Below are 121,896 nucleotides of genomic sequence, written 5' to 3'. Positions count from 1 at the left end.
CTCCCGTTCTCTCTCTTGTCAGATCCATTAATGATAATTTCTAAAATGACTAAATTGACTTTGATTTGTGAAAAGACAATAATAGTCTTGGACTTTGACAAATAAATGATAAACCACTATTTATGTACGCTCTCTGTAGTCGTAATCTCTCCACTCTAAAAATAAATAAATCCTAATATTTGTCCAAAGCAGTGGTCTTTTTTTTCTTTTTTTTTTTTCAGCTTATCAAATGATTTATTTATTTTTTCATTCAATTTAATCAATTCCTAGCACCATCCATTGCAAATTGGTGTGGACATTCTTAGAAAATATAGAGCATTAGATTGGTTGATTATGTATGGGTAGGGTGAAATTTACAGAGAAATCTCTCGTATTATATATGTATAAAACTATAGTATAACTGTATATATAACACTATGGTGTGAGTGTGTGTGTTCATGAAAGACCCACACACACACATATATGTAATTTATAGTAGTAACACAAAAGCATTTCATGCGGGATACACCATTCATGCGAGTATTGGATCATATTAATTATTTGTTGGCATCCCCCACTTTATATTAATTATATGTTTCAAAGGAAAAATAGTAATATTAACTACAACTTTGAATTGTATCATGTGTCTTGTGTCAAAGTATTAGCTTTTCTGATGAAAATCAAGTGATAAAATGGTTTCCTTTAGAAGAAGGTTGTGTTTCGAAATTGGGATACCATGTTTGTAAAACTGCAGCAACATTAGAGTAAGGTACTGTATTTTTAGCTTTTCCATTAGATGTAAATGTAGCTTTCAAAATGTTTTTATTTTCTACATTCTACCTAACTTTTGTTAATTACTCAATCTTGGACTTGTTTTAAAGGCTTCTTTAAATTAGATTAAGTACAGATCTAGCATTTGTCATAATTTGAACAAAATTGCTTCTTAAACTCAAATCCACATTTGAGTATAGATATAGTATTTTTCATAATTAATTTGAGCAAAATAGCTCCGTAAACTCTACAGTTAAGGCTTCTCTGATGTCACCTGTGATGACCAAGTCTTATTTTTATTTTCTTCCTCTTTTATTTTATTTTTTTTATTGCATTTTGTTTTGTTATGGGGCCTAGGTTGACTAATAGGTAAGATATGTGTGGATAGGAATGTGTGTGATATGTATATGTGTGTTTGTATAGAGAGAGAAAGTGGAATAAAAGTCCAAAAATCCTCTCACTCTCCTACTTCACCGACACACTTTCTTCTCTCTCCCATTCTTTTATTTTTCATTTTACTTCAACCATTTCTCCATCATTTGAGATTTTGAGCTTGCATAGAAGGAAAATTGACGGGGACTACGAGAGGAACAAAACCCCTCAATCAATTTTGGATTTGGAGCACATTTTTCTTTTGGAGTAGCTAGGGTTTGCTCCAAGCTTGAGATAGGGGTGTATTGTGCTTATAACCTAGGAGTTCTTGGAATTTTATGACCATTGTGTGAGTTATGCATACACTTGTGTGTGTGGGTTTAATTAGAGAGCTTATACAATGATTTAATTGCATGTCCATAATGTTTTATTGAGTTTTTATATCAATTTTCATGTGTAATATGTTATTTGTTCCATTGTTGATATTATGGATGTTAATTAAAGTCCTAAATTTTAATGTGTACAATTTCTTGTAATTAAAGTGTCTTATATGTTGTGTTTATTCATGGAATTATCATGTATTTGTTATTTTGTGAAGGTTAATTTTAAAGATGTATATATTAATGATGATGTTAAACTTTTACACACTTAAAATTTGATATAATGATAACATGAATTTAAATGACTTTAAAATACCCAATTTATTGACATTGCATCAAGAGTATGCCATTATAGTGATTTGGACCATATGACATGGATTGCGTGATTAGTATAATTTATGCGCGCATGTAAAGTGCAATTTGGGCATATCATGGAATATGGATTATTTTATGGACTTGTTTGTTAATTTCGGGAGATACTCGGGGGTTGTTACTTTGAGATGCGAGGGCTCGGTGCTCACGGGTGAAACATGAGTTTCCCCACTTCACATTGGCCAATCGATTAGTTTCCGGCGGACTAGTAATCCGAAAACGACTATTTTTATTTAGGCGCATAGCATGGCTATGCAACCGGGAGTGTGGGTGTGTTCCGAGTTATCCCGTTAATTGATTTTAACTTTTATTTTCAAGTTGGCATTTATGTGTTATTGCAACTTGTGAATTTATATACATTACACATTATTACTTATGTTTGTTTTGATGAAAGAATTAATATTATTTATGCTAGACTAGGATGATCCTATCTAGGTTTCCCTTGAGACTAGACGTTACGGAGCATGTTCCTTATATTGTATGACCATGCAATGTTTGTAGAATTTTGAGAAACCTAATTTATATTCATGAGGCATTCCTACGGAGCAATTCGTTGCTCATCCCGTTGATTCTTATATTTTTCAGAAAAAGGCATTGCCCAAGAGGAGGTTCCTCATTCCTAGCTTGATTGGGATCTTGACAACATTTTTGAGCTACTTGTGATAATTGTGACATCCATTGTATAGCTTACTTTTGGACTTGTATTTTGACACATGGTGTATTTTGGATATTATATTTGATGACATATTTGTAATATTCTTTTGGAAGAGGGAAATGACGTAGGAACTCACCCATCTATCTTTTGGAGTTCTTATGGAATTTCCTCTCTTATCTTTACTTATGTAATCCCTTAATATTATTTCTCACCTTATGGATTGTAATGAGGCCATGGTGGCCATGACTTATATAGTGGGATTGAACAATTATTGTTTAAATTTGTGTACATGTGAGTTCATTTGGATAGTCTAATATAAATGATTAATTAATCATGTTATTATTTATTTTATGAAACTATTATTATTATTATTATTATTATTATTATTATTATTTATTTGGTGGATGACACCGGTTTTCTCCAATTAATTATTTATTTATTCAAGTGAATATAATTATTTATTTATTTATTTAATTATCTATTTTTTTTTTTTTTTTCCTTCGCAACCCGAGTCGTGGAATTCAAGGCGTGACATCACCAAATCATTTTTTGTTTTTTTTTCCTTTTCTCCTTATAAATTATATAATTACAAATGTTCTTATCTATGTTTAAACAAATCACAGATCTTGTTCCTATATCCTATTAGGAAAAAGAAATACGAGGCATCAAATTTTGGATTATGCAGAAAAGAAAGATGCAATGCAGTGATGTTTCTAAAGAATTGTCAAAGTTGGGTGACTGCTGACAAATTGTTCAGTGAACCGGAAAATGACTCTATTTCTTAGTCACACTAGTATCAACAAAATTTTCAATGTAAAGCCAAAACTAATCGACCATATCCTCAAATTTTCTGACTGGAAGTAGGTATCTTATTGAGAGCAGTGCATATGTGTGTGTGTGTGTGTATATATATGAACATTTACATTGAAAATTGTTCAGTGATCCGGAAAATGACTCTATTTCTTAGTCACACTAGTCTCAACAAAATTTTCAATGTAAAGCCAAAACTAATCGGCCATATCCTCAAATTTTCTGACTGGAAATAAGTATTTTATTGAGAGCAGTGCATGTGTGTGTGTGTGTATATATATATAAACATTTAGCAGCCAGGGTAATGATATTTAGACCTATTTCTCATGGCGGCGAGTTGTGTAAACCTAAAAGTTATCATCCTGCCATGCATAAACTGAAGTATGAGTTCATCCAGAAACATCGAAGAACAAAAACTCATATGCCAGACAAATAGGCCAAAGAATCATTTTTATAGCCATCATCATTAGTCAAATATACTCTGGGTCCACCCTCTTGATATACAACTATTAGGACCCACTATGAGACACTTAATTTCTTTAACAGATAGCATAAGATCAAATAAGCAAATACAGACTACATAAGCGCCAATTATTTGAGCACGGAGTAGATTAATCTGAACATCAACTCTACCATTTTATTTTATTTTATTTTATTTTATTTTTATTTTTGGCATTACTGCTATATGTCAATTTCAAAATATTTATATAGGGGAAAAATTTATCCAGATAGAATTTTAAATAGAAATAAAGTACTAACCAAGCTCTAACAAGAATCTTTCTTATCCATGTTGCCTAACAAGATTGCAGTAACTGAAAATAGCAAAGATTGATGAGGGACCAAAATCTTGAATCTGAAAACAGATCATTTTTTACAAATTTTACTGACAATGCTGTAAATCTTTTCATGTTTAATGTCTACCAACACGATTTAGTTGTGTACCCAAACTTATCAAAGTTGAACCACCTCGTTTGGACACAAAATATAACCATGATTCATCGAACCCAGCAAATAATTAAATACTATAATTGCAGACATTCCCACAACGAGTGAGAGAGGAGAGTGTGTAGAGTCCACCACTCCACACCTCTCTATTTCTTAGTTCGTGTCGCATTTTCGTGACATGTCATCAAAATGAGAACTTACTTTCTTGAAGTTGAAAGATGAACCCACCATTTCATGGTGTCTACAAGCTATATTGCCTTAAGCATCACTCCTATAAAAAAGATGGTCTCTCCTTAGTGCCCCCAACTAAACAATCACTGGATCAGAGTGCAAGGGCATGTGTTGCCACCTATTGGCCCTTGTATAACAACACGTGTTTGTGTCTCTGCCAATAATTATAATAGCATGTTACTTTATCAAAACTAGAATGGACAATGTATTTCAATTGATACAAGTCAACGCTCACAACCATTCAGAAAACGGTTTTATTCAAATTGGCACTCCACATACAAATTGACAGTGTTAGCCTTCAAGCTTCTTGTATATCATATACTAGTCAAGACATCCCCATATTCATCAAAAAAAAAAAAAAAAAAAAAAAAAAAAAAGGGTACAAATCACCTCTTGTGTGCATTGAAATGGATTGCTTTTGCTGATCTTTTAACTTTTTGAATCATCAATGAACGAACACTGACCTGCATCACAGATGATCAACCATTAGAATGGCTGTAGTGATACATAACACACATCAAATAAAGCTTAAAGAGTAGTAGTAGTAGTTAATGATATGAATGAAATTTCACTAAAAAGAAATGGGCATTATTGCCATTTCAACAGAGAAATTAAAAAATAAAAAAGTATGAGGCCTTTGGCTCCCATCTTCAACACAGTTGCCTGATGCCAATATTTAATAGACTTCACACCACAGCCTGCATCAGTGAACAAATCCAATTCCAACTTCTTCCTCTGCTTCTCTTTATAGTCTTTTGGCCATTGCTCATCATTAAATTCATGGGAATCCAATATCCCATGGTTCCGTTTCTGGTCATCACGGTGATGCTCACCGTCAGCCAGCTCTCCAGTTGCCGCCACATCCACAGAATTACAAATGAAGGAACAGAGCAGAGAGTTAAAAACGAGATCAATTCCCGGTTTTCATGGCGTTTCTCAGCGCCAGCTCCCAAGGGAGCCAGAAATTATGAGACCAATCCAGTGTATGGAGTGTCATACCGGTCGGTTCCAGATGGACCAAACCCACTTCACAATTAAGTACTTTCTTCGAGATTATGAGCTGTTTTAGTTATACAGAATTTTGCAGTTTGTAGTGTTTAAACTTTGTAATTTTTCTTTTCTCTGTGTATTTGTTGATCAAATATGTATGATAATTGATAAATACAGTTGAAATAAATTGTCAGATTGTAGTTACTTAAAACTCATTTGTTTACTTGATTGAATAATAAGAGTATACTTGATTGAATGATAAGAGTATAGTATATGATATACAAATATTTAGATACAAGGACGTTTAGTCATCTATATTGCCGGAATTTTTTCTTTCCGGCAGCACATCACACGATCCAGACAATCCGGTGCTTAAAGAGCCAAATTTCGTACTAGCTTGAATAAGTTATTTTCAAAAAAATAAAAATAAATAATTATGGGCAACAAAGAGTTTGACAAAAGGTCAGAACTGGTGAAAAGTGGGAAGGCAGGTCGTGTCTAAAAAACAATGGATTAACGTACGACTGACGGCCAATTAAATTGGATCAGCCACCGACTAAACGTATGAAAACGTTAGAGCAACTGTAGTGGACCAAAAGAAGTCAAATATTCCAAGTACATAATAGCCAACTCTTGTCTTTTATATTGTAGAGCCTAGCACTCGTACGTTATTTTATCTGCCAGCATAAATGGAGGGGAGGGGTCACACGCTGTATTTGGGAGGATTCTAAGATGTAACTTCATGAAAAAACGACAAAGAAAATGTGAGAAGCTAGACTTGTGTTCAAGCAAGCAATCCACATTTATAGAATTTGTTTTGTGGTTTCAGTACAGTAAAATGAAAGATTTATGTTGAAGTCAATCAGTTAGTTTGACATGTGAGACAAACACGTGCAGACAGATCAGCATGATCACTACATGGGTCCAAAGCTAAGAATTTTCCTAATCCTAATACTGGATTTAACACACTGATTCTACGGCCTATGTGAGAGTGTATGACACAAACAAGAGAGAGATCATTATTTTAAACGCTTTTCTCTATCATTCTTTAGTAGAATGAAATTGATTACAACGTTTGAATCATCTAAGCCATGTTGCTTTCACACAAGATCTCGCACAATATAGCTGGTCCCTACATGGCAACACCAAATATATGCACGCCATTGACTTAAGCAGCCAAACAAGAAAAACAGACTTTGATCCCAAAGCACACGTTTATACTTGCAAGTATACATCTTGCAGGTTATTTTTAGATATACAAGTACATCAATGAACATTGACACAACCAAAAAACAGCTTTCCGTACACATTTTCACCCGCTATTCAAGGAGATGCAACATGAATAAGCATCTATATTTGACATGTACTAAAGAGATGAACATGTAAATATAATGTAGCTGAAAAAAAGATAAACTTGGATACAAATTTATATGGATATATTTAAATAAATAAAATTGGATGAAAATATATGTTAGTTAACTCAAATTCTAAATGGCTTACCTGCCCACTTGTCCATTATATGCAGACCAACACCAGAGCAAGAATGCCTTTCTCGGGATCTCCTACAATCAATACAAGCAAAATGTAAGATATTTTTTTATCTGTTTGTATATGCCTTAGCTTAAAGGAACAGGATAACATACCACGACTGTGAGGGAACCTTGCTACATTATCTCAGTGCCCACTGGATCTACAGAAAAATGAATGGAAAGCATTTTTTCGGTGATCTGCTGGAATTTAGATACCCACATCTGTTTTTTACCAAATCCAAAGATAATTCAGACTCTAATCATCATCTCTTCACCATATATAAAGTTATAACAAGTAGCGTTGGGATTGAAAGAAAGTTCAAGTCCGAAGAGAGCAAAATTTTCAATGATTGCAGATTAGGTCTTCTGAATTATTTTCTAAACTATATAAGCTTGTCAAATATTGCTAGTTTAATTAAAATTTCTAGTATTGTGTCAGTTTTGAGTAGGATTCAAACACATGTGAAGCCAACGATTTAAAACTTTCACAAGAACCAGTATTAACCATGAGTCCTGAGAACAGATTTGAAGATCTGAATGAATTTAGAGTTTATTTCAACTTAAGAAGTACATTTGAACATCAATAACCATTTCCAACATGACAAAAAACAAAAATTTCTGCACTACATCGACATACTTGTAAAGGGACTCAAGTGGACAAATAGGAGAGTATACCCTCATAAGCCAGCCAAAAGCAACTTAGCATTCATACCAAAAGTCAACAAGAAAGATTACTAATTCTGAAAACATGCTAATTTAACATATCGGGCTCCTCACATCTTTGTATTCTGAACTGTTCATGAATATTTCAAAGGCCTCAACTGCAGAATATATAACAAACAATTAGCGTACAAATTGCTCATTGAAAAAGTATTCAACAAAAGGAATATGCCAAACAGTAGGGTATTAAAGATAGCAAAAGAGAAGTTACATGACCGAAACCGTATTACGACTCCATATGTATATTCCGTGTTGCTAAGATTGAAATTTAAACCTGAAAATAGCACAGAATAACAAAAACAAAAATGAGCGACAATGACAAATATTAAAAGGGCAGAACTACTTTATCATCAGTAAAAGACACAAAAAAATTATTTTATTTTTTTTCACAAGTAAGATTTCATTAAAGGCGAGTGCACCCAAAAGAATACACAAGACGCCAAAGGCGACTACTATAGTTTTAAGATATCCACAAAATCCCCAAAGATTTACAATTGCACCCATTTATCCAAAAAAATAAAGAATACAATATATTGTATTTGAGAGGCCAAACAGGTGTCTCCTCACCCTCGAAGCAACATAAGTGCTTCAGTGAAACAAAATACATTAACTGCAACCTGTTATGCTTCACCTTGCCTTTAATTAGCACGTGAAGGACCAACAAACAGCATAGCAATTCATGATTTAATGAAAAAATATTATTCATTTTAAAAACACCTTTAGTAGCTTGGACAATCAAGGAAGGAAAATCCATCATCAGCTTTGTCAGGGATGCCAGTGCATCTTCAGCAGGTGCGCCCAATGCACTCTCAACAAATGCAATAAGAAGAATGCATTCCACACCATAGTTGAATTCCTGGTACCAAAAGTAATACGACTTCCTTCAGAAGTTGGTCAAAGAACCAGTGACCAGATTGCAGAAACAGGAAACAGAATTGGAAGGGAAAAACAACAGTGAATTAGATCCAAGCAAGTTAAAGAATGAAGACATTAATTCCAATAATCAATAACAATATCATTTACTTCATCTATGAAAAAATAGATCCCCTATCAAGAGAATTGAACAGGTTATTTTGACTGTTGTTTCCAACCTCTCCTTTCCGAAATATAGGAAGAATATCGTCTTCTACTTCAGATTCGTAATCCACATAAATTAGCCCCTGTAAATTCATAGCTAATGTAAGTCCGAGAAATTGCAGAAATATGAAGTTATTAATAGTAGGTTTTGTCAGCAGGAATTTGGAAGGAAATGAAAATTACAAGGAACAAAGTGTTGGTGTTTACATGTCAGGGCATACATGGCAGTAAGGCATTACATGATCCCTGAGAACTCCCAAGTAGAAAGGGTTCTCATAGAATTTTGCAAGGTCTTCCTTTCTCTGGAAACGCATGTAGACAGCATGGGTATAATTTTCAGTATTACGACCAGAGATACGTCCTACACGAATAAAATTAAACATACATTACTGACCTTTCGAATTACTACACAATTCCTAAATGGGTTTGTGCATATAAACTGAAGTACTAGTGCACATTTGATAACTGTAAAACCACATACTGTACTCAAGTGTTCGCATTAGAAATTAAGAGAATTTAACAGTGAAACCAAATGTATTACAAATTCTACAATCTCAAAATAAAGAAACATATCTCTATTTGTTTTGGACCTGATACAGGTCACATTATAGATAAGCCAAGAGGAGAGGTAGACAGGCATAAATGATTACCAACAAATTAAAACATAGGATGTTAAAAGGAGGTTGCCTGCAAGAAAAATGATAGTGTAGAATAACGGGGCTGGCATATGTTCTAAAGAATTCATTTCTGCCACTTGGCATTGCAATAACCATCAATGCCAAAAAATAGTTACTCAAAAGTTCAAGTTTCATGTAATGCTAGCTGTGTACAATGTGTAAAAATTTATTGTTCGAAAGAAAAAACTCACCTAATGATATTGCAACAATGCCACCCATTTGATATTGGGATGTATAAAGATAATCCAGCATATCCTTCTCTTCCTCATCGGATAAATCTTCCCTTGCTTTAAGCAGACATATGTGTTCCACAACTTTTCTGTGAGAAAATAACCCACCTATCACCATATTGTAGCCTAAAACCTCATACTTGTAAAAGATGAAAAATTTTCAACGGCCCCGGAAAGCTAACTCAATCAAAAACTTCATCTATGTAACAATGACAATTCAAGATAAGGACAAAGCCAGTCAACAGATCTAACCGACTATATTAGATCATAATTCTTAAATTGAGGATACAAGTTTGAGCATGAGACAGCCACTTTGTGCAAAATTATGCCAAATATTAGGTCTGTTTTGATCTTCCCCTCCCAATACTCATGTAGGCAGGACTTTTGACTAAAAATTAAAATTAAAGGGGTGGTGCAACTATAAGAAATGTGGATTGGCCCATAAGTCAATTTTGAGTTATCTACTAATTGAAGACATTAGACCATGACAGTTAACAGATTCTTTCTCGATGCTCCACGAAATTATAACTCTTTGCTCAATCTTAATTACCTTGTATAAGAGAATGAGTTACATTTGTGTTTCTTATAAGAAATTCTTGGTCACAGAACAAATTTAATACTTCCATTCCTGTTTTTATCACTACAAAATAAGTTCATGCATATAAACATAGAACTCTTCAAACTACAAAAATCGTAACTATTTTCTTCCATATTGTTCTAATTCTAGGACCACAATTCCAATTATTCACCAAACCTGATACCCTTTTCTGAAGTCAGTTTCTTGCACATGAACCCCAACCAGTTGTTGTGAACTTTAGCTATGGTATATTCCGGGCAAAATGGGCAAACGTGGCGTCACCTAAGGAAATGATTCTCTCTATCTGGTAAATATATTGTTGGGAATGCATAAATATCAAATAATCATGTATGATTTTATATGAAATATAACAGCTAGAAAAGAACCTTTTCCTCTCCATACCAATGCTTGAGTTTGGCCCCTCAGAAACTGAAAATTTTGCACCTTGATTCTTCATATTCCGTAAACTCGTGTTTGAAACTCCATTCAATTGGAAAACTGGTATATGGAATCAATATAAATAATTATGAACCAAATGTAATTTGAAAATGCATATTAGCACAAGAATAATTTTCTGAGAAATGCTTACTGCAGTTATCTGAGGATTTTTTTTTTCTTTCTTTAAAGCAAGTAAAAGTGGAATTGGCAACAGTTATTGGTTTTTCATAGAACTATAAAATAGAAAACAATTTAGCAACTTATTTGGTTCACAGTTTTCTGAAAACCGTTTTTTGAAACCTGAGTTAAAGAAGGCATGAAGTTTGGGAACTGTCTTAAGTTCTCTGAAATTGTTTTAGTTTTTTGACTCCCTGAAAATTGTTATCAGAGAATTAAACCAAACAGGCCTGAAATTTACCACCATAATTCTGTTTCTCCAATTCTGAGGCAAATAGTCCAGAATACATACAATGGCAAAGCCCCTTGTTCAGCACATCATTCAACTTCAACCCTGATTATCCCATTGAAACCACGTTCAGGATTAACTACAAACGTGAAAGCAGTAAACTACCACGGAATGCGGGGAAAAAATTGTAAAAGGGAGGAAACAAAATCATGAATTTCATATAATTCCGATTCTGGGGAGAAAAATAAAATAAAATAAAATAAAATAAAAATAAGTTGTCCCAAACAGCCAAAAATAGTGGTAACAGACTCAGTTGATTGAAGATTTTTATTTCCTCGAGTTCTAAAGAAATAAGAATATGGAAAGATTCTAATTTCCTTCCATTTGATGTAGTTTCTCAACAAACAAACAAACGAAGAATATTAGAAATTGAACTTACCATTGAAGGGTTTTCTCGCAGAAGCTGGGGTTCCTGAAGCAGGGTTCCTGCGGAATCTGTGGATCGGATAAATGGTAGACAAACCCCAGGCATGCGTTTGAATGAACATTTTGTTTGTAAATATTCTGAATTGAACTCTCTTCCGATATAGTGTGACGTTCGTTATATATATATATATGTACATACATATATATATATATATGCACAGAGACCTTATATATACATGGACAGTAGATTTGGGAATCGGGGAGAGCGGATGTTGTGGTAAAGATCTTCCAGCGCAAACGGGTGGTGCAGGAAAAAGATCATTTTAAAAAAGAGGGTTTATGTTGGCGCCTAATTATGGGCATTAATTTACTTAATTACCCTTTCAGCTTCATTGTTAATGAAGCAAAATTTGGGAAGACAATTTACTTTCAAGATGTGTAATTCTTGAGTTTGATTCTCTCCTTCTCACAGATTTTGTCTTGTTGGACACTATTATTATTACATATGAAATACTGATTGAAAGTCCTTGTTGGACTTTATTTAACTATATTTGACTTTTTCATTTGTATAGGCCCAACAAAGAGGAACCAAACAATCAGGTTTCCTTACAAGAGGCAGAGATTATAGTCATGCTCAAGCCAAACACCGCCTTAGCTTAAGATTGTGACATTCAAGCATCCTAAGTCCCACTATTAAAATACTATAATACAACATTACTATAGAATTATTTGTAGCAATTGAAAGCATTCACTTATCACCTATACAACACCTTATTATAGAAATTGTGGACATTGTCGAAAGAGCCCTTCTTTGTTGTTATAGAATAGATAATACAAGTATATCATAGGTTGAATGGTGAAAATTCGTAGCAAGCTAACTCCTGCAAGGTAAAGAGAGCATGGCTCGTCTGGAGCACCGGTCTGCCTGTAACTAGAGCAAATACTATCAACCTTCAACCGGATTGAACCAAAGCATAATGTGTCCCATAATCTCTTGATCCACCATCAAGAACCAGGAACATTAAGGTTCTGGAAGAGCTCCGGAAGGTGGGCATTGGTTAACTTGGTCCTCTTGCTGATTTCTTTGTTCTTCTTCTTGGGCTTGGGCTTAGAGGCAATGCCGTCAACCTGAGCCATGGCCCTTCTCTTTGCAGTGTTTGTGGCAGGCTTCATCCCATTCTTTTGGAGATCCTTCTCAATGTCAATCATATCTCGTGCCAATTCAATTCCCCGGAAGAGCTGTTTGAGGTCATCATCAACCTTGATGGGCACTCGGGGATCATTTGGGTAGGCTACGTCCTCCTGTGAATCAAAGTTCGACAGCAGCCAGATTTGACCAGCTGCTTTCAAAGCCTGGAAGACATACATTAACACAAATGTTATCCCTACCTGAATACTCTTGCCTGCAACCACAGATGTGGTGTCTGACCTATAGGCAGTGACTACATGCTTTTATTATATGTATATATGAATGAAAAAAATATAATATTCACTCTTGTTTTTATTGAAATAAAATACAATTGTATCAAGCATCAATAAAGCATATAAATACAACATAAAAAGGGAGAACAATAATTCTACATCATCATTATAGTAACAAAAGTTAGACAGCATGAAAGCAAATGTGCTAGCCTTAGCCAGTGCTAAAACAAGAAAATTAAAACCATATTGAATTGAATTTACCTGCAAGTCCTCCATGACAGTTGGGTAAGCATCCTTGAGATCAATGATAGCAATACCCTCTGGAAATTTCCGTATTAAGATAAGAAGTTGATTCTTTTCCTTCAGATCATGCTTGGACTATAACAAATAAAAAGCCAAGTAACCATCCTACAAGAAAAAGATTAGGAGAAGAAAAACAAAAAAGTCTTCCTAGCAAACAATGGAGGCAAAAATACTAGAAGTCTTCCTGTCTAAGAGGATTCATTGGTGCATAGATTAGATCATTTACCTTGTAAGAGAAGCGCTTCCCATCATATTTCACTTTTGGGTTATTCCTCAAACTGTCAAACACAGCCTTGTTGGCATTTGTATCAACGTAACATGCTTCATTTATTTGCTCTGGTGTGAAGGCTTGCCTTGTCTGCAGCCAGAGAAATAAATTAATCAGGAGATGTTTAATCCCGCACAGCAGGTTTTAGAGTACATCAGCAAAAGTTGGATTCACCACTTATAAGAAAATATACCAACCGATGGCAGTGAAAGTGGCCAAGATTTACAAGCATGAGGTCTAGGCACTCAAATGACAACAATGATATATTTGTATTCAATGAAACAATCTAAGAAGCAAAAAAACAAAAAAAAAAGGAAGAAAAAAAAAAGTGCAGTTTCTGCAGGATGTATCAAGTCTCGGAGATTTTGACAACTCTTACCATTACAAAGTATCAAATTTGGTACTGTGATTCAGTCAAACATAGTATGGCATTATTCCAAAGGCAGCAACTTCAAAGTGAAACAATAATTTCTAAACTATAATTAAATCTGAATTTGTCAGAAAGATCAGACTTTGTCTTCAATTAGGAACTCCAAGCGAAATAAGCAACCAGATTTGAGAAATTAATTAGCCATCACCCATATATTATATATAGAACATTTTCTATCACAGAAAGACAACTGAGCAACACAAATTGCAATCTACAAATTGATGATAGAAATTTAAAAAGCACAGCCAACGATAAGTAAAAACCAATATTTCAAGCTACGAGAGAGGCAATTTTCATTAGACCATATAGACTAATAAATCCATCTTACCAATGTATATGGTGTACAAAAATACCATGTATCTTTACTCTCATCTATCCTACCTAGTCAAGCTCCCATATATTTTTTCCAGTGTGTTTGGTTTATAAACAATGACAATTCATTTCAAGTCACAATATATGATGACATTTCAAAGGTCACACAGTCACACATACTCTAATAGGTAAAGGCAATACATAATGATCATCAAATATCAATGGTCATACAAGAAATGATAATTAAATTAATACCTCGAAAAGCAAGCCTATAACACGTTTGATCTGAGCTCCCACCGGGGCTTTTCGTATGCTGTTAATGTGTTGAAGTCTCTCTGTGTCATTTGAGAATTTGATTGGAGGGGAAGGGGATTTTGCAATGGTCGAATGCCTTTCGGGTGTGGCCTTTCGATTTGCTACTGCCGCCCTAGAAGGCCCTGCTTTGGCTGCAATGCTGGTTAGGGTTGATTGGCATTTCTCTTGCTGCTTCTTGAATCTGTTTAAACTATCTTGCAGTGAAGCCATCTGAACAAAAGAGAGATTACTCAATTTCCCAAAATTGAAAAATTGCCGTGCATACTAATTTATATCTATAATTAAAACAATGTATATATGGTTTTTCTGGGGATTCCAATTCTCCAATCGAACTTCGTTATTTTTAGGAATTTTTCAAAAATAAAAATTAAATATGCGACGAAAATATAACCTAAATCATCACAACTTCAAGCCTTTCTTGCAATCAAACTTAAATCGATCACAGACAACTCGAAAACCAACATAAATATGATTGCTGACATTAAGAATATATATACACGTATGTGTTTATGATAGAAACTTCAATTACATGTCAGGAAGAATAATGGAGTAGATCAACTTTGATTTGGTTTGCGAGGGTTTCGAGTCCCTGTGTTCTTCCATTCTCTCTCCGAATAGAGATTACTATTATATGATATAAAACGGGTCAATTGCACAAACTCTCTAGATTTTCACCTATTTATAGAAATTGCCCTCTTATTTGTAAGAAACAACAGTATGGGAGTCCCAATGCGGTAGTATTAAAATAAATAAAAAATTAATATAAAACGGGTCAATTGCACAAACTCTCTAGATTTTCACCTATTTATAGAAATTGCCCTCTTATTTGTAAGAAACAACAGTATGGGAGTCCCAATGCGGTAGTATTAAAATAAATAAAAAATTAATTTTTTATTTTAGTTCTAATAAAATGAAGAAAAAAAAATAAAATAAAATTATTATTGACAATTAGCACCATGTAACAATGATAGATATTACTTTTGAGAGGAAAAGTTGCACCATCTATTCCTAATTAAGAGAGTACTTGTTAAATTTTAATCTATCTATCTATTAAAATCGTAAAAAAATAATAATAATAATTAAATAATTTTTTTAACTTGACAAACAAGAGACAGGAATACAATAATTAAGATGAAAATTATCAAAACAGTTCTGATCAAGAAAATAAGCCGAATGTTGTCTCAAACATTGCTAATACAAACAGAGGAAAGACTAAGCATTGCCATTTTGGAATCAGACAATGAAGTGCAGCTCTGACATCCCGGATGGCAATTATTAGAGTGTTTCAATTTTGTCATAGTATTTGGTTCAATGTTGAGAAACTTTCAATTGAGATGGAGCTATATATAGAAAGATTTTTATTCGAGATTCATTTATGAAAGAGCACACAAACACGAATCTCGTGCCAAGATAGAGATTGTTGGGTTATGTGGTTCGAATTAAGTGTGTACATAGTGTTATAGTGAAGTTGGACTTTTACAAGTTTTGTTGGAATCTGTTAGTAATGAGTTAGAACGGTGATTTCGTGGTGAATTTTTGTTTAGCAAGGAATTGAGTATGAAGACTTTATAAATAGAGATGGGTTGTGAGAGGTAGAGAGGGGAGAAATATGTAAGGAGTTAGTGTTGTGAGAAGAGGAGAGCCGAGTGTAAAGATGTAAACTCAAGAGTGAGAGTCAGTGGGGTTTTGACATTCTCAAGAGTGATAAGTGAGAGTCAGTGGGATTTTGACATTGGATTAAATATTTTCTTCTTTAATTCGTTATAGTGGAAGAATCTCATTTGATGAATGTAGCCCTGTGACTAAAAGAATCTTGTAAAATATTGTATCATGTGTGGATATTTTTTCGTTCAGAAATTTAACTCTAAATAAGAGTTGACTTTTACGGTTAGTAGAAGGAGGTTCATATCCGTAACAATAATAACATCATATAGTAATTTTTAAACCAAACATTAGAAATATTCTCAGACAAAGTCCACGAAACTGCTTTGCTAAAGCAAATAGCTCTCCTGCTTCAACCCATATACCAATATCTAAAACACAGCACCACCACCTCCTCTGTTACATTCCTTTTTCTTTTCTTTTTAAGTAAAATGTATTAAAAAAGCGTTCAAAAGGAGAACGCGTCCCAATCTATACAAAGACAAAACGGAACTTATGAACTCAAAGAGCCCATGAAGTCAACAATATCCTCGAGAGAAGAGTAATCTCTCCCCCGACCCTAACAAAAAAGAGTACAATTAATAGAAAATTTCTGCACTCCAATGGAGGACTCCTTCCCATCAAAAGATCTTCTATTCCACTCTTTCTAAAGGCTCCACCAAATGCAAAAAGGGGTCACCCTCCAGAAAACTCTCGCCTGAGCCCCCACCCATTGGCCCCTCCAAATATCCAACAAATCCTGAAAGGTCCGAGGCACGACCCAATGAATACCAAACAAGCCAAAAATGAGACTCCAACAGTCATGAGCCACAGGACAATGCAACAAAAGATGATCCACTAACTCCCCATTAATCTTGCAAAGACAACATTGATTAACAATGATATGCCTTCGCTTCCTCAAGTTGTCCAAAGTCAAAATCTTACTCCAAGCTATAGTCCACACAAAAAAGGCCACCCTAAGAGGCGCCTTAGACAACCACACCGTCTTCCATGGGAAGGTGGTACCATGAAAACTAGAGAGGCACACAAAAAAGGACCGGACCTAGAACACCCCCTTAGAAGAAGGCACCCAAATCAAGGAATCTGCACCTGTACCCTCCACCTCCTGTCTGTACATGAGAGCCAAAAACCAAATGACATCATCCAACTCCCAATCCTGAAAAGCTCACCGGAAACGCACATCCCAAGACAACCTTCCGCTATCAAGGCGATAGCAGTCAGCAACCATAGCATGTTTGTCAACAGTAATCCTGAAAAGCCTGGGAAACAAAAGGGCCAATGGCCTATCCATCGATATAACAATTTAATTGAAGACTTAAGAAAAAAGATGATGGCTGGAGAGTAATCTGAGTAGTAGCATCAACTAACAATGGAAGCATTCCACAGCTCCCCATTAAAAACAACGAAATGGTTAATAGCTTTTCATAAATACCAACAACAAAAAAAGCTAAAAGAGATGTCATAATTAAGCTAATTTGACGAAAAAGAGGCAATTTTTTTTTTTTATTTCCCTAACAGATTAAGAGGATGAGAATTCAAATACGGATACACCCATTCAGGAAGTTAAGCGCTTTATCGATTAGGCCACTAGCTAGGTTTATTTTTTATTTTTTTGTTAAAAAAAATAATGGCAGCAAATTAAAGATGGCCTTTACTTCTACATGGGTTAAAAGATGTTGAAACATCTCAGGCTTTAAAAGCCTTGTTCAGATTATCAATTATATCTGCCACTGTGTGCGCTTCACAATATGATAATTAAACATAGTCATCCTATAGCCATGGACGGAGCCAAGATTTCAAGTGAGGGGGTGGGGGGATACTGCCAAATAATAATAATAATATATAATATAACAATTATAAAATTCAAAAGACAAAGAAAAAGAAAATTATTCAAATATACACGTTAAAAAGAAGAATTTTAAGAATAAAAGTAGAAAAAGAAAAATGAAAGAAAAATTTTAAGAGTAAAAGGAAAAAGTTAAAAAGGTTTCAATTGAGGAAGGAAATTTTGACTTTTTTTATAAAGAAAATTTAAGAAATCTGAAGAGTAAAAGAGAAAATAAATAAAAAATAAAGAGATAATTTTAAGAATCACAAAAGGAGGGCACTGTATATATTTTTTCATATATATAGAAAAAATTTAAAAAATTACTATATATATTATAGAGTGCGGGCCAACTCAAGAGAGGCACGTGCCCCCCTAGGCCTTCATCGACTCCATCTCTGCCTATGCATGGCTAGAGCCTAATGGTACCTTAGATTAACACTACTAATTGACTTATTCTTAAGCTGCTAAGGACTAGTTTGGTGTGGTGCAATAAATTGGAATGGAATGAGAATGTAATGAAATGGTCATTTCTTTTGTTTGAAGGTGAAATGATTTTGATAGAATGATCATTCTCCAAGAATAGTGGGTAATGATGATTCCAACTTTAAAATTGGCACTAAATACAATAATGGAAAAAACGGAAAAACTGTTCTATTCCACTTTCTTTTATTCCATTCTACCGCACCAAACTAGCCCTAAGAGTAACGATGCCATGAACATGAAATTTATTCAACTAAATTTTGGTGACAGGTAAATACGATTCAAGTCTAAAACAATTAATTACCAAGAAAAAATTAATAATTATATCCAATGTATACTTTGTGTGAATAAAATTCATGTTTTTCAATGATTATGTAAATTCTTAAATATATGAGACCAAAATATATATATATATATCTTAAATATATAAATTTATCTAAAGAAATCTTTCAGATAATAGTTTTTATTAAAATAGATGGCAAAAATGTCCAATATTTTTTTTAGTGTAATAATGTTTTTTTAATAAAATTTTGGCTGTTCTCATAAAACTAAAAATAGAAATTTTTTTAAAAAAAAACTATGCTTGATTCAGTTTTCTGAAAATTTAGTTATAAAAAGATTATTTTCAGATAACTGTTTTTTATTATTCTCTGCAAACTGTTTTATGTTCTCTAAATTCTTGAAACTATTTTCAGAGTTACAAATCAAACAAGTCCAAAGTATTGAAAGATGCTATCAGCCTTCCACGTTGAGAAACAACCATTTATGTTACCAGTTGTGATGTTTTCAATTTTTGCCATTTTCCAATTTCTGGAATTTTCCGTTGATGCAAGAGTATTTTCGTCCTTTTACGTTTCGCGTACCGGACACCAGGTGGTGTGCCGGGTATGTCGGATGGTTAGTTGAGGCATTCCATTGAGTCTAAGACTCTTGGGAACGCAAGATTGATCATTTTCGCATTTTTTATCGTTTTTCGGGCCGGACGGTCCCGTGTGGAACCCATTACCGATATTGTCGCGTACGAGTATTTTGGTTGGGTCCATTTACATCGTAATTATTTTTATTTATTATGTTTTAAGTGACTTCATGTTAAATGTGTATTCATAGATGCATGTGGTGTAAAATTGGGACAAAAGAAAAAAGGAAAAGAAAAGAAAATGGGTGGGAACCACCACTAAACCACTTAAGGCCAAGAGACCATATTGGTCTCTCATTTCTTCCTCTCTCTCCCGCTGGTCTTTCTTTCCTTCTCTCAAGCTTGCTTTTTCTTTTTCTTTTTTAATTAAAACTTTGAAGTTAGATCCCATCTTCAATACTTGGAATTTTTTAGGACCGTTTATGTCAAAACGAAGAGTACGACGAGCTCTACGCGTAAGTACCAACAATTTCAGATTTGGTGCTCCCTTTGAATTTCGAAATTCTTGACCCATTTCAAGGGTTTTGCTCAATTTTGAGGTAGGGGTTTCTAATCCATAGAACTTCTTGTTCTTTTGTGAATTTTCCTCTCAATTTGTTGATTTGCATGTTGATTTTGTTAATATTCTTCCAAAATGAATAATGTGTTGTAAATGAAGTATGTGACCATGTGCTTAATTGATAATACTTGCAATTGCTTACTTGTATGTGATAAATTCCAGTTATCTATGTTTACTATGCTAGACTAGGATCGAATGTAAAGATGTAGTAATTTCTTTAGAAGTTCTTGTATAGCATATTGTAAAGTTTCAATTTTGAACATGTTGTAGAATAGAGAATCTCAAGGCATATAGCATTCATGCATAGCATTGGGAAGAAAATGGGAACAAGTGTTTTGAAAAGAAAAGGGGAATTTTTGGGATGAAGTTTTTGTTGAAATGTTTTTATGAAAAATCCGGTCGCCGCAGAGTCACCAAAGGGCCGGAAGGTTAATGTAACCTAGAGAAAATTAGGGAGATTGCTCTAGCGTGGTTGAGCTATCTGGGCCCTATAATGAAGTTGGTACCAATGGTCAGGGACAATAGCCAATCCTTCTCTCGGCGCTGAGGGGGTACCAAAGGGGGTTACATTAACGGTTTGAAAAGTGATGGATTTAAATGACGAAAATGGGGAGCGATATCAACATGCATTGCACTTCATTGCACTATAGTGTCTATGTTGAAACTGGATATCATGTTTTATTTCCCAACATACTATGATCCCTATCTCTATTGCTCCTTTCTTTGTATAGATTCACGGGGACACAAGATGTGTGTCTTAGGCACCACCTACTTAGCAAATTGCTCACCCCCTTATACTTAACATTTTTCAGGAAATGGCAAGGGGTTAGCGGATGACAATCCACCGCAAGCTTAAGAGTTGCTAAAAGACCATTTCGTTACTTTTGGTATAGGCCATTCTTTTGTAAAAGCTCCATTTAGTGAAATGTATTCTAAGCTAGCCGTCTTAGCCTCAAAAATTTGCTATGCACCTTGATTTCATAATTTTTGTAAACCAAGTCACTTGCAAAGACTATGTATAAATTCCATGTAATTGAATTGAATGATGTTGTAAATGGATCAAGGGTTGGTATTTTGTCCATGATTAGAGTATGATGCATTTTCTGAATGTTTAAAGCAAGTTTAGATCATTTTAAAGTTCCCATTCAAGTTCCTCCATAACTCCACAAGTACAGTCTCATAGAAGCAGGTTCCAGGCTCGGCAGAGCCATTTCGGTCGACCGAAATGGCACTTTGGTCGACCGATTCTTCTTTACACTCTCGGGATCTCCTATTTCAGTCGACTGAAATAGGGTTCGGTCGACCGAACCATCTTTGTACTCTCAGGATCTCTATTTTCGGTCGATCGAAGTGGGGTTTCGGACGACCAGTTCTAGAAGGCTTGCTTCGGCCGACCGAAGCTCCACTTCGGTCGACCGAAATGCACATGTTTGGTACACTTTGCTCCTTCCTCTTTGGTTATCTACTCTCGACTCTTGGGGATTTGTTTTGATCCCTTATGAAAACTTAATGATGACCCAAAAGGTGACGCTTGACGTTAGAAATGATGAGTTTGACCTAGGTGACCTTGGGTTCGAGTCAGGACCTGGCTAACGGTTCGAGCCTTCGGGTTTGGGTTATTACAGAATTGGTATCAGAACTTTAGGTTCGAATACCTTTCGGACTACAGGTAGTGGCTTACCTAGAAGGGGTAGAGAGTTGACTTGCATCGTTTATGTGCCTGTGTGTTAAAGTGCTTAACTGTTTAAGAAATATGCTTACTTGTTACCTGTTTAAATGTTTATTGTTTTGAAAGGCATGCCTGTTTGCTAAGTGCATATGTGTTTAAATTGTGATACATGTAAATAAAGTGTTTATGTTAATTGCAAACATGCTATATATGATGGGGCGGAAAGTATGAGATATACGACGGTGGCGAGAAGTAGGCACAGTCAGTGCAATTTTCTTTTATGATACTGTGACAAGTAATGAGCATGGTATTGTAGTTTCATTCATTTTGTAAACGTGCATATCTATATTTTTATGTGTTTATGCGGTCAAGCATGGGATGGTTGTGTGGGTTGTGACCTGAGTTGGTGAGGAGCTCGGTTGCTTCAGGATGGTTGGGTTTCAGTTTTTATCGAACGGATGGCTTGGTCTTTTAGCTCATGGATTGAGTTATTTGGCGTGTAGCTATTTTCGTCCTCTTGTTATATTTTGTTCGGTACTTAGAGCACGACTTCGAACGGGTTGCATTTCAAGGCATCGTAACTGGGTTGTGTGAGAGTATCATGCTTTGGTGTGTGGGTTCTGGTGACCGTGGAGGTCAAGTATGCGAGTGAGGGTTTTAGTATAACCATAGAAGGTTAGTGTTAGTGACTTGAGTCACGATTTGGTGCGGAGGTTCTTAACGAACCGAACGTGGTAGGTGTGATAGAGATTACTTAAGTCACAAATATAGTCTGCGAGTGGTAGATATGAATCCTTTGGTACAGTCTAGGATGCATGTTGGTTCGGGCTGTCGTAGAGAATGGTTTATTGTGGGGTGATCCTCGTATTGGAGAACTACAGGAGTGTGCTATGGGTAATTGACTCTCGGTGAGTCGATTGCATGGCTCAGTCGATGAGCGGAGTTCTGGGTTGGTACGGCTGTCTAGAGAGTCTCGAGGTGGTGTATAGTGGTTAATTTTAGTTGTGCATAGCAGAATTACACTATAAGGCAGGTAGTATGGGGTCATTGGAGAGCTTGGTTGTTCTTAGATGAAGTGATAACTGGTGAGTATGGTGTTATCAAATGAATTATGTTTTAGAATTTGAAAGCTGTAGATTCGGATTGTATTTCAATTGTGTTTGATGTATCAGGAAATAGTACTCAGTGTTTGAGGATCCAGAAGGGTAGATTGATAACAAGTATGAGTGGAACGAGGTTGATCTTGTAGGCTTAGTTGGTAAGCCATTTGATTTTGTCGGGGTCAATAGTGTTCTAAGGAACAGTGATGAAGGGAGGTAGTGATGTTGAACTTAGAGTATGAGGTTTTTTCATTTAGGCACGCAAATCGCCTTAGAAGGAGTGGACTGAGTTGTTGGTTAAGCGTTAATGATTGATGGTATCATTGATGGTATTGAGGTGATAGTCGGGTGTTGAGTATTCTGGATTTTATGCTCATTTTTGTTTTGAGGATTTATCGGTACTGAGGTTCTTTTCTAATAGTATGCAGTGATCATTATGGGGAGTATCGAGAATAATGCTTATTCTTTTGTTACGCAAATCTTGTCTTAAGGATATTTAAGGAAAAATCCTTTAGTAGTGGCTTGATGGTCCGGTGGGATGATAGGATAGAACTGTGGTTGGAATGAGTGGCAGTAAAAGTGTTATGGTGTTGTAGTGTGATGCTTAGTGCTGATGAGCAGAGTTGTTTAAGGTATGATCCAAATGCGGTTTAGAAATTACGAGTTATTTGTTGTGTGTTATCAGGTAGGTGATGAATTGTGCGCCAGTTGAGGCGATTGTGGACGGTGGGGTCGTTAGAGTCAGTGAGGATGACGTTGCCAGATAGGCACCCTTTTCTTTTGACAAGTCAGTGGGATTATTGCGACTGAGGTCACGGGTCTTGCACACACAGTGATTGAGGCATTGTCGACTTTAAAGAGTAAAGGTGAAATAGGTGATCAGGTGTCATTGTATTTAATAGGGTTTCTCATTGGGAGATTATCTGGTAAGATGGAACGCGATGTTCAACGTATAATGATGGTTCCTAGTGTTAGTATGTTAAGGGCGTTGGTACTTTTATCTAAATAGTTTTGGTTAGCATAGTGTTGCGGAGAGGTGTGTGCGAGGTTTTTATGTTGATTGTGTAGAACGGTCCGGTAGTGGCGAGGTTGCCTAGATTTGTGTTCGTAGTTCTGTATGTGTTACCAGTTGGTTCTCTTCCAGGTTCATAGGAAGTTCATTTCATCTCAGGTGAGATTGGATGTCCATGGTCGGACGACTGGTGAGTAGCGTGTGACAGGTTGTCAGGTGCATTTAAGCGCGAGTCGTCAGTCTCTTGTGAGAGCGGGGTTTGTTAACCTTTCCGTTTGTTTTAGTCCTTACAAGAACGTCTTTTGTTGTGAGTCTTGTTTTCCATTTTGGAATCATGCACGTCTGTGGGTGGACAGGTTTAGGAGTGGTTTGTTATGCTGTTGGGGTTCATCGATAGAGTTTCTGGTTGATTGGGTCGACTCACTCCTACGGGGGGAGGTGGAGTCTTTAGTTTTTGTAGTACTTGTTCCGAGAATGGCTCTGATTGGTGGAATGCCAGGCACGGGTTGCCGAATAGGAAATTGTGTTTCTGATGTTTAGTACTAGCGATGATGGCTAGGGAATGTGTTGTGAATCGCAGTTTGTGAATAACTAGGTGATGTAATGTGAGTTGTTAATCCGGATGCTTTTTATTGATATCTGAATTGAGTAGTGTCTTGAGGACAAGTGTTGGTATCGTTTGAGTGCTAAGTAGCTAGGGAGGGAATATGTGATTTTAATTAGGTATAATAGGAGTGATTGACTTTAGTTTTGAGGTTTCAGACATGAGATAGTCGTATTGTGTATTTTGAAGAAACAAGAATCGAGTCGAATGATGTTATGATGTTGATTACCGGCTGTAGGTATTATAAGGTGACTGAAAAGCTTTTAGGCTGATTGATGATTGTGGTATTGGCGCTGTGTTGCCTTAGCTTATCGTAATTGAGATACAATTAGAGTTTTTAGGGCTGGAATATGACTGTATGGTTGTTGAGGTTGTGTAGAGCGATGAATTGATTAGAGAATGGATCTCATGGTTACTTTGAGAACTGTGTGGAATTGTGTTTGAGGTTTTGACCTGGGGACAGGAACGACATCTGTGTTGAGATCGGATCGATGATGAGAATGGCCTAGCCAACCATTTCTCCTGAATCAATCCCTCTTCAGCACAATGTCGGGTCAAAGGTCAGTGATTGTTTCAAGTAGTCACAAATAGAGAGAGTATGGTATTGGGTGTTGTGTCAGTGTGCTGGTGTGGATTCAGGAAGTTGTCTCGGGTGATGAGGTGTGTTAGGTGAGACCAAGTGTCCAATCCGCTTGATTATTAAAAACCTTATTTTAAGGATTGAGTCCTGGGCACAGGGTAGTACGCTTTATTGGTTTGGTGACTCATGATTGTATAATTGTTGGGAGATTCATCATTTAGTTATCTTGAGGTTAACCAGTATAATAATTATCGATTAGTGTGGTTGGTGGTCATTGTATGATTTTGTGAGAGTATAGCCGTATGTTGGATGACGAGTATTGGTTGAACAGAGATATGTAGATGGAGTTTGAGTCTGATTGTGTGATGGATGAGGTTCCTCATTTGGGGTCTAGATTGCCCCTTAGAAGGATGAGTTGTGATAGGATGTTGTCATGATCAGGGGTCTTGTGACCATTCTTTTCCGAGCCCCAAAGTATTATATAGTGTTGTAGAGGAGACCAGTGTTGGTCTTAAGTCGAGTATGGAATTCAGTGAGTTTTGTGTATGATGTTGTGAGTGATGAGTTCCCTCATACATTGGTGATCATTGGATTTTCTGACGACGGTGTGTGATTGCCTGTTGGCGCTGGTGTCAAAGGCCGTATGGTTGTTGAATTCTTAGTCTCGGGATTTTGTAAGGTGTTCTCGGAAAGAGTGTGGCTGTGGGCCTCCTTCTTTTAAGGAGGGTAGATTTCGAGAACGAAATCTCTTTAAGGATGGTAGATTGTGATATTTTCAATTTTCGCCATTTTTCAATTTCTGAAATTTTTCGTTGATGCAAAGGTATTTTCGTTCTTTTACGTTTCACGTACCGGACACCGGGTGGTGTGCAGGGCATGTCGGATGGTTGGTTGGGGCATTCCATTGAGTCCAAGACTCTTGGGAATGCAGGGTTGATCATTTTCGCATTTTTTACCGTTTTTCGGGCCGGACGGTCCCGCGTGGGACCTGTTATCGATATTGTCACGTACGGGTATTTTGATTGGGTCTATTTACATCGTAATTATTTTTATTTATTATGTTTTAAGTGACTTCATGTTAAATGTGCATTCATAGATGCATGTGGTGTAAAATTGGAACAAAAGAAAAGAAAATGGGTGGGACCCACCACTAAACCACTTAAGGCCAAGAGACCATATTGGTCTCTCATTTCTTCCTCTCTCTCCCGCTGGTCTTTCTTTCCTTCTCTCAAGCTTGCTTTTTCTTTTTCTTTTTCTTTTTCAATTAAAACATTGAAGTTAGATCCCATCTTCAATACTCGGAATTTTTTAGGGCCATTTGTGGCAAAACGGATAGTACGACGAGCTCTACGCGTAAGTACCAACAATTTCAGATTTGATGCTCCCTTTGAATTTCGAAATTCTTGACCCATTTCAAGGGTTTTGCTCAATTTTGAGGTAGGGGTTTCTAATCCATAGAACTTCTTGTTCTTTTGTGAGTTTTCCTCTCAATTTGTTGATTTGCATGTTGATTTTGTTAATATTCTTCCAAGATGAATAATGTGTTGTAAATGAAGTATGTGACCATGTGCTTAATTGATAATACTTGCAATTGCTTACTTGTATGTGATAAATTCCAGTTGTCTATGCTTACTATGCTAGACTAGGATCGAATGTAAAGATGTGGTAATTTCTTTAGAAGTTCTTGTATAGCATATTGTAAAGTTTCAATTTTGAACATGTTGTAGAATAGAGAATCTCATGGCATGTAGCATTCATACATAGCATTGGGAAGAAAATGGGAACAAGTGTTTTGAAAAGAAAAGGGGAATTTTTGGGATAAAGTTTTTATTGAAATGTTTTTATGAAAAACATGGTCGCCGCGGAGTCACCAAAGGGCCGGAAGGTTAATGTAACCTAGAGAGAATTAGGGAGATTGCCCTAGCGTGGTTGAGCTATCTGGGCCCCATAATGAAGCTGCGGAGGTACCAACGGTCAGGGATAGTAGCCAATCCTTCTCTCGGTGCTGAGGGAGTACCAAAGGGGGTTACATTAACGGTTTGAAAAGTGATGGATTTGAATGACGAAAATGGGGAGCGATATCGACATGCATTGCACTTCATTGCTCCATAGTGTCTATGTTGAAACTGGATATCATGTTTTATTTCCCGACATACTATGATCCCTGTCCCTATTGCTCCTTTCTTTGTATGGATTCACGGGGACACAAGAGGTGTGTCTTAGGCACCACCTACTGAGCAAATTGATCACCTCCTTATAGTTAACATTTTTCAGGAAATGGCAAGGGGTTGGTGGATGACAATCCACCGCAAACTTAAGAGTTGCTAGAAGACCATTTCGTTACTTTTGGTATAAGCCATTATTTTAAAAGCTCCATTTTGTGAAATGTATTCTAAGCTAGCCGTCTTGGCCTTGAAAATTTGCTATGCACCTTGATTTCATAATTTTTGTAAATTAAGTCACTTGCAAATACTATGTATAAATTCCATGTAATTGAATTGAATGATGTTGTAAATGGATCAAAGGTTGGTATTTTGTCCATGATTAGAGTATGATGCATTTTTTGAATGTTTAAAGCAAGTTTAGATCATTTTAAAGTTCTCATTCAAGTTCCTCCATAACTCCACAGTGCAGTTTCATAGAAGCAGGTTCTAGGCTCGGCAGAGCCATTTCAGTCGACCGAAATGGCACTTCGGTTGACCGATTCTTCTTCACACTCTCGGGATCTCCTATTTTGGTCGACCAAAATAGGGTTCGGTCGACCGAACCATCTTTGTACTCTCAGGATTTCTCTTTTCGGTCTACCGAAATGGGGTTTTGGACGACCGGTTCTGGAAGGCTTGCTTCAGCCGACCGAAGCTCCACTTCGGTCGACCGAAGTGCACCTGTTTGGTCCACTTTGCTCTTTCCTCTTTGGTTATCTACTCTCGACTGTTGGGAATTTGTTTTGAGCCCTTATGAGAACTTAATGATGACCCAAAAAGTGACGTTTGACGTTAGAAATGATGAGTTTGACCTAGGTGACCTCGGGTTCGAGTCAGGACCCGGCTAACGGTTCGGGCCTCCGAGTTCGAGTCGTTACACCAGTACTAAATTTAAAAAGTAAAAGCACTTTAAAGTTAAAATGTAAAATAACCACTCTTAAACAAAATAAAAGGGTAAATTGCACTCACCCTCTCGGATTTGAGTTAAAGATAAATAACTACAATTTAAGCACTTTGTTAATAATGACATCCCTTAAGTTTGATAAATTGTACAATGATACTTCAAATCAAGGTAAAAGTATCTCATTACTCTTTAACTTGTGAACTGACTTATTTAAATTATGAATTTACTATTTCCACATTCAGAGTATTTTAATTCAGTCCATTGAAATGTTTCTGAATAAGTTACATCCCACAATTTACACTATATCAAATTAATTACAAATTATAGACTGTCAACAAAAAGCATCATGTTCGCAAAATGAACATGTGATATATATTTTTATTGATATAGTATTATTAAATATTAACTTTTATCAACCTCTTATTAGAAATAAAAAATTTGATATTGAGAAGTGATGGAAAATATAATAACATTGTCATTTTGGCACAACTTTCAACCCACATATGTTTAATAGCAAAAATTAAATCTTTAACGAAACCAAGAACCATATAAAAAAAATAAGGCAATTAATATTTTCATGAATAGGTAGTAATACTTGTAGCAGTATATAATATATATTAATTATGATAGTATTATAAGTTTGTTTTAAAGTTTAGGTGTATGAATTTCTTGCCAAAAAAAAAAAAAAAAACCCTATCTATCTACAATCATGTGGTCCAAAGTCTTTAGTTATTACCTTTGAAAAAGAAAAAAAAATAGTTATTATTCAATTATTATGGGTAATTTAGGACTATTTATTGATAAATAAAGATCACATAATTTTGAAGAATCAAAAGAGTGTGGATATAGTTTCTCCCTAAAGTCAGTGATCATAATTGTCAAAATAAAGTTGCATGTGAAGGTTAATTTTGCTCATTAAAATGTTTTGAAAAAGTTAAAATAGTAAATTTATAATTTAAATAAGTCGATTAATAAGTTAAATGATAATAAGGTAGTATTTTTACCTTGATTTGGGGTGATATTATTCAATTTACCAAATTAAGAGTGTTATTTTTCAAAAAGTACTTAAGTTGTAACTATCTGTCTTTAATCCAAACTTTTGATTTGGAGTGTCATTGTTCAATTTATCAAATTGGGAGTGTCATTGTCCAAAAAGTAAGGCTGCAACTTGGGCGGGTTGGACACTTAACTCGGGCTTAGCCCAACGTATAAATCTTTAACCCAAGCCCAGCCCAAGCCCAGGTATAATTTCGCCTAGTGAGCCCAAGCCCAGCCCATACTTAATTTTTAAAACACAGGCTAAACTCGGGTTCTTTATTCGGGTTTTCTTAGGCTTTTAAATCAGACTCTCAATTTTATTAATGCTTGGAATTGGAGTAGTTGCATAAGGTTCAAAGTTACAATACATTACAAAACAAACCGAGTTCTCTCTTATCTTATATACTCACCATCAAAACAAAACTAACAAAAACAATTTCTTTAGCCCTTCTATATGGTGGTAAAGATATCTTTTTGATATTGAATTTTCTGATACTGTTAATGACATAAAAAATAAAAATAAAAACAGATGTGAAGAATGTGAAGATAGTATCGCAAATTAAATTAAATTAAAAACTTTAAAAAATATATGAAAAAAAGTTGGTGATACATAGTCACAACATTCACTAAAGATGTTAATGGTAAAGATATCTGATTGATGTTCCGGTTCTTTCAGCGGGTTGAACGGGGTTTAGCATTTCGGGCGGGTTCGGGTTGGGCTTCGGGCTTCATAACATATCTACCTGAGCCTAGCCCGAATTAAATTCGGGCTCAATAAATTCAACCTAGGCCCAGCCCATAACAAAAAATCATTGTCCAAGCCCATAAAAATGCGGGCTGGGCTCGGGTAAATTCGGGTTAGGCCCGCCCGAATTACAGCCCTATCAAAAAGTACCTAACTTATAGCTAATGGTCTTTAATTCAAATTTAATGGGTGTGAGTGTAATTTATCCAAAATAAAAAAATAATACTTCATACAAGAATTGAAGGAATCAAAATTATTCCCCAGTACACTTTTTCGTAGTATCACTGTATCACGCAACGCAACTCCACATTATAAATTTTAAAATTTATTTTATCATAATTACGAAATATTAATATTTAGTAGAATTTTATTTTAGAATTGTAAAATGATGTATTTCGATTGGCGTGATGTGGCGTATTCCTATAGAAATTCCGACCGCGCATGGGAACCGGAGTCCCCGAAGAGAGTAGCACCGTAGCAGAGACAATTTCTCTCTCTCTCGAACTTTCATTTTAAATGTTAGCATCCGACACGTTGCTGGTATATATTCATATCAACACGATACTTTTCGCAACACGTGTTATCGAACTGCCCTCCTCTTCCTTCTTGTTATAGTCCCCGGCACTATTTTAACAATACCTCCTACTCTCAGCGCGAGAAAAAAGCTTCGCTAGTATCTAGAGAGAGAATATTGCATGTATAGAGAGAAAGAGAGAGTTGATCATCGGAGAAAGAAGTCCTTCACCGGCAATCAGTAATCGGAATCGCAAGGTACCGGCGTAATGGTGGCTGAAAGTTCGCCGGGACGGCTTCCCGCCGGCTGGACGCTGCAAGTCCATATCAAGAATGGTCGCAGAGTTACGGTAATCGAACTTTATTTAGCTCATTTTCGCTCATATTTCTTGAATGTTAGGGATTTTGTTTCAGTTGAGAGTCTTGATTTTGAAATATTGTAAAGATCCCTTATCGAATATACATATATAGTGAGGATTGGTACTAGTGCATCGATATATACAAGATTGAAAGTGATTTCTGTAACTGGCCGTTAAGTAATCGAGGTTTTTGATCAGAGACTGGTGGTTCTCATTACTTGATTTGTTGAAGTGATTCTCTGTTGGTGTGGATGACTCTGCTTTTCTTGTTTTAGTAGTATAATACTAGCTGCGTGTTCAGGAAATTGTATATGCAAATTAGGAATGCATACGTATACACATTGTATATGGACATATTACATGTATGGCTTTTTGAGGGAAGGTAAGTTGTGTATCAGTCAACGCAATGTGCTTATAGAAGAATCGAGTTAATGCAATGATGATTTTGGAGAGTTTGTGTCCAGATTTTTTAAATTAACGTCAATGCTATGATATGCCCTGATTGTTGTTCACTTCCATCGCAACTAGTAAAATATTGGTCTTCTTATGGAGAATTTTGGTGATTCAGTAAAAGAAAGGGAGGTTCCATCTTTATGGGTTAGAAAATTTTTCTAATTTTTGGGGAGATTATGCCTCTATGATGGTTAAGTACAACATTGTGGCTACAATAACTTATATTTATTCAATCATGGTGACTGCATTATGCAATTGAATGCCATAACTCTTATTTGCATTTTACTATTTATTGGTGCTGTTGAGAAATATGCACAGATAAAATGGTAAACCTACTTTGTGCTGTTGGGATAGACATGCTGCATCTTATGTGGTGTTGGGATATAAAACGGAATTGTCAAACGGGACATATAGCCGAACCCCAACTGGTTGGGGTTCGGATAATACTTTTTGTGAGACAATTTGTTAGTACAAATTGCAGTTTCACCATTTTCCAATTCAAAGTGACTTCTAAAATTTTCTCGTCCATTATTCGTGGTTGTGTATGTAACTAGAATTCAATCTAATTTCCTTTCGTTCACTTCAGAGTATTAAAAACCAATCCAGCTACAACCACTCTCACACCAGGATCACAATCATCACTGGATCAACTAAATTAAGATGCAATACCTCTACCAGCCATGAGTTACCTCATCCTTTACTCCAACTACTCTCTGCACTAGAAGATCTAGAAGAATGGAAGCTACCTCCTGCATCTTATTTTGAACATGTTGTTCCACTAACATTGTTAACTATTGTCCCTCCTCATATTCTTGCTGTACAGTCTCAAAATTTTCTGTCAAGCCAGTCATCTCCTAAGTCAACACAGTCCTCTTATGCATCATTATCAAAAGTTCGTCATGGTTGAGACTTTACTTACTCCCTCTTTTTCTTATTAGTATCTTGAAGATGTCTCCATCTGTTAGATAACTTCTTTGTCAACAAGTTCACTTGGTAAAAGTGACCCTCAAATTTGCCAAGTTTTCCTTCAGAGGTGCGATCCCACTATTAATAATCTTTTCAAAAACCTTACAAGCCACCTCATGTCTATTAGTTTCAAGGATGTTTGCAGAATTTGAACCAATCTGAATAATACGATCTTCCAACAATGTGGGTTCTCAAATGGCATGAAAGTACATATCCTAGATTGATCAATCATAATCAAATTATAAGTCAAATATTGACAATTTAACTTAATATATATACTAGTAATTTAGTATATATCGTACTTGCCAAAATAGTAACTACTAAGTATTAATTGGTAATCTAAATACAAGATATCTAATAAACTAGTGTTTTATAGTTTATGCTTCTGTAGATATTTATAGTTCTTGATTTCATTTCCTTTTAGAAATAAATTATATCTGCACTCTTTTTCGTTGTTTATAATGGTAAGAGCAAGAAAATGAACTTAAGAATTATACATCTATATATATAATGGTAATTTCTGAACTTCTCATCTCTTATTCCATATTCCTGACAATATAATTACAACTACATTAAACACTTATAATTTACGTTAGCTCAATTAATTTAACACTGGTTGGAGGCAATTAAAAGAGAAACATACTCAACTGGAACATGTGTGATTGGATACTTCTAGTTTTGGAGCTGACAAGGGCCTTGTATTGTATCTGGCTTTTGTAGTGTTACTCCAATGTGGAAACTGGGCAGAAGTTCTATTCCGAGAATGATGTCATTCGCTATGTTAAAATGGGAAATGTTTGCACACCTAAAGCAATATGTAAGAAGAACCAGAGACGCTCGGAAAAGAAACCTACGCCAGTGAGTTTGAGAATTTTTAATACTCTCTCTCTCTCTCTCCTTCTCTGTCTCTCACCCGTTCACACACACAACAAAACTCATGTTTCTATCCTTTTTAAAATTTGGCTATCATATACTTTTGACAGCTTTCAGTGAAAACAAATGGATTTCCTGAATCATTTCCTCATACTTGTCAAAATAGTAACTACTACTAATTAATCAGTAATCTAAATACAAGACATCTGGATAAACTAATATCTTATTTTTAATAGTTCTTTATATATTTATAGTTCTTGATTTCGTTTCCTTTTAGAAATACAATGCATCTATAATCTTATTGGTTGTTTATAAAGGTAAGAGCAAGAAAAGGAACCTTAGAATATACATCTATATTTATACACACACATATATTAATGGTAAATCCTGAACTTCCCCTATTTTCCTCCATATTCCTGACAATATAATGGCAACTACATTAAACACTTAGAATTAATGATTGCTCAATCAAGTTAACACTGGTTAGATGCAATTAAAAGAGAAACATACTAAACTGGAACATATGTGATCTAGTTTTGGAGCTGATAAGGGCCTTATATTGTATCTGGCTTTTGTAGGGTTACTCCAATGTGGAAACGGAGCAGAAGTTCTATTCCAAGAATGACGTCATTCACAATGTTAAAATGGGAAATGTGTGCACACCTAAACCAGTATCTAAGCAGAACAAGAGACGCTCAGAAAAGAAACCTACGCCAGTGAGTTTGAGATGTTTTAATACTCCCTCTCTCTCTCTCTCTCTCTCACACACACACACACACACACACACACACACACTCACACTCACACTCACACTCATGTTTCTATCCTTTTTTAATTTGGCTATCATATAATGTTGACAGCTTGCAGTGAAAACAAATGGCTTTCCTGAATGGTTACCCAATGGTTGGATCATGGAGGTGAAGACTCGAGAGAGAGGTTCGCGAATTGGAACGAAGTACAAGGTAAGGAACACAAAAAAAGTAATCCTTTTTTTATGCTTGCCACCATAGTTTCTTCCCAGTTGGCGTTTAGCTTTGATTTTATATATATCAACCAGGAAGGAATTTTTCCACATTTTATCTTATGTTGGTTCTTTGGGGGATAGTTAAATATTTGTTGGATCATGATTTTGCAATAGATCTAGGATGCAAATTTTTTTGTTTGTGTTACATTCTGCAACTGGAAAAGCTTACTGGTATACCACACGCACATTGAAGCAAGCATGGAATATGCAAATATGGGCACTCAGGGGAACAATTAGTTAAAATTCTGTGATTTTTTGTTATGTTGAAAATACTATTTATAAGCTGCACATAGGTAATTTAGGTTGGTTAAGAATAACAATGTCAAAACTTTTACTTATGTAGAGTCTTTCACTCAAAATGTTATTGAGTACTAGTGGCGCCCTGTGCCAATCAAAATATTGTTAGGTATGACAAACTTGTGAGAGAGCTAATTTTATATTTTTATTAAATGTCCTCATATCAATATTTTCTTTTCGGTGCCAACATATTTCTTTTGATATCTTACTTAGTTTTGTTCTTATTGCAGTGTTTCATTGATCCTGTAACTAAATGCAAATTCTATTCCAAGCCAGCGGTGTACCAATATCTCAAAACTATAAAGTGCAGCAGTGGCGCATCCGAACAGAAGGAAATAGACGTTCACTCTGCTAGCAATGTATGTTCCGTTGTATCTTTTACTTTTTACTTCTTGATACCTAGCATGCATGGATTTTGTGGCTTATTATTCGGTGAGCACTCCAAATACTAGTATTAACTAGCAAACTCATTTTACTACATCCTGGTCAATTCTATTTCTGAAAGGAACGTTGTATGTTTAAAGTGGATATTATGGGGGGACAATGAGTTAGATCAAATCTTCAACTTTCAATAACCATAAAGATCTTTATTAAAACTTTGTCTATATGCATGTGCATTGAAAAATGAAAAAGTATTTTCGGTACTAAACTTTATGAAATTTGTGTTAGTGCATTTTGTATATGTAGTAAAAAATTACTTTGGGAGAACCTAAGAGAAGAAGTGCGTTTTATCCAAAATTAAAGAATAGGGTGATGATACTTCATAACATTTGAGAAAAATTGTAACTGCTATATTTTCTGGATTCGATACATTTTACCGATATTCTTAATTAAATGTGTGTTTGTTTCAGCATTACATAGATCAGTCTGCTGGAGGTAAATCATCTTTGAATGCAAAGGGGTCCCAAAATCTCAAATCTGTTACGGGTGAGAGTTGTGCATCCGAAGAGAATAAAGTAAGCATTGGCAACCATTCTGAACAATTTTTATTACAAAATATACCCAAAAATATTGTTACATTTGTTTAGTCAGATAGGAAGCTCTGATTCTTCAAGTGTTATCTAGATTGTCGTTGAGAGGGTTACAGTTGACGGATTACCACCAGGGTGGATAAAAGAAATCAAAATTCAAAAGAAGGCAAATGGGATCAGAAAAGACCCGGTATTGGATATCTTCTTTCTACTTTTGATCCATTTCCAGGCAGTTTTTACTTGCTCTCCCTCTATATATGTAAATACACACACACGCACACATATATATTCATGCACTCATGCATCTATTCACGTGCATATGTATGAGTACCATGCATCTTTGCTGTCTCTTGCATTGATTGCAATATCAACTTGTTGCAGTTTTCAAGTCTCATACGAATTCCCCTACATTTTGAAACTCTCTGAATTTTGACGGTGACCTATTTCCTACAGTATTACACAGATCCTGTGAGCGGATATATATTCCGCTCCAAACCAGATGTTTTGCGCTTTCTGGAAACTGGGGACATTAGTACTTGTGCAATAAAACCAAGGAAAAGAGCCATCAATGATCTGGAGTTATTAAATGACAAGATCTCGGTAAGTGTGCACCTTGCTTGGTACCTCAATTAATTGTGTTTGTTCTCTTTGCCATAGTTGTGAATTTTCTTCAGTATACCAGTGGGCTAGTTTAATTTCTTCTGTTGTCACTGAATTTGCAAAAACAAAACCATGTGATTGGTAGTGTCTTTGCAATGTGTAAGATAAAATAGATTAGCCTCTTGCTCAATTGATTGATTGGATCGAAGTACAAAGGGGTTGATTGAAGTGTGAGATCGATTTGTGTTGGCTCATTTTGTCTATGTGGTAAAAAATTACTGTAGCAGGAGCTAAGAGAAAAAAAATGCATTTTATCCAAAATTAAAGAAGAGGGTTATGATACTTCATATCATTTGTGAAAAATTGTAATTGCTATATATTTTGGATTCTTCACATTTTACTGATACTCTCAATTAAATGTGTATTTGTTTCAGCATTGCATTGATCAGTCTGCTGGAGGCGAATCATCTTTGAATGTAGAGGTGTCCCAAAATCTAAAATCTCCAACAGGCAAGAGTCATGCATCCAAAAAGAAGAAAGTAAGCATTGGCAACCATTCTGAACAATGTTTATTCCAAAATATATCCATTATTTTGTTACATTTGTTTAGTCAGATAGGAAGCTCTGATTCTTCTAGTGTTATCTAGATTGTGGTTGAGAGAGTTACAGCTGACGGATTACCACCAGGGTGGATAAAAGAATTCAAAATTCAAAAGAAGGCAAATGGGATCAGAAGAGACCCGGTATTGGATCTCTCTCTCTCTCTCTTTATATATATATATATATATACATATATCCACGCACTCATGCATTTATACATGTGCATGAGTATGTATGAGTACCATGCATCTTTGCTGATTGCATTATCAACTTGTTGCAATTTTCAAGTCCTATACTTCCAATTCCCCTACATTTTGGAACTCTCTGAATTCTGATGGCATCCTATTTTCCTACAGTTTTACACAGATCCTGTAAGCGGATATATATTCCGCTCCAAACCGGATGTTTTGCGCTTTCTGAAAACTGGAGACATCAGTACTTGTGCAATCAAACCAAGGAAAAGTGCCATCAATGATCTGGAGTTATTAAATGACAATATCTCGGTAAGTGTGCACCCTGATTGGTGCCTCAATTAATTATGATTTGTTCTCTTTGCCGTAGTTGTGAATTTTCTTCAGTATACCAGTGGGCCTGTTTAATTTGTTCTGTTGTCACTGAATTTGCACAAACAATACCATGTGATTGCTGGTGTCTTCGCAATGTGGAATATACAAGAGATCCTATGGGGTTGATTGAAGTATGAGATCGATTGCTAACGAACTCATAGATTCTTCTACCATTCAACCAGATCTTTTAGATTTTATTCTAATTTTCGGGCCTCGAGCAACTTTACTAATAAAGGAAAGAGTAATGATACTGTGACTGAAAATTTCTCCCGAAAATTTGACCGAATCCAATGTGGCTATGCCACGTCATCCATTATGCTTTTTTTCCCTTCTTCTTCTCAATCACATCTTCTGCGATTTCCATTTTAGAGAGAAAATTTGAAGGGTATCAAACGAAGATAAGACTAAACATTGAGGGTATACATGTCTTTTTCTTTATTGAACATTGTTTTCTTGGGAATACTGCTTAAGCAGATAGACTTGTAAAGACATGTGGGATTCAGCCAATTTTTCGGCAAAATCATTCGGTCACTGTATCATTGCTCGAAGGGAAAAGCCTCTACTTCTGCTTCTAACTAAAGGCGAACAGCTGGCATTGCAAGCAAAATAGAGAGCTCCTGCCCATTTGAGAAACAATCCAGTTCTAGTTAATCTAGAATTGGGTGCATGTCAGTGATGCATAACAGCATTCAATTTTCTGTATGCATTTAAAAAATGTTGGAAATGCATGGTAAGTCACTATTACCTTAAACTGAACTGCTTTTAAAGAGAATTGAAATGTTTAAAGCAGTGCACAAATAAATGCTGTGAAAAGTTCGAAAGACAGTGAATATTTAAATGGGATTACTTATTTATTGATGTCAATTAGGAACTCTTTCATTTGATTAGACAGTGTTTGATATTCCCAGGATTGTCACTCTCACACATGATGCACCACTCTGTGCATTCATGTACAAAAGAACATGCACAAACGTTTCATAGACGGGGCTTCAAAATCCCTTCATTTTGAAATTTGGAAGATGAAAAATTATCATCAGTCATACATCCCTTTTAGTTTTGCTCCATTTCATATTGCAGTTCTTAAAATTGCAATATTAACTGAATACATCAACTTTGGACCCTTTTGCCTATAAATAAAGGCAACAAGTAGGATAACACTCAACCCATTTTACCAATAATCTATTTTATTTTTAAGGACTGATGCGAAGTCCCTGCAATAAGGACTCTCCGTTTGCCCCATATGATCATTTAACGACTTCACCAACTCCATCTGAAGAAACTCAAACGTTTATGTTTATTCATTACATGGCATCCTTAGTGTGTTATTACTAGCACCATCTGGAACTCATACCTTCATATTTATTTAGAGAAATGATACTTGGGCCGAAATCTCAAAGTGAATTGTTGGACCTATAGCTTTTGATTGGTCATCTTTACCAAATCTAAAAATGTGGAGGGTCCCACTCCTTATATTTTGAATACATGACCAATCAAAATTTGTAGGTCAAGCAAATCATTTTAAGTAATTGGCCTAAGAATCATTTTCTATTTATTTATTGCATGGGAGCTTCAATGTGTTAGTTATCTTTCAATTCTTCAACATCTTTTTGTGGTCAACTAAAAGCACAATTACTTTTACCATTTGGAAAATTGAGAGAACTATCCATTAAGAATTAATTCCTTGGTTTCTTTGTTATTTATGCTGTTTTAAATTCCAGAAAGACCACATCTCATTCCTCAATAATTTGTTTCATGAATTTTCTGAAAATCAATTACTTGACTAGAACCTTATGCCTCATTTGTTGCAAATATTACCATATGGATGTCACCACTTGTTTTATATTCAGATTGGATCTTATTTCCATTTCTTTTATCATTGTACCATTGAGATATACTGGATGGAAATTCTAATTGTTGGAGAATTTGTTTTGGTCTTATGTATCAATAGTCTCAATCGGCAAGTAATGGGCAGAAGGATACAACCAGAAGAAGACTTTTTTCAGGTGAGAAATCAATAATCAATACACATCTGCAGTTACGGTTATGCAGTATAAGTTGGAACAAGTTAGGGTCGTCATTAATATAGCTAATAATTATTCAACACTGGCTTCTAAAGTAGAACTATCGGCTGCAGGTAAAGGAAGTGGTGATATGAGCAACTCAGTAGATCCAGATACTGAGGGCTCAAACAAAATGCAAGGCAAGAGTGGTTATGCTTATTCTATGGCTACCTCAAGTCTTACGCAGGAGATTCTTGAAGAAAAACAATTACATGATGATGTGATTGAGAAGACTGCTGAAAGTAAGGAAAGCTCTGTTCCAAGCAGCTCAGCACTGCCACAAACCAAAGGCTCGAATAGAAACCATGGCAAGAGGCCTTTTGCTGAAAATGGGCCTGCTTCTACCCCTGCTACTGACATCCTACAAGAGGTGAAATTACCACAGAATGGGATGGAAAAACTCAGCAAGAGGAAAAATCAGATTGACATAAGCAGACGCAAGAGGAAAATTGCACTTAACTCGTCTTGTCGGTCTTCGAAACGTCTTGCAGGGCTGAAACCCTACCAGGCGCCTGATTTGGGGTTAGGCGAACCAGTTTTTCAAGCTGTTGGTAGCGACTCTAAAATAAGTAAAGTTGATCCATCATTGGTTTCAGCCTTGGATGGTTTGGCCATTAGCATGCCCCAGCAGCTTGAGGCTGAGCTACGGACGAAAATTTCACATCATGCTTCCATAGGCACAGAAGCTCCATCAAATATAGAGCCATCTAACAAGAATGAGAAGCCTCTAGAAGGTCAAGCTGCTCTAGAACAGCAACCAGGAAGGCAAGAAGCTGATAAGAAATATGATCTGGACCTAGAATCAGAACTCTTCTCCACTTTTGGGAATTCTTGGCCAGATCCGTGCCTAGAATTTGCATTCAAGACTCTTACAGGGGAAATACCTATCGAGGATAATCTGACAATTCAAGGTTATTTCGACCAAGAAATTAACGCTTCTCCTACTCAGGGTGCTGATTGCTCAAGACTGCCAGACTTTAGCTCACCCGGTTCTTTCCAAAACGATTTTTCATCCTATATTGATGCACTGGATAAACCTAGGCGCGTTCAGCAGTTACCAGTGGATAATACACTCCTAACTCATGGAAATGTCAGTTTACCAAGTTGCAGTAATCTTGGTCCTCAGCTACCAACCTTGGAGGCAAACAAGTAAATATCAAGCAAGATAAACTAGTAAAAGGAGAAATGCCTAGCTTTTTGCACCAAAAGTTCGGTACCTGAGGCTGAAGGTCAGTTTTTGGATAGGAATGCTTGTTTTGAACACTAGGTTATGTAGGATTAAACTCAACCTATATGAATATATTTTTTGGACCAGTGCCTTTGTTATGCTAGCTATTTCCGTCTCCTGTGAATAGTTGTTGAACTATGATAATGTCAAGACCTTGAAGCCTTTTTGTTTATCTTTTTGCTCTGCTTCTTGCATCTCTCTCCTCTCTCTTGAGTTCCCACAACCGGACCTCCCCGTGAGAGGATCTTTCTATTGCCAATTCTTCTACTGTTTTTGTTGCTCAGTTTGCCTTGAGATGGAGGAAGCTGTCTCCTGTACAAAATGTTCTCTCTTTATTGGTTTGAACTTTTCCTCAATTCCCTATACTTGCTTGGTTGGTTCCGAAAAGGAGGAAAAGGAAAGCAAACGATAATTTCTTGAAGTCATGCCTTTATTTTCTCTTTTTCAGTTCAAAATTAACAAACGTTCAAATCAACAAGTGAGCCAATAATTAGTATTTGACTTGGTTAATTACGATCTTTCTGGTTTCTTGGGGTACCTATTGAAGCAAATATCTGATATTCTTATATTATTTGCTTAGCAAACTAAACGAGCTTAGAGTCAATTGTTTAATTGTGCACATTGGATTGCAATCTGGTGTTTTTTGTTTGTAGTTTGAGTCGAACACTGGATTTTTGGTGGAAAGGGTCTCTCTCAAAGCTGCTCATTGATTTGAATGAATTGCAGCTAGATCACAGCTCTTTTAATAACTTGTACAGACTATTATTATTTGTGTGTGTGTGTGTGTGTGTGTGTGTGTCATTACAAGAGTAGGTTGCAAAAAATATACAAGACGGCAAGTCAGTATGTGCTTCATCAGCAAACCATTACACCATACCAAAAGAATGGGCAAAACACTACCTTATAGTTGGTGCCCCCGGGGCATGTAAATGTGCTAGTTTGATCATCTTGGGGGTAACTATAAGCATCTGGGCACCTATCCTTGAAAAACTTTGAGTAACTTGTAGGACCACATTTTCCAGAAGTACAACAGTATTGATCGGTCTTGAACACTGTACATGGGTTGTTGCACCCACCCGGAGCCTTCAATTCCTCTGGGCACTGGCCGCTGATATCTGCTCTACATTTGATGCCCCGGGTGCACCCGCTGGTTGTAGGACCAAATTCCATTGGCACATTGAAGCCGTCAACGAGGGAGATGTCGAAAAAATCCACATTGTTGACTTGATTTAGAGCGTACTCGGCCAGTGTGTTAGGGGCTGCACCATAGGCTTGGCATTCGAGGAGCCCATTGCAGTCACCGGTTTGACACATGCCTACGCCTGCTGCATTGAAGCTGCAATCGGTTCGAGCCCAGATACGGGCTCCCGTTGTGCCGGGCGGGACATTTATGGTCCAAGTGTCGCCTTGGTTGAGCCGCATGCCACCACCGGGAGAGGCCGCAGCCCAGACCGTGTAAAGGCAATTGTTTTGGATTTGGAAGGTGGCTCCATAAGTGACGGTGAAGAAGAAGCCCTTGAGAAGGAAAGCAGAAATGGACAGACACCTGAAGAAGCCCATGTTAGTGTGTGTGTGTGTGTATGTGTGTGTGTGTGAGAGAGAGAGAGAGAGGGTAAGAGGCTTAGTGGTGTTTTTGAAGGAGGGTCTGGGTTGGTGCATACCGTATAGAGTGGAATGGGTGGTTAATTAATTTTAATTTTATTGGAAATTTTTGCTTGACTTGACTGAAGTCAAGTCAACGTTACAAATATATATATATATAAATTTTTGCTCGACTTGACTGAAGTCAAGTCAACGTCACAAATATATATATACACACACACGCACACTATATATATATATATAAATGGGCCTATGAGATCCATAATATATCAAGTTCAATCCTGTTTGAATTCATGGGTGCAAGTTCTTTTACTACTGCTGGGATTAGATTGGACTCTTGGACTCAACATGGATTGAAACATTCTATCAAAACAAAACAAAAACCAAAAACAGTCCTCTGTAATAGTAAAACCCAAAAGGGCTTCGCAAGAAACATAGGACAAGTTTATATCGGCATTATAAACTGATATATTTATATCACACTCCCTAAATCATATTACATTGGTTTGTAAAAAGTAATGTACAAAAGTAATGCACAAGACTTGCCACACGTGAGTACGTCATTCCTACTTATAGTTGATGTGATCCAATTATAAATGCACAAATTAAGAAAGTGATAAATAATGACCCTTCTGATTTTCTTATTTATCACTTTTCAGATTCCGTAATTACAAACTATTTATATATTTGTGATTGGACCACGTCAGATAGGTCATGAAATGCTATATTGTCAATTATCTTAATCAATATTTTCGTCACTTCTGGATATATTGAAACCAAAACATGTCCAACCCAACTATTCCTTTGTCATTGATCGACTTCCAGTTAATGTCTTAATGATGATTAGGGGAAGGAGGGACACAGAACAAAATCCTCTCTTGTGCTACAGGAGAGCCGGTGCCACCTAGTGAGGGACATGTGTTCCTCCTTGCGCCACGTCACTAGGAACAAAAAAGACAAATTTTGAATAACAAAATTTTACTAAGCATGACAAAACATTTTATACGCATATATTTTTCTCTACATAAACAGTTCCCTAACCTACAACTTCTTGTACATTCTAACTTTCTCCTTAACAATATAACAACATTTTCTTAACGTGTATCTCAATATTTTTTTAACGTACAGCCTAACATTTTCTTAACTCACATCCCAAAGTATCTCACCGACTGGAACACGGTCCACTATTCATTTCTTAGGAAAATGTTGAGACGTTGGCCTTGCATCACAACATTTTCGTAACGTACATCTCAACTTTCTCCTTACTAACATCACAATATAAATAGATGAATTGTGGGATGTTGGTAAGGAAAAAATTAGGATGTTGGTAAAGAGAAAATTGAGATGTTGGTTAGGAAAATGTTGTGATGTATAGTTTATACTAAGATATATTTATTTATGTATTTATACAATAAGTGGGATGTTGGTAAAGAGAAAATTGAAATGTAAAAGAAGTTGTAGGTTAGAGAAATGTTTGTGTAGTAGAGAATTGTCGAGAGAGAAAAAAAAAAAGAAAAAGGAACAAGTAGTTAATTTGGTTTTGATTTAGTCCCATATATGTGCACGTATATATAAAAGTTTTACTTTTTTAATTTTTGGTTTTTACTATTTTAACTCACTGGCTGGCACCCGGTGGCACAGGTGAGGATTTTGTTCCAGAGGGACACATGATTCCAAACACGAGGTCCAACCACTCGCAAAGCTCACGCTTGGATTTGAACAAACTTAACACTAAACTACGGATTGGATGTTTACTGTTTAGCCCCAAGCACAGTGGTCATACACAGTTCAGCGTCAGGGTAATTAACATATACACTGGAGGATAAATCTGTAAATAAATATAAGGCAGTCTAAACGTTTGCCCGGATGATTAACGTCAAGGAAACAGACGCCGTCACGGAAATCCAGCCGTTAAAAAATCTTTCATCTCTCCTTCTAACGTAAGCTTTCTAGGAGGCGTTTAAAAGGGACACAAATTGAACTAAAGCCGGTTACACTTGCCACTTCACTCTGGACTCTCTCTCTCTATTACTTGTCTTCAATCTCAGTTTCCCGCTACTTCGTGTCCATCCCAATCTCTCCAAACTGTCTCTCTCTCTCTCTCTCTCTCTAACGTCTCCATAAATGAAACCCTAATCAAAAGGTCGGTTTCGGTGGATCTCATTTTCTGAAACTCCAACATCGTTTTTTTCTTCTCTATTTTGTCTTTTCTTAACTTGACGGTTACGGCTTCAGAACTCATCTAAACAACGATCTCTGAAGCCCTAGACTTCGCCTTTGAGGTTCGTTTTGTTACTCGCATCAATTCTTCCGTTTGATGACTGAATTGTTGGGAAAATTGAGTTTTTAGCTGTAGTTATTGCTTCGTTTGGTTGCTGAGAAAGTGCCAGAAAATAATATGTTTAGCTCTGAATCTTTGAGTGTGTGTATATGTGTTTTTATTTCAATCGTTTTGGTTTTAACAGAACAATCTTATTTGATCTATGAATAACAGTTAAAATTTACGAAGTTTTATCACAAAGGAACAGAGGATTAAGTTAAATGCATGAACTTTAGGCTTTGTTTGAATTTATTTTCTTTTCGGGAAACGGCGATGGTTTCGTTTTGTTCTTTTTAAATTGTTGTTTGTTGTTGATTTGATCAAATTTGTGATTGTAGTTTGGGGAAGTGAGTCGGTGTAGAGATCATGATACAAGTTAAGGAGGAGGAGGAGGTTATTGTGGATTTGACGAAGGAAGTTGGATTGATGTCATGTTCTTCGGTGTCTGACAGCAGCTGTGACACGGTTAATCCGAGATCTCCCTCTGTTTTCGGGTAGGTTGATTTGGTTTTTCTTCCCTTTATATTTAGTCTAATTTGAATATAAATCTCTATCAAAGGGATACGTGGGGTTATTTCATAGTAAATCAATTACATAGTTCTTAGTTAATCCAGATGCTTTATCTTCTGATTCCTAACATTCTTCCATATTTGAATTTTAGGTGGTGCATTGTGAATTTGTGATACAGTTATAAGTTCGTTCTACACCATGGGAATTTCTTAAGTTCCCAACTAGAACCACATGCATTGCAAAACAGCTAATGCATTGAGTTTTTTATACACTATTATAATTTAATTAATTTGTCTCTTTATGTTGTTCATTTTCTTTTCTTTTTTCCAATTTGTGTCTTTATTTTGTCCATTTTCATTTTTTTTTCCCCCCCCCCTGGGTGAATTGTTCCAGGTTTTCTAAATTGCTCTTTTTTCCCCAGTTGTACGAGGACAACTGGTCCAACTAGGCGTTCGTCACAGGCAGGCTGGACAGAGGAAGAGGTCAGTAGTTAGAAGTTCTAAATTGATTTTAGCCGAGTTATATGCAATAGCTGGCAATGACCATTGCTTTTTTGTTGATCTATTGTGTACCCTTCTTCCTAAGAAATTGTTAAGTGTTATCTAATTGTGCACATTACATTGTTGAACAAGCAGTTAAATATAATTTGTCTGCTATTCTATATTCATATATATATATATATAATATGAAGTTAATTGGGTTAGGTATATGGTAAATGTGGAAATCACGAAAGGAACTAATATTAACAACATAAAGCTAGTTGGGATCAATCCTTCTCACAATCTATATTGATTCTTGGATGAATTTACATCCATACTGCATCAAACTCAAAGTTATATTTGAACTTCTTCTTTACTCAAAGTCATTTTTGAACTTCTTCTTTCCTTGTCTACAGGATAATCTGTTAACTGAAGAAGTCAAAAAGTTCAATGGGAAAAATTGGAAGAAAATAGGTGAGCATGAAATTGTTTCTGCTTTCTATGACATACTTATAGCTCTTCTGAGCTGGTCATTAGTTTGGTTAGAATTTTCAATTATGAAACTTTCTTTAGGAGCAAGGTTTAAAAGTTTTTGAGTGGCTGATGCATCGTTAATTGACTTGTAACTGGCTCTTAATTGTTTCCATTTGACCATAAACCGAAAATGTTCTTGCATGGTGTCACAACTGATTGGATAACCTGTATGCATAACATGTGTTATTTATGCAAACTATCTGGTTTTTGCTGCTGGTCCATATCCACATGCAATGTCAATTGGGTGATGAGAGAATCCTGCTGTTGAACATCATTCTTTGAAATAAATTTTCAGTGCAATAATGTCCCTTGTGAAGCCTCCTTTTCTCTAACTGCAAAAATATACAAACAGAAGTTGCTATAACAGCAAGTTGATCTTTTCCTTTCTCAAGGCTGTTGATATAACTTAATTGTTTTCCCCTACAGCTGAATGTATTCCTGGACGGACGGATGTTCAGTGTTTGCATCACTGGCAGAAGGTTCTTAATCCTGAACTTGTCAAGGGAGCCTGGACAAAGGAGGTGGTCCTACTGCTTGTTTTTGTTGCCAGGAGTAATACTGCATGAATTTTATGTTTGTTAAATTATTGATATTTGTTCACATCCTGTTTATTGTTTGAACCTTCAGGAGGATGATTGTATCATTGAGTTAGTTGAGAAGTACGGTTGTAAGAAATGGTCTGTTATTGCAAAGTCCTTACCAGGTCGCATAGGCAAGCAGTGTCGGGAAAGGTAAGTGATAGTGATTCCTAATTGATGAAAGGAACGTCTGGCATGCATTGGGCATGTTGTATTTGGTCATTTGGTAATTAGAGGCACCGCCTTGAATTTGTATACTAATGTGGAGGCCTTTCCTAAAGTTTCATGGTCATTCCAGCAAATTTGGGGTTTTTCAGTTGATTTATGGGGTTCTCATAGATTGACGTCTTAATATTGTTGTTCATCATATGTTATTCCTTATGTTGTAGAAGCATCATATTGTTTAGGATTTTCATGTGTTTTCCATTAGTGTTGTCAAGGAATAGGTCCTGCTGGGCCCGCAAGTGCCTTAATCAAGGTGGGCCATGAATACTATTATCAGGGTGGGCTTAGACATATAGCTGGCCATGAGAACTCACATGGTCATCTTAATGTTTACTTTCTTATGTTTGAAATCTATTCCTCTATTTTTCTGGGGAATCTTTTGCAGTATTTGTTTAAGAAATCATCATATGATCCATGGATAAATGCAATACTTAAAAAATGTTTCTTCTTTCAAAATAATGTTCTCCTCTCTCCCTTAAACTCTCTCTAACCAAACGACCACCCCCTAATTTTTGACCACCACTAAGCACCAGAAATTCACACAATCCCAAGCACAATACAAATTTCATGATGGACTGTTGCAAGTTTTCAATTAAATTTTCACCAGAATCATATACATATGTGTGTGCGCGCACACGCGCGCTCATATATATATATATATATTATACACACATACCAGCAAACATATATGCATATATATATATATATATATATATGTGCACCCACGCATACACACACTGATTGATTTGATTTGGGGTTTCCAGAGGGATTTGCATTTTGTTTGTGTGTGTGTGTGGGTTGGGGTGGGGGTGTGGGTGTTGGTGTTGGTGGGGGAGCTATGGAGAGAGCAGATTAAGCAAGACAGTGTGTGATATATATATATATATATATATATATATATATATATATATATATATATAGATAGACAGAGAGAGAGGTGGTGGTAAGGCCTGTGATGGCAAAGTAGAATTTTATGAGAGATGAATTGTGTTAGTGAAATTTTTGACTGAGAAAGAAAAGGGTATAGAAAAGAAAATAGGATGATTTAGAGAGGGTAAAACCATAAAGTTTGTAACACTGTTATGTGATATTAGGGTTTCTAACTCTGACATGGTACCAGAGTTATTTTTGCAAAAGTTCTATCTGCGGGTTATTACCCGAACCTCAGGGGAGGTTGGGGTAATCTACCCTTAAGTATTTGTTATTATGATTCAATATGTATGGAACCACTAAAAATTTGAAAAAATATTGGAAATGTAGGTTGGAATTCACTCAATCGATCCTAACAAGTTAATCTTTTGGGCATTGTATCTATGCGTATTGATAGTGTTGTTAACTAAAGTTTTCAGTACTTAAGGACAACTTTGGAAAGTTAAGATTTGTAATGTCTCAAAAAGGGAAGTGGAAATTTATTTTGGGACAACCCAAAAAGGAAAGCATGACATTTATTTTGGGAATGGTGGGAGTATATTTTTTGGTTCAGAAGTACTTCTACTGCTATAAATAAAGAAGTTAAATACTCAAAAGTAGCTGAGTTTACATACTTAGCTGCGTGTACATCAATTATGCATGATTTGCGCTAAAGTGATGACAATTCTAAATTCTGGAGCTAATATATGATTTTTCAGGTGGCATAACCATTTAGACCCGGCAATAAAGAAAGATGCGTGGACCAAAGAAGAGGAGTTGATTCTTTCTTACTACCACAAAATATATGGGAACAAGTGGGCAGAACTAGCAAGGTTTCTACCTGGAAGGTATGTTTGGAAGATTAGTATTTTTTCCGAAAAGAACAAAAAAAGAACACTGGAATTTCTCCAGAAAGATCTTTCTCATGTTCCTCGGCATAATTATTAATGAGATTGTAGAAACCCTTGTATAGATTCTACCATACCCATGTAAAAATCTATTGGTTAGTTGATAATATGATGGCTCACGGTACAGGAAATTTTCCCATTGCAAAAGAAAGGGAGGATAACTTTTGAAATTTCAAGACATAGATGTTGAGCGAGACATTCCCACTTTGCTTATCAAAAAGATCATCAAAGCCTTTTTGAGCTCTAAAAGGATAATTTTTTTTTTGTTTTTAATTGTTGTGCATCTTAAAGTTTTTTTATTGAGAACAAAATGATCTTCTTACATTCAGCATCTTTATTTCTTGATTGAATTTGCTGACAAATTGTCAAACAATATCATAATGGCAAGTACACCTAATTTTGGGCACAAGTTAATGAAAGTATAACCTTTTGGCCTTCATCTGTATTATATAGTAGGCGTTCGCCAATATATGAGGTATTCATTCTTTTTTACTAAATATTAAATAATGTTTTGGATTATTTTTTAAATTGTAATTTAAACTCTTGGTTCACACTTCACATTGCAAAAAGAAATAAATGAATTAGATGGTTGATCTTCTGGTGGGGATCATCTAATATTTAATCTCATCTCTTAGCATATGTACCGAGGTTTTTCCTTGAAAATTAGGCTGGATTCTTTTGGGTCTATTTTGTTAGCAACTCAATTTAACAAAGTGCATGACTGACAGATTGCTGTAATTATCCCAGCATTGCCATGTTGAGTCTAAAGATGAGAAAAATGCTAAATATGTACAGACAGTTACACAAGTCAATTTATTTGTTTGTTTGCATTTATCGAAAGGAATGTTTACTTGATTGAATCTGCTATCTTTTTTGTATCTTTTGGCTGTTGACAGGACTGATAACGCTATAAAAAATCACTGGAATTGCTTGGTGAAGAAGAAATTGGATATAATTTCACGTCGCAGGTTTCCGCTGGATATTATGCAGGGAACTTTATCTCCTGACTTCTACTGTTGTGAAACAAAACCAGGGTGTGCTGAGATTGCAGTAGCTAGACAGAATTCTGGTGAAACATCTTCCGGTGACAAGAAAAAGGGCTTGGACTATGTTGTTGACACTTGTTCCACGGATTTGGTTCTTGGAAATGCTAATTTAGGTAGGAAACATTTAAAATCAAAAGCTTTTATGGTAGGAACTTTTAGATCTTTGGAAGAAGGGGTAAATGATCATGCTAACGCGTGTGACTCTTTGAAAGAGTCTTCTTCAGACATTTCCTTGGATGCGTCTTGGTCTACTAAAAGAAATTGTCTTCCTCTTGAGATTCTTCCTGTTACTTCTAAGAGTATGTTTGAATCTCCTAAAAGGCCTAGGGATTTTGGTCTGAGTGTCAAGGATTTAAGATTTGGGAGCGCATCAGACAATTCCTTTTTAAGTTTGTCAATGCATGAATTCAGAGAGGAAAATAGTCAAGTTGGCAAGAAAAACAAAGTAGGAGAATCACCTTATCCAGATTATAGTTCTTATGGTCACTTGTGGTATAAGCATCCCCAATTGAAGGATTTGGTTTCTTTGATGGAGCAAGGCGGATGTCCAAGTCTAGACAACCACCTTAAGCATGCAAAGAGTAACATTTACCTTTCTACTCCCCCTAACCTTGCACTTAGTAGTAATGGTAGCAGTCCAGAATCTTTATTGAGGAACTCAGCAACGAGTTACAAAAATACTCCTTCTATCATAAGAAAGAGGGCTTCCAGAGACGCTGGCTGTGATAACTATTCTGATTTCACCTGCACTCCTGCACAGAATATATCATGTATTCGTGATAGGGAAGATGTCTACTGCACAGACTTTGTAAAAGCAAAGCAAGGTGTACTTTATCCTCGTCATACACCTGAAACACTAGTTTCTGAAAAATCTTTGGGAAGAAGATTGGATTACACATTTGATATCGAATGGGATCCAGCAGCAGTTAGATGCCGTACTCCAGTTTCTGCAACTGAAACTTCAGATGTTAAGTTTGGTGCAAATGTGATGTTGACTCCTTAAAACTATTCAGTTGGTGAGTAATCTAGACCTTTTTTTTTTTTTTTTTTTTGTGAGTTGCTTAATTGCTTTGAAGACATAGGAGAAGGAAGGAGATATGGAATCTTGCCAAAACCATTCTGGTTCAAACTCTTTTGTTGGTTTTATATTTACTCCCTTTTTCTTTTTTTTTTTATCAATCAATGGGTGTGGAAATGCATAAATCAAATCTCTTTTTTCTTAAACAGAAAAAATTAGTTGTTCCCCAAATGAAACATTCATATACTGGGGTTACAAAATTATTTATGAATCATTTTAATCAAGCATTTAAGCCCTAACTACTGTCATTGTTAACATGCTTCACAATGGCAATGTGTTTTTCTTCCTTTCATTTATTTTTTTTCTCTCTCAAGATATTCTCTCTCTCTCTGAAGGTAAATTTCGAAATATAATATCATTTCACTTATTGCATTGACCCTCTTATATTTTCTTAGGCTGCCTTACTTCATATGCTAGATGGAGAAGTCAAATTATAAGAAACTTTAATTATCTAAAATAGAGTTATATGTTCTTACACATCAGAAAACTGTGTTGTTTCATCTGTAATTGTTGTTTAGCTACAATCAGGTTTGGTCTCTCATGCTTTTAAACACTCAATATCGTGTTCAAAGCTGAAAACATAAAGCAATGAACTGTAGAACACTAATCTACTGATTAGCCACATGTTCTACACTTCTACTCCTATCCAAACTATCATTAATCTGCTTAAAAGGTATTAAAAATAAGGAAAGAAAAGAAGAACAGAAAACATAAATGTTCAACAGCTTCACTTGAAGTTATACTACAAAATAAAAATGCAAGTATCCATTTAATGCTTTTAGTGTTATGAGTTCACTTTTATTGGCCTAAGATTTTTCACCTTCTTGTGTGTTTGTGTGTGTACATCCTTTAATGTGAATTTATGAAGACGGCCACTGTATTTGTGCTATGTTCCATAATACTTCAATTTCCTTTGTAGGAACTTGTGCCATGCATGTAATAATGAGAGCCTTGGTAAGCAAACAAAGTTTACATAACAATGAAGGCCTTCTATGGGTGTTTCGAACCAGAGAGGTACTATCAGTCAGTTATGTCTATATTGGCTCTTTCTTTTCTGATTTGGTATGATGATGGTCATCAGTCATCCGATGGAAGTCAATTTTTACGTTGAAATTAGAGATGATATATGCTACAATGTTTGTGATATTTAGGCTTTGCAATTTGATTAATTGCCTTGGATATTTTACTCAATTTTCCACCATATTTTGTGAACTATTTTTATGTCTTGCCATGCTTATTTAGTCTTTGCAGTTCAAAGCCACTCGTACCTACCAGACCATTAAAGATAGAATGTGTACTGAGCCCACTTGGAACTGAATCAGAGAGAACTATACTTTTGCTTGGAGATTGTGATGAGAATTTATGTTTGCTTTTTGCCAGGATAACTTTTGAAGTATTCATAAAATTGAGGGAGATATTAGTGGAAGTTCATATCTATATGCTTGTAAGAGCAGTATTTTCTAGAATTAAGTTTCATGGGTTCATAGTTCCTAATTTGAGGAGGATTTGGATAATAGGGAATCTCTAATTTATACAGGAAAGGTCCCCCCCTCACACACAAAAAAAGAAATGGTGATTGAAACTGAAAGATATAAGAGTGACTGCAGCCCAAGATGTCATTCTAGTGGTAGTTAGAAGCTGTTGTTCCTTGAAGTTGTTTCTGAATGTGCATTTAGATTTGGGTACTTTTATGCCCCGAAAATTTCATCAAGAATTTTAGTGGCATATTTCTTCCAAGAAAACTGCAAGATGAAATTTTTTGTCAGGTTTTTTAGTAACTTAAAATGATCTTATAATTTAATTAAATGATTTAGTTAATACCTTAAATTACAAGGATATATATGGAATGGCTGCGATGGTTACAAATCGTCTTCATTTGATGCATGCAGCAAGTTTCCATGCCTAATAGACATCACAATTAAGGAAAGAATATCAACTTTTGGGCTTGATCTTCGTGTTGTACACCTTTTCAGCAACTTTAGCACAGCATCTTTGAACTTGATTTTTTGTCTGAAGTTCATTATGATGCTTTTGTTGCAATATTTCTGCATCGATTTCTTTGAGACCTTAAATTATGTAATATGGTTTTAAGCCTAGGAGTTTCTCCAGGTATGTATTTGTCAATCTATCTAGAGTTTACTCTTTGAGTGCTTGCATATTGATGAACCGCTGTAGTCGTTATCAAAATTGTCCGTTCTGGAACCTCCTTATTTCTGACACGATTGATGAATGATGCCCTCTCCTATTATTGCGAAAATCTAATTTTGAGCCAATGTATTTGTAATTCCTGCAACCCTCTGTCATGATTGGAATATTAGGTCTTAATGGAATACCCCATTACCAGACAACATGAATGTAAGCAAGAGTGCATGTGTTTACTGTTGTTTCTCTTTCCCTTCCCTTGAAGTTGTGTATTTTTGGTTTGCTTTAAATATTGCTTCATTCACCCGTCAATTCTTTTTCCTTTACTGCAGGTTATATTCAACTCATGGATGCATCTGCCATTTATGAAATAGAAAGGGACGTAATCAATTAGATGATGAAATGTGAAATCAGTGTTTTGGTATAACATAGTATAGATTGCCGGTTTTGCCAGTTCCTGTACCCGACAAAGTTGGGAATTGTAGAATCCTTGTACAAACTCTACAAGTTGCTCTGTTTTGAGGTGGCAAGTTTAATGTTCCAATGAGATGTAGTTTCTTTTCAAAGTTCTTACAATTGGCTATGTAAATATGTTTGTCTTTCTTTTTCTTTTTCCATTATAAGAGATGATAATGACATTACAACAGGGCTTGAGAAATTCACGGAACGTTTAGGCAAGAAGCCATGTGAACATGCTTATGGAGCTGGTAGTTTGCTTTGTTGGATCATCAGAGCAACTTTTGTGTTCGATCCAGGCACAGCCAATGCTTGTTTTTATCGGTTCAGCCAAGAGTTACAGATTGATTGTTCCGCTAAAAGTAAGATGTTTGGACACTCGTGTTCAAATGCCTTCCCTCGGCATCCCTCACCCATGAATGATACGGTTTTTCTAATTGAAGGCTGTAGTTTGACATCATCTCATATTTTCTGGGGGCAAGAATTGTGGTTTGTTTTCCCTCCACCGCATTGCAGGTGTGGAAAATTTCTTGAGTGTGTTTCTAAGGGGAAGGTTCTTTTCTTTGTGTAATTGTGTGCCAATTCATTAGATGGCTAACACTCATTGCATGATGATAACGAAATGTAGTGTGTTTTTCTGGTAAATGTTTGGACAATATTATTATTGGAGATGATTGGTTCTCATATTACTAGTTTTCTTTTCTTGGCAAAGGAAAGACGGAGACGGAATTGAAAGGAAACCGCCAGACGGAAAAAACTCCCGAGTCATGGATTTTATACTGTGAATCCAAGCGCCCATTGACCCTAATTATCTTACATATGTCACGGCCAACGTGCCAATTAAGTAAATAAATAAACAAAATAATAACTTGTGTTTTCCATGTATTATAATTTGATGCTTTTTACAGGGAAAATATGGCTTTGAAGAAATGTTCAAAAATACATGAAAAACAGAAATAATGTACTTTATGGCAGTGTATAGGGATAAATTCTCTTTTTGAGAATGGTCCGAATGGAAGCTATATTACATGAACTTTTCAAAAGTAGTGAATATACCTGTATTATCCACATACTGTCCGGACATAGTTATAAGATATGTGTCTGACACTTTTAGTTGGACATATACCTTTAAAAAAAAAAAATCATTCAATTTTATTATATTATTACTTTAAAATGAATTAAATGTTTATATTGAATAATTATATTAAATGAAAATACTCAAGGTCAAGTAATATTGGACTCACTCCGTTATAAATGATTAATTCTTTGATGGATCTTTTCATTTTCCTTTTTCTAATGAAATGTATTGAGAGATTGCAGACAGATCATATGGACAAGCTCTGGATGAGTTCCCTTTCTCGTGTTGATTATAATATTTTGTGGTTCAACAAGTGCATGATTCTTTTATCATTTCCAGGATAAACCAAACATTTATGCATTTCTTTTTAGGAAGACTTGACGAGAACAGTTCATTTCTAACACCTGCCTCCTATTAAATTGAGCTGTGATTAGTTAACTACTTTCATATTATCCTATCAGAAATCAAGGCTGAATCACCAATGTCATAAGCGAAAACGGACCCTTTTTTTATGCTTATATGGCTTCTTGTAATTGGATTTCATAGACCTTATTTTGAGAAACGCTGTTATCCTACATTTTCCTTTCTAAAATACTGATTGACTACAAAATATTCTCCAAGCACTTTAGAAGATGGCTTTTATTTATAAAACATCATAAACTATGTCCTCAAGTAGCTCATATAGACAAGAGACAATACTTTAGAATACAAGTTTGGGACTCATTGTGATTGCAAGAAAGTTTGAGGAAGCTTCATTTGAACAAAGGAGCAGTTAAAGAAAGAGAGTAACAGATAGAAGAAGAAAGCTAGAATGTGGTAGTGATTGCTTGCAGCTCAATGTCCGGAGTTTCGCCTGTTATTGTCTACTCTCCCGCTCAACCACCACAACTGCCAACACCATCTCCTTTCTCGTTTTTGGTCACTTCTACTAGGCGGAGCACTACACCTCCGATTCATCTTTATAATCTGATCCTGCGGTTCATGGCGCTCCTTTTCTCCTTCGTCTCTGCCCTCTCCCTGGCTGCTCCATCACCAAAGAAGAAGAAAGGCTTTTGGGAATATCCTGAACTACTGTAAGCATTAGCTGTAGTTGACTTGTGAATGAATTTAGTTTTAAACAAACAAGAAAGAATACATAACATTTGGTGGAAAGATAAAGATTGCTATTCAACTCAATTATGTCCACCATTTCTGCAACAAAATTTGAACTGAGGACTATGCCTTAGGACTGCAATTTTCAAATTTGAATAACAAAGCCGAAAAGGTCATGTCCTGAACACACAACCCTCTGATTGTCTTTCTGCAGGTACTGCTTCATTGTGACCATAGTGGTTTTCTCTTACTCAGCCTACCAACTATTTAAAGGTGTTTGGGACATTGCCTACAGAGGCATTCTCATCTCGGACAAGACCTCTGATTACTTTAGCTTCATTCTTGATCAGGTAAGGTTCTCCATGAAGCCTCCCTAGAGACCACCCCTCCCAACAACTAATTGATGGCTAGCTGTCTATAATATCTCGCTGCAAGTACCATGTTTCTTATGGAGGTCCAAACTTGTGGTGTCTCGGTGTCAAAATCAACTGATTTCAGTTTAGAACACCTGTATAACCTGTCTTGCAAACCGATGACCTAATATTATGATTTATATTCCCTAGCATGTCCAGTATCTCAGAACACATACCGATCAACTTCAACCAAAATATTTGACTGAAATCCATGAAAGGCGGGCTGAAGGAATGGTATTGTGGTGCAAAAGATAAAAATAGAAGGATAACACCAAATATATGATGGGATCCAAGTCTCAGCCCTCCGAGAGAGCTTAGCACCTTGTTTCGAAAAGAAAAAAAAAAAAAATGGATAATTTGAAACACCTCCAATCAGCTGGAACTTTTCTCCAAGGACTAGACAGAGGCCTCAAGTTAGATGATGAATATTATGCCACCACATTGTTGATGGTTCCCTAGAAGTACTCTTCAAGTACAACACGAATTAATAAAACCATTACGTCCATTTTAGGTGACACAAATTACGTATAATAAGCTCATCTTGTTTCGAGTCGTGCAGCAGTTTACAGAAACTGTGATAATTATAGACTCGTGGTACTGAGTTATAGGTTCTCAATGCAAGATGATCTCATAAGTTCATATGAAAAATAATTATATGATTGGAAAGGTAAGTTTCTGAGACATCTATGCTTAGGTTTAATTCTGTTAAACATGTTTCTGTGTTTTCTATTTTCAGTCTTGTTCTTTTCTTTTTTTCCTAGTGCAAACCTTTCTTGAGGCTAATTCTTTTCTAGCATATAACAGTTGACAGGTTACCTTCTCGTGTCATCTTCTTCAGTAACGATGTTGGCCATCCTCAGACAGATAGAACAAACTGCATCACTTTGGAAGTCTGCTGTTGTGTCTGTTACCATGTCTTTTGCTGCTTTCCTTGTTATTGCAGTTTGTGCACTCTTGTCCGGCCACAAGCTCTGTAAAAGAATCATATGGTGAAATTTCATATTGCTAGCTCCACTCCCACCAGAGAGATGGTCCAGGTTGAACGAAAGACGAACAAAAGGAAAACAGGAGATCAAAGCAATAAATATTTAACATTTGTCTAGTCGATTATCCTTTCCAAATCTCAATAACATGAGTTCTATATGAATCCTTTGATGGCATGTCAATTTTAGTCGGCTGCTTCAGCTAGTTGTGGCGGTCGCTGCTGCTGTTTTTTTTTTTTTTTTGTATTTTTTTTTTCTTTTTTATGGCCTAGGCGATGCTTAATTTAAATGAGCTGTCGTAGAAACCATTCCTCCATTAAAGTACTCCATTTCTCACAACATATCACAAATTCATTGCAAAAATGTAATTTATAATGCCTTTGACAAAAAGTATCAACTGAGTAATTCAGTACAGGGAAGGGCTAGCCCTAGAACATTCGTATTTCTTATGAGAAGAAAAGCAAGAAAACTAGGCTACTTCCCTCGTGAATTCTCTCATGACACTTGGATGTGAAAACAGGAAACATGAAATTACTTCAATCCACCTGGAGTCTTTACTTCTTCCTCAGCTACAAGTTTGCCTCTTCCTCAGCTACAAATTTGCCGTCTGTGAACTTACAAGCTTGGAAGGGGACCCCAAGCTGCTTCTGCAACTTCTTCACAACAAACACTTGAGACTCCTCACATATGGTGACAACGGTACCCTTCCTACCAAGCCGACCTGTTCGACCAGCCCGATGTGCATAGTGAGTTGAGTCTGTGGGTAAGTCCACATTAACCACAAGATCACATTCTGCCACATCAAGACCTCTTGCAGAAAGCTCATTCGTCACCAAAACTCTCAATTCCCCGTTCTTGAATCTCTTTAGTGTCGTTGATCTGCCCAGCTTGCCAAGGTCTCCATGTAGCTCTGCAGCTTCCATTCCACGAGCCTCTAGCTTGAAGACGGCATCTTTTAATTGTTTGTTATGATTCATGAAAGCTATCACAGACTTGGCATCAAGTGCATGAACGCATCGCCTTAAGGTATCAATCTTGTGCTGTAATCTTGAAACACAGTAGTAGTGTTTCAGGGCTGGTGGTAGGGTTTTTATTGTTTCCGGACTCTGCAAATTCGCAGATGAATTAGAAGTGGAAGTAGGTCCTGAAAAATTCACAGGTGCAGTCGGTGAGACAGACTCAAGAGGGACGACACTTTTGGCTTGGACTAGAAGCGGATCCTGCCCCCAGCTTCTAGCTGCCCTTATCACAGAAAATGGCACCGTTGCAGACACCATGATAGTCTGACGCTCAGCCCGCCTAGCAATAGGGCTTCTTGAACCTTGTGGGTCTGCACCGGGTCTCCTTCCCACATGGTCCAATATCCGATGCATGTCCTCCCGGAAATTGAATGAAAGGAGCTCATCAACTTCATCTAAGACCAGGTAGCGGCAGCCATGAGTGTGAAGCTTTCCAGCTGCACTGATCTCTGCAATCCGCCCAGGCGTTCCAACGACTATGGCTGGCTTATTTTTCTTGAGCGCTTCTTCCTGCCTTGATCGGTTAGCTCCTCCCACAAGCTGCTGAACTAGTTTCTTGTCTGCAGATCCTAACAGCTTCTCAACCTCCCTCACGATTTGCATGCCGAGCTCTCTTGAAGGAGCCACAATTACTGCATCTACGTCTGTTTTCCTCCCACCTTCTTGGCCAGCTTTTTTCTTCAGTGGACCCACTTCAGAGAGAATGGGGAGGAGATATGCCAATGTTTTTCCTGAACCTGTGTAGGATTGAATGACAACATCATGATCTTTAAGAATGACTGGAATTGCAGTCGACTGAACATCAGTTGGAACCATAAAGCCCTCCTTCTCTAGCCTTTCTATCAACAAAGGTGGGAGACCAAGCTCTGAAAATGACTCTGCCGCAAATGGAGCTGCCTCTATGTCAAGCGATTTTTTAAACTTTACTCCCTTGACTCCATTACTTTTAACAGCCTTCGCTTTATTCTTAGGGACCTCGATTGCAGCATCCAGGCTTTTCTTGTTTATTGTATTGAATTCACTTTTAAGCCCAATGGATTTGAGGTTGAGGGGCCCATTTTCATGATCAACCCGGCTAAGAAATCGTAAACTGCTGTAGAATGGAGCTCTCCTGGAAACCAGCGGTAGCTTTCTGAAGGGTAGAGAATCACCAACAAGGAAGAACAACCGTGTTGCAATTATTGCTGCCATCTTTGACAGTTTTTTTCCAATTAAAAACTATTTGTCCTATTCATAATAGCTCATCAAAGCAGCGTAGGGAAATCCATGGTACCAAAAGCCTACAACACAAAACAAAAAAGGATTTTTCCTTAGGCTATAATTTAATCCCACAAGAAGACTGAAAAACTCATGATACAGTCATATACACAAAACAGGTATATTATCTACCTCACTATGCAAGCAAACAATGGTTTAGCCATTGCTTTTCACTTTAAGAGCAAGTAAAGAAAATGTCAAGTTGTGAACCAATTCTGCAAACATCATAGGTAAACATTTTTCAAACAAAAAGAAAGTTGACAAAAAGTAAGCCAGAAGCAGATATAATTAACTGTTACGCAGCAACGACAAATTTGACTTGTTCAGTTATTATCACTTAAGAATTATAGCTGGACGAAAGATACTCCATGGGGATTAATCTCAACTCAAATAGGTAAGGGGCACAATTTGTGTTGCCAAAAAAGAATGACAATTATATCCTGAAACACTGAGTTGAGCGTCCTAACTCAATGTCAATTTCCAACCAAACTGACCCATAATCTTAGTTTTGCTCATGTTATAGACACACTTCCAATTCATAAAACTAGCCATTGCCAATAACAAAACCGGTAAACAATTAAGTACAAAAACAATTAGCTTCCATAGCATAATATACTTTTTATGACATCAATTACAAATGTTAAACCTCAAGGAAAAAGCTCTTGCAAAAAGGGAACACTTCAGTACCCAGATTTATCAAGCATATTGCTAACACATGCACCGATTATACACAAGTGTGAATGTGCAGAGACTGTCTGGAGATATTAAGACAGCCAATTTCATGAAATCCATAATCCTCTTATTTGAGGCATTTTGTCAAACAACTAGTGACCAAATAGGGTATGAAGCCTAAACTTGTACGAGGTTGGTGTGCGCGCGCGTGTTCATACAAGTGAAACTTACAGTGCTATTTGGCTTCTTATTGAAGTAAGAGAATTCAAGTTTTTCAAAAGTATAGAACAACGAACAAAATTATAAATGCAAAGTTGTTTTTCTTTGTTTTACCTACGTTTTCTTTTCAACCAAACGGGAGATAAATAAAAACAGACTAGAATCAAGACCATTATCTTTTTATATAGAGAGAGAGAGTCACCTTGATGATAGAAGGAGGATTTTAGGTGTGACAGTCCCAATTTTTATAAACCCTATTTTATTTCGCTGTGGCAACGAAGCATATCAGGAAATGGAAGAAGATAGCCGTCTCGTACTCGTACTTTCGAGCCCCCGACCCGAATTCGATAACATATTTTTTCATTTGGTATTACACGGGTGTAACTTGAACCGACTACCAGTCCTTTTTTCATGGATTTGGATGACGGGTTCCAGTTGGGTTGTTATCCAGTTGGGTTGTTTTCCATTTTTATTTTTCATCTGCATCAAACAACTCTAACAACAATCATATTGATATATATACATATATTTGACATAATCTTAATTAGGGTAAAATTCTGGTGGAAGTTTTGACACTTCGTTTGGATTGGTTTTTTAAACACTGCTTTTGACTTTTGGATTAAAAAGCATTTTGAGCAATGTTTGGAAATTTTTTTAGAAGAGATTTGGATATTTGGAAGAGCGTTTTAAAGAAGCTAGAAACCCAACTTTTTCAAAACGCTCTTTTGAAACAACACGAAAAAATATTTGGTATTTTAATGAAATTTTTTAAATGACAAACGTACCATTTTTATTTCCTACAAGCCTATCCCTATAAAAGTCCTTTTATTTTTCTTTTTTTCTTTTTTTGAAAAATAAAAAATATCCTTTTATTTTTCTTACCAAACCCTGGCCTCTGCATTCTCGTCTCTCTTCTTTCAAAAAAGGATATCATTACATATTCCTTCGTACTTAAAAGACTTGATATGACAGAGCATTTAACCGGAGGAAACCCAGAAGAAAATTGTTATTTAGTTTCTCTTCTTTGTTGTGGCTCCAATAAATCATTAAATTGTAAAATCCTAAGTAAGCTACTAAAGGATGAGAACAATATATATGTGTGTGTGTGTGCGCGCGCGCGCGTCCCGGTTGCAATATGTAATTTGATTTGATTATTTGATTTTTCTTTTTTTTCTTTGTGCCTATTCTCAGATTCATTACCATCCATCCTATGCTTTTTCCCTTCAATTTTATTTTGTCTCGCAATATATGTGTATATTATATATATATATATATATATATATATATATATATATATATATGGCTTGTTACAGATAAATTTGATAAATTGAATGAAGGACAAAATAGTTATGTTAGTAGTAGAAGAGTTTTAGCAAATTTTTTGCCAAACAGATAAAAAAACTCTTATAGCATTAAAAACTCTTCTACAATGCAATTCCCAAACACTAACACATAAGCCGAATAGAAGTGATGGCTTCTACTTCTCTTTTTCTTTGGTGTAAAAGCATAAGTAAAAGTTATGCCAAACGAACTCGAATTTTAATTCCAATTGCATATATTTATTATGTAAATGCATTATTGTTGCATTTAGAAGTACGAAATCGACGTTTTAAATTTAGAATTTGAAGAAATTTAATTTAAAATGTTCTCATATATAGCATATATGTATTTATAACTGTTATCATTTTTTTTGTGTTTTAAATTAAATTTTAAACTTTGATATATTGTATCTTAATACTATGGAATATTAACTTGTGTAATGAACAAGTTTGTATAAGTTCAATAATAAGTATTAAAATATTAATAGGAACAATTCTTCGTCTTACTAGTCTTCGACACAAGAAGGGGGTGTGGAAAATGCCTTTTCTTGTGTCGAAACAATAATGATTCTCTCGAACTGTTTCTTTTTAAGAACCAAAAATATTTGTGCCAAAATAACAGATGCCAAGAAGAACAAAAGACCTTGGACACGTAATGGATCTTGAAGTACTATTTCTGCATCTCCCTGACCAAATCCGCCCACATTCGGATTACTTGTTAATGGTCGATCGATTTTGAGTTCCTACAATTTTTGTTATTAAAGAAACTCAAAATTTTGAACTCTATCACAATCCTGACTCATAAACGAAATTTTAATGAACTGAATCTAGTGGAATCCAAATAATGTAAAAGGAGTTTAGTGAACCTTTTATGTCCACATTTTTATTTTTATTCATTCCAAAATAATTGTCCCATTTTAAAAGTTAATATAATATTTTTTTTGGTAATATTATCAATGTAAAACTTTACATTGCATTAATGATTAAACCAATGAAAAATAAATTCATTACATGGATTCACTAGAAATAAATTTAATAATTCATTCAATACAAATACTAATACTATAAAAATCATTTTCTTAAAAGTTAGGTTCTCAAAAAGAAAAAATTAAAATTTAAGTTCTCAAAAAATATGTCTCCACCGGGACTGGAGCTTATAAATTTAATGTAAATAAATTGAGATTATGTGATGACGTGTCCTCACTACCACATTGCAAAAAAAATTTCTCTTGCGAGCTTGTACCACTAGTGCCCTTAGAGGGTTGTCAGTTGATAAAAGATGTCACATGTTTTAAATGAATAACATGTTGCAATTGTGTATACTGAAGCATCAAGTACAGTTACCCACAGAATCAATCAATTTAAAAGATTCTTTCTTCCTTTTTTTCTTCTAGAATTAATCATTCAATCCACCCAGAACCTTCTACGAACAACCACAAAGTCTCCCTCTCTCCACTCCCTTCTTTCTCTCTCTGCTTTTTAACCGGAGCCTTCTAAGAACAAAACTCTTTTAAAATTTCCGTGTTAAATAATTTTCTAAAATCGCGTTTTTTTTTTTTTTTCAAATAGTGAACCAAACACGACCTAGCTTTTCAGGTAAATAGATTCTTCTAGATCTGTTTTATCTAGAAGCTAGGACGCATAGGATTTTTATATTACTCTTACTTTCCTGTTTGTTTGGTAGGAAAAGTTAGGGAAGGCTAATATTTTTTTGGCTCTTTCTAGATTTTGTATCTGCAAGAGCAAGTTATGGCTGCCGGAGAATCGCAGAGATGTCTGCCGACGCCATTTCTGACGAAGACCTACGAATTCGTCGACGATTCATGCATCGACGACTTGGTTTCGTGGAACGAAGACGGAACAACTTTCATTGTTTGGCGACCAGCTGAATTTGCCAGAGATTTGCTTCCAAAATTCTTCAAACACGACAATTTCTCAAGTTTCGTTCGTCAGCTAAACACTTACGTATGAAGGCTCTACCTGAAACTATGTGATTCATATGCATATACATACATAAATACGTATATATTTTGTTTTTGAAGTTGTTGAAAATTTTCATATATACATATACATATATTTAATTTTGATATATGGGTTTGAATTTTTAGGGATTCAAAAAGGTTGGGTCTGATCGGTGGGAATTTGCGAATGAATGCTTCCAGAGAGGCCAGAAGAGACTGCTCCGAAACATACAACGCCGTAAAATCTCTCTGTCAGCGGCGACTGCACAGGCCGTGACGGTGACGGTGTCGCCGACGAATTCCGGCGACGACCAAGCTCTTTCGTCCAACTCATCGCCTGCGGCGACACCGACTCGTGTCGTACATCGCCGTACAAACTGTACTACGGCGGAGCTTCTGGAAGAGAACGAACGGCTCAAGGGAGAGAATAAACAATTGTGCCAAGAATTGAATCGATTGCGGAGACTGTGTGATAATATATGTGCTTTGATGACGAGCTATCCTTCCAGCCAGCAGGAGACCAGTGGACTGATGGAGGGAAGAGCTTTGGATGTGTTACCCGTGAGTCGGTTCTCGGCGGAAGATGACGGCGGCGCCGCCGCGAGGGCGGAGGAGGAAATGAAGCCGCGGTTATTTGGAGTGTCCATCGGCGTGAAGCGCGAGTAGAAGTGACGATGATTCGATGAAGAAGGAGAAAACAAAGGAGGAGATCAGATACACCGGTTAGAACGGAGGTGAAATGAGGAACGTCGATTTGGGGGCAATCATTATCAGAGAGTCTCGTTAATAATCCACGAACCGAGATCAAAAGAGAATGAAAGTGGATCAATGTGGATTCTCTACACGTGTTGTGGTGTCACACCCGTGAGTGTGTGATTCAGTGACATGAAGGCTTGAAGCTGTGTTGTATTGATATTAGAAGAAGTTTATTAGCCATCCTCAAGTGTATCAAAATAGGTCATAACTTTTCATTAACAATGTAATTGAACAGCTCGTTCAATATTTCATTTGTAAAATAGCATGAAGTAACAGGATGACACGATGGGAGATTTTCATTTTAAATGATTTTATATGAAGAAAAATATTTGTAAAAAACCGTCGATGTAATCCCATCCATGATTCTCTTCGAAAACACATAAATCGATGATTCGCTTCAAAAACACATAAATTTTATGAGTTAGAATTTAAGTACCCAAGTTGTTAAACAATAATTAAAAATAAATATTTTTTATATTTTTTAAAAAAATTTGTAATAAGTGATTTTTATGTCACTTACAATTTTATCCCACTTTAAATGATATTTATTATTTTGATATTTAAATTACATTATTAAATATATTTAATTAAATAAATATACAATTTAATTAAATATTAAATTGAGTTATCAACAAACTATCCAAGTGTAGAACCCCGCCCCATAAAGGTTCTGGACCAAAAGGATGTGACTTTGGAATCACATGTTAAGAAATTTCAATCCATTGCAGCCCAACTTAACTTTGGCCCAACCCATGTGGAGACTTGTTAACAGGGATGGCAAAATTCCCCATACCTAGCGAATCCCCGCCCCACCACACCGGCCCTGCCTTATTTATGGCTAGTTTGGGAATCTATTTATGTAAATGAGGAAGAGTTGGGGATTGTATTTGAAATCCCGGCGAGAGATGAGGCCAGGGCTGGGGTAACCCCGCCCCGCTGTTTATAGTGTATTTTTACAAAATCGTCCTTACATGTTATAAAATATTACTATATTACATAACTATATATATAATATATTCACTTCTGAAAGTGAAACCTTAGATCTATTCCCTTGTAGGATAGAGAAAAAATATAGTCGTTGTGCATCAAACATCTGATCATATTTTAAATTGTTATAATTGTGCTAAAGCTTTATTTAATTGTTAGATTGAAAAATATTATGACTGTGTTGATTTTGTTGAAGGTGAATTGGAATTTAAAAAATGTTATACAGGACAGGACAGGGATGGAGGCTAATAAGGCGGGGCGAGGATAGGGAAGGAGGTTGAAAATTAAACGGGTATGAGAGCGAGGATGGAGATAAAAAATTTGATCGGAGATGGGAGTGGGGAATGACATCCCCGCCTCACCCCGTCTCATTGGCATTCCTACTCGTTAACTTGTTGACAAAATGAAATAGGAAAAAGTACTTGGGAAAATATTAAATAAATAATGGAACTAGGAAAAAGTGGTCAGCAAATGATTTTTTTTTTTTTTGCTTTTTCTTTTTTTTGATAACGAAAAATCAATTCACTCATTAATCACTTTGAACTTTTAGATGAGAATATGTCACGAGTAAATGAGTTCTTTCGGAAACAATATATTTATTTATTGTTGGTCACATCGCTGAGGACAGCGAGAGAACCTAATATTGTCCATAAATTATTTCTCTTTGAGAAGAGACTTGGGGGGGGGGGGGGGGGGGCCAACTTATATATGCCATGAAAGTCAAAATCACAAGAAGCAGCAAGCCTACTAGGTCAGACTACAACCCAACGGCTAAATATAAGCATCCGTGATGTTTCTTGCCGACGAGAATATATATATATATATATATGCGTGAAGTCCGGTTTCTTTCTAACTTTCTACCGTTCACAAGTGCTGCCCCCACAAACATAACAGTAGTATCCAATCAAACAACCCTTTTTCCAAATTTGACATTAGGGGTGTACGTTATACAAGTTTTATTTATTTATTATTATTAATTTTTTAAGGCATGTTATACAAATCAAAATTTGTTCAGAGTACACTTTTTTCGCGATATTCTGTGATATGGAAACTCACATTTATTTAAAATTTTATTTTGTTGATGAAATTTTAAAAATTAAGAGCACAAACAGTAACATTTGTGAGAATTAAGTATTTGCTTGGAATAATCCAGAATATAGTATTTCAGCTAATAGAAAATTGTAATACATCAAGGAAAGTGAGGAATTTCCATGGGTGCAAAGTACTTGCATAGTAGAAGGTATCTCTACATAGTTGTGATCTGAATTCGAAAAATAAATCATGCTTGGGCCACTTGGTCGGTTGGCTTTATCTTTGAAGCTTCATATCATAGCATCAAAATGCATATCACAATCACCTTTCGTCATCTAGTTTTACACGTGATATCTTGTCCAATACATTGTTATATTTAAAAATAAAAATAAAAAATCTTTATTTTTCGTGTATTTAGATAAATTGAGAACTTTCGTGATTATAAATTAGACCAAATATCTTGCATACCCTTAGAATATTATATACAGATGAAACAATAAAGTAATAGCCAGTTTTTTTTTTCACACACAGGCTTTTATTTTTGAAAACCTCAACCCTTAAAAAAAAAAGGAATAATTCCTGAATAATGAAATTATGGATGCTTTATGCTAAAATGATGTAGTCAAAGTCAACTTTTTTAATATAATAGAATTTTATAAAGGTAGGTGTTGATTATCAAATTGCCCTTCCTCTCTCTTCACCTACCCTTTGTTTCTCTTCATCTCTCTTTTGAAAAAATAATTGGATTCATAGCTTCGTTGATTCCGGTTGGCGCTACTTCACCTCCTCCTGGATAGGATCCCAATGGGAGAAGAATGTCCACAAGTGGCCAATGATCGTTGCTCCAATAGTGGTGGTTGTGGGTGTGTGTCTATATAAACTATATTGTGAGAGAGGCTGATTCAATTGCTTTTACGAAGGATTATTGAAATAATATGTTGGATACCAATATGCAATTAATTAAATGTTTGCATTTATTATATATATGCAAATACAATTGGGTCGTCAATAATCAATTTTTATTACTTATACAACATATATTGCACATATGTATGATTATATGTGTGCATATGTTTGATATATTTATGGTTTTTAGCAGTGGTGAGAGGGAAAACAAAGGGGAGAGAGCAACAGCGAAGAGATAAGAGGAAGAAGATAGAGAGAGAGAGAGAGTTGTGACGGCAGTCGTGAGAGTGGAGCGGTGTTGCTGGCAATGGCTGTGGTGCTTTGAAAATACACACACACACGTTGATAAAATTATGGGCAATTTGGAAATAAAAGAATAACTTTTCATGTCTTTGTCAAATTTTAATTAAAAAAATCTTCATTTTAGTTGACTCCATTATTTTGACATAAAGACCCCATAATTTCATTTTTTTAATATTATTCCTAAAAAAATATCACTAATAAGTATTGTTATTTATTTATTTTTAGCACAATGTCACTGTAGTCAAATGTGGGAATTAAACATAACATATGCCCATCACTGTCCTACGTCATTGAGCTCACAACATAAAACCGCTATGCTCATATTTTCTTAGTTTGGATACCATTTTAAAAAACGTACCATACAAAGAGTTGAGTGTGTGTGTGTGTTTTTTTTGTTCTTTTCATAAATAATTTTATTTAATTCAGATTCTACTTTGGTTTCCACTTTCGAATTTTACTTTTGAATCTGTTTTTTAGGCAAATGTCACCATCAGCCAAAAAATTTCAATTTTAATCACCAAACTTCAATATTTTTTTCTTAAAACATATTTGGGAGCTGTCTTTATATTTCTTCTTATCCGGTGGGCCATCCTACCCGTTAAAGTCATGCTCTTCACCCACACACCCGTGAATGGACTGAATCTTTAATGATATCTACCCCTCCTTTTTTTATTTTTTGATGAGTAACTTTAATAATATGTTGAATCTTCCTATTTTGTATTTATTATACTTCGAGTAAATCACACTCTTCCCCCTCCATCTTTGAGGCAGATTTTATATTAATACATACAGTATTATTTATAAAACAAAAAAGATATAACCCTCAATATTCATTCGAGGGCAGTATGGTCACTACGGTGACTCTTATTGTAAATTATTTTATATTATTGGACTAAGAAAGGAAGTGCATGGATCAAATTAAAATTATGATCAAATTTTATGGAAAAGTTGTATTATTGCTGGAAAAATACTCCAAAGAGGCCCACGCATGCTCAATGTTTTCCCTTTTTTCCTAATTTTTTTTTTTTAAAAAAGAAAACACTATTATGAATTATACACTCAAACTCCAAAGGATGGTCTAATTACAAGGTTTTCACCTTACATTTTCAAAGTCGAGAGTTCATATTCGCTTAAGGTTATTATTAGAATTTTTTTTTTTAATAATTACCCAATACATATGGCCCAATACCACCATAAAAATAAAATAAAAAAATAACCATATTATATATACTTGAGAGTTTTTAATTATTTTGTTCTAATTTAATTTGTGGCATAAGAAAACTATAATAAGGGAAAATTTGTCCCATATCGAATTAAGATGGGAGAATGATTAGGTATAATAGGCTGCATGTGAGTTCTACTTAATCGCAACTAAGCATATTAGATCTGAATACGAGATATTCCACCTAAAATCTTTAGACTTTTAAGTCGTTATGCATTTGAGTTGTATAGACTTGTAGTCTTAGCCAATACACCAAAATCATCTTGTATATTTATTCTCATTTTGTCTCTGAAATCTTCAAAAGAGAAAAATAAATAATAATATTAAATAAATGTTGGGTGTCCTTAATGGGCACTTCTCATCAGTTGACCTCACAACCATGAAAATTCCATATAACTTGTCAATCTTGGAAAACATCTACCCGTTTAATTTTCAAGTTCCCTTTTATTCCACAGACGAAGTTACAGTGTGAGTAGCCTCTGAAACTCCCAAGAACTCTCTTTCATCCCGGTCCCCAAACATACCTTCACTATAAATATACACACACACTCATATCTTATGTATATATCTAATATTATAGACATAACTTAGACTGACACATAGTGATCATCAATTCATCATGCTGAAGAACAATCACCAGCCGTTGATGATGGAGATCACAGTCAAATCAGCTGAAGGCCTCAAGAACACTTCCTCAAAGCTCTTCTCTAGCCGTCTCCGACCCTTCATCACTCTGAGCACTGTCCCACCGTTTTCACAACGACCCATCAACGGTGATAAGCATGGCCACGTGTGCAAGACAAGAGTGGATGATCAAGGAGGCATCAACCCTACATGGGGTGACAAGTTTCAGCTACCTATTGATGCCACCTTTCTGTACCAAAGACACTCCCGTATATACCTCCAACTATATACCAAAAGTGTCATGGTGGGTCAGACTCAATTGGGTTGGTGTTATATTCCGACAGCCGATGTTGTAGATGGTATGTCGCCGGTGGGGTCGGTTCGCCACCTGAGTTACCGGCTGCGGGAAAGAGACGGTTCAAGGGGCCATGGAATTGTTAATATTGCAGTGAAATTGGAAGGTTCACTGCCGGTGGCATGCCCCCATTCTGATCTGACACACTTGCCGGAAATGGGTTGGGGTCAGACAGTAATTGGTTTTCCGGTGACAATGTTCCCGGAGGCTGTTGGTGAAAGCCAGTCACGTGCCATGTCCCATGGACAATTCATTGCAAGTTGTAACGAAGGTACAAGGAGAAGTGACCAAAAGAGGTAGACCACGGGGTGATTAAACAAATCCAACGGCTTGATTTTCACTGATCTTTTTCTTAGGGAGGAGCCAGAAGTTGGGCATCCTCCAGAATGTATGGGGTGTGCACACCAGTACAGGGTATTTGTGATGCTTGTCCTATTGAGGCGAAAATCTAATAATTTGAGCAATCATGTAATATTGTGTTTGATTAGTGTGAAAAACGAGTGAATTTTCCTGCAATCTGAGTGAAATTGACTTTGCTGATTCAGTAATGTGTGGTATAATCTTTTTTATTTTATTTTTTTCAATGGACGATCAAAATTAAATTTTCAATCAGTATCATTATGTATTAGTATCGTGTAAAACATACTAGGTTGTGCAAATAATAATAATAATAATTAATAAACTAAAAAAATCTTCTGAAGTATCTGGGCTTGTCAGTTTTACGCATTTGACGTGCATCCACTTGAAAATTCAGTTGTGCTCCTTTTTTACCATGATGCAATATCAAAGAAATTGTCAACCGCACAATAGTAAATCTATAAATCATTGATGTTGGCTCAACCATATGCAGAGGCCACACGTGGCATCCCCTCATTGGTCCCATAGATCTCATTTCGATTGAGAGGACAACAAATTTTCCAATCTCATCTTCCATAAAAAGTAACACAAACCCTAAAATAATGATATGATATAACAATATAATACAATTGTTACATATACGATGTGAAAGCGCATGATAAAAGGTCAGGAGAGGACCGAATTCCATGTGAAAGTACACTAATAGTCACATCAAACTGTTTAAGTCACACAGGCTAGTGTGAAAGATGGAACTTAAATCCTCTCCATACAAAATGAATGATGTAAAAACCATCACATAGGCCGACACGATTTTATACTTTTAATTACAACACTAAAATAGTAAAATATTTAAAATAAATGCAAGGGAGGGTGATGAGGTGACTAGTAGTGGTTGAGCATCGTGACTCAGCATCCACAATGATTTATTAATCTTTCTACACCATAGTCATCACAACCGCCGAATTTTGAGGGGACCTGCCACCACAATATCACCTTTTTGTGGGTTTCTTTGACTCTGATGTGCTACCAATTAATACAATGATTGTAACCAATAAACAAATAACAAATAAGAATAGCTTCCAACTTCCAACTTCCAACTTGCTTCCTGAGACAAAGATACAACTGGATACAGCCAAAAAGTCTATAATTCTCGCTAGTCACGCTTTATAGTTTTTCCAACCAAACATGGAAAAACTAATGACACCAAGTAGATGCTTGAAACCTTCCTCACCTCCATTTGATTGATTAGGAGATTAAGCCATACTGTCTTACAATTAACTTTCCATGATATCATGCATGAATGGTGTTTCTTATGCACAAGAATTATACTCAATGACTTAAAATGGACGTTGAATGAGTCATTTCTGCACTCACAGACCAACTCCTAAATGCTTGGACCGAGATGCAAGTGAAAATACAAAATGTTTAATGGGCCACCATCGTACAGTTTGGTCACCATGTTGAATGCCTGATTCCCGATGCTGCTCGTTGAAATTTCTTTTTTATCAATCTGAAGCTGCCGTGGCTCTTCCCGGCCCAGCGGAACGATGTGCTTCGTGTTAGAAGATCTGTTACTACAGGTGATCTCGAACTAGAGTCCCTCGATGAAGTGTCGTCATACTCTGAACATAAGTTATCAAATTTCACATAAGCACAGATTAGATTATTGTTAGTGGACCGAATTGCATAGAAGATGATGTCTTTGGAAGTTCTGCAATCAGTGCTCCATCAAGCATATCATATGAAAAACATTAAAGCCAAGATTCTAACAGAAATACTGAGGCAAAAGAATTAAAAACTCAGAATCCCTCCACCCTTTTCGCCAAGGACAACACAAACGCACACATAAAGAGATATGAACAGATTTGACCACTTATATATAGGCTTGTGAAAATTCCTTGACGTATGTTTGCAGGCTGACAATACTTATCAAAAACAAAAAAAATAAAAATTGTTTGCAGGCTGAGAATATAAAAGAAATGGGTTAATTGCGTAAGACTCCCTTGAACTATATAAAATTTACACATCACCCTGGTACAAAAAGATTTGAAAGACACCCCTCTCCATTAAATACATTGACCTCCCTTGAGATTTGCCCCAATTATGCACGGCAGCAATGTTTGCCATTTATTACAATGACCTCCCCTATTCCAGTTAGTGAGCAGACGCACAGATGGTTGAGTGAAATGTCGTTTTTACCCTCAATATTTTAATACTTTTATAATAAAAGAATCTTCCATGCAAAAATGACTTTTCTGCTCCACTATAAAAAAAATTCCCCCTGCAACTCTCTTCTTTTTTCCCTCTATCCGGTTCTCTCCTCCTCTTTTCCTTCTCTCATAAACCCCTACACCATTCTCATCCTGCCCAAGAGCAAACAAACCAACCACAAGGTCATCACCGTTTCTCTCTTCTCATGTTCCCGCACACCTCAGTCGGTGGCTTGTAGACAACAAGGACAAGGTCTGCAAAACCCTATGCCATTCTCATGTTCCAGCACACCAACGCACAACCTCCTGCCATTTCGCCGAAAAACTCTGCAAACCACACGCTCCTGTCGCCGGAGCATGTCGGCTTGCTCGCCAGCAGAGGATACCACCACTTCATTGATAATTGAAAATCCACAACTTTCTCCTCTCAATCTGGATTCGACTTCTCAATACAAAATAAGTTTTATTTGGGATTCAAGTGTGCTTGTGTGACGGTGGAGGAAAATGGGTAATTTTGGATCCAAGTGTGTGTGTGAGCCAGTGGAGGAAAATGGTCTAGGGAGGGTTTTGGGATTTTTGGTTGGGTTGGAGGGTATCCCACGAAGAATTACTATGGAAAGCATGAGAGTGAGAAACTCTATGGGGGTTTCCGGTGAAATTCAGCCGGACTTTTCTTGTTTAGGTTCAATTGACAAGTTTTTGAATATCTTGGTAGGAATTGCAGGTGTTCCATGAAAGTTCGAAAATGGTATTTTCCTCTTTAATGGCTCTACTTCCTGACAATTCCCATGTATATATGTATAAATTGATATATACATATGTATATATAAAAGGATCAAGGGGAATAAGAGAAAATGGATGAGGATGCACCATCGGAGTCACAGATCACTCCTTCCCCATGTATATATATATTTTATATATAGTATATATGGCATTTTGTAAAGATGCAGTTTGTAAAATATTCATAAGCCTATTAAAACAAATAGTTTTTTCTACGGGCATTTGGTCAATGTAATGGTGGTATTTTTGTCATTTCATGCCATGAAATTTCATTAACAGAGATGACGGGCACATAACGGGAGGGGGTCGTTGAGAACACACGCCTAACCTCAAGGGAAACACGGTGTAATAAACGGCAAACATGGCTGCTGTGTGTTATTGGGCCAAACCTCAGGGGAGGTCGGTGTATTTTACCCTAAAATAAATGGTTAAAGCATCCCCCACCCACAAAGGCCTAAACCATATAAATGCATATATTACACCCCTGTTCCAGTGTAACGTGCAAATTTCTTATAGTTCAAAAAATGTTGTGCAAATAATCTTAAGAGAAATTTAGTCATTCTCAAAGCACATTTAATGGGTAGAAGGATACCTAACAATAGGTGGGTTGTTGGCCTTGTTTGCAAAGTTTCAATAGTTCAGGGAGGTTAACTTTATTCTTGGGGTTAACATGCAACCTTTTTATAGTTCATTGGTGTTTTGTGCAATTAACCTAATCATGAATCATGAATCATGGAAGAAAGATGGGGGAGATATAGCAACCTGAAGATGCGGGCAGCTGATATTGCCTTTTTAAGAATTTGGAGGCCTCCATGTCTTTCTTGTGGCATAATATTCGAATTAGGGTGTGAGCATCTCCCAAGCACCTGCTACCATGTTGACGCGAATCCAGTTCTGTTGAAATATGTTCGCTTGCAGTCATCAACATTTGAATTACAGATCCAGTCTGCAAAGAGAGAGAGAGAGAGAGAGAGAGAGAAAGAGAGAGAGAGAGAGAGAGAGAGAGAGAGGTAATGTCAATTTCAATTAACTAATTTAGGTGCAAAAATAGCTCTTGATGGGCGGGTCTTCAGACCTGAAGTGAAAACAGGTCTAAGATTTGATGAGCAAATGTTGCTTCCTTCTCAACCAAAGACCGGGGAAGGCCTTCTCCATCAGCAACAAAGAAATCCTATAAAGTGGAGCAGAATAGTTCTATAGGTGAGTGCCAAATTGATAATAATTCATAGAATAAAGCCAGCAAAAAGGTGTAACAAGCGATCTCATTTTAGCAAAGACACCAGAAGATTTCTGTTCTTTTTTACATTAGGACAATATGGCATATAACCAACCACGAAATCTGGTATCCCTGACTCTAAACTGTGCAACGCCGTCTATAGGCATGTCTCATAGTATTGCTACAATTTCCATATTCAAACATCAAATTCCAAACTTTTAAAACAACATTGATTTCCGCACTGCAAAAGAGTTTCTCTTTATCTTTTCTCTTCTGCTATATATACTGAGGTATTGGTGAGGATACCGATAGAAAAGTTCAAAAATCAAACTTGAAAGAGGTTGAAAAGTAATGAAACCAAGCAATTATAAAAAAAAAAATACTAGAAAGATTGAGGACAAAATTCAATGTTTGTCCTCAATTCCTAGAATTTCAAGTATATTAGATTTCTGTTATTCTCTCTTCCTTCCAAAGAAGTTAAATACTAGTTATATGTTCCCATCCTATTCCCCAAAATTATGAAAACACCAACCCCCGAGGTATCCCTTATTTAATTACACAACAATACATGCAAAATCTAGGGTTCTAACGGTATTGGTACTAAGAGTAATGAAAATAGATCAAATCCCAAGTAGCAACTACATAACATTAACATTGATCCTTAAAAATGATGCTGCATGAAGTAGTTCTTGACCCCACAAAAGTTGTTATTTTCAGGTATTCTAGTAATGAATTTCACACCTTAAGTCATCACACTAAATAAATCAGTTGTCATCAATGTTAAACAAATCAAATTGGTAAACAAAAGAAAATGCCAAGTTTTGCTACTATTAATATATATATATATATATATATACCTTTAACAAATTAAGGTCATCTTCCATCATTCTGATATCCGAATCAGAAAATGCACAAGAAGGGCCTCCATCCAGCAATACCCAGACATAGCCTTCCTGTACTGATATAATCAGAACCATGCAGCAAATTAGCCATAACAGATTCATGAAATAAAAGCCTACCATTGATGCACTGCAGATGCTTGACACCACGCGATCTCTGAGAGCATCATCAATCCAACTGCATATATTATTGAGGACCTGCATAGATACCTCCCAGAATTAATGTAACAGGAACAAATTTTACTTGATTGTCTTTGCAAGCATTTAAGTAAATGTCTTACTATATCGAAATGTGGAAGAATACTGTCCAAACGAGCACTATCAAAGCTACCATGATATAAATGAAGCAGGAACGAGTCTCTCAAATCCCAAAAAACAACTCTTGTTCCTAAAAATATTTAGTACACAACGTTAGAATAAATGTCTGCAAGCATAAAAAAACCAAGTAAATTGTGAAAATAAGTATTTGATAAGTCAAGAATTTTCAGAATCCCAAATTATACCAACAACCTTTGCAATCATTAAAGGCAAAATAGATCACGACAAAAGTGTAAACATAACAACGAGAAAATTTCACAAGAGGTTCAGTTCAGGAAAACTAAAATAATAAGACACCTTTTAGTGCAATTAGATAACATACATTGAAAAACAATGGAATGATGGTCTAAAATTTAATATACTACTGACAGCCATAAATTAGGCAATGCCAATATAAGTGTCACATTAAGCAGGGGATCAATAAGTTAAAAAAAAAGAAAGAAAAGAAGAAGATAAAATGAGGTTTAAAGGAGTAGAAAACTAGGAAGTGAGGAGACAAAGTTATGCAAACCTAGAAACTAAGCATCATGCCATTTCATGGGATCTTTTACTTTTAGAGAGACTCAACCGGCTATACATTATTACATCATGAAAAACTCCTATATAAGTGTCGCATAAAGCAGGGGTGTTCAATGCTCAATAGAATAAAGAAAACAATGGAGTTTATTTTCTCACCAATTAAGGCACATATTTTTCTGATAGCATCAGCTGCAGTGTCCCTAATGCTGTCAAAGGTGGCGACAAACAGCTCATCAACTGATTCACTACAAGTAAGTTCAGCTCTCTCTGAAGTGTCCAGAGGTTTTTCATTGGCTGGATGAATAAGAATGACCCATAAGCATTGTTATAAACAAATCATGCGGCTGTTGATGATTTTTCATCTCATTGATTTCTTCTTCTTTTTATTTCAAATCATGTGTCCAGAGGTTTTTCATTGGCTGGATGAATAAGAATGACCCATAAGCATTGTTATAAACAAATCATGCGGCTGTTGATGATTTTTCATCTCATTGATTTTTTCGTCTTTTTTTTTTTTAAAAAAAAAAAAAAAAGGCGGACAAGAATATGAATGAAGCTCGATGTTCTAGGCATGGCATAAGTATCATAGAATGAGAAAAAGTTATTTTTTTCCTGGTGGTAAGATACACACACCAACTCAAACAGTAACATGCACACCAACTAGTACCCAAATGGGGAATTGAACCCTCAATCACTCATGCGGGAATAGGAGATGTGACTTGAGATAGGTGATCATAGAATGAGAAACACACGAAACTCAATATGTTGTATATATATTCCAGTTTGAATCTTTACATTCCTAGTGCTGCAAAATTTTATTGTTTCCCCACATACAGATCTATCAGAAAATAGCAAGTACTAGCTGAAAGGCAATAGCATAGCCACCAAACCAATGCACAGATAGCATAGCCACCCAACCATGCACACAATAAGAATAAGCCTAATGGTTTGTCCATTTAGCAACTATATTCAAACTAAAACCACACAATGTACAACTCCAAATGGTAAGGCACCAAAAATTCATTATTCCCTAGTTAACGTGAATTGATTAAGAGGTTAGAATAAATAAATAAAACAAGAAAAGTACAAAACTGAATAACACACGAAATCACAGAAATCAGTAAATCATAGGTCATCAAGACAGACAAACAGATCTTACACAATCTTCGATTTTCAGATCGTGTGGCATGTCCCCATGATTTCCTAATGCCATCTTCCAGTGTGCCAATCTGTTTCTGAATATACTGCCAGAAAGGAGAGACGAGTATTGCCAAAAAAAAAAAAAAAATCAATTTGAGTGACATGTTAGAATTAACTGAGTTTCAGCAAGTACATCAGCATAACAGGACTTTTTGAAAGATTAATCAGTATAACATCTGGATTATCTAGACCATAGTAAAGAAGATAATGGCACTGTCAGAGGGAACAGAGAAGAAAGTCTAGCCATTTGAGTGAAGATATATAAAAGTCAATTTCTAAGGACTTCAGGACACAATTTATACTATTCAGATAAAAAAAAGCTGGATGTCTAGACAAGAAAAAGGTTGAAGAGAAGATCATAAATTGAAATAGACATATCAGGACCTCTACCATTCACCAGAATAAATAAACCGAAAATCAATTGAGAATGAGACCTGAAAATAAAATTAACATATGAATATAAATTTAAAACATAAAAGAAATATAAAGCACCTTATTGAATAGTATACATGAGACTAAAAACAAGAGCTAACCAAGAAAAGCAAAAGTAAAGTTCTGGACCTAGAGTCTGTCATTCATGAGGTACTCTAAAATGATAGTAATCTATGTGACAGGGACCCTCCAAAGAACATCAGTATTTTAGAGTCGCTACATCCAGATACAAAATTTGCATCACATAATTCTATTTTGATGTTGTCACTTCAGACACCTCATATTCATTTTAGACTTTGGCTACAATCGTAATGCCATTGCATGCATAGAAAAACTACGTGACACCAAATTAAGCAGGATACTCCAAAAAGAACATGAGTTTTAGCCTAGAATCAACAAAAATTCCACCTTAGAAAATGCATATTACTATTGCTCTTGTTTTTGTTATCATAATCATCCAACCAAAAAAATCATCCCAACTCCAAGACACTCTGTAACCATGCCGGACACGTGTTTGACAGCCCTGGCACCATCTAGAGGAGTGTCTGTGCTTTCTAGGTGGCATGGCTAGAAAGCACACACTTAAACAGAACTATTGTAACGATCTCCAATCCTCATCTATGTAAGTTTTATTTATTTTTAATTTTATTTTTTAAATTAGCAACCTGTTACTATTTATACAGGATCTTTTTTCCTTTTGGTGTTAGGGAGAGGAAGTTGGGGAAGGAGAACAATTCTGAAACGATTCTCATTTCATCACTCAATCAAAAACTTAATCTCAAAATAGCAATCTTATATTAAGAGTGTGTAGTCCTTTATGATCGGTTAAAAAAAAGTCGTTCATCTTAACCTTCTCTAAAGAAAAAAAATTTGTAACGAATGTCAACACTAAAAAGTATGAAGATTCATTAATATCGCAAGCATCAAATTGACAGAATGGAAGTTCCTACTTTCACTGCTACTCGAGCAAACTATTTACGCAACAACTGATGATATATTTAAGGAAATGTAACTCACTTGGAGAGTATTCAATCTGATACAGAGCTTGGGTATCGTCAGCTCATTCAACTTAGACTTCACTTCCTCTTCCAGAAGCACACAATCAATCAACTTTTTCTTGGTCATAGGAAAAACTGCCTCCTTGTAACGAGTCAAAGGAGGAGCAGAAGGATAAAGGTGGTGCTCTTCAACTGCAATACTCAAGGGATTTAGATTAGTATCATAAGTTTATTATAAAATAATAACAAAAACTCTTTGGTTATTGCATACGATCAACTCTCAACAGCAAGAATAGACAAGATATTTCAGGCAAAAAAACAACACATTCTGAAAACACACCATTGCATTATTTAGTGAGAGATCGATTTGAAATTTTGCCTAAGATTTCAGTTCCTTAGATGCAAATAATTAAAAGAATCCAGTCATTTATATGCAAAAGATGCATCTTAGTGAAAAGCTATGAACTATTTCTAGTGACCCTTCTAGCGGCATTTTCTTTCATATTTTGTATGAGGTAGAAGTAGTGTCTTAACTATTGCAAAGAAAAAAAGAAAATCAAGTCTAAAGGTAGCACAGGAGGATACTTTGTCCAAAGAAAACAGATAGAGGGAACAAGAACAAACACTAAGCAAAGAGACCATAAGGGGAATGAACCCTCCAAGGAGTTCGAAAGGCAACAGCACACTCCTTGGCAAGAGAGTGGCAACTGTGACCAAACAGAATTGCCAAAAGCTTGGGATGAATATGGAAATAATCTCAATGACCAACCAGCCCAGAAAGACAAAAATAAAGGAACCATCATGATGCCTACAACTTGTTTCAATTTCCAGTTGTTCCAGGTTTACTTAGAGAAGTATTATCAAAATTAGGAAACAAAAGGAAGGTCTCGGGGACATTTTGCAACCGTGGAAAGGACATTGGGTTCATGAATGCCAATACATGTGTCCTTCAATAACAAATTTGCCAGGTTATTAACACCGTTCCATGTCTTCATTTCAGGCCTTCAGGAGTTCTTAATTCCATTCATTTCTACCCAATTTTCAGCAAACAACAGTCAATTTGCATGCATCTTGATCCTCTTGAACTTTTCTATACAAACTAGTCTCAGGTGCTGTTTGATAAAACTGGAAATTAAGTACTGAAGACTTTAAAAGCTGATTTTAAGTGCTGAAGTTAAAGCAGCAATTGTAGCTTGAGAAAATTTTTATGATAATTTTTTGGATTTTAAGTAGTCAGCATTCAGTAATAGGTGAAGTCACTGTCACTTAAAATTTGAATTCATTTTAAGTGATATTCAAAATGCTTTATCAAACACATTTAATTTGATAAGCCCTTAATCCATTAAGAATTACGTACTGAATTGGGTTATCAAAGTCTGTGAATTTGAAATTCCGCATAAATAAAATCATTCTAGCCATCTTACTCTAATGGTACTTTGGTCATTCGGAGAGATCCATGAAGCAGTACTGAGCAACTGTAATGTTGCATTATCCCAGATTCCCATTCTGTGTTAACTAATCAAATTAACAACCACTTTTTCTTATTTTTTGTCAAAAGTGGAGTGTCTAAACTCCACAATGTGCACCAAAAGTATCCATGAAATTCACATACTTCGTAGGTCGCCAGTTGTCACCTATATGACATCTAGTAGGTTATTCAATATTTAGCTACCTCATAACCTTCCTCAAAATCCTTCGCTTTTAAGTGGTTAATTTTTATGGCCTTTTGCAACGCTACATATAAGCATACAACATTCCAGTTCTGGCTATAAATTGATGAACAATGTATAGACTTGTGGTTTCTGGTTAGACTCCGCAAGACCCTAGATCACTGTATAATTCGTCCTATGCTAGTGAAGTGAAACACTGCAACTGCTCTATTTATCTCACTTATAGTTTACCAGCACATATTCTCATTCCTTCTCCTACAATATAATACTTCATAACAAACCCAAATGCCAAGTACTATACGTTTTTTTTTTTTTTTTTTTTTTTTTTTTAAGAGAAGCTTTCAGGTTCCAACTGGATCCCTGTGACAAAGATACAACTGGATACAGCAAGTCTATAACCATACTCTTAGTTGACAAAAGGAACCATATTTCTTAATTTTAAGGTAATCTGTGACTCTGCCCTAATCAACATGTGATCCCTAATTCAAAAAGAAAACTAGAGTTGGCTACAACCAAGTCCAAGGGAGGACAAGCATCACCTACGCTTTCCAATACTACTTGGCAGAGATACGAGTAGTAATAATATGCTTTCTTTATCAACTATGTTACAGGGGCTCAGCATGCACATTGTGCGCGAGTATGTCTCCAGGTGTCAGATTTGTCTAACCCGAAAATCTTAGAACATGTTGACACCACAAATTAGCGCCATAGCAATTTATTGTCATCATTAACTTGAGGTAAAATAAAATTTGTGCAAAATAGCTTCATAGACATGGATACTTCCACTCATTTTAAAACATCCCCTATATAGAAGGGTTAAGTTTGGAAGTTAAAATCATAAAACTCTGAAAGAAACAGGTATGCAATACTTTATCCCTCGCTGGATAGTCTTGTTAAAAATACATGTGAAGTAGCATGTAACAGTTACTAAATGAAGGTATAAAACTAAATGCTTCCAAATAAGAAGTTATATGCAAATGAACAGAAAAGTGGACTTCACAAATAAGCCTAAAGGAAGAGAAATAATCATATAGCAAGGCATCCATTTTTATCAGTCTAGCAGATTTTGACATGCACAGTACCTAACTGGCTGACGAGTTTAATCAAATAGCCGTCCAAGCTATGGTAAAGTATAGATAGTAGAGCTTGAAAATGTGTGATATCCATTGGAAGACTCAACCCAAAGAATTGATCCACAGTCTGCAAATTACAAGAAAATTATTTGGCAAGCTGATAAAAAATAAAGTAAGAAGTCAGAATGTCAATTTAAAATAAAAGATCGTACAAGGAAGAATGTAGCAAAATAGGAAGGACAGATTGACAAAATCAATGGCTAGAAAAGACAAGAAATTTTCCGGAGAAATCAAGAAAGTGCTGTAAAGAGCTTAAATAAAAATTTGTCTAAAGAATGAAAAATGTTATCAATATCTAGACAAAACCTCTCCTAAGAAGCATTCTCAAGAAATGGTGCCCATATTGCTAAGAAGTGAGCTCCAAGTATGCCCATCGTAAGAATCCAACAAATCCACCTACCTCTATTCACAATCACCTCCGTTTAAGTGGCTTCTGACGATATGAAGATGAAATTTCTCTTGTATGCTAATGCGGATATGAAAGGAAGGACAGACAAACATAATATATATACAAGAAAAAAAAAAGAAAAAAGGGAAAAACTCGACTGAAAATTCATACCTCCTCGATTATCCGAAAAACTTCAACTGCTGATGCTGCTTGTTTTTGCTGATTTGATAGAGGCTCCCAATCCTGTACAAGTGGCAACAAAACTTTCAAGTTAAAAGGATGTGTAGTTAACAGAGATAAATAAAAAATAATAATAATAATAAATAAATAAAAAGGTTCTATAACCTTTTCTCACCACACAAATACAATATTACAATTGTTCATGAAATTAAGTATTTTGTACAAGGGACAGAGGAATCCAAATACCATCAGTCGGCATATTTTTTTCTGATCTGTTCTAATCTTATTCACCCACAATTGTTCATGAAATTAAATATTTTGCACAAGAGACGGAGGAATCCAAATACCGTCTGTCAGCTATTGTTCTCTGATCTGTTCTAATCTTATTCATCCCCTATTTTGTTATTGTTGGAACCATTAGAATTAATAAAACTGCAGTAATAGGTTACATGACCCTACAAACTATGGAACCAACCTCAAGAACGATAACACGTCCAGTCCATTCCAAGATACGCTCACTCTGAGCAATTACCCAATCAAGAATAATTGGCCTAGAGACTTCTCCAATCTGCACACAAAGGAAAGAGACAAACAGCTAATGCTGACTTCTTATTAAGATAAGGGGAAAGCAAGCCAAACATCATAACACAACCAAAGCATGTCTTCATCCACTGTCATGTCAGGCCTAGGTGCAAACAACATGCATAAAAAATTTCATGATGCGCTAACAAGTTCTTTGAGGTATTTGATCCAAAAGACAGAATGACCATTGACTCAATGGACTCAATAACTGCATCAAGCAAAATGTTGATTTTTACATGAATATGATATAAAACATCACAGAATATTCATCCAGACAGATAGGATAAAGAACAGATGCACAAGGTTCATAGTAAATATGGAAGTATGGAATATTAAGAATCACCAATGCATAATTAAAGATTCCGAAATTACCCTAACCTGATAGAGGTCAAATGGTTGGCTGCAAGGGGAATGCAACCCATTTCCCTCACATGCAGAAGAATAAAGCTTTGTCAAGTCATGTTCCAACATATTTGCTGCAGGAAGCACTAATCTAACGTCTTCAGAAAGACACGAAACTCCCTCGAGGAATGGTTTCTACAGATAATAAAAAAAGAGGCCGAATTGATAGAAATCAAGCAATCCAGTAAAGGTCACCAGCTGCAAAGAGATGGATGAACAGAAACAAACCAGTCTTTCTCCATAAAATTGGTGCAATAGGACGGCTGAGACCATCGAAGATTCAGGATACCAAGGACGAAACACCGGGAAGAATACATTGAGCTCTCTCTCGGCAATCAATCTCAGTTCATTTGCAAGCAGAGCCAAAGGGTGAGTCCTTTCTATTTTAGATTCAAGATCTAAGATATCTGCTACCTGAAATTATTAAGGTAACGGGTGAACCTCATATAACACCACTGATGAAATAGCATAGATACCATGACCCACCCGCCAGCATGCAGCCTCAATGGACCTTTCAACATATGTTCTGAGCTTTCTAGCAGCAATTTCACTTGAAGCATCAGATTTTGTTGACTGCAAGGGTGAGAATTTTTCCTCATTAAATAAATTTTAAGAATAGATAAGGTAGAACCATTGAGATCAAAGAAGAGGAAGCGTGAAAAGGAAAATTTAAGAGCATGACTATTTAGATATCCTTTATTTGATACCAACAGGCCTGTGGCCTAGCGATACAAGGCTTCTACTTTCCAAAGGGAGGTCAGGGGTTCGAACCTCAGTGGAGGTAGTGTGTGTGAGTACCAACTAGGAAAAAAAAATATACTTTATTTGATTATGCATTTTGTTATATGACTAGATGCTAAAATTACCATTACCATACATCCACTCTCTTATATTTATTAATTGAGACTCGAGATTCTGTTAAACAGCAAGTTGCTTGTAATGATGAATCTAATAATTAACAACTATTAATAGTAAGGCATTTTAGTAAGATTATTCCACTAAACAAAGACGAACCTTGATTTCATTATGTTCACCAAAACTATAATTTCCAACTGCTAATGCCATGGTCGTCATCCTCCCGAATAATCCAGTTTTCTGAAAGAAAATCCTATCATTAGACAGAGTATCTTTCAAAATAAAAGCACAAGGGTCCGCCGACAATGAAATGATGATGATAGATTGGCAAATGAGTAGAACCTAGGAGTAAAGGCAATTTTATAAACAGTCCATAGAAACATTGAAACAAATTATGAAATAATTATGTCCAGAAACAGCAATAGACCTGACTAAAATGCAGATGATAATCTTTCAATTTACTGTCACACCAGATGCTCATTGACAAAAGAATAGCCTGCACCAAACTGGGTTTTATTTCACTGCCATTGCATACAGTTGAACAGATAAGGCTGTTCATATACTGCTGTTCCTTCCCATCAGTACCTTCAGCAGATAGAACCTTCTGTACTTCGAGAATTGCAAGATCTAGTAGAGCTGCCTCATCTGTCCCAACAAACTTCCATAGAAATAAAATGCCTCAGAAACTACAACTAAAATTAATACTCCGTATATAAAAAGTACATTACAAAACAACTAGAATAAATAGCATTCACTTAATCTTACAATCAAAAAAGCAAAGGTGAGACTGTTGGATACAATGATAAAACACAAAGGCTGAAATATGTTTTTCAATAATCTGATAAATTTAAGTTTACCAGTGACTCATGCTTTGAAAAAAAAATGGAAGTAGGGATGTAAAACATACAGATTTTTTTTTTATCCCCCACAAGATCGATGTTAAACTAATCAACAGGAGCCCAATGAAAATCAAATCTTATACTAACAGCCAAATATAAATGCTCTATTTCCGTATATTCAGTCTGAATTATGTACAATATTATAATATAAATATCTCCTAATTCCATTGGAACAATATTTGCCACCCAGAAGCCCCACCCAAGAACAAAAAATTTCAAGCTACAGTGACTTGTAAAACCCCCACTGCCACACCTTTTTTGCACCCCTCCTGGACTATACAATTTTCTGAAGTTCATCACCAAAATACTTAGTATCAAGAGAGACACTAGATTGTATCAACCCAGTTGCATAAACTTCATCAGAAGATCAATTCTAACCAAACTATGCAGCAACGTTTCAATTCAGATGACAACAAACATGTCAACAATCAAGATACCAACATTTTGATATATTCATATTCAAGAGTATGTCAATTTTTAAGTTATAGAGTATAACTACTTTTCTTGAAATTTTGTGAATCATAAAGAAATGTATAAAAACAGATGACTCTAATAAACAAAAAAAAAAACTCCCAACATCAAATAGGTAATTCGTATATTACAAAGAATGCATCTATAGATGAAATGCCATTCATAATTTCCAAAAAATCAAAATGCAACATAACGACGTACAAAAAGTTCCTTCTAGAAATAACATTTCTGCATCATCCTCAAAATGAAAAGACAATATTTCCAAGAAATTTTATTAATATTTAGTAGAGTAAATTCTGAAATTTCAGTAAGTTCTAGCTTAAATTACAGAAGTTGCATCAGGGACACAATGTCACTGATGCTGAAACTGAATGGCCTAAGACACCTGATAGAAAAATTTCACACTTGGCAGTGCCAAGATTCTTTTCTAAATCAATTTATGTAAAGAGAAAAACAAATTAACTAAGCTTGTGAAGCAGCATGTAACATAGTAAACTGAAATTGTCATCATAATCATCCTTACCTTTCATTTCGATCTAGTTACTACTAAACCAAATTACAACAGTAAGATAATGTTAATGGTGTGTGTTTGTGCATATTAATCAATAAACTTAGCTACTGAACACATTGATGGATATTTCAACAATTCGGAGAAAACTGAAGCACTACTGCATGATCCACTACATAACGACATGCATTTGGAATCATAGTAGATGATTACAACTATCAAGTATATCCTCAATGATCTGAAATTAGATGCTTTCTCACAATTCTTGACTACGATGACCACTTTTTATGCTACATAACCTCTTAACTCAAGCACTAATTCTGCACTGCTTCGGGACAACTATAGAGAATAATAAGCCACTCCAGTAACCCCTGAATTTCATCAAACCTTCAAATTTTAAATCCAATTTCAATCATCCACCGGCATCAATCATTTTATTAAAATTTCATCAACCTCCCTGAAGCACATTCCTCTTAGTAATTTATGTAAGTTCATATATTGTCTTTAACCCACATTAGTGTCAAGTATTTACTGTACTCTGAAAATAACTAATTTCCAGGAAAAGGCGATTGAAAAATAGTCTGTGACTGTATCAACGTGTATGATACCCAGTATATGTTCTCTACACAGACAAACCACATAAGCATCTAAAATCGATAAAAAAAAAAGTATGATCAGTATCTAATTCAACTTAAGATGGCATCAATGAATTAACAAATATTCAAAAGAATGTTGCAGGAATCATGTACCCAAACGTTGTCTTGTTCAAACTATATAAAACATTAAAAGGGAAACACAAAATAGAGTACATACGAAAAAGGAATTTAGTTTTATAATTACATCCACAATAAATCTGCAATGTAGATGTCAACCTTAGATAAGCAATAGTTCAAATAGAATGTTTACCTGTTGAAAAAGCACCCATCCAAATAATGCATTATGCATTTTCTGAGTAATGCCTAAAGTAGACCAGGTCAACCTGATAAGCTTTAGGATTTCATCAGCTTCCTAATATAGAACCCAAGTAATAGCTTTCAATATCAATCAAAATTAACATACCAGCAAATATTACACATTTAAGAGAATAAACATGAAGTGAACATATACCTCTATGAGCTGACCTTCTTCCAGAATGTCAAATACGCCAACAAGTAGCTTCTCATAAATCCTGATGTTTAAGTGATAGACAGAAGTCCAGTAGTAGGAACCGAGACCAAATTGTCCGGGCCTGGATGACAATACTGAAGCAACCTGTCTAATAGCTAAAAGAACCTCAGCACGTTCAGAAGGTGACATTATAATGTCCCATTCCTACAATACAAAATAAAACTAGTAGGTCAAGTAATGAATTTATTTTAATGTCCTTAAAACATGCCAAGTGGGTGACTTACATTTGCATTTCTGATCTTTGCAAGTAAAATTCCTAATGTTTGTTGTTCAGTTATATGATTAGCAGAAGAAAACAATTCTTCAAGAATATTTGCCTACAAGAAAGTAATTCGCAAGTTAGATAGATAAACTGGAAACATATAAAGACTATAGATTCCTTGAACACCCAGTAAGGCACAATTAAAATTCGAGAAATGCTTAGAACCAGTCGTCGTTGGCACAATCTGGTTACCTCATTTGGGTAAACTAATTAGAAATATCTTGTAGCTTGACCCAAATTACATTAGCTGTTTCCATAGGTTCTGCACTCAATTACAACTAAAAATAACTATGGGCCATCAGCGGGAATTGGCCTCCCTTTCACGCCTCTACACCAAGCCTGGGAGCCGAGATTCTTGACCAGCTGACTTCTGGATCAGGCTATCGATAACTTAAGTCCAGCCCAACACAGACAATGATGTAAGAATAATATTAACTTTTAGGTTACTTCCAAACAAATAAGAGTTAATTTATATTGTTGATTTGTACTAATTTTATAATAATTTTTTATATATAATATTTATAGGTTTCTGCCTGGCTTAACTTTCCGTAATAGGATTAAGCTGGCTGCTCGGGTTCATCTACATAAGTCTAAGGTCGGTCCAGTTAGGCTAGGACTGGTATATTGTGAGGTGGCCAAGGTCTGAACACCACAACTCACCTCCGTATTTATTGCATCATTAAAACAGTACGCTTGTCTAAGTAATCTACCCATTAGAAGGGATATGACTGCCACACTACAATAGGTGTCTAACTAATTCGACCAAAATGAAAGGAACTTCGATTATATATCCTGACATATAGGGTTCCCGCAACTTTCTCTCTCAGAAGTAAGAACTCATGACAAAACAAGAAATAGTGATAATCATTACCTGTCTCTTCTTCCATTGCATGTATGACTTTTCATTGAGAAATTTGGACCTGGAAATGCCATTTAAGAGCCCCAAGGAGATTAGCAAGACATCAATTTCTCCACAAGTTTCTCTTGAAGCAAATTGCATCAACCTTTGCCTGATGCATACATCCATTGCTTCTGAAATCTAGTAAAGGAAAACCAATTACTTATTTCTAAGCAGAACAATATCTAGCAAACTAATTAACGTCAGGAAAAAAATGAAATTCACGCAATCCTTCATCTTGGCTGATTGATAAATTGAAACAAACTATCAAGATTGATTTTCCACGAATAAAGAGTTCAAAATGCTATTTACAGAAATGAATCAACTGAATCAAAGGTACTACAGATTTCCACACCCGGCCCTCTCCCGGGCCCCCCTCTTTTCTTTTTCCTTTATGGGAGTTGGAGGCGGTAGTAAATCTCTTAAGAAAAGGTGGAACTACACGGATCAGTATAACTAAACTTTTATCCAAGGCTTTAACACCTCAATAACAGTAAAGTTATCTTGTATCAAACGGACCACAAATATGCATAAAACACGGTATTTGGACAAGGAAACGCATCACATTTGGCTTAGACATAACTTTTTATGCATCCACCAACACTGATTGAGTATAAAATCCATGGTATACATTGCAATTACTGATAGGTTGGTATGTCAACACATCTATTAACACATACAAACATTTATCAATATATCATCAATATTCTCATTAACAACCTGATTTGGTCAAATAACTCATCCTGTGTATCTGAATATGAATTGATATGTCCATGTGATTTTTTTCTTTCTCGGTTCAGTCTTAAATATGCAATGTCATGTGAGTATGAGTTCAGTATCCAACTAATTCCTATTGTGTCAACACATCACCTACATTGCAAATCATTTTTTCTTCTTTCTGAGTTTCTTGAAAGTTCAATATTATCACCACTTCTTTATAAGAGCATTTCTTCTCATTTATCACCGATCTTATCTGCCTCAGTTTTCCAATCACCAGTCATTCTTTATTTCATATAATAAAATATTTAGAACAATTTTGATGAAAAAAATTGGGTCTGTGTGATGAAAGTAATTCATTGTTATATGAATGCTTATGCGATGATTAATTATCTCTGTTTGAATTATGACAAAGACCAATTACCAAAAGGAAATATGTATTACTACCAAGGGTCTGACTATGACAAAATTGAAAATTGTGATGCATGAAATTTCTTTTGCAATATTGCGATTTCTAAATACATATTTAGGCCACTTTTTAAAATTCTGCTGAGTTTCAGTAATTTTTCATTTTCCTCGAGTTCTCACAGACTGTATGCTTTTCCTTCTAGCAAGCATCAGAAACCGATGCATTATCAATATCTCTATATCAGGACCTTAACCATCTTTTGAAAATTTACATTGAACTTCAAGTGCTATTTATAAACCAAAAAGGTTAGACATCCAGAAACAAGATAAAACAAGTGATGGAGTGACATCTACAAACAAAGGCTTGTGAAAATGCACAATGAATAGCATTACAAAGGTTCTTTCTGTGATTTGATATGTCATATGTCGTGTATTTTCCTCATCAAGTCAGCACATTCAAAACCCCAAAAGTTGGAAAAAAAAAATTTAATAAATCCAAATTGCTACTATTCAACAAGTGCAACAAGAAGCTTTCTGTTAGAAAAATCCTTCAATTCTTCTCAGATATATCAGATAAAAAAAATAAAAAATAATTAAAATAATTGAAAAAAAAAAAAAAAATGAAGACTTAACATCTTTATCCAATAAATAAATGTTAAGGGCTATGGTCATGATTTTGACCAAAAGTAAAAGAAAATAAAGAGATTGATATAGTAGTATATGGTAAAAAAAATTCAAAAAAATGCATCAAACATTCTAAAGATCAAATTTGAAATATAAGAATTCAAAAAATAATTTTTCCACCAATAAGGCATGTTCAAAATTGAAGTTTTTCTTTTCAATCAAAATAGCAGCAGGAAAATTGAGTATCTTTATAAGAGGTGCATAAGGCCAGCCACAGCCTATTTCATTGAAAGCAGCATCTGCAATAAAAAAGAGAAGTTTGTTGTTTTGTTTATTAGAATTATAGAATTTATGTAGAAGTATCAATTTCCATGTGCATATTACATCAAAGTTCCTGAAACAGAGTACTTGTCCACGAGAAGTAGCAAGAAGGAGATTTCATGAGCCAGCCACTTAAGACCCTGTGTAATTTATTTCTGGTTGACCCAAGTCTTATCTAACGTTTGTCCTAAGTTAGGATGCTGCTAGTTCGATTTTGTTTATTATTTTAAGTAATAATGAGAGTCTAAGACAAAATTATAATTTTCATTTGGGCCTCAGCACTAGTAAAAACCCCTGAGTTTTAGTAGATGGGTTAAGTGAGGTTTTTGGGCCTTCATGTGTGCCCTGATGTGGGTTTGGAATAGTTTATGGAATCAAAAGTTTCCCACTAGGGAGTCAAGGTTCAAGTAGAATTAAGAGCGAAACAGTAGCCTATAAACATCAACTTATTCTTCTAATTAAATGAACGGGTCAGTTTAGAGAATTTTCCAAAATCTTTTGAAGATTTAAAAGATTGTGCAATGCCACTCATAACCCTCTTCATGACACCCAAGTCCTTAATACAGTTGCTTCCCCAGAAAGTTTGAGACAAAATTTTAGAAATTCAGCAACCTATCACCTTCAGAACTAAAGCCAATTTCAAACTTTCCCATCCACAACACCCAACTTTAGAACACTAAGCATACAAGCAACCATTAACCTTTGGCCACCAAATAAACAATCTTAGGCGCCATTATGAAGTTTTCACCGTGCTGTCCTACCCTGTCTATGTTGCACTCGTACCAAAAATGCAGCATTCAATGTAAAATAGAAGGTTTCTTTAGTAGCTAAGCTGCCCCCAAACAAGCAGATTTTAGTGAAATGAAATTATCAGCTAGTTGATAAGTATTGAACATCAAAGATACCTTTCCATGAAAACGAGTACCACAAATGGTAAACTAACTTTAAATTTGATAGCATGTGAATCAAGAGACTGAAAACAATGGCACCCTATTGTGAAATTTTTTCTTATGTTGATGGCATATCAAGGCATAATAATTATTGCTCATATTAAAAAAGTAAAGGACTTATAGTTTGCCTGCATCTGGGCGCGAATGGTGTCAATGAGCTCTGGATGCCTATCAGGAGACTGATATTGCAGATGTCTTTTATCCTTTCTACTCTTCAAGCTAGATAGAAATTTGGAGCCCTTCTCTTTCTTTCTATCCTCAAATGAATGAATTTCAACCCTGAATCAGCAACGAGCAGAGGGTTGAGAAAGGAAAAGAGAAATATATGATATTTCAAGCAGATCAGAGGTGGAGAGATGTATGACAAACAGAAACTGGTGCAATTAATAGGTGTTCATGCATGAGTGAATGAGAGAGAGAGTCAGAGAGATTACCCACAAAATACCATAGATGCAAGCAATATTTCATAGGCTGATTCACGCAAGTCGTCATCGGATAATCCTTTTGAAATCCTAAAACTACATATCAGTTTACTCAAAAATGGAAGTCCAGGGATCCGAGGAAACAAATACTAAAACCAGACAATAATGAGATGCAGTATCTAGAAGACCAAATAAATTGTTCACCAAAAAAAAAAAAAAGGAAGAAGAAGAAGACTACATCATATATCAACCTTTAGTTCATCTCATTTTTCCTAGTCACAACTCATTAAGGATATAAAGATCAAACCAACTCTTACCTGTACTCAAGGAAGGTAATCCTAATGAAGGGACAGTTATATTTTCCATGGGCTTTGAAGCTGTAGCGGCAGTGACTGCGCCGTCCCCAGATACAGAAGTGTCTCTTGTCCTTTGACCAACTCGACTGGATGGAGTTGATGCATGATCACTAGCGTGGTTGACCTCAATTCGAGGAGGCACATGCCGAGGAGGAGATCCAGCTGATTTAGGATCAGAAAGAAGAAAATAGGAATCCCCTAATTGAGAGTGTATCTACCAAAACAAAAAGGCGGGGAAAAGGATAAGAAAAAATCACTTCATCCAAAAAGAATAGTTCACATTTCATTGTTTACATGTCCCAATTATTTTCCATAATCAGAATGAGTAGTTATCACTTTCTACTCAGTTTCCAACAAGACATTTTTGCTATGAAGTAAAAAAACAGACCACAAATAATGACAAAACATGAAAGCGTATACTGCACTAAAACTGTTTACTATTAATATGTCTAATGCAATTTTCAATTAATTTGTGTACTTTTTAAAAATAGACTATTATTTTAATGGAAGAAGTAATCTGGTTTAAGAGATAAATTGCTACCTTGAAAGGTACCAATCCAGTTTGAAGTATTGTTGAAACACTTAAAATTTTGTGCCTTGCCAATTCAAAAACACAAATTCAATAAAATGTACAACAAAAGAGATGGTAGAATATCAAATTATTTTGACAACCAAATTTAGGTACAAAAATTTTAAAGATTTTTATTGCTAACTGTTCATTCATACATCAAACAGCCATTACAATTTCAAGTGAACTCAGTTCACCAAAGGAAATGCATAAAGGAGAATGCATCCCACAAGAAATATGATTTCAAACTTTAAACTTTCCATGGTTGCATCAGTGTAATCATCAAAACATTTAATTTACCAAAACCTATGGAAATTAACAACCTTGTGTACTTAAAAGGATTACTGTAAAAGAAACATCAATCATGGGAATGACAGTTATTAAAGTAGGATACCTTTGTCAAAAGAATGCAGAAGACATAAAAGCAAACCGCAAAACAAGAATCCAATAAGATAAAGCTAATAAGAGGCTGAAGAAAGGTCCTTCAGATTCAATTGGCTTCATATTAGCTAATATATGCACTCACAGAAAAGACAAATTACACACACACACACACACTATTAATTTAAAGATATTCTCTAAAATAGACATTAAATGACAGCAAGCAGGTTCTTTGTAGTTGGCTGTTAGCGAGCTAGCAGTGTCTTTTGTGTTCTTTTTTGTTATTGTTTTCCTCCTTCCTGATAATGTTAATGCCTCATGTGTCCCTTACGCCTTCCAATAGTTCAGATATAAGTTTAGTCGTCAAAAAGATTTTTACTAGTCAATATGATTATTTTTTTCCCTCTGGGCGGAGATGCCATCTCCTTTTATTCTTCTTCTTGTTGCCTAAATAAATATTATTCTTCATCCTCCTCTTTCTTACATATGAATAATCTTTCAAATTTATTTCTTCTCCTTTAAATGTGTTATTAAGTTTAACTGTAAATTATTAAGAACAATATGAATTATTAAAATAGGTACTTAGATTGCAATTTAACAAATATTTAATGAAGTTTATTTTTAGGCTTCAGTTAATGCATTTACTATATCTTCGGAGAGATAGAGGTAGACTAAACGTGCCTACCCTTTGGTTTTATTTCACACAAAGTGACTGCTTTGATACTTGAACAAGTATGCCCGAGCTTTTTACCATACAACAAGAAACTGCAGTCTATTAACTTTATTTCACATCCAAAACAAATAACCATTGTAACAAATCAGCTAACCACAATATGAAATTCTATCTTCACAAAACCCTTCAATGCATAACCTAAAAAATACAAACACTATCCAAAAGGAAAAGTTCGTCATACTTCAGCATAGCATAACTTGTTAACATATATTCTAATGTAAAAAATAAATAAATATATATATGTATGTATGTATATACTTGTTAATTACGGAGTAGTTTAGTACAGTAACAAATAATATACCTACAATTGGGAAAGGAAAATGATATAAACTTTGTTTACGCATTAAACCTGATAGATTCATTCCTTACCATTACTGGATATGCAGATTCATCGTAGTACTTCTTAGTTGCTTCCGATATGTCAAGTACTTCACCTTATTGCAAACAAAATAGTATCAACTTTATCCGATCAGAACTGAACTCAGAATTCAATCAATTACATAAATGCTTACCATCAATTACATAAATGCTTACCATCAATTACATATATGCTTACCGGATTGTATGCATTGGAGGACATAATCGGCGCTGAGAAGATCGATATCGATGTGGGAGATAGAGGTGGTGAGACCAGAGGGCGTTCGAATTTCTGTGATGAGACCTGATGATAATATGAATTCGAGAAGCTTGCGACGATCTCGCCGATAACCTTGTAGTAGAGGAGGTTCCATCTACATGTAACGCTTAGGATGACTGCAGAAAGAAAGTTAGAGAGAGAAAGAGATGAAGTTTTTTTTTTGCTGAGAAGAGGAGAGGAGAGGGAGAGAGAGGGGGGGAGAAAGAGAGGAGGGGCAACGATGTTTGGATTCTCCGCTCACGCTTCAATCTCTCATCTCTGTATGAAAAGGAGCGAAAAACCCCATTTTGTGAAACGCGAAAGGCCAAAGGCCAAGGGCCTAAAGCCAAATTCTTTCGCGTTTTTCTTTTTCTATTTTGGTTTTCTTTTGGTAAGCCACGTCTCAGTCATTTCATGAAATTACCTGTGTTAATGACGAAGTGGGAGTTCGAAATTTGTAAAAGTCAAGTCACATGAGAATATAAGCATTAAAATAGTACGACTATTGATCAACGATCTTCATTATTTGTCATACGATCTTCATTATTTGTCATTAAAAATATTTTATTAATAATAATTTATTATTAAACAGTTTTGAACAATATAAATTTTGGTAAGAACAAAATATATATGATTAATGATAATTTATTAAACAGTCTTGAACAATGTGAATTTTGGTGTAGAACATGATTAATGACAATTTAATGCTAAACAGTTTTGAACAATGAAAATTTCGGTAAGAAAAAAACTTGAAGAATATGATTCTTTCATTAACAAAAACATGCTGGTTAGCCTGGGCCTAGTAGTGATGGTAAAGTGTTGGCTTGGATCATCACTCGGCCCAGGTTCGAGCCTTCCCCTGTTAAGATTCTCTCGACTCACCCGCTGTATAGTGGGGGCAACCCTACACCTAAAAAAAGTTAAAGTACATTTTTTTTTAATTTTTTTTTTATGGGATTGACATTTTATTTTACCGGAATGAAATAAATAAATACCTAAATTCATACAAAAACAACATCAATATCTGATTTATAAGCTAAAAATTTGAACCATCGACTTTCATAATTTGAAATAACATGTGAGTTTTGAAATTTTATACTTTTAACTTTTTGTATTTTTTTGTTTAAATTTTACTTAAGCATGGTATTGAGGGTGAAATTCACACGGTCCGATACGACACCGTTTACGTGCAAGGGAAAGAGAAGAAGATAGATGAACCTTGACAGCACCGGTGTAGTGCCAGCCAAGAGCTCTCCGATGATCAAGTTAGTCACCGGAGGTCTAAAAAGAAGGCAGGGATTTAATAATAGTTCTTTTCGTCGTACCTTATTCCCGAGTCGTCGTCCTATTTATTGTCGTTTCCCTTCTTCTCGATAAGGGAATTTAATCATCCTTATCCCATGGAAATCTTATCCTTGATAAGATTTGTCATCATCCCCATGGAAATCGTATCCTGCATAAGATTTGTCATCATTCTTATCTATGGAAATCGTTACCACTAATAACAAAATATTATCGTTGATCACCTAAAATATCTGGCGGCTGGTCAACACTTGATTGCCTCTACTATTAGGTCAAGATAGGTTTATTTTTCTCTATCAGTTGCCCCCCATTCCCAAGCTTGCTCATCTAGCTTTGGGAATGTAAGATTTTTTTTTTTTTTTTTTTTTTGCCCCTGGCACTGTTCCCTCGGAAATAGTGCCCGCGGGTACTATTCATTAAACAGTGAGGAAATTTTATTTTTATTTTTTTCCTTGCCCTACTGTTCCCTACAGTAACAGTTTTTTTTTTTTTTTTTTTTTTCCTTGCTCTTGGAACAGTACATTTCTTTTGGGTACTATTTTTGGTACCCTTGGGTACGCTGCCCCTGGGTACTAATTTTAGTACCCTTGGGTACTCTGCTCCTGATACTGTTTTTGATACCCTTGGGTAATATATTTGGTACCCTTAGGTACTCTGTCCCTGGGTACTATTTTTTGTACCCTTGGGTAATCTTCCATTTGGATGCTATGCCCCTGGATACTATTTTTAGTACCCTTGGTTACTCTGTCCCTGAATACTATTTTTGGTACCCTTGGGTAATCTTTCCTTTAGATGCTCTGCCCCTGGATACTATTTATAGTACTGTGATACCCTTCAGATCCGAGACACGGGTTCATCAGATCTAGGCCCAAACTCGAGAGAAATATTAAACAATTAACATTTTAACACGAACACTCACAAAATTAAAGAATAAGAAATAAATAAAAATGGCTGAAATGAATTCTAATGGAAAAATCCTCAAAATATAATTATTAAAATCTAAACTCCAAAACCTCCAATTAATTAACAACTCGGGAATCCATCTGGTGGACCCCTAATAAAAAATCCCAACTGTAAAATGAAATAACTAAAGTACGATCCAAGGCTAATAAGTAAGCAGTCCTACGTAGTCGGTGGAATAGAAGTCTGTATCTGCTCTGCACAACCAAGCTCTAACCCTGGAACTGACGAGCACTTGAAAAATAAGAGAGTGGGTCAGGCCCACATGCAAGTCCTATTCTACTACGATCCAAACAGGAATCTGATACGCAGATACATCCTAGATAGACTCAATACTATCTAGAGTAGTCCATATATGTATAAATACACACTATAGGACGCTCACTAGTCCAATAGGTCTGTCTCAGCCTGAGTAAAGATACCATGCAAATCGCACATAATGTGGTCATGTGTACCTAGACCTACCAGGGAACAGCAACTACTGTCCAGCTATCCATCCTATGCGATATACGCACCCTAACCATGGTCCTGAAACTCAAACTCATACCATGGTACCATATCATATATATATAAAGTCCGTATCCTCCTAATATAAAATATCACCCATCTTGTATAGTGGTATTACATATGTATAACAATCCATCCCGTAAACCAAGTTATGTCATTCAGTTATTTACTGACCTGACACCAACAGGAGTTGGACTTAACCTTTATGGTTAATCCACACCTTAATCCATTTTAGGTTAGACTTAGTGTTGAACTAATCCATACCGAGTATGCTACCGTCCCATACCGGTGCATACTATCCTCCAGCTAACATGGTTGACGAAACAATATAAAACATTCATCAACCACATCCCAAAATAAACATATATATAGTTCAACATGTGTGTAATCAAATTATGCGTCCAATATAAGATTTATAAATCATATTCTGGTCCTTGAAACTGATAAAGTAAGATTACGAAATCAACTCCTCCAATCAGTACCATAACTGATGCAATGTATAACAAGTTTTAACATCAGTTAATTCCATCTAAGCAGACATATATTTAAACAACTATATGCCCATATCACGGCTGAAACATGATTCATATTTTAAAACCATGCAGAAAAATAAAAATTGCTAAAACTATAAGCAATTTAAATTATTTATCCAATCCTCCTTATACGGTTCACTATTTAACCATATGTTAATTCTATCCTCCATATTTAAATGTAACAATGCTTCCCAGCATTTTTATAAGTCTTTAGCAATGAATTACACCATCCAAAGAAATAAAAATATCTAGAACAGTCGGCAATTTTAATTTATTTATCCAATCTTCTATACACGGGTACACTGTTTAACCATGTGTTAATTCCATCCTCCCTATTTAAATGTAACCATGCTTCCTAACATTTTTATAAGTCTTTAGCAATGATTTACACCATCCAGTAGCCTTTAAACAGTTTTTGAAAAAACCCAGTTAGCCAAATCGTCCCAAAAATCAATTTTTTTTAACGTTTTTAAAAGCGAGAGCAGGCTCTTAAACTTAAGAGCCTGCTCTGTTGCAAGGAGAGCCGGCTCTAGCTTGGTGGGAGCAGGCTCCTTCCTCATTTGGAGCCTACTCTCACCCCTAGGTGTCATGTGATCCCAGATTGATCACATGACAGAATTATACAACCAAGAATTTAATTAAACCTTATATTTTAAAGCAACGACAACCAGATTTAAACGGAACTTTTAAACAACTGAGAAACAGATTAATTCAATGATTCTAAAAACTGATTAAACATGTATAAAATATGTAATTAAGACTTAGTTTAATCCCTGGAGTCTATCGATCATAAGACAATAACATATAACCAAGACTTGAATTAAACATCAGTTTTTAAAGCAACGGCAACAAGTTTTCATTTAGAAATTTTTAAGCAACGCACCACAAATAATTCAATGAAATTAAATATTGTTTAAGCATGCATAATTGATGTGTTATAACATTCGTTTAATCTGTTTTAACCTTTATTCAATCCCTGGAGTCTACCCAGGCATGCACAGAACACAGATTAAAGGGATATAGTAAAACTGAACTTGCCTTTGAGTCTCAGATTTGAAACTCTAATTCCACGTCTCTGAGTTCTCCCTTGAACAGCTTTGCTAATCCCCCACGTTCACTCTCCGTTTCTCAACACGGAAGTAGAGATTCTTTGTTTTACAGACTTAAGCTTATGTTTTCTAAAACCCTAAACCCCAGTATTCTTATATATTTATAGGCTTCAATTAATGAAACCCTATTTCCCGTTCTAACTATGAGTCGGCCACATTGAATCCTAAAACCCTAAGTTACGATAAAGAAAATAAATAAACATTAAATCAATTAACTAATTAACTAATTAAAATAACAAGTAATATAATTGACAATTTAGCAGGTACTAAATTAAACAATTTAAACCAATTTAAACAATTAAACCAATTAAACAAGCATTAATTAATAATATAAATTACACAATTTAAACAATTAATCAATTACGCAAATAATCATACAAAATAAAACAAAACAAATAAATAAAATGCACTTAAATAATAAATTAAATACCAGAACTATTATTTTGAAATTAGGGGTATTACAAGTACCCTTGGGTACTCTGTCCCTATGTACTGTTTTTGATACCCTTGGGTAATCTTTTATTGGGTAATATATTTGGTACCCTTGGTACTCTGCCCTTGGGTACTATTTTTGGTACCCTTGGGTAATCTTCCCTTTGGGTGCTTTGTCCCTGGGTATTATTTTTAGTACCCTTGGGTACTAGTTTTAGTACCCTTGGGTAATCTTCCCTTGGTAAGGGAATAAATTATACAAGCTTTATTCAGGTCGTCACTCCTTTAATAAGGGAATTGAACTTTATGAGCTTTATTCAGCTCACCCCTTTAGTAAGAGAATTTTATTTACTATCCCTTATTGTAAGGGGATATTAATTATGAGATTCATTTAGCCCGGGTTCTTGTAGTACAGGACACACATTTATTATCCCTTATATTACGGGGATATGGATTACGGGATTCATTCAGCCCGGGTTCTGATAATACGAGATACTCACTTACTATCTCTTATATTACGAGGATATAGATTGCGGGATTCACTCAACCCGGGTCCTTGTAATGCAGGATACTCATTTACTATCCCTTATATTACGGGGATATGGATTACGGGATTCACTTATCCCCGGGTCCTTATAATACAGGACACTTATTTACTATTTCCTGTAATACGGGGATACTGCACGTATAAATATAATTGACCAAGAGTCAAGGCAACTGAAAGTAATTTTATTAAAGACCATCATTGCCTCAAGGCTTATTGAAAACAAAAAAACAAGTGAGGGAGCTACCTTCTGAGATACCCCACGGATCCGAGACACATGTTGATCAGGCCCAAGCCCAAAACCGAGGGAATATCAAACAATTAATATTTTATAATGAACACGGAATACAAAATAAATTAAGAAATGAAATTAAAGCTGGAAGGAACTAAAAATAGAATCCGCAAAATATTATAATTATTAAAATCCATCAAACCCAAACTCCAAAACTCCATCAGTTTACAACTTGGGAATCCATCTCTAGTGTACCCCTATTAAACATTCAAACGGAAGATAGAACAAATGTAATAAACGTCCAGAAATAAAACTATAGAGAGAGCCCTACATCGTCGGAAGAGTGAATAGAGACCTCTGCTCAGCACGAACACGTCTAAGCCTGGAACTGTCGTGTACCTGAAAAATAGAAGTGGGTCAGGCCCACGCACAAGTTCTATACTACTACAATCCAAACAGAGGCCCGATACGCATGTACATCCTAAACAATTCAACAATAGCTAATAGTCCGTAAATATATATATAGTCACACTAAAGGACTCTCACTGGACTACAGGCCGGTCTCAACCTGAATAGAGGTAACATGCTAAAACGCACACGAAGTGGGCATATGTACCTATACCTAAACAGGGTACACCTCCAACCATCGTAGCCAGCTACACATCCCGATGCATATACGCTCCCTAGCCATCGGTCATGAGGCTCAAGCTCATACCGAGGCACCATAACAGTACATATATAAAATCCATCCAAAATCCCTGGTATTGCCGATCAACAAGTAGTTGCCATGACAATACAAATCCACGGGACTTAACTTTTAGTTAATCCCATTCTTATTCCAAGTAGGTGGGTAATGGTATTGATTTAAAAACCAAACCCATCCTTAGTATGCCACCGTCCCATACCGGTGCCTACTTTCCAATCATCCAGTAGTCAATAATACCAATAAATCAAGTATATATCAACTAAATTCCAACATCCAACATTCAAGGTTAGCAGTGATAAAATAAACATTGATAAACAGGGTCACAACAACAACATATACATGCCCAATTTAAGTTGTTCCCTTTAGTCTGATATAAAGACAGAATTAATTAAAACTTCCATTTAACACCTTACAAATGACATACAGATATGTAGGGTATGTATCACAAAATCCTAACCTCCACAGTTGATACTAACTGTGATAATGTAAGCATCAAAATAATATTCACAGTATGTATGTAGACATGCTCAAATTATAGTGTTGCACAAAACCGATCTAGTGTTAAACTCAAATCCTCCTAGTATTTAAGTTCCAACAGTTGCTATTACAGAAGTTAAGATAGCTATCATCTAGATCCATCCTTCCAATAATTTATACTAGCAATGGTAAGGAAAAACGTGAACCACAGAACCACAATGCATCCACAAACATGCTTAGTCTAGGCTGAACAAGCATACAACACTACTGTAACTACCAGTTCATAGCAAAACAGATATTATTTTAGTTTGGTTTAATCTTCATTAATCCTGGAATCATTTAAGAGTGCAAAGAGTGTGAAGCCTAAGGGAAAGAGTAAGGATAGAATCTTGCCTCAGAAACTTTTGTTCAAAGTTTCAACGTCGTTTTCTTAAAAAATCCCGGCGAGTTCCAAAACCCGGTTACTGTTCACGGGTACGGAACACTATTCCCGAACTCAAAATCTGATCTTCACCGTTCAGATAGTGCGACACTGAGTCATGAACCTATCCTCCAAATTTCAGCTCGATCGGACCACGGACGAAGCAGGATCGGATGTTTGATGAAATCTGGGCAGGATGGAAAAAAAACCTGTGCGACCCAGTTACTGTTCACGAGTACGAATCACTGTTCCCGAGGTCAAACTCTGATCTCCACCGTTCAGATTGGGCGTCATTGAGTCATGAACCTCTCTTCCAAAATTCAGCTCGATCGGACCACGAACGAAGCGGGTCGGAACTTTGATCAAACCTTGGCAGAATGTGAAAAACTGCGTTTTTCCTTCTCCACTTCCACAAAACATGTGCTTTGTTTTAAAAAACCCTACACAGACGTCTACCTTATACTTATAGAGTTTTCCTAAACCCTAGGTTCATTTAAGTCCAACTCACAATCCTAACCGGCCCATCCAATTAACGTAGAAACCTATGACGGCTATAATATAAAACCCTAATTTATACTGTAATTAAAACCCTAGTTAGATGTATTTACCTAATTACCCTATTCACCATTAAATACTTAACAAATAATCTAATTGAACAAAATAATAATTAGTAAACCCAATTAAACCAAATAAGACACACATAAAATAAGACACACATAGAATAATTAAACCAATTACACTCAAACCATTAATGCCAATTAAATAATTAAAACACTAACAAGTAATTCCAATTAAATAACTAAACCAATTACACTTAAACCATTAATGCCAATTAAATAATTAAAACACTAATAAGTAATTCCAATCAAATAACTAAAAATAAATATCATTTAAATAAATTAAATCACCACAAAAGAAAACAATTAAGCACCTAATAAAAAAAATAATGACACATAATCAAATAAAATGCACTTACATAATAAATTAAATACCATTAAATACCAGGAATATCCTTTTTAAAATTAGGGGTATTACATTCTTCCCCCCTAACAAAAGGAATTCCGTCCTCGGAATTCACTCTTACCTTCTTCCAATATTTCAGGAAACCGTGAGCGAATGACATCCTCTCGTTCCCAAGTGGACTCAGACTCATTGTGATGACTCCACTGAACACGAACCAAAGGAATAACCTTATTACGAAGAATCTGATCTCGTCGGTCAACAATACGACACGGTGGCTCTAAATAAGTTGCATCCGACTGCAACGCAATCTCCCCAACATCGATATGCTAATACCGATCCTCATCTCGAAGAAATTTTCGCAACATGGAAACATGAAACACGTTGTGGACGCGATCCAAAGTATCCGGAAGTGCCAACCGATAAGCAACAGCTCCAATGCGATCCGTAATCATGAATGGACCAACAAATCGCGGTGACAACTTCCCTTTCTTCCCAAAGTGCATAACACCCTTCATAGGAGACACTTTGAGTAGAACCTGATCCCCAACCTGAAACTCTAAAGCCCGAGTACGACGATCATCATAACTCTTCTGCCTACTTTGGGCAGTACGCATGCGATCTCGAATAAGAGCAATCTTTTCAGAGGTATCCTTGATGAACTCAGGACCTAAGAATCGATTCTCTCCAACCTCCATCCAACAAACAGGTGACCAACACGGTCGACCGTACAATGCCTCAAATGGTGCCATACCAATAGTCTTCTGGAAACTATTGTTATAAGCAAACTCCACAAGTGGCAAATATTCCTCCCAGTGGCCCTTGAAATCCAGAACACACGACCGAATCATATCTTCCATAATCTGATTCACCCTCTAAGTCTGTCCGTCAGTCTAAGGATGATAAGCAGTACTAAGGTGTAACTCCGTACCTAAAGCTTGCTGAAAACTCTTCCAAAATCTATATACAAAGCTCGAATCCCTGTTCGATATAATAGACAATGGAATGCCATGTAGCTTCACAATCTCTGAAATGTAAAGCCTCGCCAACTGCTCCGAAGTGTAGTCAGTGCAAATAGGCAAGAAATGAGCTGACTTGGTCAACCTATCCACAATGACCCATATGGAATTATGCCCCTTGAAAGAATTTGGCAACCCTTCCACAAAATCCATAGACATGCTCTCCCATTTCCACTCCGAAATTGGTAGTGGCTGTAGAGCTCCTGGCAGCCTCTGATGATCAATCTTAACCATCTGACAAGTACTACATTGAGAAACAAAAAGAGCAATGTCCCTCTTCATACCTGCCCACCAAAATTGCCGCTTCATATCTTGATACATGTTATCGCCTCCTGGATGAACAGAGAACTCAGAGTGATGAGTCTCAGTCATCACATCCTTCCTCAAATTATCAGCAGAAGGTACCACTAACCGTCCCTTGTACCTTAAACCTCCATCAGCCCCAACATAGTAGAATGGAACCTCTCCGGAAGCTATCTCTGCGACCTTGTCGACACACTACTGATCGGTGAGTTATGCTTGTAAAACCTTGCGAATGATGGAAGGTGTAACCACCATGCAAGCCATAAAAGCATCCGATAACTCATCCACACTCTTTAAAGCATTCCACTCAGTAGTGAATAGAGCAGAAAGACTACCAATAGGTCGGCGACTGAGTGCATCCGCCACTACATTCGCTTTCCCTGGATGGTACTGTATAGAAAAATGATAGTCTTTTACAAACTCTAACCACCTGTGCTGTCTCATATTTAGCTCCCACTGAGTGTACAAGTACTGCAGACTCTTGTGATCACTGAATAATCTGAAGGACTCACCCAATAGATAATGCCTCCAAATACGCAAGGCAAAGACCACTGCTGCCAACTCCAAATCATGTGTTGGATAATTAAGCTCATGAGGCTTAAGTTTCCGAGATCCATAAGAAATCGGTCGCTCCTCCTGCATCAATACACATCCAAGACCCTGCAACGAAGCATCCGTGTAAACAAGATACTCTATCCCGCTCTGCGGAGTAGCCAGAACCGGTGCAGAAGTCAGCTTCCTTTTCAGCTCATCAAAAGCTCGCTGACAGTGTTCATCCCACACGAACTGTACACCCTTCTTGGTCAGATGAGTGAGTGGTCCTGCTATCTTGGAGAACCCCTGGATGAATCTCCTGTAATATCCTGCCAGACCGAGAAAACCCCGAATCTCAGTAGGTGATGTAGGCTGTCCCCACTCAACCACCGCTGAAACCTTAGCCGGATCCATTGCTATCCCCTTTTCTGACACCACGTGACCCAGAAATTTCACCTCCCGCTGCCAAAATTCACACTTCTCGAACTTGGCATATAACTGGTGCTCACGAAGCGTCTGCAAGATTATGCGAAGATGTCTAGCATGATCGTCCTCCGACCGAGAATAGATCAAGATGTCATCAATAAAGACAATAACAAACTGATCCAAATAAGCCCGGAATACTCTATTCATTAAGTCCATGAATACTGCAGGTGCATTAGTCGTCCCAAACGGTATAACTCGAAACTCATAAGAACCATATCGCATGAGAAATGCTGTCTCAGGAACATCCTGCTCCCTGACCCTCAGCTGATGATACCCAGAACGCATATCAATCTTAGAGAAATATGTGGCTCCCCTTAACTGATCAAACAAGTCATCAATCCTGGGTAAAGGATACTTGTTACGAATCGTAACCTTGTTCAACTCCCTGTAATTTATACACAGACGAAGCGAACCATCCTTCTTCTTTACAAACAGAACCTGTGCTCCCCAAGGTGATGTACTCCTACGAATAAAACCCTGGCTGAGTAACTGCTGAATCTGATCCCTCAACTCTCTCATCTCTACCGGTGCCATCCTATAGGGTGCCCTAGCAATAGGCGCAGTGCCTGGAGCTAGGTCTATCACAAAATCGATCTCGCGACTAGGTGGTAACCCTGGAATCTCCTGAAATACATCTGGGAAATCCTGTACAATCGGTATGTTATCCAATGACACAATAATCCTTTCCTCATTTTCCTCCTCCACATGGAACAAATAGGTACTACCGCCCCCTTAAGAACGTGGCATAGCTACTAGATACATATCCTGACCAGGTATGGTAAAAATAATAGATCTATCAAAACAAACAACTTGGGCATGGTAATGAGACAACCAATCCATCCCAAGTATCACATCATAAGTGCGCATGTCCAGGACCAATAGATTGGATAGAAATCTGAGTCTGCCAATATCTAGTGTCACAGGCCCATCACTCTCATGTATAATAGCTGTATCACCCAATGGTGTAGAAATACCCTGAGGTCTAGTGCATACCCTCGTCCTCATCTCAGACAAAGCAACAAAAGTCCTAGCTACAAATGAGTGTGTAGCACCCGTATCAAATAAAACACGTCCATGCAAACCATGAATAAGAAACTTACCCTCAATAGTCTGAGGTGCCTGAACATCCTGTGGCATGGGGTTATACACCCTGCCATAGTGCAACTGCTGTGGTGCCTGTCCCTGAGTCTGCGGCGGTGCCGGTAAAGCTAGATGTGTCTGTCCCTGAATCCGTGGAACCTGTGGAGCTGGTAGAGGCACTGGCGCCCTCTGTCCCTGCTGCACATACTGTCTCTGTCCCTGTCCTTGTCCTGCTTTAGGACACTGTCTGGTGGTATGACCATACTCTCCACAAGTGTAAAAACTACCCTGGAAAGTACCAAATGGCCTCCTCTGTCGGTTAGCCTGTGGCTGACCCTGTCCTGCCTGTGGTCCCCCATTTTGTTGCCTCTGAATAGGTGCCCCATTCCAGTGAGCATCTGAACCACCTTTGTACTTCTTCCAAGGCTGTTGTCCTTGGAACTTGCTTTTGTCATTCTGCCGGTGACTATTGCCATTCCCCTTTTCAGCTGACTGATTAGTAGAGTCTTTATCTCCCCGCTTCTCACCACGAGCCTGTCTGATGTCCACAGTCAACTGATACTGTTGTAGAGCGACGTCTACCACCTGAGCATAGGTAGTATAGGCTGGACTACCTATAATAACTCTCTTGATAGACCACATCAGTCCCTTGACAAAACTGTTACGCCTCTTCTCCTCTGTATCCACCTCCTCCGGTGTAAAGAGAGACAAGCGTGTGAACTGCTGCTCATACTCCGCCACTGTCATGTTTCCCTGCTGCAGACTTAGAAACTCGGTCTTCATAGCTGCCCTGACTGTATAGGGAAAATATTTCTCATCAAAGCGAGCACTGAACTTATCATAAGACAATGTCATCCTCTCCTCTGAGGTGGTAACTGACTCCCACCACTGTAGTGCATCCTCAACTAACTTGAAAGTAGCAAGCATCTGCTTCTGAACCAAACGAAGATGACGCTCAATGTCCTGTTTCCACTGGTGAGCTGCTCTCGCATCGGTTGAGCCTGAGAACACAGGTGGACTCCCCTTTGTGAAAGAACTCCTAGCCTTTCCCCAAGAATCCGTCTGAACCACTGGTGCTGGTACAGGTGCCGGCTGTACCTGAGGCTGATTCCGAAGTGCAGCTGTTACCCCAGCCTCTATAGCCCGAGCAACGAGGCCATTGAGGTGAGGAGGAATCTCTGGATCTCTGACCTGGTCCAGAGTCTGTTGAACATTCTCCTGTTCCTCCTGAAACTGATCCATGTCATCTTGAAACCCAAGCCTTTGCTGCTCTTCCTCCATTTGCTGACGCCGTAGGAGATATTGTTGCCTACGTGCCGTTCTCCTTTCCTTCCTAGTTCCTTGCATGTTCTGTCCATTTCTAGCGTTAACCATCTGTTAACATGAAAAGATAGACGTCAGTACCCTTTCTATACGAACCATAAGGAATACAATGAATCCTAACTTAAGCTCTATTCAAGAGAAAACATTACGCGGAAGACTTAATACGAAACATCCTAGAGACACTTGAACCTGGAGTGCTCTGATACCAACTGAGATACCCCTCGGATCTGAGACACGGGTTGATCAGGCCCAGGCCCAAACCCGAGGGAATATCAAACAATTAATATTTTATAATGAACACGGAATACAAAATAAATTAAGAAATGAAATTACAGCTGGAAGGAACTAAAAATAGAATCCGCAAAATATTATAATTATTAAAATCCATCAAACCCAAACTCCAAAACTCCATCAGTTTACAACTTGGGAATCCATCTCTAATGGACCCTTATTAAACATCCAAACGAAAGATAGAACAAATGTAATAAACGTCCAGAAATAAAACTATAGAGAGAGCCCTACATCGTCGGAAGAGTGAATAGAGACCTCTGCTCAGCACGAACACGTTTAAGCCTGGAACTGTCGTGTACCTGAAAAATAGAAGTGGGTCAGGCCCACGCGCAAGTTCTATACTACTACAATCCAAACAGAGGACCGATACGCATGTACATCCTAAACAATTCAACAATAGCTAATAGTCCGTAAATATATATATAGTTACACTAAAGGACTCTCACTGGACTACAGGCCGGTCTCAACCTGAATAGAGGTAACATGCTAAAACGCACACGAAGTGGGCATATGTACCTATACCTAAACAGGGTACACCTCCAACCATCGTAGCCAGCTACACATCCCGATGCATATACGCTCCCTAGCCATCGGTCATGAGGCTCAAGCTCATACCGAGGCACCATAACAGTACATATATAAAATCCATCCAAAATCCCTGGTATTGCCGATCAACAAGTAGTTGCCATGACAATACAAATCCACGGGACTTAACTTTTAGTTAATCCCATTCTTATTCCAAGTAGGTGGGTAATGGTATTGATTTAAAAACCAAACCCATCCTTAGTATGCCACCGTCCCATACCAGTGCTTACTTTCCAATCATCCAGTAGTCAATAATACCAATAAATCAAGTATATATCAACTAAATTCCAACATCCAACATTCAATGTTAGCAGTGATAAAATAAGTATTGATAAACAAGGTCACAACAACAACATATACATGCCCAATTTAAGTTGTTCCTTTTAGTCTGATATAAAGATAGAATTAATTAAAACTTCCATTTAACACCTTACAAATGACATACAGATATGTAGGGTATGTATCACAAAATCCTAACCTCCACAGTTGATACTAACTGTGATAATGTAAGCATCAAAACAATATTCACAGTATGTATGTAGACATGCTCAAATTATAGTGTTCCACAAAACCGATCTAGTGTTAAACTCAAATCCTCCTAGTATTTAAGTTCCAACAGTTGTTATTACAGATAGCTATCATCTAGATCCATCCTTCCAATAATTTATACTAGCAGTGGTAAGGAAAAAAACGTGAACCACAGAACCACAATGCATCCACAAACATGCTTAGATTAGGTTGAACAAGCATACAACACTACTGTAACTACCAGTTTCATAGCAAAACAGATATTATTTTAGTTTGGTTTAATCTTCATTAATCCTGGAATTATTTAAGAGTGCAAAGAGTATGAAGCCTAAGGGAAAGAGTAAGGATAGAATCTTGCCTCAGAAACTTTTGTTCAAAGTTTCAACGTCGTCTTTTTAAAAAATCCCGGCGAGTTCCAAAACCCGGTTACTGTTCACGGGTACGGAACACTATTCCCAAACTCAAAATCTGATCTTCACCGTTCAGATTGTGCGACACTGAGTCATGAACCTATGCTCCAAATTTCAGCTCGATCGGACCACGGACGAAGCAGGAGCGGATGTTTGATGAAATCTGGGCAGAATGGAAAAAAACCTGTGCGACCCAGTTACTGTTCACGAGTACGAATCACTGTTCTCGAGGTCAAACTCTGATCTCCGCCATTCAGATTATGCGTCACTGAGTCGTGAACCTCTCCTCCAAAATTCAGCTCGATCGGACCACGGACGAAGCGGGATTGGAGCGTTGATCAAACCTTGGCAGAATGTGAAAAACTGCGTTTTTCCTTCTCCACTTCCACAAAACGTGTGCTTTGTTTAAAAAAACCCTACACAGACGTCTACCTTATACTTATAAAGTTTTCCTAAACCCTAGGTTCATTTAAGTCCAACTCACAATCCTAACCGGCCCATCCAATTAACGTAGGAACCAACGACGGCTATAATATAAAACCCTAATTTATACTGTAATTAAAACCCTAGTTAGATGTATTTACCTAATTACCCTATTCACCATTAAATACTTAACAAATAATCTAATTGAACAAAATAATAATTAGTAAACCCAATTAAACCAAATAAGACACACATAAAATAAGACACACATAGAAAAATTAAACCAATTACACTTAAACCATTAATGCCAATTAAATAATTAAAACACTAACAAGTAATTCCAATCAAATAACTAAACCAATTACACTTAAACCATTAATACCAATTAAATAATTAAAACACTAACAAGTAATTCCAATCAAATAACAAAAAACAAATATCATTTAAATAAATTAAATCACCACAAAAGAAAACAATTAAGCACCTAATAAAAAAAATAATGACACATAATCAAATAAAATGCACTTACATAATAAATTAAATACCATTAAATACCAGGAATATCCTTTTTAAAATTAATGGTATTACACCTTCCAAAAATGATTAACTGAGATGTCCCCAGTCTTTATCGTGAATGACTTGATAAGGCTAATTCCAGCTGTGAGACAATTTTTAGTCGGTATACTCATCTGAGTCCTTCTCATGATATGTGTTATCGCTCTGGCTGAAGAACGATTTCTTATATTTGGTATCATTTTCATCCCTGGCAAGAGGAGCTGGCCTCTTTTTGTCTTCTCCTTCCTTCCGTGCACCCATGGTGTCTTCAGCGTTGATGTGTTTTTGCGCTCTGATCAGCAACTCTACTATGCTGGTGGAAGGTTCGTTTGATAAGGAGAACAGGAATATGGAGGTTTGGAGTCCTCCAATGAAAGCGGTCAAAGCTACCTTGTCATTCACCTCTTCTACCTGCAACATTTCTGCGTTGAATCGGGCAATATATTCTCGGATTGACTCTTCTTTTTGTTGCACCACGGTAAACAGGTAGGTAGCCAGCCTCCTATGTCTCTGACCTGCAATGAAGTGGCTCATAAACTGCTTACTCAGCTCTTCGAAGGTGTTGATGGTTCCTGACTTCAGCTTGTTGAACCAAACTCTTGTTGATCCCTCAAGTGTAGTGGGAAAAGCTCGGCACATGATTTTATCTGGCATGGCGTGTAAATGCATAAAAGCTTGAAAGGTTTCCAGGTGATCGAGGGGATCTTTGGTCCCATCGAAGCTTTCGAACGCGGGCATCTTGAACTTGCTAGGCAGTGGGCATTTCATAACGGCGGGGCTGAACGGCAAGTTGGTCCTTTATACCAGGTCATCTATGGCGGCATGACCTTTCCCTTTCATAACCTGCATTACATCTTCCATTTTCCCATTGAGATCCTCGATCTGCAAGTCGAAATAGGTAACTTTCTTTGTCTTTTCCTCAAGACAGAAAGCTGTGCCTTCATGAGGTCGGGAACTCCGTAAGAGAGATGGGTAGACCACCTCTCTATGTCAGTTTCCCACCTAGCTTTGTTTCACTTCGGTCTTATTTTGGGAAGGATGATTATCCTACTCTTCAAGATTCCCATTACCTCAGTTTGGATTTGAGAGATCTTGTCGTGGCAAGTTTTGCTGAACCGGTTGAACAAGATGTTGCAGGAGCGCTGCATTTTGCTGGATCAACTGGTCCATACCCTAACTCAGAGTTTGGACCTGCAGTTCCAACGCTGCAAGCCGTGTCTGGTCGTTTGAGACATCTAGGTTTTCACCCGACTCTTCTCTTTGACTAGATCCCTGCGACGGTGTTCCTTCAGTAACCATACCGGACCATAAATGTGTGTACTCAACCGAGTAATTAATTAATTCAAGGGAATCGTCGTTCCCACAGACGGCGCCAACTATTGAGGGTGAAATTCACACGGTATAATACGACATCGTTTACATGCAAGGGAAAAAGGAAAAGATCGATGAACTTTGACAGCACCGGTGTGGTGCCTACCAAGAGCTCTCCGACGATCAAGTTAGTCACCGGAGGTCTAAAAAGAAGGCAGTGATTTAATAATAGTTTTTTTCATCGTACCTTATTCCCGAGTCGTCATCCTAGTTATCGTCGCTTCCTTTCTTCTCGATAAGGGAATTTCATCATCTTTATCCCATGGAAATCTTATTCTTGATAAGATTTGTCATCATCCCCATGGAAATCTTATCTTGCATAAGATTCGTCATCGTCCTTATCTATGGAAATCGTTACCCCTAATAACAAAATATTATCGTTGATCACCGAAAATATCTGGCGGCTGGTCAACACTTGGTTGCCTCTATTGTTAGGTCAAGAAAGGTTTATTTTTCCCTATCACATTGTATTTATTTGTGAAGCTATAAGAGTTTCATAATTAGTGTTTCAAATCTTTTAGATATAACAAATTTTTTGCCATCTTTTCAAAGGGTTAAATACTTATATTGGACGAAAATTTATAAATCATTATTTAATTTTAAAGAGCATGTTATTATATTATATTCAGTTTTAGTAATATTTTATTAATAATTTATTGTTTATTATTTCTTGTGACAATGGTTTTCAAAAGTTCAATAAAAACCACTAAACTTTATTAAAAATTCATTTTTATTCAATTATATTGTAAAAAATTGTTTAGGAACTAGGGATGTATTTTGCTCATGTGCAAGGTCTAAAAGCATTTCCCGTTAAATTTCACGGTCCAAGTTGATTGAACCCGAACCGCCCCAACCCTAGCCCAAGTTACCCACGAGCTTTGGTTACGTCTGACAAGTTCTATTGTTAGGTTTATTTTTGGACTTAAATTTCTCAACCCAATCCAATTTTGGGCTGGACTTGGGTTGTAAAGTATTTGTCACGTTGATCTGTTATATGACTAATATGATTTGTACGTAAATTACTAAGACACCATGACAAAGTATCTCCTCTAATTTAAGTTTTTGACTTTAGTTTGGCGGAGATGGTGACAACTATTATTATTATTATTTTTTATGTATAATAAGCTTCATTTGTTTTTTAAAATAAAGGGTTACAAAATTTATTATTGAGAATATGATCCCATAAATGGGGGTTGATGATAGACTACACAATGACGCATAAGAATCACGTTTCATGAAGCAGAAGTTATTGATTTGCATCCTTGTATTGAGATTTTCTTTTTATGAGAATGTTCTTAGTCTATTGAGATCGGAATCAAAGATATCCCATGGTACTTTGTAAGGAAACTATGCTTCTTCTCTGAGTTTACAATCATTTTAACTTCAAATAATTTAACAGTTGAATCTCTTCCTATTGAGATATCTTTTACCCAACTTATAAGAGGACCTAATAAATAGAATATCCCTCTTTATAATTATAATTAAAAGAAAAAACTTTTTTCCCACCACAATCTTTTAATTTTAAGAATAAAACGTTTAATCTGAAATCATGTCTCATGAAGCAGAAGTTACTGATTTAACTTTAGACAATTCTTTATTGAAATTATTTTTATAACTAACATATGACCTGTACCAACAGACATGACTCAAGAATCCATTAGTAGAGATACCCATAATAAAAAAATCATCGTACTTCTACTTCTGCATTTTTCTTATATCTTAAATGTTTTAAAAAAGGATTATGTTCCGAATTCTTTTACAAGTGCTACAAGTGGTCTTGCATTCACAAGATACATATGGTGGGATCAAAGAGTAAATCCTACCACTTTGAGTAGTGTAGATGGAAAGCTTTTGACAAAAGGCTTCAACTGTCTAAGTACCATTTTTTTACCCAGGCACGAATCCAGTATAAGCCCAATGAATTTTTTTTTCTTTTGCATTTTATACCTATTAATTTTGTTTGTTTTATTTTATTTTATTTATTATTTATATACTTATAGATTTTAAACTTTGCCCCCAAGAAATTATAGAAAAACTTTACTAATACTCCCATAAAAAAAAAATTTATTAAAAGCCGCGCACATAATTATTTGGTCCGTTCCTGATCTTACCATTGAATTTCATGGAAATGTGCCCATTGACAACAATATGAATAGTGTTGGTAAATATGTACCTTCAAGTTAGTTTGAGCCCATGCTAAATCAGTTAATAAAACAGTTCCCTTTATCAAAACTTGAATTTGAAGCTCCCTCATTTCCTTGGGTATTTAAGAGTTGCGTCCAAGCAATTGCCTCCACCAACCAAATTCGCCAGCAGCTCACACACACACACACACACACACACACACACACACACAAACACACAAAGTAGTTGTTAAAGTATTCACACCCCAATACATACAATACAGATTATGTTCAGTTTGAAATGGATAGAAGACAAAAATTACCCTTTTCAAATGTCTATACAAAGAAAGACCAACAAAATGATTTTCCTTACCTAATTAATGATGTCTATATGCATCTTAAAATCCTTCCCACACGCATCTTAATAACCATTACTTTATTTTTCTTTTCTTTTTAAATTATGGGGTAGGCAAGAAAAACTTTTATATTTGCAAATATCTAACTCTACGCATCCATGTGCTTAAATAAAGAGGTTTGAATTAGTTGTATGCATATAGTTTTGAATTGTAAGCTACCCAAAAATGTAAGACTAATTAATCCAAATTTAATTTATAGGTCAAGATGACATTAAAAAGTTACTAAATAAAAACCCTACAAACTTTTAATTTTCGTCTTTTTAATTTTATGGTTAAAAGTGGCATGTTCTGGTGCTTCTAGTGGATGGAGGGTACATTGATGGACTAGGTTTGTTGTCATTTACTCATGCAAAAATGGTAAGCATTTCTTAACCTTGTGTTTGGTTATATCGATACGAAAGAATGTAAGCATATATGCCAGAGTCTATCAAAGATTCAAATAATGTCAAATAATGGATTCCTAAGTTTTGGCCAATCCAGAGATTCACTAATTTCATGGTTTTTTCAGAGATTTTGTGGATGTAAATTTACTAATAAATGATCTGTCACTCAAAAATCGGTAATCTCTATATAAAATAGGCATTTCATCACCGCAAGTACGTTTGTAAAAATTTCAATTTACTTTCATCATAATATACTCTATTTTTCTAAAAAAAAATTATGAGGATAATTAAGTTTTTCAGGATATATTATTAAAATTTTCTCTTTTATCTTCTCCATAATTATTTTCTTACAATTTTTGAAATAAAAGGGAATTCCTTATAATTTTTTTTTTTCTCTTTGCTTCCTATTTTCAGATTCCAAAATTGTTTTCACCTGTTTTTGTAATTGTTTTATATATATATAAGGGTATATTATACTGACCTACCTTAAAGTTTGAACAAATTATACATGAATAGATCATTCAACGGTTTACTTTGACTTCCCCTAAATTTGTTTGTTAGACATTGGAAGGAGATTTTGAGTGTGAAAAATTAGTAATAGCATTATATTATAATAATATATTACATTACAAATATTTGTTAGTCTGAAAACTTATGTAAATCGTGTGTAATTTACTCTATTATCTTTTTATAAAATGAAATAACAAAATTATCATTTTATAAAAATTGGTCAATTTGTGTGCTAGAAAGAAAGCACTTATGCATTCTTTATTTTATTTATTTAAGTGGAATATGTTTCTTGAATGACTACTGAAGATGAGTGTTTGTTACTTTGTTTAGCTCTTTGTAATGTGAAAATGTTTATTGTAAAGCTTTATGTTATGTAACGACATACTTTATCATATGGTATGATATTATTCGTTTTGAATCAAAGTCTGTATAATTTTATTATAAGGCTTTATTCCAAAAGTTCTCATACCAATTAGACATAACACCACCACATATAAATACTTTATCTTTTTTTAATTCAAATTATATAAAAGTGTGCACCTATAATTCGTTAAGTATAAAAGTCTGCTTAGTGCCTTACACCCGCTCACAAAGTTGCTACACTTTATGTGTCAATGAACTTCTGTCCGTGTGACATGCATATGATTAGAGCTAGAGTAGTCCAACTATATAATAAATAAATAAAAATGAAATGATGAAATTGTTCTATAATCTAATCACAAATCCGCTATGCTTTGCTGGAGTATGATGTTTAGGCATTATGCTATGGTGTTTTGTTAGATCCAATTATGCCCCTAATTGAGAATAGCTTTTGCCTCTTAGCAACTTCGTGTAAAGAATCATCAAATTGAAAATGATGTTAGAGGATGGGTTAAAAAGGTAAAAGTGTAAGATTGTCTTATAAAAGGTAGGACCGTAGGACCAACCGACCAAACGGCGAGGATAGTGCAATCCAATGCAACGCAACACCCAAATTCATTCTGTTCACAAAGCCACCTTTTTCCATCCCCCTTTTCGTTCAAATTATATATATAGTATACGCTAATATGCTCATTGGCTTCCATTTGTCTCTATTATCAACATCATAATTTATACACTTACGATTAATTATTTTCCTTTCATACGTAGAAAACGTGTGGACCTAACGCACTTCAAGCCCAAACAAAAACGACAACGCCCCGTTTACAAAACGTGTTTTTGTTTTACAAATTCACATTTCGAGGTCCAAACATAGAGACTTCGGTCCTTTATGTGTGCCCTCCTTTCCAAAAAAACATAAACAAAGTATATTTCATAGGTAAGGGGTCGTTGTTTGGTAGAATAACAAAAACTTTGATTGATGTTTAAATTTGAAAAAAAAGAGTTAATTTTGTATAAAAAATAAGAGCGTAAGTTGATTAATTAATCAATAGATTAGTGACTTAGTAATACCAAATTTCTATTTTTTTTTAAATTTTTAATATTTAACACATTATTTTTTAAATATGTCTCATCCATCCTCCTCCATCTACCTTCCACCCCTCCAACTAAACAAATTATTAATAATGAAAAAGCTAAAAATAATCACTTTTAAAATTTTTCTTATTTATTATTTTATTACCCGATGTGTTTGATTTTAAAATTTAAAAATATCATATGTCAAACTCTCATTAACCCATTTATGACAATGTAGAAAGTAGTTAACTTTGAAAATTATTGTTCTAAATAAGATGAACAATTAGATGAATGTTAAATCATGTCATTTTAAATAACACAAGTATTAGTAATATTTTAGTTTTTTTTATGATGTGAAGATATAAAATTCAAATTTTTTAAAGGGATGAAATGTGAAAAAAAAATAGATTCCGTTATAATTTATCATCATCTAAGGTATTCACAAAGCAAAATTAATATAATTATAAACTTTAGCATGCTTTACATAAATTCACAATTTGAATGAATTTGCATTGTCAAGTTTGATAGATCATCATAATCAAACATCAATTTAATCTTTGAAAAAACAATTTATAGATAGCGTTACATTTTAATATTGTCTAAACATTAATTAACCAGTAGACATCTAGCCCATCCGATAACGCCGAGGATTTTGGTAAGTAAGTTTAAACAAGAGGGCTTAAATAAAAAAGTCAAACAATGACTGACTAAACGTGTTTTGAGCCAATGATTTGCTGGATTGTGTCCTGAATCATGGTCTGCAATTGAATCAAACATTACGGTAGATTGAAATTAGCTGTCATATAGGATGCGGACCTAATTGCCATTTGGCAAGAGCTACGCGGTTTATTATATATCAATATGTGAAACTTATCCTAAAAAATTGGGTACACTTATATAGGACAATTATAGGACCATGATGATGTTTACACCATACATTTTTATAAACTTACTTCACTTTTAAATAAAACCACATTATTATTCATAGATTCATGATAAAAGAATAAGATTGGGTACACTTTTTGGTATTTTATTTAAGAAAGATTTTTTTTAAAAAATAATTATTATATATAAATAGTGTTAATGTCTCATATTTATTATTTGATGGACTAAAAGTTTCATAGTTTCAAAAAATAAAAATGTGAAAAAATATTGTTTACCTTTACTAAGATACCACTTTTAGGCACATAAGTATTCACTTTTTGTGCATTCAGGTACTTTTTTTTGACGTTAGTATCACTTTTTGGGTTGCACAAAAAGTGATACTTGATGCACAAAAAATGGTATATTTATGCACAAAAAGTAGTACCTATGTGCCTATAAGTGGTACTTCAATGAGGGTAAACAGTGTTTTTTTTTATGTTCACGCCAATATTTTGATCAACTTGATTTTTTTGAAATTACAAGACTTTGACTTTATTAAATAATAAATATATATTATTAGCACTATTTATATGTAATAATCTCTTAAAAAAATATATAATTCATTATTTAAGAAGTATAGTTAATATCATATCTCAAATAATATTGACAGATTAATGAGATTGTGGAGCACTCCCATTTTTTAGGATACATGAAATTGAGAATTAAGGGTCTCAATTCATCATTTTTTATTTTTATTTATTTATTATTATTATTTTGAGTCCCAAGATCATATCTTAGGTTATAGTTATTATTATGTAGTAAAAAATTTGAAGATGATTTCATGCCGATTAGATGAATTTCAAAGAATTCATTATTGTTACTATTATTATTATTTTCTGAAGGTGTGATTCATTTTCACTACTTATTTAACTTCCATATATATATATATATATATTTTTTGGGAATAATTACAGCACCTTCTTCAAGATTTGTTTACGTTACATATTTTCCCTCTTATTTTTTGTAAAATTACACAGAAATACCATTTCGCCTATAACATAAGAAGGATTTGTCTAATTTTTTTAATTGACAGAAAGAAAAATGTGTGATCGAAACTCACAACTAAAAGTGTCTACAATGCTCACAAAAAACAACAATAATAATAATAATAATAATAATAATAATAATGATGATGTTTTTAATAAATATTTTTAATACATTTTTGTTGAAGAAAAACACTGGAAGGTGAGGTAACTTTACACATCCACAGCACCTAACGTTACAATAGACAAGCAACTGAATCTCACCACAGAGTTACCATTTAATTAATGATTTCGACGGTTGAATCCGTAGCCTCCTCTAAAACACACACTCTCTCTCTCTTTCTGTAAAAACCCCCCTCTCCAACTCCAACCATCGTTGCATTCAATTGAAGGCTTCACCCACTTCCTTCCAAGACACTTCTTAACTTGGGCTTCTTGATTTTTCACATAAATACATATATTAATCTCTCTCTGTGCGTGTATATATATATATATATTGTCTGAGATTTCAATTCGAGCGAGAGAAGATAGAATGGCGAGTGGAGATCTGGAGAGCAGAGCAGGCACGAAGAGCAGAGGCAACAACACCTACCCACCAACATCTTCTCCATACTATGTAGAGTCCAAAGAAACTCAATGGACTTCATGGTTGGTCCCTATGATTGTGGTGGCCAATATTGCTATGTTCGTGGTTATCATGTATGTTAATAATTGCCCCAAGAACAACTTCGAACGTGATTGCGTGGCTAAGTTTCTTGGGAGATTATCTTTTGAGCCTCTCAGAGACAACCCTCTCTTTGGCCCATCTTCTTCAACGTAATGTTTCTTTCACACCCATTTCTTAGCTCTCTGTCAATTGATTTTTTGTTTTGATTTTAGAGCTTAGTTTTTATCGATTGGAGTCCTTTCATGAATCTGGGTTTTGGGAATTTCTTGTTCTTGTGCATATTTTGATCTCTCAATTTGTGTTATTTAATTTAATTAGGATTGATTTATTGATTGAGAGTGTTCTATCTGTGCTTGTGGTTTTTTTTTTTTTTTTTTTTAATATATGTATGTGTTTTTCTTTGAAGCTTTATAGCAATATTTTTCTGTTGAAATTTATTGTTTTTCTAATCACAATCTCTGAATTCTTGTTATGTGTTCTTGTTTTGATCTGGGTAGGGCTTGATTCACTGATTTGGAGTATTTAGTATGGATTTTTAATATAATATGAAACTGTATATGTTGGAATTGTTGTTTTTGAACTAGTTTGTGTTTTAATTCACTGATTAAGGATCTTCTTGTTGAGTTTCGCTTGTGGAGTTCTGAAATTTCATGCCTTTACATATCCTTTAATTATTCTTCTTATCGAGAAAAAGGAAAAAGGAAGAAGAAGAATGGGAAAAAGGTTCATGCTTTTAGTATTAAAATTATGAAGTACTACTAGAAATCTGCCAATCTCTAGCCATATTTGCTAATGAGAAACATAACAACGATTTGGATGGTGACTTAGAAATTTAATGGGGATTTGGATGGGATGGGTTACTAACTGTTTTGCTATGTCATGTTGATTTGAACTGGTTTAGATTAAATACATTGATTGAGATCCTCTAATAATTTGGGGCTTCTTGGCTTCTGTATTTTCATTTTATTTTTAACTTAACATGTTGAAATGGAAATTTGCAAGGAATTGATTAAAGCAGTAATTTCTGCTAGACTTGTTCATTTTAGTTATGAGTCTTTCTTTATGTTGTTTGTTTTCATTTCAATGGGCCGTTAAATATGCTTTATTTATATTTTCGATTATACAAGACTGATTCTCTTTGTTCCTTTAACAAGTTTGTCATTAATGGACTAGAGCATCTATCAGCTGCTTATATACACTCCATTGCTGGATTCAGTTATGATTTTTCGTTTTTAGTAAAAATTTAAGATGATCTGAACCGTCAAATAGTCTCTTATTACTCTTAAGCTGATTGCATTGGATGGGAATGGTTTCACTGGTTAACCATAAAAAGCCCGTGGAGGCCTGAACTTGGTTTTATATCTTATTTTCTGTTGTAAACCTGATTCCTAATAAATTAAGGTCAGATGCAAATGTGTTTGGAAGTTTGCATGTTGTTTCAGAAAAAAATTGAGATTTTTATTGAACACAGTCTTGTGTCAAAGTTTAGTAGCTTATGTACGTAATATAGCATATGTTGATATGATTCTAGTTGTTTTACCAGTAAACTAGCTGAAATGCAAGCGATTATACCAAGGATTTAGTTTAATATAAAGAATATGAACCACAGATTTTAGTCATGGTACTACCACCCTTGCAGAGGAAAAGATAATATACCTACAGGAACTGAATTGCTTAAAATTCAGGCCATGGTTCACTGTTTGTGTGCAACTAATTATTGTTTTTTTTTTTCCAGCCAAGATGCAAGCATAGAAAAGGATAATTCTGGTAATCTTAACTTTATTTGTACCCATTTTGTGCAGATTGGAAAAACTGGGAGCTCTAGAATGGAACAAGGTAGTTCATGGAGATCAAACATGGAGACTTATCACTTGTATCTGGTTGCATGCTGGTGTTATTCATTTACTTGCAAACATGTTGAGCTTGGTGTTCATTGGGATTCGCCTTGAACAGCAATTTGGGTTTGGTATGTTACACTATTTCTTGTTGCCAGGTTCTAAAAGTGCCCCTTATATTCATATGAATAAGTTTTATATGTTTGCCATTGTTTCTTGTTGAAGAGCCAAGATTTTGGTGGGTTTTGGACTTCTGATATCCTATGGGAATGGAATCATTCCTCGAGCCTTGGAATGCCACTCTTGTTTTTTCCCTGTAGTATATAATATTGTTAAGTTTTATTTTTTAGGATATAAAGTGGTGAAAACACTGACAATTTTTTACTTTCATGCTCCGTTTGGTAGCACTGAATTGGCACCTTGGATTTAGAATTGGAGGGCTTTTAGTTTAAAATTTGAATTAAATTTCTTTCAATTCTAAATTCAAAGTGCCGATTCGGTGCTCCCGAACACAGCATCAATGGCTTCCCTTAGTAGGATTCCTCTGTACTCTGAAATTAATTCAACATGGAATTTATTTATTCTCCATTGATGTCTTGGAGATTCGGAATACCCTTGTATCATTGAGTTGTTATCCCTGCATCATTGTTGTGCTGATAACTTTGTTATGATAATCCTGGATCCCTTCTTCTACTATTTACTTTTTCATTTTCTTTGTAATCTGGCAGTGCGGGTTGGGTTAATCTACCTGTTATCAGGATTTGGCGGGAGCATACTATCTTCTCTTTTCATTCAACGTAGCATCTCTGTTGGTGCTTCTGGTGCTCTATTTGGGCTTCTTGGTGCAATGTTATCGGAGCTTCTTACTAACTGGACTATTTATACCAATAAGGTGAATACTGCTGGTACTTTATTTTTCTCCAGTGCTCAATTTCTTTTCGTTCTAAGAATATTTAGGAAAAGATCAACCTTGGGTCCATCACAAGGAAGCATGGATCTAGTGTATTAAATTAACCTGTGAGAAGCCAATATAAAGCTCTCGGCGTTTGGTTCCAGTCCTCTTTGTAGTGGCTCTCAGATAGTCTCAAGGGTTCATGACTCCTTGTGGAGGATGTTATAATAAAATTCACAGAATCTAGGGGTGTATGACTATCAACTAGGGAAAAATAATAATTATAATTCACAGAATAATTTTATTTCCTATTTGCTGAAAGATAAACTAACAAAATTGGTGGTTGTAGCATAGAGTAGTGGTTCATATTGTTTTAAATGTGTCTAAATTCTTTGTTATGTTTAATTATTTTGTTCAATCTGTGACTTTGTGAGTTTGAAGGAATTAGTTAATTTATATTAATTTGATATTTCCTCCTTTCTTGCTATTGTAGGCTGCAGCTCTGTTTACACTTGTGGTCATCATTGTTATTAACTTAGCAGTTGGAATTCTTCCTCATGTTGACAACTTTGCACACATTGGAGGATTCATGTCTGGTTTCCTCCTCGGCTTTATATTGCTACCCCGTCCCCAATTTGGTTGGTTGGAGCGCCGGCATCTTCCAGCCAATGCTACTGTGAAGTCCAAGTACACTGTTTACCAATATGTATATTGGGTGGTTGCACTTGTTTTACTGGTTCTTGGGTAAGTCTTATCGACTCGGCTCT

General features: G+C 35.8%; 11 protein-coding genes and 1 long non-coding RNA gene across 22 annotated transcripts in view; 7 read left to right on the top strand and 5 right to left on the bottom strand.

The window, feature by feature from the left end:
• The first annotated feature begins 1,014 nt into the window (after positions 1 to 1,014).
• LOC132284983 (uncharacterized) lies at positions 1,015 to 2,809 on the top strand. Its single transcript, XR_009472407.1, has 2 exons — positions 1,015 to 1,471; positions 2,460 to 2,809. It is a non-coding gene; the product is annotated as an uncharacterized LOC132284983 (long non-coding RNA).
• A 1,995-nt stretch (positions 2,810 to 4,804) lies between these two features.
• On the bottom strand, positions 4,805 to 11,852 carry LOC132284981 (stress-response A/B barrel domain-containing protein UP3). 3 transcript variants are annotated; one of them, XM_059787128.1, is made up of 12 exons: positions 11,599 to 11,848; positions 11,172 to 11,264; positions 10,702 to 10,813; positions 9,700 to 9,827; positions 9,053 to 9,192; positions 8,846 to 8,914; positions 8,472 to 8,610; positions 7,966 to 8,028; positions 7,812 to 7,855; positions 7,149 to 7,256; positions 7,006 to 7,067; positions 4,805 to 4,979 (listed from the first exon to the last, which is right to left on the bottom strand). In XM_059787128.1, exons 1-10 carry the CDS (start codon positions 11,780 to 11,782, stop codon positions 7,170 to 7,172), a joined length of 1,059 nt encoding a protein of 352 aa, XP_059643111.1. In that variant the 5' UTR covers positions 11,783 to 11,848; the 3' UTR covers positions 4,805 to 4,979; positions 7,006 to 7,067; positions 7,149 to 7,169. The 3 variants fall into 3 exon arrangements, with proteins under 3 accessions (XP_059643111.1, XP_059643112.1, XP_059643113.1); XM_059787129.1 differs by lacking the exon at positions 11,172 to 11,264 and having other exon boundaries at positions 11,599 to 11,852; XM_059787130.1 differs by lacking the exons at positions 11,172 to 11,264; positions 11,599 to 11,848 and adding an exon at positions 10,493 to 10,619 and having other exon boundaries at positions 10,718 to 10,771.
• A 247-nt stretch (positions 11,853 to 12,099) lies between these two features.
• LOC132284982 (uncharacterized) lies at positions 12,100 to 15,294 on the bottom strand. Of its 2 annotated transcripts, none has more exons than XM_059787131.1 (5): positions 15,165 to 15,294; positions 14,576 to 14,845; positions 13,537 to 13,668; positions 13,269 to 13,385; positions 12,100 to 12,938 (listed from the first exon to the last, which is right to left on the bottom strand). In XM_059787131.1, exons 2-5 carry the CDS (start codon positions 14,843 to 14,845, stop codon positions 12,591 to 12,593), a joined length of 867 nt encoding a protein of 288 aa, XP_059643114.1. In that variant the 5' UTR covers positions 15,165 to 15,294; the 3' UTR covers positions 12,100 to 12,590. The 2 variants fall into 2 exon arrangements, with proteins under 2 accessions (XP_059643114.1, XP_059643116.1); XM_059787133.1 differs by lacking the exon at positions 15,165 to 15,294 and adding an exon at positions 15,027 to 15,155.
• Positions 15,295 to 30,379: 15,085 nt separating this feature from the next.
• Positions 30,380 to 40,618, top strand: LOC132281091 (uncharacterized). 2 transcript variants are annotated; one of them, XM_059782827.1, is made up of 13 exons: positions 30,380 to 30,799; positions 32,948 to 33,085; positions 33,679 to 33,816; positions 33,961 to 34,062; positions 34,652 to 34,780; positions 35,273 to 35,377; positions 35,487 to 35,582; positions 35,846 to 35,992; positions 36,427 to 36,531; positions 36,640 to 36,735; positions 36,949 to 37,095; positions 39,107 to 39,161; positions 39,293 to 40,618. In XM_059782827.1, exons 1-13 carry the CDS (start codon positions 30,719 to 30,721, stop codon positions 40,369 to 40,371), a joined length of 2,418 nt encoding a protein of 805 aa, XP_059638810.1. In that variant the 5' UTR covers positions 30,380 to 30,718; the 3' UTR covers positions 40,372 to 40,618. The 2 variants fall into 2 exon arrangements, with proteins under 2 accessions (XP_059638810.1, XP_059638811.1); XM_059782828.1 differs by lacking the exon at positions 32,948 to 33,085 and having other exon boundaries at positions 30,381 to 30,799.
• Positions 40,619 to 41,222: 604 nt separating this feature from the next.
• On the bottom strand, positions 41,223 to 42,120 carry LOC132281093 (thaumatin-like protein). The gene has a single exon (XM_059782830.1). It carries the CDS (start codon positions 42,103 to 42,105, stop codon positions 41,302 to 41,304), a length of 804 nt encoding a protein of 267 aa, XP_059638813.1. The 5' UTR covers positions 42,106 to 42,120; the 3' UTR covers positions 41,223 to 41,301.
• A 1,937-nt stretch (positions 42,121 to 44,057) lies between these two features.
• LOC132281092 (transcription factor MYB3R-5-like) lies at positions 44,058 to 53,901 on the top strand. Its single transcript, XM_059782829.1, has 10 exons — positions 44,058 to 44,330; positions 44,707 to 44,862; positions 45,300 to 45,360; positions 45,774 to 45,831; positions 46,318 to 46,412; positions 46,519 to 46,622; positions 48,323 to 48,451; positions 49,408 to 50,573; positions 51,555 to 51,649; positions 53,110 to 53,901. Exons 2-8 carry the CDS (start codon positions 44,735 to 44,737, stop codon positions 50,558 to 50,560), a joined length of 1,728 nt encoding a protein of 575 aa, XP_059638812.1. The 5' UTR covers positions 44,058 to 44,330; positions 44,707 to 44,734; the 3' UTR covers positions 50,561 to 50,573; positions 51,555 to 51,649; positions 53,110 to 53,901.
• On the top strand, positions 52,717 to 56,809 carry LOC132281548 (CASP-like protein 4A4). The gene is given in 5 exon segments (XM_059783242.1): positions 52,717 to 52,744; positions 53,110 to 53,159; positions 55,104 to 55,384; positions 55,618 to 55,753; positions 56,621 to 56,809. Coding segments are annotated over 5 exon segments (684 nt in total).
• Positions 56,810 to 57,149: 340 nt separating this feature from the next.
• Positions 57,150 to 60,313, bottom strand: LOC132282890 (DEAD-box ATP-dependent RNA helicase 47, mitochondrial). Of its 2 annotated transcripts, XM_059784707.1 has the most exons (3): positions 60,169 to 60,291; positions 59,208 to 59,290; positions 57,150 to 59,098 (listed from the first exon to the last, which is right to left on the bottom strand). In XM_059784707.1, exon 3 carries the CDS (start codon positions 59,007 to 59,009, stop codon positions 57,369 to 57,371), a length of 1,641 nt encoding a protein of 546 aa, XP_059640690.1. In that variant the 5' UTR covers positions 59,010 to 59,098; positions 59,208 to 59,290; positions 60,169 to 60,291; the 3' UTR covers positions 57,150 to 57,368. The 2 variants fall into 2 exon arrangements, with proteins under 2 accessions (XP_059640690.1, XP_059640689.1); XM_059784706.1 differs by lacking the exon at positions 59,208 to 59,290 and having other exon boundaries at positions 60,169 to 60,313.
• A 2,357-nt stretch (positions 60,314 to 62,670) lies between these two features.
• Positions 62,671 to 64,308, top strand: LOC132285776 (heat stress transcription factor B-2b). 2 transcript variants are annotated; one of them, XM_059787993.1, is made up of 3 exons: positions 62,671 to 62,881; positions 63,011 to 63,250; positions 63,394 to 64,308. In XM_059787993.1, exons 2-3 carry the CDS (start codon positions 63,035 to 63,037, stop codon positions 63,910 to 63,912), a joined length of 735 nt encoding a protein of 244 aa, XP_059643976.1. In that variant the 5' UTR covers positions 62,671 to 62,881; positions 63,011 to 63,034; the 3' UTR covers positions 63,913 to 64,308. The 2 variants fall into 2 exon arrangements, with proteins under 2 accessions (XP_059643976.1, XP_059643975.1); XM_059787992.1 differs by lacking the exon at positions 62,671 to 62,881 and having other exon boundaries at positions 62,888 to 63,250.
• Positions 64,309 to 68,773: 4,465 nt separating this feature from the next.
• LOC132285466 (BON1-associated protein 1-like) lies at positions 68,774 to 70,059 on the top strand. The gene has a single exon (XM_059787658.1). It carries the CDS (start codon positions 69,072 to 69,074, stop codon positions 69,729 to 69,731), a length of 660 nt encoding a protein of 219 aa, XP_059643641.1. The 5' UTR covers positions 68,774 to 69,071; the 3' UTR covers positions 69,732 to 70,059.
• Positions 70,060 to 70,383: 324 nt separating this feature from the next.
• On the bottom strand, positions 70,384 to 94,220 carry LOC132286717 (protein unc-13 homolog). Of its 5 annotated transcripts, none has more exons than XM_059789085.1 (26): positions 93,812 to 94,220; positions 93,625 to 93,689; positions 91,535 to 91,787; positions 91,230 to 91,296; positions 90,924 to 91,074; positions 87,749 to 87,916; positions 86,840 to 86,932; positions 86,556 to 86,759; positions 86,355 to 86,456; positions 83,998 to 84,228; positions 83,730 to 83,810; positions 83,202 to 83,288; positions 82,944 to 83,129; positions 82,692 to 82,850; positions 82,207 to 82,299; positions 81,723 to 81,794; positions 81,113 to 81,230; positions 78,380 to 78,552; positions 76,890 to 76,974; positions 75,887 to 76,024; positions 75,175 to 75,281; positions 75,014 to 75,091; positions 74,852 to 74,947; positions 73,854 to 73,949; positions 73,541 to 73,724; positions 70,384 to 71,410 (listed from the first exon to the last, which is right to left on the bottom strand). In XM_059789085.1, the coding sequence occupies exons 1-26, from the start codon at positions 93,984 to 93,986 to the stop codon at positions 71,241 to 71,243; spliced, it is 3,432 nt and encodes a 1,143-aa protein (XP_059645068.1). In that variant the 5' UTR covers positions 93,987 to 94,220; the 3' UTR covers positions 70,384 to 71,240. The 5 variants fall into 5 exon arrangements, with proteins under 5 accessions (XP_059645068.1, XP_059645069.1, XP_059645070.1 ...); XM_059789086.1 differs by having other exon boundaries at positions 93,625 to 93,683; XM_059789087.1 differs by lacking the exons at positions 93,625 to 93,689; positions 93,812 to 94,220 and having other exon boundaries at positions 91,230 to 91,307; positions 91,535 to 91,654.
• A 23,794-nt stretch (positions 94,221 to 118,014) lies between these two features.
• Positions 118,015 to 121,896, top strand: part of LOC132284449 (RHOMBOID-like protein 2) — a 4,512-nt gene continuing 630 nt past the window's right edge. Inside the window, exons 1-4 of the mRNA XM_059786562.1 lie at positions 118,015 to 118,551; positions 120,205 to 120,368; positions 120,966 to 121,129; positions 121,623 to 121,873. Of these exons, the coding sequence (XP_059642545.1) occupies positions 118,268 to 118,551; positions 120,205 to 120,368; positions 120,966 to 121,129; positions 121,623 to 121,873 (863 nt within the window). The 5' untranslated portion in view covers positions 118,015 to 118,267. The remainder of the gene's footprint in view (positions 118,552 to 120,204; positions 120,369 to 120,965; positions 121,130 to 121,622; positions 121,874 to 121,896) is intronic.

The sequence above is a fragment of the Cornus florida genome, unplaced genomic scaffold (assembly GCF_030987335.1).
Source record: "Cornus florida cultivar Cherokee Brave unplaced genomic scaffold, ASM3098733v1 CherokeeBrave_3.0.0_Hap2_Chr11, whole genome shotgun sequence".
Taxonomy (NCBI): domain Eukaryota; kingdom Viridiplantae; phylum Streptophyta; class Magnoliopsida; order Cornales; family Cornaceae; genus Cornus; species Cornus florida.
Note: the sequence above shows the minus strand (reverse complement) of the source record. Positions and strands in the feature narration are given on the sequence as shown.

What these genes read in the sequence shown, in the direction of transcription:
- LOC132284981 (XM_059787128.1), bottom strand. Translation starts at nt 11,782, where the DNA reads ATGTACATATATATATATATAACGAACGTCACACTATATCGGAAGAGA. An exon ending in GGAGAAACAGAATTATGGTG is followed by an intron (nt 10,814 to 11,171) that starts GTAAATTTCAGG and finishes TCCATATACCAG; the next exon opens with TTTTCCAATTGAATGGAGTT. An exon ending in CGTAATACGGTTTCGGTCAT is followed by an intron (nt 7,856 to 7,965) that starts GTAACTTCTCTT and finishes TATATTCTGCAG; the next exon opens with TTGAGGCCTTTGAAATATTC.
- LOC132284982 (XM_059787131.1), bottom strand. Translation starts at nt 14,845, where the DNA reads ATGGCTTCACTGCAAGATAGTTTAAACAGATTCAAGAAGCAGCAAGAG. An exon ending in TTATAGGCTTGCTTTTCGAG is followed by an intron (nt 13,669 to 14,575) that starts GTATTAATTTAA and finishes CTCTGGCTGCAG; the next exon opens with ACAAGGCAAGCCTTCACACC. An exon ending in GGAAGCGCTTCTCTTACAAG is followed by an intron (nt 13,386 to 13,536) that starts GTAAATGATCTA and finishes TATTTGTTATAG; the next exon opens with TCCAAGCATGATCTGAAGGA.
- LOC132281091 (XM_059782827.1), top strand. Translation starts at nt 30,719, where the DNA reads ATGGTGGCTGAAAGTTCGCCGGGACGGCTTCCCGCCGGCTGGACGCTG. An exon ending in GAATTGGAACGAAGTACAAG is followed by an intron (nt 34,063 to 34,651) that starts GTAAGGAACACA and finishes TTCTTATTGCAG; the next exon opens with TGTTTCATTGATCCTGTAAC. An exon ending in ATGGGATCAGAAAAGACCCG is followed by an intron (nt 35,583 to 35,845) that starts GTATTGGATATC and finishes TATTTCCTACAG; the next exon opens with TATTACACAGATCCTGTGAG.
- LOC132281093 (XM_059782830.1), bottom strand. Translation starts at nt 42,105, where the DNA reads ATGCACCAACCCAGACCCTCCTTCAAAAACACCACTAAGCCTCTTACC.
- LOC132281092 (XM_059782829.1), top strand. Translation starts at nt 44,735, where the DNA reads ATGATACAAGTTAAGGAGGAGGAGGAGGTTATTGTGGATTTGACGAAG. An exon ending in AGGGAGCCTGGACAAAGGAG is followed by an intron (nt 46,413 to 46,518) that starts GTGGTCCTACTG and finishes TTGAACCTTCAG; the next exon opens with GAGGATGATTGTATCATTGA. An exon ending in GCAAGGTTTCTACCTGGAAG is followed by an intron (nt 48,452 to 49,407) that starts GTATGTTTGGAA and finishes GGCTGTTGACAG; the next exon opens with GACTGATAACGCTATAAAAA.
- LOC132282890 (XM_059784706.1), bottom strand. Translation starts at nt 59,009, where the DNA reads ATGGCAGCAATAATTGCAACACGGTTGTTCTTCCTTGTTGGTGATTCT.
- LOC132285776 (XM_059787993.1), top strand. Translation starts at nt 63,035, where the DNA reads ATGGCTGCCGGAGAATCGCAGAGATGTCTGCCGACGCCATTTCTGACG. An exon ending in TTCGTCAGCTAAACACTTAC is followed by an intron (nt 63,251 to 63,393) that starts GTATGAAGGCTC and finishes TTGAATTTTTAG; the next exon opens with GGATTCAAAAAGGTTGGGTC.
- LOC132285466 (XM_059787658.1), top strand. Translation starts at nt 69,072, where the DNA reads ATGCTGAAGAACAATCACCAGCCGTTGATGATGGAGATCACAGTCAAA.
- LOC132286717 (XM_059789085.1), bottom strand. Translation starts at nt 93,986, where the DNA reads ATGGAACCTCCTCTACTACAAGGTTATCGGCGAGATCGTCGCAAGCTT. An exon ending in ATTACCTTCCTTGAGTACAG is followed by an intron (nt 91,297 to 91,534) that starts GTAAGAGTTGGT and finishes GGATTTCAAAAG; the next exon opens with GATTATCCGATGACGACTTG. An exon ending in TCAGATTGAATACTCTCCAA is followed by an intron (nt 76,975 to 78,379) that starts GTGAGTTACATT and finishes CCTTTCTGGCAG; the next exon opens with TATATTCAGAAACAGATTGG.